This window comes from Peromyscus eremicus, chromosome 4 (genome assembly GCF_949786415.1).
Source record: "Peromyscus eremicus chromosome 4, PerEre_H2_v1, whole genome shotgun sequence".
Lineage (NCBI taxonomy): Eukaryota > Metazoa > Chordata > Mammalia > Rodentia > Cricetidae > Peromyscus > Peromyscus eremicus.
This window is the reverse complement of record NC_081419.1, coordinates 50,033,644-50,163,320: the sequence shown is the minus strand read 5'-3', so window position 1 is coordinate 50,163,320 and position 129,677 is coordinate 50,033,644. Positions and strand designations below refer to the sequence as shown.

At 45.4% G+C, this 129,677-nt stretch overlaps 1 protein-coding gene across 1 annotated transcript; it reads right to left on the bottom strand.

The window, feature by feature from the left end:
- Positions 1–19,421: 19,421 nt before the first annotated feature.
- Positions 19,422–88,474, bottom strand: Itga6 (integrin subunit alpha 6). The gene is made up of 25 exons (XM_059260686.1): positions 88,284–88,474; positions 57,255–57,379; positions 55,544–55,623; positions 54,153–54,408; positions 51,839–51,970; positions 48,771–48,981; positions 47,592–47,785; positions 47,380–47,468; positions 46,302–46,420; positions 40,202–40,300; positions 39,913–39,974; positions 35,615–35,775; positions 35,307–35,450; positions 34,184–34,299; positions 33,891–34,080; positions 33,716–33,799; positions 33,529–33,608; positions 33,298–33,375; positions 33,109–33,211; positions 31,695–31,868; positions 30,612–30,710; positions 30,410–30,520; positions 30,231–30,329; positions 26,936–27,061; positions 19,422–21,182 (listed from the first exon to the last, which is right to left on the bottom strand). The coding sequence occupies exons 1-25, from the start codon at positions 88,463–88,465 to the stop codon at positions 21,018–21,020; spliced, it is 3,279 nt and encodes a 1,092-aa protein (XP_059116669.1). The 5' UTR covers positions 88,466–88,474; the 3' UTR covers positions 19,422–21,017.
- Positions 88,475–129,677: the final 41,203 nt, after the last annotated feature.

Below are 129,677 nucleotides of genomic sequence, written 5' to 3'. Positions count from 1 at the left end.
ATATAGGATTAGAGCATATTTAATATTTAATCCCACAGAACTGCACAGTCTGCAGTTCCTCCTAAAAAAAGCACTTGTCTTCTCCACTGCTACTTCCCCATACAACACCCCAACATTTGCGGTGTCTTAGGTGCAAGAAAATTATTGTGTCATGGGTGTGTGTTGTAGGAATTCAGCAGAGTTGCGGTGTCCAGGGTAAACATTAGAATGAATAGTTGTTTTCTAGAAGTACTTTGGCCTTGAAGAATCATTGCGGTAAACAGTACAGAATCTTTGTGGGAAAACAGTGATTGTTTTCCATGGTTTGCAGACTTGTTTTACCGAAGGGGTGTTGCAGCCTTTGCATGACCTTGGTCCAAAAAGACACCCTCGGCACACCTGAAGCTCTTGGATTATTGTGTACTGCAAACGATACACAATAAAGGACTGGAGTCATGAGGGCATGTGACGCTTTCCTTTAGTAAGACATATAGATTAGATTAGGGACTTTGGTATAAGGAAATACTTTACCCAAAAAACAACCTTGTGTAACAATCAATAAATACACCTTTGTATGGCTGTTTGGGGGGCGGGGGGGGGGGGGTCAGTCCATCAGAGAGGCTGGACGTTTCTGCTGCTGCATAGGCTTTAATTTCATCTTGGTGTGCCTTTTTTCTTCAACTGACCCATGCTACACAGAACACCCCGACAGGGGTGAAGTTTATCCATTATGTAAAGTACACGTAAGAGAGAATAACACTTAACAACTCCATGCTGGTCATCCTTGGGTTTTGTAAAAATACATAAATAATGAATACTGAGGACATGGCTCAATTGGTAGAATGATTGGCAGTCTACCAAAGCCCTGGGTTCCATCCCCAGCACTACAAGGAAGAAAAGAAAACCCCCAAACATTGTGTTGGCCTAATCCTGTAACCTCAGCAGTCTGCAGATGGAGGTGGGAGCCGGGGAGGTCAGACGTGTTCGGTCATCGTCCAATACAAGCCAGCTCCTATCTCAAAACAAAGAAACAAATACCTGTCTCCAAACACACACACACCACACACACACACACACACACACACACACACAACACAGTGGGAGGGTTAGCTGTACGCCCCTTTGAGTAAGCTGTTACTCTGTATCCACCAAACTGTGTGAGGTACAAAGGGGAACACTGTCCACCTAGAAACAGGTGCTTTTGACTACAGAGGAAGAGAAACGGTTTTTCAAGTATCCTGATGATACAGCAGAAACTGTGGTCCCCTCTTGGGGTTCGGAGTCTCCTTTATAAAAGAATAAACTAAAGTGGAAGGTCAAAGATAATTTTATTAGAATTTAAAAGAAAAAAACTCCAGGGCAGACAAACTGTCCATCTCAGCAGCAGCCTGGAGGAGGAAAAGGAAGATGGAGAAGAGGAAGAAAAAAAGCCATGCTGTTGGCTTACCAGCGTGGAAGTCAACCCACATGGTGGGAAAAGGGACCTTAGAGAAAAGAGAAAAGAAGCCTCAAATACCAGGAAAAAGCATACTTAGGTTCTTCTGGCCAGGCATCACAGAGGGAGGAAAGGAGGGGAGCAGGGAGGGGTGGGAAAAGTTAAAAGCTGTGCCTTTCTAGCCTCAGAAAGGTGGGCAGACCCAGCAGAACCTCATGGTGATCTGTAGGGACTGTGTTGGGGAAGGAGGAATTCTGGGAAGGAACAGTACAGTATCTCATTAAAGGAAAAATCATTGCCTGTATGTCTTTAGCATAGCTTAAGGTGAGTCTGCTTCCTAGGAGTCCTTGGCTGGGGGACTGGCCCTGCTCAACTGGACTGTTAGATCTCCATCCAGGCCAGAGGTTCTATTCCCTTGGCCAGATGGAGTTTTTTCTTATGGGCTTTTACTTTTACTCTAACATTAAGTGCTTTATTGGAACGGACCCTGTAAAGAAGGACAGAGGAACAAGAAAAAGACATTTATTTCATACAGTTGTGGTGTATAGCCAGGGAATGATAATTCTCAAAAAGTGGCCCTTGAATTCAAGCATATACATCTTCAGCCCAGTACAGTGAACTGATTGTTTAGAGAGGTGACAGGTCATTAAATGAAAATGTCCCTTTACAAAAGGACCTGTTTTTATAGCTACTCCTCTGTCTACTGCTTTTTTTTTTTTTCAGTTGCCTGTAGCTCAAAATAATATATCTGCCAAGGGGGGGGGGGGGGATTTGGGGCAGAATATTCCGGTACCCCTTCAACACCTTAACTTCAAATAAGAGAGGCTCTTGTATGAAAGGATTAGGTTTGTTCTGGGTGACCCTGAAAGCAGTTAGAAACTATGAAGTAACAGATCTGATTCAACATGGAAGGCTATTGTTGGTTACAGACATGTCACTGAGATGGACACCATAGAGGAGGAGCTCTCATCAGTGACCTTTAGGTAAGAGTCTAGAAAACAGCCCTATAAGGATGGCCTGTGACAGACGAGTCTTTCTCTGTCTCACCGGCCAGCTCCCAAATAATGACACAGAGCATTATTAATTATGAAAGCTCGGCTTTAGGTTAGGCTTGTTTCTAACTAGCTCATAACTTAAATTAACTCATTTCTGTTCATCTATGTGCTGCCACGTAGCTCATGGCTGTGACCTCTCCTCCTGCATTTCCTGCTTGTTCTGCATCTCCTGAGCACTTCGATTTCCTCCTCCTCTTCCTTTCATTCCCTGGAAGTCCCACCTATACCTCCTGCCTAGCTATTGGCCGTTCAGCTTTTTATTACACCAATCACAGTAATATATCTTCACACAGTGTACAAATATCCCACAACAATGGCCCAGGGAAAGTGTGGGCAAACAGTGTAGTGTAAAGAAAAGAGCCTGGGTTCTGGCTTAATGTTTTGTGTTATATTGGCTATATTCTCTTGACTCAATCTAGTTACCTAGGAAAAGTACAACATATGTCTTCCTAAGTTACTGTAGCATAAATAGTATACTTATGCATGTTAACATGATGCCCAGGCCTTACTAAATAGCTGATAGATGGCATCTCAATATTAGGATTTTATGAGAACCATTCACATATATGATGTGCTTGCTGTAGACTTTTCCAGAGGCTTAGGAGAAAACAATTTAAAGTTGAATATTAAACATCATTCAGATGGCCTCCTATCTGTTTCTTTATCTTTTTTTCTTCTTTAGATTATTTTATTTTATTAAGTGTTTGAGTGTTTTGCCTGTATCTATGTATGTGTACCATGTGTGTGCTGTGGATGTCAGATGAAGGCATCAATACCCTGGAACTGAAATTCTGGATCATTATGAGACTCCATGTGGGTACTGAGACAAAACCAGGTCTTCTACAAGGGCAACAAGTGCTCTTAGCCATCAATCCATCTCTCCAACTCCTCTCTTATCCATTTCTATTAAATTTTTTTGTTGTTATTGTTGGTTTTTTTTTTTCTTTTTGAGACAGAGTTTCTCTGTGTAGCTTTGGAATTGTGTCCTGGAACTCACTCTGTAATTCAGGCTCGCCTCGAACTCACAGAGATCCACCTGCCTCTGCCCCGCCCCCCTCCCCCCCCTCCAGTGCTGGGATGAAAGGCATGTGCCACCACCGTCCGACTAATTTTTTTTTTTTTTTAAAGACAGGATCTCACTGTATAGCTATGGCTGGCCTAGAACTCACTATACAGCCCACACTGGCCCCTCGAATTCACAGAGCTCTACCTGCTTCTGCCTCCCAATTGCTGGTACTAAAGGTATGTGTCACCATGGCTGGCCATTTCTGCTACACTAACTCCAACCTCTCCCCGCTGCCTTCTTTCATCTTCTTCCTCTTCTTCTTTCTAGGTCATTCCCTGAGCTCCAGATTCTTCTACTAGTTCAAGCATAGCATCATTCAGCTTCCTCAACCTGTCAACAGCAATGGGACATGGGCTGGAGACCGGACTCCCTCCATATTGCCTGCCATAGCAGCCGAAGAGTTCTCCTCGGAGAACTCCACTTAAGTGACCGTGGGGATTCTTGACTTTGCTGCAGAAAAGAATTTCAGGGATAGGCCGGAATGAAGCAGAGTTGAAGTTTATTAGGAAGAAAGTTTAACACAGCCTTAAGCATGAGGTTTATTAGAGAGATGTTCAAGGAATGGATAAGACACATGGAGGTGCCGGCATGGCCTTCTCAGGAGAGAGTCCTGCTTCTGTGTCTAGGCAGTAACCAATTATAGGACTTGGTGGCTCTTAAGTTGTATCTCTAAGAGTTTCTAAGAAATTTTCTTTTCTCTCTCTTCTCTCTCTCTCTCTCTCTCTCTCTCTCTCTCTCTTTCTCTCTCTCTCTTTTGAAGAATCAGTGGGGTGAGAGTCTTCAACCACACTCCAAGATAAAGGGCCCCTTCCTTTTTATGTCCCTTTACTTTTTTCCGTATCTTTTCTCTGCTGCTATTATCCGAGCACATCAAGATGCCTAAATGACACTAACCTGTGTGGGAGCACAATGGAATAGCAGAAAACAAGGTTATCCCAGAAAACAATCATCTTTGTTGTTGTTTGTTTTATGTTTGTGATTATGTCTGTGTATGTTCGTGTGTGTGTGTGTGCGCGCGCGCCGCGCATATGTGTGCACATGTGTGCATATGCCTATCATGAATGCAGAGGTCAGCCTCAGGTGTCATTTTCTATTGCTCTCCACCTTATTTTTTGAGACATGGTCTCACACCAAACTTGGAGCTCACCAATATGGCTAGACTAGCTGGCTAGCAAACCTAATAATCCTCCTATCTCTGATCCCCAGAGCTGGAATTAACAGGCCACTTAGCTAATAAACATTTTTTTATGTGGGTTTTGGGGACCTGAACTCAGATCCTCATGCTTATATGGCTCACACTTTGCCAACTGAGATATCTCCTCAAGCCAAATTACCAGCTTGGGGGTTTTATTATTATTCTTATGCTTGGGGGTATATTATGATGATGATGATGATGATGATGATGCCTTGGGTTATTATTATTATTATTATTATTATTATTATTATTATTATTATGCTTGGGGTGTTATTATTACTATACTTTGTTTGTTTTGCTTGTTGTAGTATGTGCACCCTTGGGGAGAGGGTCCAGAGGGTGGTTGTAGGGGTGTACAGGAAGGGTACCGTGGCACATTTTGTGGAAGTAAGCGGACAAGGTACAGGGACTGCTTCTTCTAGTGTAGGAGTTCCAAAGATCAAACTCAGGTCACCAGACTTGGCAGCAAGTGCCCTTACCCCACTCACCAGCTCACCAGCTCCATCACTGCTTTACAAAGTGGGTTTTCTCTTCCTCAAAGTAGATTCTTTATGCTTCCACACGATACACAGGGGAACGAGCCTGTGGGTCATACACAGTGTGTTAAATTTTCCTTCCTCCCCTCTCCTTCTCTCCTTCCTTCTCTCCTGTCCCGAAGCTGGAGAGGACATTACAGAAGCGCTGCGTTACTTGTCCATGCAGAGTGTCTTATGTAATCATGCTTTAAAGTTCTCTACCTTTTTCTTTTGGAGACAGGGTCTCACCATGTATGGGCCCCGACTGGCCTCAGACTCCAGAGATTGACCCGCCACAATGCCCAGATCCATACTTATACTTCCGCCATGCACACACACCTTAATTTAGCAGATTTGAGCCAGACTCTAACTACACCAAGAATTTATGATCCATGAAGGACGCACTTAGCAGGAAAGCGTGGGGAAAGCAGCAGAAAAAAAAGCTGGACAGTATCACCCTGTCTCCAATGCCCTCTGCCTTCATAGGGCTGGGAGTACAAAAGGAGAGAAAGGTCATTTATTCCCGTCTCTTCCTGCTGGCTGCCTCTGTGTTCCTCCAGTGTGGCCGCAGTTCCCAGTGCCTTAACTCAGCTCACACCCCTAAAAAATAGTTCCTTCACCAAATCCCATTCCATTTCCCTTTTGAGTGTGCTGTCATTTCCTGCCTGAGACCGTCTGTTTAATGCATTAGAAAAAGAATTTTCAAGAAAAAGGATAGAAATTAAGATGATCATGCAGCAATAAATTACCATGTGTCATACTTTTCATTTACACACCAACTAAATAAAAGCACCAGAAAACAGCAACAAACCGTATCACCAATCCTAAGAATTAAGCCAAAGTCAAACAGGAAATAGGAAAAAGAACTTGCAAAGGCTGTCAAGTTGGTTTTTGCTGGGAAGCAGCAAGGGTGGTCCCTAGGCTAACAGGTTGACTTTCTACGGTTTACAGAGTTATGAAACAGCTGGAAGGTGATCAGTTCTCTGGGGTGGAGGTGCCTTATAGAACATCTAGCATTTCACAGTTTCATCATACTATGAATCTTTTTTTTTGTTTGTTTGTTTTGTTTTTTTTTGTTTTTCGAGACAGGGTTTCTCTGTGTAGCTTTGGAGTCTGTCCTAGAACTCGCTCTGTAGCCCCAGGCTGGCCTCGAACTCACAAAGATCGCCTGCCTCTGCCTCCCGAGTGCTGGGACTAAAGGCATGCACCACCGCCAGCACTATGAACCTTCTTAACAGGAAATGCAAGTGTGCATGGTGTGGAGGCCATCTATTCATCAGGATTTGTTTGAGGGGAAACATTGTTTTTGTTTTTGTTTTGTTTTGTTTTAGAGACAGACTCTCACTATGTAGTTCAACTGTCCTAAAACTCACTCTGTAGACCAGGCTAGCCTCGGACTTCACCTGTCTCTGCCGCCAGAGTGCTGGGATTAAAGGCATGGGCCACCTCACTGGCCTTGGAAACATTGTTCTTTATGTAGAGAAAGTACTTTGAAGCAGAGTAGGAAATTCTTTACCCAGCCCTACCCGAACCCCTGACCCCCAACTCCACCTTTCCCCTCACACACCCACAGTAAGGTTCACAAACAGGAAGTTTGCAGGAAGCCAGGAGAAGAATCCACTTTGCTAAGCAAAGGGGAAGGGCCACAGAAGGCCGCAAACAGGATCGTTTACAGCGTTGAGTAGTCGTTTTGTTGAGTAATCGTTTTCTTCTGTTTTCTCAAGGCAGGGTCTTTCTGTGTATCCTTGGCTGACCTGGAACTAGCTATGTAGACCATGTTGGCCTCGAACTCACAGAGGTCCCCTGCCTCTGCTGAGATTAAAGGCATGTACCACCACACCTATGGACTATGAGCAATCCTTTAATGCTCACATTTAATAGTTAAAATTTTTTTTTTAATTTTAAAATGCAGTTGTTAAGACTAGTTTTGTTTTGTTTTTAAGATATATTTATTATGTATACAGTATTCTGTCTGCATGTATCCCTGCAGGCCAGAAGAGGGCACCAGATCTTATTACAGAGGGTTGTGAGCCACCATATAGTTGCTGGGAATTGAACTCAGGACCTCTAGAAGAGCAGTCAGTGCTCTTAACAGCTGAGCCATCTCTCCAGCCCCTGAGACTAGATCTTTTATGCCTTTGTAGAAATTGAAAAAAAATTTAAAAAGATGAATTTTCCCTTAAGAACTGGAACCAATAGGGACATTTGCACATGAGTCTAAGTGAAGGTGTGGCGGGGGATAATAAAGAATCTACAGCTGGGCACAGATACAGAGCACTCTGAACACACTGGGATTGGAGCTGGCAAAAGATCAATTTTGGGGGCAAGTGAGACAACTCTTGCTGCCAACTTTGATGGCCTGAGTTCAATCCCCAGGACCCACTTGGTGGAAGGAGAGACCTGACTCCTGAGAGTCATCCTCTGGCCTTCTCATAGACGCTGAGGCATGTGTGTTTGCATGTGCACCCGCATATGTGTACACACACAGATAAACAGGTAAGTGTTAGAATTCCTAGCCACTCGCCCAGCTACATGACTGCACATGCGCTGTCCAGCAGCCAGGCAAGATGTTTAGTCATCCCAGGGCCTTACATCCTACGTAATCCGTGTGCAGTGTGATCACATAATTTGCAAGCAGCATGATCACATAATCTATGCACATGCATGGCATAGCTTCATAAGCCCATATGCACATGTGCGGGGCGGGGCGGGGGGAAGACACCTATAAAAGCGGGTTCCATATATTCCTCTCCCCTCTTCCTGCACGATCATTCCATAGGCTATGCACACCCCTTCTGTTCCCTTCCCTTAATAAACTCTTATAGTGGGTTTTGCTGTGCCTTGTGGCTTCTCTCATACGGTAAACAGCACCACTTAATAAGTAACAGTAAGTAAAAAAAATAAATTCATTGAAAACAATACAAAGGAATAAACCATGAGCTTGGGCACATTAAAAATGTAAAGGTTTGACTTGAGCAGGTAACAATTATGAACTGAACAGCTCCGTTGTACATGCAGCTCCGGGTTCCACAGAAGGGACAGAAGGGAAAGGGAGATGGAGAAGATCCTGATTAAATTGGAACAGTGACATATTTGGTTCATTCCAGTGGGAAGACCCTAGCTAGAGGCTAGCTGGTAGTTTTTCTATCGACTAAGCTTGAACTTTGTCTTACTGTTTATCTGGGTTGGGTTGTGGTTTGCTGGTTGACTGGGTTAGGGTTTTTATTGCTGTGATAAACAGCATGACCATGAGCAACTTGGGGAGAAAAGGGTTTATTTCCTCCTACACATCTGTGTCACAGTCTGTCAGTGAGGGGAATCAGGGCAGAAACTTAGAGGCAGGAGCTAATGCCTGAAGACATGCTAAGGAGATGGGAGGAATAATCATCCCCTTAGAGAGCTAGTGTACTCATACTTTCTAGAAGCCTCTCCTATGAGGCAGCTGCTTCCGGAACGTCTGCCGTACAGCACTGTGAGGCCTGTCTGCTTTTCTCAGTTCTAACTCAAAAAGCATTAATTTTCCCTTTCTATCTCTTTTTCAGATAATGACCACAATCCTAAGCATGCTGTCCCTGACACTCTGGGCTTCCTTCTTATTTCTTTCAATCTCCCCACTCTTCCCTTCAACATGTAACTACTTGCCCGCCTCCACTGGTGAACACGCCTGCCCTTTCAGACCTTAACTCAGAAGGCATGGCCTTTTCTCTTCCTTTGAGTCGAGGTGAATGAAAGACTAGAATGTTTCTCCATGGGGTCAAACAATCTCCTCCTGAGTTCTGAACTATCAAAGAGTCTAAGACTAGAACATGCTTCCCCACAATACGATGGAGTGATGGAGTGCTGAATAGAAGGAAAAGATACAGCATGGCCATCTGCCTTCCCTGTCTTTGCCTAAAAGTAGGAATAGCTTTGAAAGATATGGTTTCCTTTGTCTTCTATAAGGGAGAACAGAGGTATTGACATAAAACACAACTTTCCTTTCTTTCTTTCTTTCTTTCTTTCTTTTTTTTTTTTTGTTTGTTTTTTTGTTTGTTTTTGGAGACAGGGTTTCTCTGTGTAATTTTGGTTCCTGTCCTGGATCTCACTCTGTAGACCAGGCTGGCCTCAAACTCACAGAGATCCGCCTGCCTCTGCCTCCTGAGTGCTGAGATTAAAGACGTGCACCACCACCGCCAAGCTAAAAACACAACTTTTATCCAAAGGGAGTAAGAGTTCATTTATTCTGAGCAAAACATGAGTTATCAAGGTCTGTAACATGGATTCACCTTGCCCTGAGTAAAGTACTCCTCTCTGACAGAGGCTATATAAAATTTCATAGTCACAGAACAAAAGAAAACCATAAATCAGTGTATTTACCAAATATATTGGTGAGGGCATCAGATAAGAGGGCTAGAGCAGAGTAGGAAAATCTCAGACTGCAATAGACAGCATTCTTAGCTCCAGGGTGGTAGACACTAGAGATGGGCTGTTTAATAACATAATCCAAAGTTTTGCCTAGTATTCTTTTTTTTTCTTTTTTTGGTTTTTCAAGACAGGGTTTCTCTGTGTAGTTTTGGTGCCTTTCCTGCAACTCACTCTGTAGACCAGGCTGGCCTCGAACTCACAAAGATCCTCTGCCTCCCAAGTGCTGGGATTAAAGGCGTGCACCACCACCGCCTGGCTGCCTAGTATTCTTAAGGCTGTAAGGGCACATTCAGAGGCATCCTGGGCAGGTGGTCCTGTGGTGTATAAGAAAGCAGACTGAGCAAGCCAGTGAGCAGCATCCTCCATGGCCTCTGCTTCAATTCCTGTCTCCAGATTCCTGCTCTGCTCAAGCTCTTGCCTTGGCTTCACTCTCTGGTGGACTGTGATCAGGACATACCAGCCACACAAACCCTTTCCACCTCAAGCTGCTGATGATCATAGTGCTTATCATAGCAACAGAGAGCAAACTGGGGGGAAGCAGAGACCAAGGAAGACATCAATGTAAACTCTGGTCCTCCACATGCACCCACACACATGTGAAAAAGCTAAGAGGACTGAGTGTCATCCAAGGTGACTGGCTCATAATCTCGCCACAGTCTGGATGGTCTAGCCACTTACTCAGCCTGCAGTCTTCAAAACAGATGTGGATTCAAAAGCAGCTTTCCAGTCTCACTAACTTGGAGGTGGTACCAGAGGAATCTGTGTAAACAAGCTTTTATCTGTTATTCATTTGCTAGACTTCCATGCCTTTTCCCTGTGTCCTGTCTCTTCTCTAAGAAAAATGTTCTGCTTTCTGTTGACAATACACTGTTACAGGTCCCCAAGAATGCTACAGCTTTCATTTTCCTTATTGCAAGTACCGTGTGTGTGTGTGTGTGTGTGTGTGTGTGTGTGTGTGTGTGTGTATACAAGTGAAACAGTAGTGTCATGGATATCATTCTGTATAAATAAAATGTTGATTGGCCAGTAGCCAGGCAGAAAGTATAGGCGAAACAAGCAAAAAAAAAAAAAAATCTAAAAACAGAAAGGCTGAGTAAAAAGACACTTCCAGCCACCACCGTGAGTACCAACATGTAAGATACTGGTAAGCCATGAGCCATGTGACAAGGTATAGAATTATAGAAATGGGTTAATTTAAAGTAAAAAAACTAGATAACAAGAAGCCTGCCATGACCATACAGTTTGTAAGCAATATAAGTCTCTGTGTGTTTACTTGGTTGGATCTGAGCGCTGCAGCAGAACTGGCGGGTGAGAGAGATTTGTCCTGACCATGGGCCAGGCAGGACTGGAGAAAACTTCAACTACACAGTAGTTCATCTCTTACATATACATATGGAATACATATTCTAATAAGCTTGTTTTTTTCTTATTAATCTCTTTTTTAGCAGGAGTCCATCCATTCCAACCCAAACACTCAAGAGTGTTTTGTCTTACACATACTATCAAAGTTGAAGTTGAACTTAGTGTGGTACACACCTGCAATCTCAGTGCTCAGGATTCTGAGGCCAAAGGATCACAAACCCAATGCTGGTCTGGTCTACATAATCAGTTTATGAGCAGCCTGAGTTACAGTTAGACTGTGTCTTGAATAACAAACAACAGCAACAACAAAGAAAACCATACCAAAAAAAGTTTTGGCTGTGTAAATGCTGTTGCCAATCAATGCTCAGTTCTGCATGGACTTTTATTTCTCCCTTTTCATTGAGAAAGTGCTATAATTTTGTTGCTGTGACCAAATACCAAACAGGTTTCTGTTGGGTCACGGTTTCAGAAGGTCACTGTCCATCCTGGCAGCAGAGGCAAAGTGGAGTGGCTGAGTGGGAGGCCGTGGGAGCTCCCTCACATGGTGGCAGATGGAAGTGGGGACAGGTGTCCTAAATGAAGGGGCAGGGCACACCCTTAAGTTTTCACAACCTCCCGAGACCTCAGCATCACTAGCTGAGGACCAAGCATCCAGAACACATCAGCTTAGAGCATTGTGCATTCAGACAATAAGAATCCCCGGCTGCTTCTATCTGTAATTCACTCCAACAAGAACCTTCTTAGGCCATGCTATTGAGACAGATCAGAGAGACCCAGTGCTTAAGGGAATTTGGCTAGGGGTTAAGTGTTGTTAAGAGTGCTTGCTGCTCATACAGAGGACCCGAGTTTGATACCCAGCACCCACATCAGATGGCTCACTACTGGCTGTGAGGGTATCCAACTTTAGGGGAAGCTCTCTTCTGGCTTCAAGGGGTACACATGTGAAATACACTTACAAAGACACAAACATAAAAATACATCTTAAGAAGTATTAATATAAAAGGATTCTTTAAAAGGTTTTAGCTATTTTATATGTATGAGTGTTAGTTTACCAAATGAATGTCTGATGCCCTCAGAGGCCAGAAGAGGCCATGTTGGATCTCCTGGAGCTAGAGTTATAAATGGTTGTGAGCCACCACAGGGTGCTAGGAACAAAACCTGGGTCCTCTACAAGAGCAGCAAGTATTCTTAACCACTGAGCCACCTCTCTAGCCCATAAAAAAGTATCTTTTTAAAAAACTCAGCAAGCATGCAAAAGGCATTTTAAAAATATATATTTCTATTTCAGAAAAAAGAAAGCATGGATTAATCAGCCATGGCAATTCAACATGCCTGCTTTATTATCCGGGCACATTGACTTTTATGCACACCCAGACCCTAGCCCAGACCCACATTATGACCATTATCTCAATGGCTGCGACGGCCTAACACTGTCCTTATTTCTAACAGAAATAAGTCAGTGTTGATGTTCAAACTGACTTATGTTGGTAAGTACATAAAAGAGTTGGACTCATAATTACATTTTTAAAGATGGGTTTTCCTTCTATCGCTCAGGATGACCTTGAAGTCCTAGATTCAAGGCTCCCTCTTGCCTCAGCCCCTCAGGTAGCTGAGGTTATAGGCATGGACCACCACACTGGCTCAGGTGTGACTTTTAGCTAGTGGAGGGCACTTGGGTTTGTGGGTTGTGGCTACCACACTTAATAGTAAATCATGGGCTGATAATGAGAAGACAGGATGTTCTAGTAATAAAAATTAGCAGTTTCTCCATCTGAAGAAATGACTTACATCTCCACTTCCTCCCTTCCTTCCTACTTGAACATTTTAATTCTGTACAATAAAGACTGTAAGTAAAAATCAGGCAACACTAATAAGCACTTCCAAATGGTCACACTTCCTCCCTATACGGACCTCTGAGAGGAATTCTCTTACAGATTTTACAGATGGAGGAACTAGAGCCCAGACCTATGACTACATCCACAGCCCCAGGGTCATAATATAAGGGGTGAAGCTGACTCACCTCCGATTTGTGCTTAGGTACCACCTACTTGTCTGCATTGAGGATGGCACCTCTGACTGCTTATCCAGGTACAGAAGTACCATAAACAAGAGGCACTTTTATTCCATGGGCAGAGCATGGAGACACAGACCACTTGATGATCTTTAAGGAAGTTCCCACTGTGGCTGTACTCAGAAAGCTTATTGGAATGGGATTCCTCCCAAGTGCAGGTGGACTTTTTTGTCCCGCCAGCTCCCAAATTAACAACATCGAGACTTATTAATTATAAAAGCTTGGTCAATAGCTTAGGCTTGTTTTTAGCTAGCTCTTATAATTTAAATTAACCCATTTCTATTCATCTATGTCCTGCCCCAAGGCTCGATTACCTCATCTAAGTACTGCCCATCCTGCTTGCTCTGCATCTCATAGCTTCTCTCGAAACTCCACCCTTCTTCTTCCCAGCGTCTTCTCTGCACCCCAAATCCTGCCCAGCTATTGGCTGTTCAGCTTTTTATTAAACTAATCCAAGTGACAAATCTTCACAGTGTACAAAGACTATTCTGCAACATTTCTCCCTTTTTGTCTAAATAAAAAGGAAAGGTTTTAACTCTGACAAGATTAAGATTCACCTAGAAAGGCTCAGATATCAACCTTATACAATTCAACTGTCAGTATTTTGTATCTAGAGTTTTCCTGGTCCTGCCTGGCCCACGGTCAGGACAAATCTCTCTCACCCTCCAGTCCCGCAGCTGCTCAGACCCAACTGGGTAAACACACAGAGACTTATATTACTTATAAAGTGTATGGCCGTGGCAGGCTTCTTCTTATCTAGTTCTTCCATCTTAAATTAATCCATTTCTATAAATCTATACCTTGCCACATGGCTCATGGCTTACCAGTATCTTATATGTTGGTACTCACGGCGGTGGCTGGCAGCGTCTTCCTTTGCCTCAGCCTTAATTCTGCTAATTATAAAGTTAGTTCAGGGCTGATATTGAAGCACAACTGATAGAGTCCTTGCATAGCATACATGGAGACACCCCACACACACACACACACACTGAATAAAATTGAGTGTGCGGGCATATGCCTGTAATCCCAGCACTAGGGAGGTGGAGTCAGATGATCAGAAGTTCATGTCATCCTTGGCTACCTAATAATTTAAATGTCAACCTGGTTCCATGAGACTGTCTCAAAAAACAAGCAAAACAGTTCCCTTACTCTTTTTTTTGTTTTGTTTTGTTTTGTTTTGTTTTTCGAGACAAGGTTTCTCTGTGTAGCTTTGCGCCTTTCCTGGAACTCACTTGGTAGCCCAGGCTGGCCTCGAACTCACAGAGATCCACCTGCCTCTGCCTCCCGAGTGCTGGGCTTAAAGGCGTGCGCCACCACTGCCCGGCACCAGTTCCCTTACTCTTATCAATACTATCTCGGTTTTTTTTTTATGTGTATGAGTGCTCTGTCTGAATGTTTGCACACCATTAACAGGGCATAAGATTCCATTACAGATGATTGTGAGCCACCATGCGGGTGCTGGGAATTGAACTCAGGATCTCTGGAAAAGCAGCCAGTGTTCTTAACTGCTGAGCCATCTCTCCAGCCCTGCTCTTTGTTGTTTTTTGAGACAATGTCTTCCTATGTAGCCCTGACTGGTTTGAAACTTTCTATATAATAGTCCATGCTGGCCTAGAACTCAAGAGATCCTCCTGCCTCTCTTGAGCGCTGGGATTAAGGGTGTGCCACCATATCTGGCTAATACCATCTGTTTTGGCTTATATTTCTTATAAAGTGTCAGAGAAAACCCTTAAATTTAGGAGTCTGAGATGGTAAGATCCCATCAGAAAGGTGTGTGTGTGTGTGTGTGTGTGTGTGTGCGCGCGCGCGCGCGCGCGCAGGGGGTTAAAAAAAACTGAAATAGTCCTTTAGAAAGGCCAGACCAAATTTTATTTCTCTGTGTAACCCGGAACCTAATTTAACATCTCTAGACATTTTTTTTTTTTAACTTTCAGCTGGCAAGTGATGGACCTTAATAGAACACCCACCTACATCTATCTGCTGGTTATTAGTAAATTGAACACTTACCAGCTAGGCTCTGAGAACAACAGCAGTACATTCTGACCCTACAACTGAGGACTTAAGGCAGATGTTCTAGAAGGATAGAGTGAGAGATTGTGTCTGCCCTCCCCTTGTCTGCTCTGCTTCCTTGCCCTGGTAGAGGCTGTGTGACTAAGGTACATCAGGCCAGGGCAGCAAGATTGAGGCACTTACGCTCTGCTCACAACTACAAATTGCACTTGACTCCTCCATTCCTGAGTAATCATGACCTGGTTAGTTCTGCCCTTTGGGCACCTGGCCCACAGAGGTGCTAGGCTGAACCAACTTTCCTGGTCTGGGTTTGGTTTGTTTGTAACAGCCTATGTTCAGAGTCCTTAGCCATGCATCCCCTTATGAATTTCCTTCTAGATGAAGTCTGTTGCCAACACCTCTACAGAGTTGGCCTCGAATCCTAATCAAGAACACTCCTTACAAATAAACATTTTTCTTAAAAAAGGGCCAGGCACTTGTAGATGAAGTGAGGATTAATTCCCAGCTAATACCACTTGTAACTACACAAAGACAGACAGACAGACAGACAGACACACACACACACACACACACACACACACACACACACACGCCAGCCAGATGGTACAGAAGTAAAGGTGCTTGGCCCCCAAGCCTGATGACTTGAGTTCCATTTCCAGGCCCCACATGGTGGAAAGAATCAACTCCTGAGTTGTTCTGACCATGCCTGTGCTGTGACCCGCGTATGTCCCCTCACATATACGCACACATATAAGTAAGTAAATATAAGAAATTAAATTAGTAAAAGGCGCACTCCTACATTCAGGCAGCTGAAAGTGGGCTGTTTGTCCCTGACCATAATCAGGACCAGAGGGAAGAACGGACTCCTACTGGCTTGGCAGAGCCCATTCTGAAGCCACAGGACGTCTGGTCTCTACTCTGAACAGTCTCTTCCTCCCCAGTGGCCCCTCTCCTTTGGCCTTGAGGAACTGTTTGGAGATCACCAGCCCTGAGAACACACTGGCTGGAACCCTACCACATCCAGCATTTCTCTCTTCCTCACTGAAAACCCACTACTCTCTCAGTCCCCCACTGTCTTCACACACGGTCCTTCTGTGCATGTCTCGGTAAGACATGTCATTTAAAAGCTTGGTCTCAGCCCTGCTTTCCTAGTCTAGAGAGAGTCGAAAGCACCTGCTACCTAGATCCTCTCCACATCCTGGAATGTTAATTCTTAGCCACAGGGCACATCATAAACCACGGCTGTGTGTGACCCATGACATTTGGGGAAGCAATCTGCAACAGGAATAACGTGTCCCTGCTTGCAACATTCCCTCTGTGGCAGAGAACCCGGCAATGCCATCGTTGTTGATGGGCATTCCTGTGTGACTTCTGACATCAGGACTTCCAGTACACGTGACCCGTATCACAGCTCTAGTGAAACCACAGCTAATCATAGACTCAACGGCTAGAACGATTGCTGTCGTGGTTTAGTATGGCAGATCCACAGCACGGAACTGTCAACTGGGGCTATGAAAAGGTCATAGGCACTGGCATAAATCATTCAAAGTACCAATTATGTATTTCATTGGGCAGCAGCACCTGTTGGTTTTCAAAGAACCAAGAAGGGCAAGGCTCAATACATAACAATTGTAATGAAAAGTCAGTCAGCAGAGCAGGCACACATACAGAGAGGAAATGTATTCAAGTCAGGGTATGCTCCATTGCCAAGACACTATCCATGCACTTCCCTTTCTGTATTGATTGCGGTAATCTAGAGAAGTTTTAGAAAACCCGCTTAAGCCTGGATGAAATGCCCTTTCTGACTGGTGGATTCTGGGAAACCAGCCCTAGAGATGAACTGAACGTCACATCATTGCCGGACTAGTCTCACACTCACACTGTATTCTAAGAAGGAAACAACTCGGCTACAAGAATCTCTATTTTTAAGCCACAGTGTCATCGCAAAATAAATACCTTGCCAGGCTTAAGCCTCTGAAGTAGAGTATCACTGAAAAGAGACAGCTCCCAGTTTATAGGTATTGTGAATAAACCACCTAGAAGACTATTTTCTGACTGATAAAGCTGACATGCCATCAGCTAAATAAGAGATTCAAAAGTAGACTAAAAACAACAACAAAAACATCCCCCAAACAACTCCAGGGGCCAGTGAGATGGCTCAGCAAGTACTTGCCACTAAGCCCAAGAACCCAGGCTGGATGGATGGCTAGTGCATGGCAAAGAGTGAGAGAACCAACTCCCAAGAGTTGTCCCTGACCTCAGCAGTGCCCTGTGGCACATGCACACTCACACATACGCAAGCATACACACTAAAACAGATAAATTAAAAAACCTTCCATCACATCTATATTGTACCACTTTAGGCACCTTGGGCTGTTTTGAAATTATATGGGACACTAAAAAAATATTGCTATTACAAACAATGCTGATATGAACATAGCTGAACAAGTGCTCTTGTGGTGTGGTTGAGCATTCCTTGGGTATATGCCCAAGGGCGGTATAGCTGGATCTTGGGGGAGATGGATTCCCAATTTTCTAAGAAAGCGCCATATTGATTTCCAAAGTGGTTGTACAAGCTTGCATTCCCACCAGCAGTGGAGGAGAGTTCCCCTAGCTCCACATCCTCTCCAACATAAGGTGTCTTCAGTGTTTTTGATCTTAGCCATTCTGACAGGCGTAAGGTGGTATCTCAGAGTTGTTTTGATTTGCATTTCCCTGATGATTAGGGATGTTGAGCAATTCCTTAAATGTCTTTCAGCCATTTGAGTTTCCTCTGTTGAGAATTCTCTGTTTAGTTCTATAGCCCATTTCTTAATTGGACTGTTGGGCATTTGACCATGGTAAATGAAGACCACATGAGAATAGGAAGAAGCAAAGTGCTAGAGGCCCACAGATATCCACAAAGATACCCTCACAACAGACTGCTGGCAATGGTCGAGATACAGCCCGAACTGACCTACTCTGGTGATGGGATGACCAAACACCCTAATTGTCGTGCTAGAAACCTCATCCAACTACTAAGGGATCTGGATGCAGAGATCCATGGCTAGGCCCCGGGTGGATCTCTGAGAGTCCAATTAGCAAGAATGAGTGAGAATTGTTGAGACCAAGGTTGGATAAAGCACAGAGACAAATAGCCAAACGAACGGAAACACATGAAATATGAACCAATGGCTGAGGGGTCACCAACTGGATCAGGCCCTCTGAATGGGTGAGACAATTGATTGGCTTGATCTGTTTGGGAGGCATCCAGGCAGTGGGACCGGGTCCTGTGCTCATTGCATGAGTTGGCTGTTTGAAACCTGGGGCCTATGCAGGGTCCCTTGGCTCGGCCTGGGAGGAGGGGACTGGACCTACCTGGACTGAGTCTACCAGGTTGATCTCGGTCTGTGGGGAAAGCTTTGCCCTGGAGGAGATGGGAATGGGGGTGGGTGGGCTGGGGGGAAGGTGAGGGGGGCGGGAGGGGGAAGAACAAGGGAATCCGTGGCTGATATGTAGAACTGAATTGTATTGCAAAAAAAAAAAAAAAAAAAAATTGCAAACTTCACTTTGGCTTTGATAAAATACAAAGAAAGGCAACTCAGGTTGTCATTTATAATTTAGAGTTTGCTTCACATACATAATGCTGTGTTAATAAGCATGAACACTTTCATAAAAAATTTATTTCACACTTTTATACAAATATCCACAGGTATTTTCTAATTATGAAATAATTTTACAATGCTAGTTAGTATAAAAACCTATCAAATGCAAACAGACCAGTGACTTGACTTGAGATGACAGTTTTAACAACTAGAAATTTAAACGACATCACATTCTTGTTTCTCTGTTGTTGCCTCCCTCTCCGCCCTCTTCTGGACATTCATTTCTGTAACAGAGGTCTACAGACATTGTCAAGGGACCAGCTTCTTTGTCGTCATCGTGTCCTTCAAAGCCAGTACGTTGGGCTCCAAGCTACCCAAGCAAGAAACTGAGACTTTAAACGCTATTAGGACCCGTGGTAGAGAACTGTTTGTAAACAAGGTGTCATTTGTAAAATTATTTTTATGAGTGAAAATGCCAAAGTAGAACCAGAACAAAAGGTTTTAATATCTTAAGGGTATAATGTTTTATGAAAGAGAAAAAAAAAAAAAAAAGAATTAAAACTCCAAAGCAACAATGGTACATTTAGCAATGTTTTGTTCTTTTAAAAGACTGAAAAATGGCCTGGATTATAGCTCAGTTGGAAGAGTGCTAGCCTAGCATGCACAAAGTGCCAGCATCCCAAGCACTGCATAAAACTGAGTGTGGTGGCAAACACCTCCAATCCCAGCCCTGCGGGTCGGATCAGAAGTTCAAGGCTATCCCCAGCTACTTAAGGAGTTCAAGGCCAGCCTGGGTTACTTGAGACCCAGTCTTGAAAAAGACAGAGAACTGCTTATACAATATCCAAACAAATTAGCACCTCTTTGCTGCTGCTTCCATATAACTTAATTATTTTAAAGCACAATTTAAAAAATCAGCTTTGATAATATATTCAATCTTTGTTAAATATATAGAGAAATAACTGTTTCCCCCTCCTATCACTTTAACAAACAAAAACCAAGGTGGGCCCGGGCATACTAGGCAAGCACTCTAGCAATGAGCTAAACCTCCTGCTCTAGGCTTAAAGGTCTTGTTAAAGTAGTCACAAGTCATCTGGAGGAACTTAGATTGGGGTGAACAATTTAACAAACTCGGACATGGACTCGCTGGTTTAATGGTTCCAATGTTACTTATGAAGCTAAGCGCCGTGGCTCTCCATCTGTCTGGTGTGGCTGTTTTGGCAACAGATGCTCTTCAGTAGTCTCACACTGGATTGGTCTGGATCCACACACGCACTCACTTCAAGTCCTGAATATACAGTGTTGACAGCAGTGAGCACACAGACCCTAGAGTTCAAGGAGCAAACTCACTTCCTCTAAGAGTTCTGAAAGTTACAGGACGAAGTTCAGAAGTTCTACACAGGGCTCAAGACCATGGAACAAATGCTGGGTAAGGATGAAACACCTTACAGTCAACCCTTTGTCAGACTTTTGGGGTTGAGGGAGAGCCTGCCAGAAAGGAGATGGTATCATCTACAGATAAGTTTAAGTGATTAAAACAACCCTTGCATGTTTATAAAGAACTTTCTTTTTGCAGTAAATACTCAAGGTCAGAACAAATGACCTCCCAGGTTTTCATTCTGATTGCTTAAGCCGACTTGAAGCATCTTTGGCCTATTAGTCAATAGCAAGATGGCTTGAGGAAAAAAAATAAATATATATCAACAAGTGTGACTAGCATTCAAGTCTGTCACACCTGTGCTTCAGTGACGAAGGAGAGGGAACCTGTGTGCGCTTGGCATCAGCAAGGATCCTCATTTAGGAAATGGAGAGAGAAGGCAAGATGGCAACATCACCTTCTATTGCACATTTAGGACAGAACTTTCAACAGAGACACAGCTATCCAACGGCAGTCTTGAGCCAAGGGGCAATTGACTTGCAGGTTCTCCGATCTTATGAGAAGGATGCTTGCGGGGGCAGACCGGGATGGCCACTCACGAGCCCGGGTGATGGTGGGGGCCTTCCTCCTCCTGTGCTATCAGGAGAGAACGTCGTCCCAGGAGTGCAGATAGGCAGGCCCTGCCCCAGTATATGTAATGTAAGCCAGTCACACCAAAAACAAAGGCAATCTGGAAAGTTAAATTAAGGCAGTTAAAGAAAATTCCACACTAACAGTCTTAAATTTGGCTGTGCAAAACAGGAGCCTTAGGTGTAACAATATCCACCGTTGAAACTGTAGGTCCACACTGTGTCGTCGATCTGAAATCACACTGCGCGTGCAGGGCAGGCTTCGGACCCACTTAAACTTCTGAGTTGAGAAAAACAAACGGGATTTGGGGTGGTGTGACGCTTCCCTGGCCCTCTAGGAGTAACTTTCATTTTCATTCCACTTTGTGATCCACTGCTTTTTTTCGAGGTTATTATCATTGTGTTTTTCATCTTTGATCTCGCGCTCTTCTTTCCGGATCCGGACAGCATGGTATCGGGGGACGCTGTCGTCGTACCTGGAGCGCTTAAAGAATCCACACTGGAGAAGCGGGGACAGAAGAGAACAAGGTGGAAGTTAGCCAATTGGAAGACAGGTGTACTACACCTAACATCTCAGCGTTCAGTTCAGCTAGCTCTGCCTCTGCACCGCCCACCACAGACACTGTTTCCCTGAGGGAAACGGCAGCCAGTGCGGATCAACGAGAACGGATGTGGGGCTGGAAGACACGTCAACTTCATCTTCTTCACATTTTACAGCTTTGGCTATTGCTTGACTAACAATTTAAGCATTTTGTAAAACAGTGCTTTTATGTAAAAAAAAAAAAAAAAAAAAAATCACCATATAAATAAAAGATCTAATTTTCAAATTACTAGACCATTATAAAAGAACCTATGTGTGTGAAAAAATGGGAACTTGGCTGGGCAGTGGTGGTGCACGCCTTTAATCCCAGCACTCGGGAAGCAGAGGCAGATGGATCTCTGTGAGTTCGAGGCCAGCCTGGTGTACAGAGCGAGATCCAGGATAGGCACTAAAACTACACAGAGAAACACCCCCTCCCCCAAAAAATGGAAAGAAAGAAACAAGAACTTATTACAAAGCCAAGGATGGCCTCAAACTCAACATCCTTCTACCTGAACCTCCCTAGTGCTGGATGATAGCCATGTGCATACCACACTCAGCTTAAGAGCATTTCTCTACAGGCTTAAAAAAAAAAAGTTACTTTCTATTCCTCTCCCACTCATAAACTGTAAATCAGATCACAAGTAATTTTACAAATACTATTTGGCATGCCACGTTCTTTTTTTTTTTTTTTTTTAAAGATTTATTTATTCATTATGTATACAGAAGAGGATACCCGATCTCATTACAGATGGTTGTGAGCCACCATGTGGGTGCTGGGAATTGAACTCAGGACCTCTGGAAAAGCAGTCGGTGCTCTTAACCTCTGAGCCATCTCCCCAACCCCCGGCATGCCACGTTCTTATAGGTCGGGTTTTCCACTGTTCCCTCCCCTTGAGGCATTACATCACTGCCCTGGCTAGACTCCCTGGGGTGCTTCCAAGTGAGCTGCTCTGTTAATAAGTTACAAAGTAACTGTGCTGTGTAATAAAATCAGTCAGTCATGAACCGCATAGGACTCAAGGGCGGCATCACCATGCTTTTGAATTTTGGAGTACTCCCCAATTTCTCCTCTTCCTTTAAAAACAAAAAAGGAAGGAAGGAAGGAAGGAAGGAAGGAGGGAGGGAGGGAGGGAGGGAGGGAGGGAGGGAGGGAGGGAAGGAAGGAAGGAAGGAAGGAAGGAAGGAAAGAAAGAGGCTTGGGGAGGGGAGGGAGAAGCCAAATTATTAAAGCTTATTTACTTTAAAAAAAAAAATCAATCTGAACTATAGTATATTTTAAAAATATACCGGAAATTTTTGAACCAGATTAAAAATACTTATAAACAAGCAAGACACACTTTTTTCTTTCTTATTTTTTCAAAAAGGAGTATTTTCAAATTTAAAAATGCAGCTTAGAAGTGGGATCTACGTGGAATGTCTGGTCACTGCCCTTACTTTGTGACAGCAGCAGGAATGGAACGTTCATATTGAAGATGCTGTGTTATAAAAATGCCGGGAGGCAAGACAAAACCACAAGTCAAAAGGCCAATGGGCCAAGAAGTTTTGTTTAGGTCATCGCTATACAACTCATCTGTAATTCTGCGCAGAAAAGCCAATATGCTTGCTATAAAACATGACTGCTGTCTGCCCCATTCAAAAACAGAAGGAAATGGAGTTTGAAATGTAAAATCAAAACGGCTACATTGGGATCACTGTGTCAACACCCCAGAAAGGAACTGGAGCAATAACTGTGTGCCCTCTCACCCACAGAAAAGAAAAAGGAATCACCAACGATTCTTGTTTCCATGGGTCTACAAACTGTAGAAAAAAAAAAAAGTGAACTTAAAACTCAGCTGAGAACCAAGGTGGACTAAAGTCTCTGTGGACGTGAAACACGGTCAAACTCCATTACAACATATTGAAATATAAACTACCCACAACACTTTGGTCCTAGATTTTCACTTGGGCAGAGGACCATCTCCTGGAGCACTCTGGAAGCCCACTGTGCTGACAATCACTCTTTGTTGTAATGGGCTTTGGCCCAGGAGAGATACAAAGGAAAGGGGGAGTTGCATGCTTAGCTAGCATAAACCACGTCAAGCGACAGGAGGAAGCACCCCGAGCCTGGCCCAGCGCTCCAGAGCAAGGACAACAAAATGCTAAGTAGAAGGTAGCCTCTCTCCAGGAGAAACGCAAGGTCGTCTCCCACATGCAACAGGTAAAGCAGGCAGTCAACAAAGCTGCTATCCCTGGGAAATTCCAAAATGAACAAGAAATCTGGGCTGATTTCTCATGCACCTTTGAAATTCCGAGCGGGACGCGACATAACACATGGCAAACTGGACTGCTACGGAGCTCTTAACACCTCATTAGACAAGCAGTGTGATTGTCTTCACTGCTGTGGGTATTGCTGAACAAGAGCACAAAATAACTCACCTGCACACAAGCCTCTGTGCATTAACAAAAAGACAACGGAGCTTTCACAAAATAAACAAATACATAAACAGACAAATAAATAAATAGGTAGATAAGTAAATAAACAGATCCAAGCAAGGCAAGCCAGTGTGGACACTTGGGAACATCTGTTAATGGGACACACACAGCAAGCTGTTGCTCTCAAGCTAGCCACCACAACCACAGCAGGTCCCACAGCTAGAGATGAAAAACACTGATCAATTACCAATTACGGAAGTAGAGCAATACTACGCATCGGAAGTGAGCCTCTCTTTATCAGACGGCTGAGTATGGATCTCAGCCTTGTGATAGGTGGCATCGTAATGATCTTTCTTATTTCTCTTGAAGAAACCACACTACAAGGAAGCAAGGTATTCAGTCAATTTTACAGTTCTGTGTTTAAAAGACAAAGACAAGAACACCTCAGGTTCTCACCCAGGTGAGCAGTCACTGCGCTGTCACCTTGTGCCAGCATTTAACAGCCCATCACTCAGCGGCTCTAGACAAAGGTGACACACACTGGCTAACTGACTTTCCTATCTGCAGCAGGAGTCTCGAGGTCATCCTAAAAGGAAAACGCACGCACATTTGACTAGAACTTCGGGTGAACTTTTTTCTTGCACAACATACTCTTCAATTAAAAGTCAAAACATTCACTTCTGCAAGTCGACTGAGACAAAGAATGGAATATAAATCCAGCACAAGTCAAAATAAAATACAGATATAGTGTATCTATTTGCTATTGCAGGAAGCTTTATGGAACAATATTCTCTACTGGAGGCCTCTGAACCAACTGGTAAAGAGAATCACAGAATAAATTCCAATGAATGTATACTTGCCGCCATTTCCCCTGAATTCTGAACCACCATGCAAGCCTTAAATGGGAGGAACCCATGCTCCTCAGTGCAGGTCACCCTGAATGAATATAAAAGTGTAATTCCACTCTCCGCTATTATTTCCTTCATTCAACAATGGGGACCTTTTCCTACTTACTTCCATCTACTTCATAGGAACTATCTTTTGGTCAAACCAATCTCCTAGTGAAATTATGCCTCCTAGTCCGGTAACTCATGAAGATCTAGATCGTCAGTCACAGGGTTAGGAGCCACCAGCTACACATGGTTATTCAAGTTTAGACGAATTTAAACTGAAGATGTGACTCTTCCACTGTACTAGTCACAGGTGACTCCTGGCTATCGTGGGATGGTGCCACTCCAGAACATTTCCGTATTACAGACCCCTCCCCTGGGCTGCACTTACACAGCCTAGCGGTTCTCATGCACTTGTGGCTATCAGGGTCCCTCCCACACAGTGAATGCACACAGCCCAGCTGCAGTCCTAAGTGAATAGGGCAGGAAGAAAAGTTAACGAAAAAGGAATAGTCTTAAATCAGAGTCTGAGGACTCCTCTCCTTTACTTCCAAAAGAACTCCTGTGCAAAAGCCAGTATTTAAAAAGCACATAAAGCCAGGGCTCCTCCAGTTAAAGTGAGTCCTCTGTTGTAGCTTTTGACACTGATGTAGATGGACAAAGCGCAATGTAAAGACTGCTGAACTAGAATCCATCCATCCTCCCTCCTTCCTTTCCCTCTCTCCACAGTGCTGGAGACTGATCCAGAGCCTCATATATACCAGAAGGTAGCTTTAGAACCCTAGAACTCTCTCTGATCCTAAAATCGCATGGTTTTTGAATACAAATAACTTCGTTTATAAAAGAGTATGAAGTAATACGGCTGACTTCCATGTGGAGTCTGAGGATCCGTTTAGAATCCACCTCAGACTCTGAAAATTAACAATGTCAAAGAACCCAGTGAGATAATTTAGTCTCTTCCAATTATTAGACAACTGAGTTCCAGGGAGGTGAAATGATTCGCCCAACATTACACACAGCTCAGGCATCTAAACTCTCCATCTGCTGCCATGACTACACAGGACTCAGGACTGCCAGTAAGATCTGCTCTGGGAAAAGACTGACCCTGGGAGCTCTTCCAGAGAATACAAGATCACCCTCAAGTATCAAAACCCCAAATTAACTTTTCACTATCAATTAATCGTGTCGAGAGCTCTAATAGTGGTCTGCTGTATTTGCCAGATAAACCTACTGCTTGTGATACACCTGAGGGAAGCTGACTAAAATCTGCATGTCAGGAAGACTACTGGCACAGACAGATACTAAGCCTCAACGCCACTATCTCGGCCTGGAAAAGGAAGTCGTTCAGAAGAACGGGTGGGGGCACACTCACAATCAGAGAGTCAGAATATCCTTTTTCTGCTTTACTGGGGGACACAATGAAAGAGCAAGGGTGGTTTGAGCCTAGCACATTTTTACTTCACCCCAAACCCTCTGGAATAGACACGCTTGGCACTGTAATAAGAATGCTAGTATTACTGCAACAAAACTCATGAAATAAAAGAACAAGACTGTAAATACCGTGTCTTCACAGCATAGTTCTACCAAGTCAGTCAAACTTGCAATTTCCAGAGTTCTTATCAATCTGGAATTACATATAAAGACTGTGGACCTCCATTGCTCCGTGGGACTCACATAAGACCTACAGAGGTTGCCATCTGTTGACAAATGTTCATAACCACCTACTAGTAGTCTTTTGATGGCATGGCCTCTCGATAGGTAGGAGGCAGGGCAAGATATCACACACTGTGCATGGTCAGAAGACCAAAGTCTAATGATGAACATTATACTGAACCCAGATGTTCATCATGCTGGCTACAGGCCAAGGACCCTTGAGATGGAGTGTCATGTTTTTTCTGCTCCCAATCTAGCTATAAGGGTAATGATTTCTCAGGGGCTGTCAGGAAGGCTTCTTTACAGAAGGGGAAATTCACAGGAACTTACATTCAGATTAAACTCATATCTGTCAATTTGCCTTAGATTTAAAGGTTGATCTTAGGTACAGAAAATGCTAAGTAAAGTAGGAAAATTCAGATTTGTTATTTAACAAACACACTGAATTAGAGATTAGACCTCAAAATTACTTTTTCAGACACTTCTTACATGCAAATAAAGAATCTCGAAATATAAATTATTAGGTAGATATACAGATATTCCTTGTAAAATTCTCTTAAGACTTGCCATATATTGGAAAAGTTTCATGATAAAGTATTGGGGAAAAAAAAGAGCAACAATGAAAAAAGAAAATGCAAACGTGTTAATGTCAATCCTCATTTTTTAAAAACATAAAGTTTACATCTGGACACTCAAGTGACAGACGTGACTTACCTTCCACAGTAAAAACACTAACAGAGCCAGCATCAAAATCCCAGCGAGGACAGCCAGGAGGATGATCCACCAAGCTATCCCTGAATACTGAGCTACAGTCTTTGAGGGAAACACCGTCACACGAACCTACGGGACACAAAAGAGAGACCACTATAAACCAGATGCTAGGTGCCATCAGGCATCAATGGCTTCAATTCTGCTCAATTTTGCTCCTGAACACGTTTTAAATGAAAAAGTGTATGGATGGACAAGTCATTTTCTCCTGAGAGACCCTCTTTCTCAATAACAGAATATTGCTTCAACAGACTTTTCCTGAAGATCTTTATCCAGAACCTGGAAAGGTCAGGGTTGTGTTTCTTTGCTAATTTAACTCTTAAATTATGTTTTTTTGTTTTGTTTTTTAAAAGAAAAGCAGAGAAAACTATACAATGAATCATCAAGTTTCCATCATGCCCTTTTAAGTCTGAACAGCTATCAGCAGATAACTGTGTTTCACCACAATTACTTTATTTTTTGTTTTGTTTTGTTTGTTTTTCCAATCTTACTGTGCTGGGGTCAAGCCTTACACATGAGTAGTAAACACTGCACCTCCAAGCTCCCTTCCAGCCCTCAACCTACATCCTTTTGAAAATGATCACACTTTCTTTTAGTCAATTTTCAGCAATGGAAAGGAAAGGGTTGGTTTGGGTACAATTATTCCACAAACCTCAGATTCCTAAGTAGCTGTAAAATAGGGGGTGGGCTATGTAACAAACAGGTACCATTTCATTCTTTTTTTTTAGGCTATCAAACTAAAGACCCTCATAGCAATACAATTTCCTGAAATGACCTTTTGTCATACTCTAAAAAAATGTGTATGGACAAATTAGGTTCTTTCGGATGTAGCCTAGCGCTTAAGCTGTAGCCAAGAGACTTAAACCGTGAGCATGTGATCGCTGGCAAACACCCACCACAAAGCATTTACTCCAAATCCTAAAAAGTTGCCTCAGCAATTTGTAACAACTCACTAGAAACATCTGTAGAGCTTTACAATCCCTAAGACCAATTTTCCCTTTTGGTTTCATTAAACTTTATGCATTTCCAAAGGTGCCTGTCCATAGCTACCTCGTTCACCGTGTGCCAAAGGCAGAAAGGGTTCACGCTCAACTGGTACATTCAATTGCATCGCCAGTGACCAGTACAGAGACCACATCAGCTTGCCAACTGCCAAAACACCTGCCCCAAATTACTCTGCATCATAAAGCCCACTCTTACTGAACAGCGGTATACATCACCCAGCAAAGGGGCTGTCACACCTTTTACAAAACTCGGTATCAAAGGCACCATCCGCCCCAGTGAGCACTCTGCACATACAAGCCCATCTTCTAAAAGCACACGTATCTCAAGTTTTCTGAATTTAGAGCCCCCAGAAAGAAACTCTCACTGCCCTGAAGAACGGGGTACTTACTTCTACCCATTACGATTTCTATTCTTCAGAAGGCAAGAGACTTTGATATTTACCTACCTGAGGCTTAGGAATAAAATGAGACATGCACGCACATACACATTCCTCCCTTCTTTCTTGGATTAATCTGAAATTCTTGACACTCAACTTCATTCAACTTCGCTTCTAGCACTGTAGCACAGGGGAGGCACCCATGTGTTTTAACAGGTGCTTGTTTGCCACGCAGATTTAAATGAGCTGATGTCAAAATACAGTCATCTTTCCTGGCACAATTGTGAGATTTCTGCTTTCCCCTGTTTGACTCTGTCTAAATTAAAAATGTCTTACTGAGTGGCAAACACCAAACTCTTGAAATCGGGCAATTATTAAACATAATTTTTTTTTTGTAAAGCAGAACTAGAGTTAAAAAAAAAAGACTGAATTACACAATGTATTTTGCGTCTATTGCCAAAGAAAATGATCTTCAGACTAGAAAGGGGGAGCTGAGAAGAAGATGAAAATGTACCCCACGGTAAGTGAGGGGACCAAGAAGGAAGGCATCTCGACGCTCACAGTAAGCTCCAGTCTTCAGGCTGAAACACTGCGCCTTCCTTCGGCTACACAAGGGAAGTGCTGGCATGGGGGCTGAGCTATCGTAGCCCAGAATCACAGAAAACCGGAGGCAGCAGCAGACTAGCAATAAGAAAGTGTCTCCACTTTCCAAAGAAATGGGTTCTAGATAAAGGTAGAAATCATCCACCAATCTACGAAGGATTAAGCAAAGGAGGATCAGGCAGAGGCCCCATCTCCACCCGGAGTCTGGTTAAGATAGAATGCCAGAGATAAGGAGTGTCCTCTGGGACTAGGCAGCCAGACCTGCTATCAGGCCCCTCAGTTCTACCACCTTCTAGAAAAAGAAGAGGACTTGAGACCTGAGTCACAGGACAGTTAGGTGTCCAAGGAGACAGGACAATTCCTCACTGTCATTGGAAAGGCTGCTACATGGCCAAGGTTTGCTCCAAAGGACACACCAGGGATTTTTTTAAAAATTCAGTTCTAGACCAGTGGACTGATTGATTCATTCATTCGTTCACAGGGATTTTGAGATAGGGTCTCACTGTGGTCCATCTTAACCTGGGGCTCACCAAGTAGCTCAGACTGCCTCAGACTTGCGGCAATCCTCCTGCTTCAGCCCCCAGGTGCTGGGACTGCAGATGTGAACCGCCATGCTTGGCTCACATATACATTCCAGATTTATAGAGAGAAACAGCTCTTCTAGAAGCTGCCATGGGCCACACACACACACACACACACACACACACACACACACACACACACACACACACGGCACGGGCATTCCGAGAACGGCTGCAGCGTCGGGGATGGGCTCGTCTCACTTCCTGCTGGGCTGCACGCCCTTCTTCACTGTGGGGCTTCTCACCCTGGCACTGTTCTGCTGAATGGAGGACCCCAGGCTTCCTTTGCTCGGTGTGTGTGCTGCACCTGGGATTGAACCCAGGGCCTTGTGCGGTAGCAGGAAGCATGAGCTGCATACCAGCCCTTTAAACTTTCTACTTCAGAACAGGGCCTCACGAGATTGCCCAGGCTGGCCTTAAACTCACTCCAGACAGACGAAATCAGTGATCCTTCTGCTTCAGATTCCCGGGTAGCTAGGATATCAACAGGCCTGCATTACTAGGCCTGGCTCAGGTTTACCTTTATTTTCAACAACTCTATTCAAATAGAGCTTCATGTGGCAGAATCTAAAACTGTCCTCTAAGGAACAGCAGGACCTACGGGGTACGAGTAATGAACGTGACCCCAGTTGTGGGCCTTGTGCCGAGCGAAGAGTCCGAGGGGACCAGACCTCACCTGAGTGCCTGCGTGAGGCAGCTTGATGTTCTGAGCAGCAGCTGTCACGTCGATGGAAGCCCGCACGAGAATGTCCAAGTAGTTCAGCTTGGAATACTCCTGTAAAAAAGGAGAGACGTGTTAGGGGAGGGACGAATGTCCTTGGCGATAGCAAATTCTCCCGGGGGGCAGAGCCGTACCTCTAGGAACGTACTGTTCCACAGCCTGGAGCGCAGGACGAGAGAGGCTTTGCTGTCCAGCCCGCGCAGCGGACACCTGATGTTCACACACCTCACGTTGACGCTGCAGTTCTAAAGAGGAGACTGGTGGTGAGAATCCCTCGTTCTAGGGAGCACCTCCTTGTTTATACAGACCACATTCGCAGCCCGGAAAAATACTCACGAGGGTCTGGTATTTTCGTTCAGAAAATAAAGAAAACTTCCTGCTGTCATCTATTTGTTTTTCAGGAATTTCCCGTTTCTTTCTTGAGTTGTGAGACTCCTAAAAGAGATATCCAAAACAGACCCACTTTGTGAAAATCTCTGTCATTGCCCTATAAGCCCCACAAATAAAGCCAAATTTACATCATCAATTAATATCCACCTTCTATCTTGGCTGCTTTTCCTGTCCTGTGGTAACACATCCTGACATTGCAACTCAAGGAGAAAGGGCTGATTTGGGTTCAGTTCCAGGTTATACTCCACCATGGCGGGGACGTGAAGGAGCTGGTCACATGGCAGCCACAGTCAGGAAGCAGAGAGCAGTGAATTCTGGGGCTCAGCTCACTTTCTCATTTCTAGGTAGATCCCAACCAGGGATTGGTGACACCTACTTTTAGTGTGGGTCTTCCCACCTCAAGAAACCTTATCACAATGATCTTTCACAGGTACGGCTAGAAGCTAAATAATCCCTCTAGGTGGGCATAGAGTCTCGGAGATGCCAAATTCTGCCAGGGCTATAATTAACCATCACATCTTCCTTCCAGCAAAAGCAGATCAAGTCTAAAACCAGCAAGGGTTATGGCCATTTTAGGTTCATCGATGGTATCCTAAGTCTGTTTATTTAAGTAGTTTATTCCTAGTGTGATACTGAAACTCAGGGAAAGAAAAAGCTACCTTTGTTCTTGTATCTCCACTGAATTACCAGCACACAGCATCCAACAGTTTACTGAGACCTGAGATCTGCACCAGCATCAGCTCCATGTCTAACTCACAGGAGACAGCCAGACACAGCACCCAACAGTCTACTGAGACCTGGGATCTGCACCAGCACTCAGCTCCATGTCTAACTCACAGGAGACAGCCAGACACAGCACCCAACAGTCTACTGAGACCTGGGATCTGCACCAGCACTCAGCTCCACGTCTAACTCACAGCCAAAGGAAAAGTCTACACGCCGCAATGCGGCTTCCCTAGCAGAGTCAAGCTGACCCCTGGAAGGTCAGCAGCGCACACCTGGGCAGCAGCAGGAAGCCCATCACTGTACCTTCAGCTTCAGGTAGTTTATTTCACTGTGTGGCTCGCAGATGATCTGCTCCAACCCTTTGGACTCGACTTTCACCAAATAAAGCAACCACTTGCCGTTGTTAATCTCCTTGGGCCACTGTATATTCAAGGTCGCCGTGCCGAGGTTTTTAAGAGGTTTACCTAAGTTAATCACCTGTCAGAAAACAACACATTTTGCTACAATATAATCCTTTTAAGATAAAATTAAGGAGCATTTCTTACTGCCTGTAGGCTAGATACCCAGCATCATCCTACAACAGTAGCACAAGTCTCCAAAACGGACCAGGAACAGGGTGTACAAAATAGACAGCTGTGCTTAAGAGAGTCTTGTCATAAAAAAAATAGAGGAAAAAAGAAAAGGTCAAAAAGGTAAAGGATTGCTAGCTCAATCAGGATTAAACATCATACGCAACAAAACCCACAGTGCAGGTATGACATGTTCCCCAAAATACAAGGATTGTGACAAGCCTCTGCTTCGGCAGTGGCTCTCACATCCTGCTCTGGAAAACCTCCCTACTGTGAAGCTGAAGCAGTCTCTGCCATCTGTACACAGGGAGACTGTGGAGAAGCACAGGACATCTCTGGGCGAGCTCTGGGAGCGGTGGGGCTTTGTACAGCAGGGCCCAGGGTGAGACGGCAGAGCGGCCTGCCTGTGCTATGGTGCAGAGCTCCAGAACCTCATCTGACTGACTGCACAGAGCTCATACCAGCTGGCATTCCTTGAGAGAACTTGTCTCGTTAGTGTGCTGGATTAGGCCAAGTCCATTCTTGCCATTCCAGGGTTTAACCTGAACGCTCACCAGCATTTTAGGAACTCAGTTTGCACCAGGGAGACCCAAATCCATACGTGTCATTGGCAGACGTCAGAGTCCGTGATCAAGTTTGTTAAACTGGACCCTGAGTCACTGTGAGCACATCTTTGGTCTCCTGTGCTGGCATATACCAAGGCTATTGTCACCACCACAAAGTTGGGCTTGTGTGTGTTTGTGTGTGTGTGGGGGGGGTGGAGGTAAACGTGAACATTCTTTCAGCCAAGAGCATCAGAAAAATGACTTCCTAACAGAGGAAGAAATGAATTACACATTCTAAGGCCAACTACAAATTACTCAGAACCTTTTCTTTGTTTTATAGACTGAGCAAAAGATGAAGTACTCTTTGTGTCTACACTACACACACATTACAATTCCATAATACGGGTAAGCAGGACTCGACTCCAAACCAAAAGTCTCTGCTGAGTGACAGCTGTTCTCTACTTGGGGAGATAAGTTTTCAGTTTTCACTGTTAAAAACCAGCAAGCACGTTCAACTGAGTATTTCCTGAAGACGTTTGTGACTGATCCTTGGTTAAAATGACAAATCAAGACTGCATCTTGGACCAAATTGCTCCGACTTACCCTGAATTCATACTCTATTAAACTTCCTACATCGTCTTCAGATTTCATAGCTTGCTCACCAACAACCGTACCCCCAAAATACACCTGTGAGGGTTTAGCGACTCTGTCAAATTAAAAAACACCCGTTTTAGTGAGAATTATACACGGTTCTTTCAAACATTGATTTGTTATGCCAAACACAACACTTACCCGGAGACCGATAAAAGCAGTTCAATAACCACTTTTGCTTTCGCGGTAATTGGAGCCAAATTATCTTGATTGCTTGTTCTGAAAATGAAAGGGGAAACAATGAGGTTTTATTTGAACAGTCAGTTTTCTCATTACAATTACATTTCTTTTATGAGTTAGATCAGTGCTAATTCGGTGACTCCAGGGTTCTCACAAAATAAGTATGAACCGGAAGGCTGAAGTAACTCTTACGTTTCCAACTTCAGATTAATATCCAGATCTGTGGTGTCAAAGGTGACCTCGGTTGTACTTAAAATCAGATAAAAAGTAACCTAGAAAAAAAAAATACACACAAACAGCTGTTACCAAGGGAGAGGCCTCTTGGGTACAGTTCCGGTACTCAGAACAGTAGGACAGAGCACGTGGAGGCATCACCTACACTGGAATTTCTCTTGAAAGGATTCCCGAGCTCACAGTCAGCCTGGGAGCCGTTCTGGTTGGCGACACAGCTCAGCTGCTTCTCCTGGGGCAGAAAAGGCAGTGGGGTCAGGGTTTGTCCATGGGCTGTGCGGTCTTGTTCTTTCCCTCCCCGCTGGCTTCTCAGAGACACTTACAGGAAAAGCCCTCAGTTCTCTGTACGCCGAGTACGTGAGGGTGTCCGGGAACGTGGCAACGAGTTTGGCTTCGTGAGCGTCGTCACCGTCTTTCCTGGGATTCCTTGGATCGGAAGGGCCGTTGGTCACTGTTATTTCCAGAGCGATATCCTTTTGATCTTTCAGGACTAATTCTGGGATGCCTTTCTGACTATTAAAAAAGAAAGAAGGAAAAAGAAAAGGAGAATCTTAACACACACACAATTCTCCATCTAAAGAAAGCCTGGAGGTCAGTTACTTCCCGCGATGCTTACATCGGAAGGTAGGAGAATTTGTCCTGACTGCCTTCTCGGGTACAGAATTTATACTCTAGCTTAAGGTTGCTGTTACAGACATTGTCGTCTCCACACCCCTCCTTCAGGAAGTGTACCTGTAAGGAACCAAACGCAGAGAGGTCAGTTCCTGAAGCTCTTCACAGCTCATTCCCTGTGGTATTTTACCCTCCTGTGCCACACACCCGGCTCCTGCTCTGTCCTCTAGCAAGACACTTTGACCATGTCAAGGCATCGGGATATAATTCCCAGCACCAAAACAGTAATCAAATAATAGCTGGGTGGTGGTGGCACATGCTTTTCACCCTAGCACTGAGGAGGCAGAGGCAGGCAGATCACTGAGTTCAAGGCCAGCCTGGTCTACGGAGTGAATTCCAAGGCATCCAGGGCTACACAGAGAAACCCTGTCTCAAAAAACAAAACAAACAAAATAATAATAATAATGATGCCAGATCAAGATGTCATACTTCTCTAGGCTCATCTCGAATCTCCACCCTGGCCTAGCACACAGAGCCTGCCTCACATGACATGTCCAGCAGGCCACAGAATATACATTTTCTTCCTATAATGACCTAAAGTTGCATTATTCACTAAAGTATTTCATTGTGAATATTTTTTATTTGCTTTGCCAACCTTGGCTATGCCATGAATTTAATGTTTTAATAACATACATTTAGTACACTGTACTGTTCTCAGTGGTAAAATAAAGTATATCAACTATAGGAGGAAACAGCAGGAGAATCAAAGTTTGGTTAATTATAGTCTCAAGAAGGCCCAGGGGACAAGAACAATAGGATAATACTGTTATATTCCATCTCATAGTCCAATTACATATACAAAAATAAGTAGCTTTTTTTTTTTTTTTAAGATAAGAGTCTCATCATGAACCCTGGTTGGCCTGGAACTTGCTGTGTAGACCAGACTGGCCTTGATCTCACAGAGATCTGCCTGCCTCTGCCTCCTGGGTGCTGGGATTAAAGGCACACAGGACACCACCACATCTGGCCATAAGTAAGTAAAACAAATCCCTATTTCTATTGCCTTCAGAAACATTTGGTTCCACATTAAGATATGGTAAACACGGGCAGAAGCCAGGAAGGCTTACATCCGCCTGGACAGTTTTGGCTTCATTTGAATTCAAGATGGGAAGAACTTCCGGAAGTGAATTCACCCGCCGGCGAGAGCTGGTCTCCTGGATCTCCACAGAAGCAGTGATGGGGATGGGACGCAGCTTGTCTCTGATGTTTTCCTGCCAAGTGTGAAGGGACACAGGTGAGCGTGGTCAAAATGTGGACCTCCAAAATGATGGCAGGGCACTGAGGGATGGGCTGCTGTTCAGAAACCTAAGCACCGGGAAAGACACCCAAGTCCTGTCCTCTTCACCGTGGAGAACACTGCCACACGCTCGCTCACCTGCAGCCAAAGGGTCTCCTCCATGCACGCCCGCTGACTCTGCCTGTTCAGGGTTAGCTCCTGAGTGTACTTGGGCTCAGAACCTTGGTTTCGAAACTGAACCCGTGAGGACAGCCCAGACTTTCTTCTCTCCTTTTCAGCTTCAAGTATACCCAGAATCGCTAGGTTGAAATGAACAAACTTGTATTAACTTAAAGGTGCATCTGCTCACCTCCTGAGTTACAAAAAGGATGAGTTCTCCTACAGCATTTTAAAGGCCACACAGTAGCACTCTGCCCATAGCCTTTGTTTCTCTTTAGTTCCTGGCAGGGGACCTTCTGGCGAACTGTGACGTTTTAAATCCAGTTGTTCTTCCCACAGATGTTACTATTTTAAATTTTCACTGGACCACCAGGGGGAGCTCAAGAACCAGCTAGAGCCTTCTGCAGCAGCTAGGAATCAGTTTCTGGCTGAATTTCAGGAACCCAGAGAATACTAAAGACAACCGGAAACACCCAATGTGCTTGCCTCAGGACTCTCTCAGCCTGCACTTCATGACCAGGGGTCTTTGCTTTTTGAAAAGGTGTCTGAGAAAGCAGTCTCCCGCAGCTGAACTGGTATTTGCAATTCAGTACTGATAAGCAAAGGGGGGACACACGTTAAAGATAAAGTCCTTGAGAGTAGAATAAGAGACACCTGTAACCCCAGCACTTGGGAGGAAAGGGAAGAAGGACTGCCATGAATTCAAGGCTAGTTTCGGCTACAGTGTGAGTCTGTCTGAAATACCGGATGGATGGATGGATGGATGGATGGGTGGGTGGGTAGATGATAGATAGATAGATAGATAGATAGATAGATAGATAGATATGATTGACATTTCTCTCCATAGCTGGAAACCAGTTTGTCAGCCTAACTAACAGCTTTCATAGGTGAGTCTCCAGCCTGCAGCAGAGGTGGCCTGCTTGTTGATTGCCTCTGCTAATGCAGTTTGGAGGCAGGCCAGGATCTGGACCATCAGAAGCTCACTTCTGGACTCTGGAATGCATTCTTCAATGGGTCACTGGATGAGGCTGTTAACTATGCTTTTCATGGGCCAATATTTAAATTACTTACATTCATTAAGCACTCACTGAGACCATCAGAGAGGAAAGAAAGCAAAGGACCACGTACAGAGGGTCAGAGAAAACAGCCTCCAGGGGAAAAAACTCCGTTCCAGAAAACGTAGAAAACAATTTACTGTTCAAGCGTCGGTGAAAGAAATCCTTTTTAGAGTTTATTGTTTGTTTGAGACAGATTTCATGTAGCCCAGGTTGCCTGGAACTGGCTATGAAGTAGAGATGACCTGAATGGATCCTCCTGCCTCCACTTCCTGAGTGCTAAGATTACAGGCATGCACCACATTACCTGGTTTTATACAGTGCTACAATCGAACCAGTACTTTATAATTACACAGCTCTGGGACTGGACCAGGACTTTGTGCATATTTGCCAAGAACTCTACTAACTGAGCTACCTACACCCCTGGCCAGGAGAATGTTTGTTCTGATGCTCTCTTTGTAAATCAAGGAGGTTCAGAATCATATACACAGCAAGGGGCAGACAGGTATCAACAGTTCTAAGACTCCCTGAAATACAAAAGCTGGCTGCTTTATACACTGGCGTGGATGCAGGTCTCACTGCCCCTCCCCCTCCGCACTGGTCCCTCTCTTCCTCTTCTCTGTCCTCCCCAGCTCTGCTCCTCTATTCCCTCTTCAGATCTTGACCCAGGCATCACTTTATTCAGAAAGCCTGTCCTGGTTCCTCCTGAGCCACTGAGAAAATTCTGTCTCCAAACCCTCGGAGGCCACTGCACTGGGACTTGTCTGGCTTTCACAGTGTAGAGGAACTAAGGACAAAGACTGCATCCCCCTTGTTCCCCACTGCATCCCTAGGAACTACCACAACACTTGACAGACAACGGAACGGAGTCACCGGCTCCATGCCGCCGGATGCACAGCGTGGTGTGTGTGCGTGTGCACACACCGTGTGATGTAATTTTTACACGGAAATGGTAGCTATTCAGATACGCAAGACCAAAATTTAGAAGCACTGACAGTCTCGATAGCGATTTCTCTGTCCATCTGAAATATTCTTAAATGTCAGAGCTGCCGAATGGAACGCTCATTTTTGGCCTTCTGCAGCTTTGACATCATCCACTTATCAGTGACCTGCTTCTAACTTCACAATGAATCAGATGCAGGCTCCCATGCTGAGTGCCCCTCATGGCAAAAGTACAGGAGGGCGTGGGTACATTAAAACCGTTTATCTACCAAACCCACGCTAACCTCCTGTAACCCTCCAGACAACTCACATCATCTTAAAATCCTTGCAGGTCACCTTTGCTGACCTTCTGAGGGGCAAGCCAAGAATACTCATTAAGGCTCAATTATAAATATCCATGTGTACGCAACACGGCAAGCGAGGACTGCCGAGTTAAAGCATCCTGGCCCAACGGTAAGCTCACTTGTGGGATACTGGGAAAGGATTCTAAAAGCGTTAAACTGGGGCAGTTTTGTGGAAAATTCCGTTTTATTTCACTTTAAAGTTCCTAGTACTATGGAAGTACAAACAGTGAAAGAGTTCTTCCAGGTGAAGAGGTCCCCCCATCATAGGCTATCCACTAACACCTGAGGAATGGAGTAGTTACATACTATAGAGGAGATGCGCAGAGCATCAGATGTTGGGTTAAAGCTAGGAGAAGAAGCTTGCCATTCTCTCTCTTAAGGGCAGTGGGGGGTAGGAGCACACCAGTGAGACCTGACATCTACCTAAACAATTCAGATAGCACCAAATGTTTTCTCGTTTCCTCTCCCTGCTCAAGAACCCAGTTTATTCTCAATTCTCAAAGTCATTACAAATACAGATAAAAGGGCTGGTATCCAAGATGTGTGTTTTCTTATCATTAAAGACCATGCCACAGCCGTGGTGATGGAGCACGCCTTTAATCCCAGCAGGGGCGGGCAGATCTGAGTTCCAGGACAAACAGGACTACACAGAGAAACCGTGTTTCTTAAAAAAAAAAAAAAAAAAACCAAAACAAACAAAAAACATGTGACAAGGGGCTGGGTAAATGTCTCAGTCTGTCAAGTGCCACGCAAACACGAGGGATGATGAGTTCAGTCTCCAGACTACTGATTTTAAAAAGCCAGGCACGGCGACAGGTCTGCCATCCCAGCACTAGAGAGGCGGAGACAGGAGGACTCGGCTCAGCCCATAAAGCTGCAACTGTACAATCAATCCTAAGGTCACGAGTTTGGATCCCAAGAACCAAGAAAAGCCGAGAAAGCATGGCAGCCTGTGCTTATAAGCCTAGCCCGAGGGCTCACTGGCCAGCCAGCTTCTTGAAAGCAACGAGCTTCATCATTTTCAACAAGAGACCTATCTCAAAGAAGGACAGCCAGCAATTAAGGAGAGCACCTGGAGTTGACTTCTGGCCACCACACACATATGCATACATACTTATACACATGTGTACGCACTCATTTTAACAAGGATGCGCACACACACACATACACATACACACACACACACACACACACACACACACACACACACACACACACAAATATCCCGCTTTGGGTACCAGAGAAAGGAAGTAGAATTAAAAGGCCAAGTGCCGTCCATCTGGTTTTGTCATTGATCAGCTTCACAACCCTAGACAATGACTTAGAGGCACTGTTTTATCAGACAGGAAAAGTAAACTCAAAGGCTACGGTCTTGTCCTTTGCTGTAGGTCAACTACGGTTACGCTGAAGCCAGGAGCAGCAGCCAGGTCTCTGCCCTCTGGACAAGGCTTCCGATGCTCAGGATCCTGCTCTTGGGAGCACAGTTTGGGTGATGGGGCCGAGCCTCTGGGGGAGGGGCAGTGAGGCTAGTTAACCTGGCAAGCATGGCAACTGCAGCTGTGCTCTGGCTCCCACAGCCGGCTTTCCACAACCGCCACCCACCACCTCAGAACCGCACGGCCAATTTTCCACAGTGCTTTTCAAAGACAGAACAGGAAGACGCTGCTGTGACAGCAGATAAGTGCTTTTCCAAGGCTTTCTGTCCCAAACCATCTGCTCTGGAAAATTCAAATGGGGACCAAGTGGAGAGCGTTTCTTCCCTCACCATGCTGTGCCCTCCTGATTAAAGGGGAGACCATGGATAAACTTCATCCTCTAGACAAGAATTTATGAGCTCACTTTGGCCACTGCAGTTTTGTTTTCCTGCTATTTATGCAAAACTTTCAACCTGGCAGAGAGAAAAACTTGTGGTTTTTTAAATGTACTAGGCACTTACATATTGGAGGATTATAACCAGAGGGCTTCGCAGTATATTCAAAACAGGCTTTAACCTTGAGGCTGCATAAAATCAAACACATATTTCTTAAAAGATGCACTGTAGCAGTGGAAAACTTCCACCCTGTCCCCCAGCCCTCCACTGATGAGTAAATGATACATTCACTCAACAGACTCTCGTCCCTGTGTCCAGCACACCCTTCACCTTCCCTATGGCCCATCAGGTCAAGTGGGTCATCATCACAAAGCAGAGACCTGAGACTGCCCCCAGAATCACAAAACGAACTCACCATATCCCGCTAGGTGACCCGCACAGGGATTTCTGGCGGAGGTCAATTCTGTTGGGGGTCACTGTGATGGTTTTCAGGATGTTAATCACTGGCCGGGATCTGAAGACAAAAGGATTGAAGAACCTAAGCCTTTTGCTATCTTGAACATACGGGTCATTCACACAGTAGGCAGTATTTGCCCAGTCCAAAGCAGCTTTAAAAACACAGGAAAATGACTGTGTGTAGGTACAACTTCTTCCCCTACTGTTGGAACAAAGCAAACAGCTAATGGATATAAACTTATGCTACTTATAAAATCACACAAATTGAAAATTATACTAATTTAAAAACCAACAGACTTGCTGGGTGGTGGTGGCACATGCCTTTAATCTCAGCACTCAGCTTTTTTGTTTTTTGTTTTTTGTTTTTCTAGACAGGGTTTCTCTGTGTAGCTTTGCGCCTTTCCTGGAACTCGCTTTGGAGACTAGGCTGGCCTCGAACTCACAGAGATCCACCTGCCTCTGCCTCCCGAGTGCTGGGATTAAAGGCGTGCGCCACCACCGCCCAGCCCAGCACTCAGCTTTAATCCCAGCACTAAGGAGGTAGAGGCAGGCAGATCTCTGTGAGTTCGAGGCCAGCCTGGTCTACTGAGTTCCAGGATAGCCAGAGCTACACAGAGAAACCCTGTCTTGAAAAACCAAAACTAAACCAAACAAAAGAACCAATAGACTTAATGCATGCAATGTCTTCAAGCAAATTCTCTCTCCATTATAAAATACTCACATCCAAGTAATCTTGTATGTTCTTTTCAGGTATGTTATTTGTTTATGTTTCTGTTACAAATATCATCTATTGTCAAACATAAAAATAAAGTTTCAACACAATAGTAGATTTTATGTTCACTGTTCTCTGTGGAGGTATGTCTCATTCTCTACATTTGGGGGGCTCCTCCTATCACATAAATATGATTCATTACCCTTCACCTATATCCATGCTGAACTGTAACAACATAACGGCCTCTATATACTCAATCATCACCAGCAGTGATGGTGACACCACCATACAGAAATCTGTTTACACGTGAGTTTACTTATGGTAAGTCCCCAGCAGCAGAGCCTTCAGAGTATTCAAAGCATTGTTTTCAGGAGGCAGAGGCAGGAGGGTTGCTGTAAGCTGAAGGCTAGTCTGGCCTACATATGGAGTTCCAGGCCGGCTGGGGTCATACAGCAAGAACCTGCCTCAATACAGAGACAAATAAATATACTTTGTTTTACTTAAATTTTAAAAACGTGTGTGTGTGTGTGTGTGTGTGTGTGTGTGTGTGTGTGTGTGTGTATACACAACAACCAGGCATGATGACACATGTTTGGAATTCCAGCCCTTAAGAAGCTGAGGCAGGAGGGCTGCAAATTTGAGGACTTCCTGTAAGTTCAAGGCCAGCCAGTGCTCAATAGGATGCAGCAGGAAAACTGCAACCTTAAAGCTTGTTTCACATCAAGTTCAAGCAGTTTACTGAGACTCTGTCTCAAAATAACATGCGCGCGCGCGCGCGCGCGCGCGCGCGTGTATACACACACACACACACACACACAGACATGTGCACGCAGCTGGAAATGTCGCTCAATGGTACAGCTGATTGCCTAGCATGCATGAGGTCCTAGGTTCAATCCCTAATTACCCCCCCATACACAGTTTTAACTGTACATGTTTATGGGGTACCTTACGATTTTCTACACATGTATATATTGTATAATGTTCAAAATCAGGGTAAGCATAGCTATTTCAACACAAATCATTTTTCCTGGTGGCAATATTCAAAATCCTTTTTCAAATATCCAATACATCATGATGTTCCAATCAGCTACCCTAGTGTGCAGCAGCTCCTGACTGTAACTTGGTGCTCACTGATCCCCCTCTCCCTCCCAGGCCCTCACCCCCAATGGTAACCACCATTCTATCCCCAACTGCTGCCAAGTTCAATCATGTTGGATTCCATGGATGAACAAGATCAGATGACACTTGTCTTTCTGTGCCTGGCTTGTTTCACTTAACACGGTGATCTCAAACTCCATCCATGCTATCACAGATGGCAGGATTTCATTTAACTGCTGAATTATGTTCCACTGTGCATGTGTACACTACCCATAAGCTGATGCTTCGGCTGTGTTTAATAATGCTGTGATAAACATGCCAGCGCAGATGCCTTTTACAGCATTCACTTCATTTCCTTAGCTAATGCATCTGCTGGGTCATAGGGTAGTTCTTGTACTTTTTAAGGAACGACCTCCACACTGCTTCCCAAGAAGGCTGGACTAATTTAAATTCCCACCAACATAAGCATTCCCTTCTCTCTATATCCTTCCCAGCACTCATTACCTCTGTATTTCTAGTAAAAGCTATTTTTACTAGACTACGGTAATACATGCATTTTTAATTATAAATATTTTAACGATAAATTTAATAACCTCCAAAGATTTATACCAAGAGACACCTAACACTTGGCTGCTACCAGGTGTCTTCCCTGTATGCTAATTTTAGTAAGACTGCCAATCCTGAACTTTTTTGTTTTTGTTTTTGTTTTTGATTTTTTGAGACAGGGTTTCTCTGTGTAGCCTTGGCTGTCCTGGAACTCGCTCTGTAGACCAGGGTGGCCTCGAACTCACAGAGATCTGCCTGCCTCTGCCTCCCAAGTACTGGGAATCCTGAATTATTTAGTCTCTGTCTCACAAACATTTGCCCTTCTTTATCTACTAGAATCTTTCACTCCCAACCTTAAGAACAGACAAACATCTGGGTACGGTGGCACACATCTGGTATCTTAGCAACTGGGAGGCTGAGGCAGGAAGGTCATGAGTTTGAAGCCATCCTGGGTACACAGTAAAACTCTGTCTTTTTTTTTCCTCCTACAGTATCTCTGTAAACAGAAACTTGAACCCTTAACCACTCCCCAGCTGCTGTGCCCCAAGCCCACAAACAATGTTCTCAGTCCTCCCCCTTGGCTCTGCTCATTACGTGAAAACATCTTTTCTCCTCTTATGTGTTCCTTGGCTCTGGGCAGACAAAGACGACACCAGAGGCCTCTGGCCTGAGCCTGTCATAGCCACAAGGACACAACACCAGGATGTGGTGGCTGTGTGCCTGGGGGGCTGGGGGAACATGATGGGGAGATCCTGGCTCACCTCTCACCTCTACTGCTCCCCTCCAGAACTGAGAGTGGGTATATAGTTTCAGGACCATGAGGATCCAGTCAGGACTTTGGTGAGCTTGTGGTAAACACCGACATCCTGGAGAACGTGTTTTTAATAGGAACATGTCTTCCAAAGCCCAGCCAGCCAGCTCAACCTTCTGGAATCAATCTACTGGTAGCTGGAGAGGATAATGCACCCATCCATGGGGAAGGCGGGCACAGTAACAGGGTAAATACCCCCCACTCCCCACTTCTTCACTTTCCTGACTGACTTCTTAGCCTTCTGTTTCTAAGGTACATTTAGACAGCTGTGGATTTCTGGGACACTAACTAGACACATTTTTAACTTGAGTTTTGGGAGCATACCCAAAAGGTTAAAAATTTGTATCTTTTTACTTATTGTACTTATTTATGTATTTTAAAATAAGTTGCCATATAAGGTTTTACATATCACAGTATTAATTTGTTAATATATACATTTCAAAATATTTGAACACACTTGGCCGTAAGTCTGCTTGAATGTCTATTTTTCAACACTTAACACACGCAGGGACACAGATTTAAGCATGATGGAAAATGTCTTCTCACGCACAAGGCAACAGTTACCGGCTGATCTGCCTCATGGTTAAACTTGCCTTTTACTAACTACTCCGAAGGGCTATCATGACTCAGTGGGAGGAAGCCTAGGACTTAAAAGATCTGCCTGCCTCTGCCTCCTGAGCACTGAGAATAAAAACTTGCGCCACCACACCTGGCTTTCAAATGGTTCATTTTCAAAGAAATATAAATCAAATCAAAAGGTAAGATCACTTATCTAGAAAAACTAGAGTCATCATATTTAATACTGGTAAGTCTGTGACAAAATAACCTTTCAATGAATATAAACTAATACAACTTTTCTGAAAATATACGTATTAATGCAAATGTTTGCTAGCCTGTATCCCATGAACTTTAATTTTTCTTTTAAAAACATCATATAGGGACATATACAATGTTCCATATCACATTTCTTTAAATAAAAATCAGACACTATCTACATTTTCTATCAATTTTAAGAACTAACTCAGCATGTTTATAACAGGCTACTATTAAGTCACACTACGGCACATGTGGAGGTCACAGGTAGACCTCTACATGTACAAGCAGAGGACAACTTACAGGGATTGACTCTCTTCTTCTACCCAGGGATGGACCTCCAGCTGCCAGGCTTGGTGGCGATTACCTTGACCCACTGAGCCAGCTTGCTGGCCTAATTTTTATATATTATTTTTTAAAAAAACTTGTAGCCCTCATTGGCCTGGAATTTATTATGTAAATCAGGCTGGCCTCAACCTCCCAAGTCTTGGGATTACAGGTATGAGCCGCCACGCCTGGCTAGACGTGAAATTTTTACAAACCAGATTAGAGCCGGGCAACCCTGTGGTCTTTTACTGATCCTAAAACCGCACTGCTCAAACCTGTCAAGCTGTTTAGAGGGAGATCGGATTATTTAGGAACTTGATTTTTTTACAAACGAATTAATGCTGTCAGTAAAAACAACGTCAAAACCCCAAGGACCTTCTACTTAAAAATCAAACTTTATAAAAACGGTGACTGCCAGGAGTGCTGAAAACAGGGAAAGGAGACTCCAAACCCGGCTCCACCTCCCAGCAGCCAGTTCAGCACGCCCACAACCTTCGGGCAGGCAGAGCTGGGGAGTGTGTCTGCATGAACCTAGATCAGGTCTTCAGATGCACACAATTTCCCTTTCAGAGACCCGGTGTAAGGAGCTGGCTGTGCGGCACACACCAGGAGGACATGCTACAGAAACTTGCTGTCAGGAAATGACCGACCAGAGAGTGTTTACCACTGCTTTCTGTACCAGGGGTTGGAGGGAAGGAGGTACTTTACCAACAACAATGTTAGCATTTAGGCATCTGTACCCGCCTGCCCTTAGGGTCCAGACAGGATAGACCTCAGCTGCACCTGCTACATTTCCTTATAAAAGGTGGGTGGGCCTTACTCACCTCTAGTCTCCTTTCTCTTCCTTGTCCCCAGGGACCAGGGATCAGTCCCTGCCCTCTTCTCTGCTCCTTCTCTCCCCTCCCCTCAATAAACCTCCTACGTGGGCCTTGTTGTATGGTGTGACTCCTTCCTGCTGTTTTTAAAATACAACAGACAATAATACTGCAGCTGGTTAGATAAAACACAAACCCATCTATCCACAGCTAAGGACTCAGTGACAGGCACAGGCCTCCTCAGGCCACACAGGGACAAAAGCAGGGTTGCAAACACTATGTGCATCATGGAGTATTTATGTCTGAACATGGGATGTGGAAGACCAGAAACACTAAAAATCCATCTTTTAGAGTTGAAGAATGGATGGTGAAACCGACTGAAATGGTAATAACAAGAGATTTTCTTCTCTATGTGTTTTTGCTTCTTACGTGTGTGTGTGTGTGTGTGTGTGTGTGTGTGTGTGTTGTGCATGTGTGTAAGTGTTTGTGCATGCAGAGGACCAAGGCTCACTCTGAGGACTCAAGAGAGTCCTTGATCACTCTTTCACCTCCCTCACAGAGGCAGGGTCTTTGATTAAACCCAGAGCTACCTGTGGGCTAGTCTCACTGGCTAGCTGGCTTCAGGATCCCTTCCCAGGCTGGGATGACAGGAGGGTCACCACACCTGGCCAGCGCTGTGGCATCTTCAGGCATCTGTCTCCCCAAGCCTCTCTCACAAAAGGCTCCAAAGACACACAGAGAAGCCAAACCTTCCATTAATTCTGACACATTTTTACTCCGAATTAGTTCAACATTAGGGAGATCTTACACAATTTTTATCATATAACCCACCAAAAGAAAAATCTTCAAATTCATACAACCCTTTGCCTCAAAGAGTCAAAATATTAGTGTAAGATCATTTTGGAGCTTGCTTAACTGAAGTCAAAGATACACACACCTGAAAATAGTAACTGAGTCTGAGAGGGAACCAACAGCAACGTCAGGGTAGGAATTCCTATCCAGGTCCATGTTCCCAGCGATCGAATAGCCAAAGTAAGGCGACGTACCCTCAAGAACCTGAAATACACAGGGCATTAGAATGCATTCTGAGCCACTAAATGAGCTGGCCATCCACACACTGAGAAAGACACAAAAGGAACGAAGCTCGGAGATATAGCGCTTCCCCAGCACGGACAAGATGGGGAGTGCTATCCCTGGGAACCACAAACAGAGGAAAAGAAAATAAAGCAAGAGAAAGTAGGAAACCAAAGTTTCAGTTCTCTTATAAAAAAAAATTTATATTATTTATAAATGTACAATATCTATTACTTCGTATAATTCATAAAAAGCCATCTGATTCACACAGTATTTCCAAAGGATAAAAGCTTATTTTATTTACTAAATTAATCTGTGTAGTTTAAAAACCAAATCTAAGTGCCCACCCCTCCCCCAGCCTTATTTTAAAAACCAGTTAGAACTTTTGGTGTCCCAATTCTCCGGGCAATTATGGCCTTCTACTCTGCCCAGTTTCGAGTCTATTAAGCGTGCTGCTAAGGGAAACCAAGCACAGGCCATCCCCCACCCCACCCCCACTTCCCGCTTAGAACAACAGTCTTCACGTTGGGTTACGCCGATTTCCTAACTAGCTAAGACATCTTACGGTTAAAACAAGCAGGTCACTGCATCTGTGTGAGTGTGTCAAAGCCACCTTCCAGGGATACTCTGCAATTCATACTGGGCTGGAAAGATGGCTCAGTGGTTAAGAGCATGGACTGTTCTCCCAGAGGACCCAGGTTCAATTCCAGCACCCACACGGCAGCTCACAACTGTCTGTAACTCCCTTCCAGAGGATCTGACACCTTCACACAGACATACATGCAGGCAAAACACCAATGCACATAAAATAAAAGTAATTACATTACTAAAAATTCATACTATTGTGTACTCGGAACTGAAATACGTGTGACAATTTACTTAAACCTACATAGTATACCACTAGGCAAAAAGCTGACTGTAGTAGAGATGGATCTGGTTACCTGTGTTGGTTTGGTATTTATGCCAGTTGGGGATCCATGATAGATAAAAACCTTTCCCAGATCATCATAGGGAGCTCCAACAGCAATATCTGTTGACATCACATTTAAAAAACATCATTTAAAAAATACTCCAATGTCTCAAAGATGCAACAAACACTCATTACCCAACCAACCAATCGGTGATGGTAACCATGTCTCGATCTACTACCCACCTGGATAGCCATCTTGATTAATATCTCCAATATTTTTTACCGAAATTCCAAACATAGAATCTTTGGTCCCATTAAGACGAATTGGCTTCACGTTACTCCATCTGCCTTGCTGGTTAATGTAGACATACACGGCACCCCCAACTTCACCACCCCTGTCAAAGTACTGTGGGGCTCCAATAACTATGTCTTGCCACCTAAAAATATAATGAAGGGAAGAGCTAGGAACCATTGCCTAAAATGCCAACAGTCTAGGCTCCAAGAACACAATCCAAAGGGCCCCAAATCAAGAACTTACATCTCATCAATTAAGATATTTAACAGAATGAGCCGGGCGGTGGTGGCGGCGCACGCCTTTAATCCCAGCACTCGGGAGGCAGAGGCAGGCGGATCTCTGTGAGTTCGAGGCCAGCCTGGTCTCCAAAGTGAGTTCCAGGAAAGGCGCAAAGCTACACAGAGAAACACTGTGTCAAAAAAACCAAAAAAAAAAAAAAGATATTTAACAGAAGATCCGTACTAAGCTAAGGAAAACAGCGAAAGTAGCAATTTAAAGTCAGTTTCTCAAGTCCGAGCCACAGCTCAGAAGGACTGCCAGCGAGGACCTGCTAGTCCATTACTATTTCCAGCTGGCACCCAGACCTTTGAGTCCTCTACACACTGACGTGGTCACCACTTCCGACATTCTCTAAGACATCCTGGAAGCTCCAACAGGCCCCACCCTCAAGAAACCACAGAACAGTCAATGTAGCTAACGCCGTTTTCTGAGTGACTTTTTTTTTCAAATTTAAATTCGCAAGAAACTATGATCCCCAAACCCAAGCGAAGACGTAACATTTAGAAGGTGATACTGTGCCATCGGGAGGGTAATAGCTGTCATCAAGACGTGACAGGATGGCAAACTTTTCTTTTCTTCTTTTTTTTTTTTTTTGGTCTTTTCGAGACAGGGTTTCTCTGTGTAGTTTTGCGCCTTTCCTGGAACTCACTTGGTAGTCCAGGCTGGCCTCGAACTCACAGAGATCCGCCTGGCTCTGCCTCCCGAGTGCTGGGATTAAAGGCGTGCACCACCACCGTCCGGCAGTGGCAAACTTTTCAATCAACTCACCTGTACTTCTTCCCTAGACATACAGAAGAAGCCAGTCAGCAGCAACGTTAGCCGCACATGATAACCAAAGACATGCTTACCCGTCTGCGTTGAGGTCCACCACCGCCACATCATAGCCAAACGAGGAAGCCAGGCCTTCTCCATCGAATATATACTCAGGGAGAAGATGGGCGGACTTCATGTCTCTTTTTAGCAGAACTACAGCCCCGCTGTGATTGGCTCTTGGAGCACCAGATACAAAAGTGATGTCATCTTTAGAAACAATACCCTTCCCTGAGTCCAATGAAAAGCCTACAAAAAAAGAAAACACAGTCTCTCCCATCAATCCTGTATTTCAGGAGGGACACCCACCCAGCTCTCCTCCTGGCCCTCCCGTCTACCTTCACATTTACTACCAGAGTCCTAGCGCTCAGAGACTGAGAGAACGACAAAGTGCCCCAGCTATGGGGACGCTTTCTACGGCTATTATTAAGACTTTGAAAGAACAAGTTTTTGCTATTTAGGATTGGATAGCTGGAACTGTGATTCAAACTAGGACAAAGGAAGAGCAAGCTAGCTACGAAGTCACCTGGGAATGCTGGGTCCCATGCTCACGACTGAGTGCAAGGTACAGGGTTCTGCGCTGGCCCGTAGTTTACATGAACAGCACCTACACCTGTCAGTCTAGTTGGTGGTCAGGTGAGAACAAATGTTAATGCTGCTAACATACCCTAGGTGGCATCTCGTTACTTTGGACCAGCTCAGTTCTCAGACACAAGCATGCAAAACAAAACAAAAACATGCATGGCGATTCACAGTTATTTGAGAACCTCACATCAACAATGGAGGTGAGTCAACTGTCACTTGGATCGGTGACATACTGTTCAAAGGGTAGACAACGTTGGGATGTCCAATTATCACGCATGAAGTAGCCCTTTGGGTTACACACTGAGATTTGCTAGAAAAGCAAATAGAAGTTTATCCAGTGCCCAAACTCTTCAAATTAACCCCGTCTCTCTCTATAAAAGTGGCAGAGGCAGACTAACAACATAAAGTTCACCCTTTTTTTATTGGGTTTTATTTATAAAAAGCATCACCACTACTGTTGCAGTTCTCAAATTGTGAGGTGAACCGAAAGCATGATGAGCCCCAAGTTTACAGCAAGGCAATACAATTGAACCCAGTGCTGAAAACCATCGGGCAGCTGAGCTCGACCATGGCATGCTTTTTTGTATGTGTTTCATTGGAAATGAAATAGAAAATAAGAAGATTTATGCTCTGTATGGATCAAAAAAAATTTTTTTTAAATGACCATGACCAAGGCAATTTATTTGTCATCTCAGAGGTCACAAACCTAGGTAGCTATTCATCCTCACATCAGGAGATGTGTCTGGCCGCTCCCTGGGAGGCCGTGTTTTATAAACAAACTGATCGGGATCTGTGTAGGAAATGCTGGTCAAAAACAGCAGGCCTGTACGCATGCGCGGGACAGGAGAGATGGAAGGAAGACAATTATGCTTGGGAAGAGGCAGGGCCGAGCTCCTTGCTAGCTTCCACAGGCAGACCCAACACTCACTGATCTCTTAAATGAGACCCTCACAGCACAGACCAGCAAAATGTCACAACACACATTTGACTTTTTTCCCAGACGTCTACTTTTGAGGAAACCCATGCTGAAAAGAGGTTAAGATGTTTGAGGAAACAAAACCCTTCACATCTCCCGACCAGTAGCTGTGTTTATAAACCCCAGGAGCATCTGAAAGACCAAACTACTGGCTTCTTAGCCAGAACAATTAATATTAAATACAGCCCATCACAAAATAATCCCTACATGGCACATATGAAAACCAGAGGTTGCTGGTTAGTATATGTCCAAGGAAAATATTGGTTTGTTGCTATTTTCCTTGTCAGAGATCCTTTCTTGTCCTGCAAGTCCACTAACAGACCTCATATACCCAGCCACTGTCCAGACGCATCATTTCAAGAATATTTCTCTCTTGGTTGGAGAATTATTAACAGTATGACCTTGAGCTAGAAAATTAAGCTCCTTCAGTAAACACAGGGAGGGGTGACCAGCTTTAATAGCACTGTAGCTACATAAAACAATGAACATAATACCTGACTCCCACACAACAGGTGTTTAATAAGTAGGTGCTATAAATGTTCTGTCCTATACTGTCTTATCGTTTGTACAGAGGGTGGGAATGGTATATGAATTGGAAAGGGCTTCTTTTTTTAATAAGCAGTACTGTTCACGTGTATTGACACAATTAGAATAACTTACGTGTACTCCAGCATACTATTTAGAATTATTTACTTATCCATATCTGCTTTTTTTCCCTTTTTTTAACCTTCCATTGTTCCAGTAATATCTTTCTAGTACATGCATGTTTTGCCCCCACATCATCTTTAAAAATAGGTTACTATGTAGGTTTAGAAGATTTTTTACATTTTTCCAAGAAATGTACAGTAATTATTCTTTATGTCAACTCCCACCAAGAATTAAAGCTTTTAAAAGCCTTTGTGTAATTACCATAATGCGCACGAATAATTTAGGACACCATTAGTAATGCAAACAAGCCTCAGGAGTTAAGGAACTGGCACTTAGGCACAATCTGGGTGTCCTCCAAGCTGCGTTAGCAGTCCCGGTTGGCCTGATCTGGGGAGCCCTGTGCCACCCGCTGGGCCCTCTGACATGGAGCCCCAATGCAGTCGCAGGGCCAGGCCTTACAGAATGGCAATCACCAAGGACGGACTGGGGAGTCCTGACCCACCACTTAGGAGTAACTTTGTAAGTGGAGCTCTTAAGTATGTGTCTGAAAGAGGTCCTGAAGGGAAAGGAAGGACCACTTAGCCTACACTGAACACCCCAGCATTTCCTCACTGCTTCATGAAGGCCCCGCTGCAGGCCACACAGGCTGCCATCAGTCCAGGAGACACAGCCGCCTTCCAAAGGGGATGATTTCCGAGTGAGGGCAGACTCCCCCTGACTTTGCGGAAGCTCAGGCCAGTCAGTCGGCAGGCCACGTGCTTCCCCATCACCAGGGTCAAACTGAAGCAGGTGGTGAGGCCCCTGGGTCCCACCTGGCCTCTTCTCAGCTGTGGGCCCTCAGAGGGGGACTCACACAGTGTCTGAGAAGGCAGGTATGGTCCCTCTGCTTGTTCCTACCTAGATAACTGTTAGCAGGAACGGGCACAAGACTTTCGTCATGGTCAGTCTCTCCACCAACTTCATAGGGCCCATCTTCAAAGATGTTCATGTCAAAAAAAGTGTTATTCTTTTGCTCTACGCGGACAATCCCTAAAGGAATGAAATGGAAAACAAAAACAACAACAACAACAAAAAATAAAGATGAAACAAAATAAAATAGATGGTTCCTAATAAACATCCCTCGTGTTATCAAGAATAGAAGCCTGGAAGAGGGACAGAGATGGAAGAGGTGACATTAAGATTGTTCAACACGGTCATGCAAGTTTGTATGTGAAAGGAATCTGTGCTAAGAGTCTTCAGAATGACCCATGCATTTTAATGAAATATCTTTATCACACCAAGAAGCTAGATGGAAAATGGAATGTTTGCCTAGTCAACAAAAATCTGCAGAAACCTAAATATGAATGACATGACTTGAAATAAATGATTTTGTTTTCTTTAATCCCCTATCAAATTTCCTCTTCTGTGACGTAAAGTTAAATTAATATATCCATCTGCTCTTCAAACTGCTTTAACAAAAATTTCATCTTTTGAAAATTTCATAATTCCTAAAAATATTTCAGTACATTAAAACCAAAATCACAATATAACCTTTTAAAAAAGACATTTTGCTGGGCAATGGTGGCGCTCGCCTTTAATCCCAGCCCTCAGAAGGCAGATCTCTATGAGGTCAGTCTGGTCTACAAATCGAGTTCCAGGACAGCCAGGGCTGTTAATACAGAGAAACCCTGAGTGAGGTGGGGTGGGGGTGGGGGTGGGGGTGGGGGTGGGGTGGGACAACAAAACCCGTGACATTTCAAGTCAGTGTTGCTAAGTCAGAAGACAAATTTTCCAAGAAATTAAAATGGACCTAACTAGTGGCTGTTTTTATTGCTCTGTTTTACAATATAAAGCCATCTGCTCTTGCCAAAACAAAACCATTTCTAAATACAAAATGTTCCTTCAATGAGGTCAAAATAGCCTGATATGTTTGGTTATATGAAAGACTGTCAGAGACAGAGTGAGGACAAAGGAAATAACTTCCCAGTGTTGTAAGGAATGATATACAGAGGGTTATCAAGAACCGTTTTTAATAACAGTTGAAACTAGAATTTGTGTGTGCATGTGCTTGTGTGTGCACGCGCTTGTGTGTGTGTGTGTGTGTGTGTGTGTGTGACAGAGAGAGAGAGAGAGAGAGAGAGAGAGAGAGAGAGAGAGAGAGAGAGAGACTGGAAAGGGACTGAGCCCAGGACTTCACATACATTATGCAAATGCTATACACTAGGCTACACCCCGCTCTTTTCAAAATTAAATTGTTTTAAAAGTCTTACACACACACACACACACACACACACACACACACACACACACGCCAATAGAGTCCAGAAGAGAGCACTGGATCTGCAGTGTGGAGTTACAGGCCGTTGTGAGCTGCCCAGTGTGGGTGCTAGGAACCAAACTTGAGACAGGCATATGTGCTTTTAAGCACTGGGCCATCTCTCCACTCCCACCCCACCCCCACCCCAGTGCTTTACCCTGAGACAGAGGCTCTTCATGAAGTGTCAAGACTAGCCTTGAATTTTTGGTTTTCATGCCTCAACCTTCCAAGTAGTAATCTTTTCCTGGCTATGGAAATATGATTAATTTTCAATCTCAAAAAATTTTATTTCCAAATGATCATGGATTCTCTTCACCATGGATTCGAGCTAGGTTACCTTATGATACAGCAGTTTGCCATATACCTCATTAATTTTTTTCAGAGAAACTTAAGTTTACTAAAGGAATCGACCAGACTCATCTGATCACAAAATGGGTCATTTTCCTTGTCCCTCCCAGTTTCTCCCTTTCTCACAATCCTGCCGAGCAACCTTACCTCAAATTGCCTCTAATTTTTGTCTCAAGCCCCCAATCTGCCAGCCATCTGCTCTTTTAGCCTACTATGTTATTGGTAGAACATGACCTTCTAAGATAATATACAATGGAATGCCCATGTTAACAGAGTTCTTTGTGTATCCCATTTACTCCAACTCAATGTTCACATCGCTGACTTAAAATGAACAATTCTTTGAGTAACAAATACAAAACAGCAAAAAGACCCTATTAATTATTATATTAGAGAAAAACTCAACCCTAAAGCATTTGCATTACTGTTAAAATTCACAGTAGAGCTTTGAATATCCCACCCACTTTTATGAACACCTTATAGCCCATTTAAAATGTACTAAATCATGGGGCATATTAGAGAAATTTGATTGTTTCTTTTAATGTGTTTCTGTAAGTGTGGATGTCATACCTTTCCAGTTGTAAGTACCCGGGGCTCCGAACACAATGTAATGGAAGTCTTTAGTGAAAGTGGCCGCTACCCCTTGCTGACAAGAGCCAAACTTTTCATGGCCTCTCAATCGGCCATCACAGAAACTCCAGTCTCCCCCATCCATGTCGTCTTCAATCTTGAGATTCTGACTGAGGACGTAACACCTTCCGAAGATGTCTCGAGACTCCTGCTTGGTGTTAACATGCTGACGCTTTTCGTAACGGTGGGCACACGTCTGCAAACGGCACCACCTTGTTATTTCAGACTTCCCAGAACTGAGACACTTAGCAAACCAGGATCCCAAAGTAAGCCAGCAAATGTCTCACTAAGAGGCCATCAGCACCACAAAGGACCCAGGACTTCTGCCTTACTCTCAGAGAACAAAGCCCCATTCCAAATATGAAGATACCAGTTCGTACCCACTGGAGACTCATCTGTAAATTCACCTGTCACATAAACAAAGACACCACCACCTCGGTGCACTTTCTTGATTTAATAGGCTTTTAGTGACTGGAAATAACTGTTCTAGACAGAAGCATGGACACTTGCCCTTAGGAGATAAACACAAAGAAACAAAGGCATTTCCTTCCCACTGGCACCATCATCTCCTTGCAGTGAGCCCTAGTTTAACATTCTCTGCTCTCGGACTATTTCCTATCTCTACAAGGCAGAAGGAATGACCTGCCAAAGGAGATAGAATACTCTCTGTCTCCACAGAGTCTTTACACTACCTTCCATGTAAGCCAGTCTAGCGTCTGAAGTCAGCACCTCCTAGTCCATTTCACATACTGTCCCTGTGTAAGAATCAGTGGTCACCAGGATTTTCGTCTTTCCTAAGTCTCTATATAAACTCTGTTATAGCAACTAGACTGTACACGAGAGACAGAAAGAGATCACCATGTTCCAACTGTAAGTGCCTCCGGACCAGTCCACCTAACAAGCCGCCCCTACCTGAAGAGGTTAGGTGAACAGGAGTAAAACTGGTGTTACTGTCCACCACCAAATTCCACGGTTTGCCATAATCTTGTCTATAAAAACCAAAGAGTTCCCAGGGCAGAAACTGTCCACTTGGCTTTGTTCTTTTTGTCTGAAGAGCAGCTAGTCTTAGGGATATTCGAAACATGTTTATTTATTAAGTTCTTTGGCTCTGGATGTTTTAAAGACACACAGGTTGCTGGACCAACTCACAGTCTAGCAGGCATCGTGGGAGAAGTGGAGTTTTGGCTTGTCTCGGCATCAGGACCTAGGTTAGAGCAGGGTGTTTGCTGCTCAAAGGTAAACTGAGGGAGGAGTTCTGTGTTATGTCCAGTGCTGTCAGTCCATAACCAGCCAACACGGAGGAGGAGGAGGGTGTACTCTTCAACACTTACCACCACTTTGCCTCCGGGACCTTGACTCTGGACGGTGACCCCCATCCACTGATCTTCCTTGCTTTCTGACATGGGATCGGCTGTGGGAAGTAACATGGTTAGGCAGACAGTTAGTGCGTCCAAGTGACTGAAAGGCTTCCAAACCAAGACACTAACAAAAAACAAACAAACAAACCAAAGAAGTGGTTTTCAAACTGTCTGGACTCCAAGCCTAGCTACTCAGGAAATTCAGTTAATCCAGAACAATTTCTTATCTCAAGGAAAGAGAGCAAGAGTTGAGTGAATCTTTCATAAGAATTCTGTAATCAGACATCTGCAAACTGTGTAATTGAGAGGGAGCCACCCAACAGCTGCCCTCTGCCACAGTAATGTAAATCACGGAATCTAAACTAACAGAGAGCGGGCCCTTCTCTGCTCACTCCCCAGTTCTGTATAAAACAGTGCAAACCATTCTCTTCTTAGCTGGAAAGAGGGGGAGGGGGAGAGAATGCACAGAAATATCACCATGTACTCATTTTAGTATCAATTTAAATCTACTCTATGACCCCATATTTTTGCCTTTCTAAACAAGAATCAATATGTTGGGGGGAGTGTCTAGACACAAAGACTACTAGTGACATTTTGGCTTTTCTCTTTATGTATCTGCATATTTTTACGTTTTCTGCAATTAACATGTAAGATCTCCTAACCATAAGAACAGCACGTTACTCCTAAAGGACACAGACGGGGACGTAAGCATGAGCCTGCATGTCTACTCAGGCCAATAATCAAATTGGGTTTCTTAGAAGCTTCTCAGAACACTAATGGCTCTGTTCAATCTACAGGAAACCAGGTAAATTAGCTGGTGACACATCTGGACTCCATTATGGCATCTTCCAGCTACTCAGAGGCTTCTAAAATGGGATATTAAAATAAGAAGGAAAGAAGCCTGTCTTTCAGAGTTACCCGTTTTAGCTGAGTAAGAGCCTGATGTTTAAAAGACCCTTTCGTAGAACAGTGACCGTGTACGGGACTCAACAGCAGAACAGGTAACACTTTCAACATCCCATGGGGGGAAATCATCACATTACATGTAATAAGTACATCGATTTCCAACACTGGCTGCTCCTGAAGTTCTTCGAAAATTATTTTGACTGCACCCTATCTCATCAAATAATGTATCTCAATTTTAGGGAAGACTTTATTCAAGCTGATCCGTTCTCATTTTAGAGTACTCTCAGAGTTAAAGGTTTTTCAGGGCCAGAGGTGCAGCTGGGTGGTAGAGTACGCACTTAGGATACACAGGCACTGGGCTAGATTCCCGGACATCACAAAAACAAACAAAATAAACACATGAATAAAATAAATAATAAAAACAGACAAAATAGTCTTTCCTTCAAATATTTTAACAGCTTAGATATATGGCAGGCACATTTAATTTTCTTCACAGCTATGAATTCAATTTTGCAATAGTCTCAACATACCACTAGGTGGCAACATAAACACACCATTTTAGTTATACCGGATTAAACAAAGGTAGCAGATTGACCCACTTCAGTGTGTTTCAGAAAAGTATTTTCAGGGCCAATAAAACAGTCAAGACCGACACAATTAAAAGCGGTCCTTTCTGCAAGATTAAATGCTTATGATTCCCGTCCCTGTGGCTCACAGCAAGCAAAGCATGGTACAGACAGGCTGGCCAAACGAACAAGTGAGAGCAGAACACACACACCATCGTTATCAAACTCGATCCGTGTGCAAGGTCCCCGAGAGGTGATGTCACAGCTGTACAGGCCCCCCGTTCTGTTCGCCCTCTGCCGTGGAAGTGCTTCTGCCCGAGGTGCCCCCACAAGCAACCTGGAGATAAGAGAGAAGGAGTTTAGGGACTTCCATGGAATATACTTTGGGTTTTTGTTTTTGTTTTTTTTTTTTAAATATACTTTGAACATTGAGCCAGAACCCAGAGCTATGGGCACTATTCTCTCATGCAGTCCATAATTGAGGAGCTGGGGACCACAAACACTCTTGTAGCACGGGCAGATAAGCCTCACAGCGGAGGACAGTAACGCCCATATCAAACACAGAAGGCAAGCCCGTCCTCCCAGAACCCGCAGCAGCAGCTGGGTGCAACTCTTGTGTTGGAGGACAGACACTAACAAGCAGACCGTGGACCGCAGCAGAACCATTCACACTCCCAGCTCTGGGTGGCAAGCAGCCATCATGTTCCGTCCCGTAAGTACACCTTGGTTCCCACACTGGAGCCCCCCTGAGGCATCTTTGACTACACCCAGCTTTGCAGCAGTTTATCTACAGATTTAGAATCCAGCTCTTGCCTGGGCGTAACTCAGCGGCTCATACAGCCCGTCTCTTCCCGTTTTCCTCTTCAGCTTTCCTGAGGATATAACTGACAAGCAGAAACTGTCTTCATTTAAAGGGCAACACTTGACGTCTTGCCTCACTGGTACCTGCTACAGGCTCTGCCCTATCACCACCCAGTCTCCTGTAGACGATGTAGGATGAAATGACAGCTTGGGGTGAAATACACTCCTCTTCCCTCCCACCCCAGATTTCCCCTGAGGAGCAGCTCCTAAGCCAGACTCACGATCCTCAGTTCTGTTACTTCACCCCCAGGAGGGCTGACTCGCCATCTGGCTTACAATCTTTGGGGTCTGCTTGACGAAGGGGCAAAGAGATGGACACACATCTGACCACACAGAAGTAGAGGCCAGAGTTTGGGGGTACGGGGCTGGAAGTGGAAAAGCAGCTGGGAACAGAAGCCAATGCAAACAACAGACCTGTTTAGAGAGAGCAAGCCACCCTGTGGAGAGAGAGCAAGCCACCCTGTGGGGAGAGAGCAAGCCACCCTGTGGGGAGAGAGCAAGCCACCCTTGGCCACAAGAAGCCCTCAGAGCCAGGTACAGAAGGAACACACAAACCCCATTGGACACCACACACACACACACACACACACACACACACACACACACACACACACACACACAAACGACCTCTTCCTCGCTGGGATGGATCCCAGAAAAGGAGTCACTGTACTAGCAGACACACACTGCTGCAGGTGCAACCAGTGGAGAGCATTATATCCGCCCAGGAGAATAATGGTGGCTTCTGGTGGCTTCCGTGGGGACCACTGGCTGCCCTTCCTCCCATACCCCAGGCGGTTGGCACTGCCAGCTTCCACTTCCAAGCCTATCCTACATCTGAAAAGGCGAAACAGCACACACCAAGGCAGAGAACTAAAGCGGAGACTTAGGAACTGTGCCCCGTTCCTCAGATTTCTCAATCAGTAGGGAGGACAGGGAAGGCCAAGTTGCAGGTCTGCAAAGACCACCTGCCATGTATCTATCTGAGTAACGCTGCCCCTGCTCCTGGGAGCTCCCACGAAGACCTGAGAGATGAGCGGCCTAGACTGTGAGATGAACAGGTTAGACGCTTGCCAGATGCGATGGACCCTGAGCTGGGAAGCAGGAGAAGCAAGCAAGGAGCTGAGCACAGGCACAAATGAGGCTCAGGAGCCAGTACTCTGATCTGAGAGGGAACAGAGGCCCAGACAGAGGTTAATTATGAAGCCTTTCGGTCTCCCAGTTAGGTGCCAGCCAGGACAAAAATCACCAGCCGTGTTTCCAATCCTTCAGAACGCTTCCCAAAAACAAAACTCAACACCTGGGAAGTTTAAAATTAGGCTGAAAGAGCTGACTTATACCAATGGCACACTGAAATAAAAACTGCCCTGTATATTGACAGACCTAAGACCGATTCCCACCAGGCTGAGGGAAGAGAGAGAACCCAGGCCCAACCGTAGCCAGCGGGTGAAGGTAACCAACTGCCCAGAAGAGGTCCCGAAGGGCTGCTCAGACGACCCAGACTGTTTTTTCCTCCTCCCTAACCACTTCCTCTTACACAGGCCCAAGGAGGCTGCTAAGTGTGGCAGGAAGGCTGCTTCCTGTTTACCCCACTCCTTCAGCCTCCCTGGTCGGTTGTATCCACCTCTTATACTCAGGTGTGGGAGTGCCTGAACCATAAGCAGCTCATAAAAGGACTTGGAGGTAGAGGCATCAAGAGGGCAGATGCTTTGTGGAAGGAATATCACCAGGAAATGACAGCGGAGTGGACATGGGGGAGGCAGTCCAGGACAGCGAGCTGGCTTTGCTTCCAGGGAAGGAGCAAGACCGGTGGTTCTCAACCTTCCTAATGCTGTGACCCTTTAATATAGCTCCTCATGTCATGGTGACCCCCCCAACCAGACTACCTGCAACTCCAGCTCCAGGGGATCCCAAGCCCTTCTCTGACCTCCATGGGCACCTGCACACGAGACATACACACACATGACAGACAGACAGACACACATTAACCAACACACTGTGGAGGCTGCTCCATGCACAGCAGCCGGCCTTCAGCCATGGGCTTTCTCCAACCCTTCTCTCCTTCGTCCCTAGAAGGGGACTGTAATAGAATGAAGGAAGGAAGGAGCAGGGCTGTGGGGGGATAGAGACAAATCTGAAGAGAAACCACAAGATAAGAGACACGTATCTACGGAGACTAATGCCACCTGAAAGAAGTGCCTACTCCGGACTCTGCCTGCATGGGGCCTTAATAAGCATTCTATCCTCATTTCGGATACACTCTGGAAGGGATGGAAGAGGGGTACCCGGGGAGGCCTTCAGTGGATCCCTGGGAGGTTGCAGGGAGGAACACTCGTCAGCAGAGGGCGCCCTCTGCACCGTTCGCATTCCAAGGCTGCACCACACTAATCCCTTACCACGTGGATCCCAGAAACGTGTGAGTAAAGTCACCCCAACACTCAGCAACTGGTGGAGGCTTCATCCTCACAGCTGCCCTGCTCGGTTCGGAAACTAGCAAAAAAGGCTAATCTTAATTCCACTTGGAATCAGCCTTAAACGTAGAAGGTCACGGTCTATTACCGAGGCTATGTCTGTGAAGAACAAATAAATGAACGAAACTAGACCAGTATGCAAACAGTGACACAGGGACAGCCATCTACTTCTAGTCTAAGTCACCTTACGTCACGGTGTGAGTTAAACGCCAAGCACATGCTGATACTTGAGCTGCTGGGTGTTGTAGGTGTTGGGACAGCCCGTTCCAATCAACCCCTCAAAACATGCCAATATCTGGCTTTTGCATTAATCCCAGCTTCCTCCCGGTTCCTCCCAGTAAGGGCTGGGCCCCAGGCTGCCCAGATGATTCAATGAGAGAGATGTGTGCTCTGTGGACACCACTGCCGATGGATGACCAGGTCAACCCCAAGGGCCAGGGCTGCAGGTGTCAGGCGGCTCAGACCCTCTTAAGCAGAAGAGACAGCCCTGAATTCAGACAGGCTGAGGGTGGGGGTTGGGGTGGGGAAGTGAGTCAGCCTTGTAGGGAGGGAAGTGCTGGAAATGAACAGAACAGCATCCAAAAGTCTATTCCTCTATCAGGTCCAAAGAAGGAAAGACTAGGAACCTGGTGCGAGCGTCTGGTTTGGCACCAGGAAAAGTCGCCCCTCAAACTGCGTGCCTCGGAGCCAGGAGACGGCCACTTCTACTGAGCTTTTTTAGCCTCCCCTTTTCTGGGGGCGGGGTAAGACTTGAGACAGAACTGTGCTCTAATTTACCATCTCCCCTCAGCCTCCCAGGGCCTGACTAGACTTGAACCACCATGGTCACCTTCCACCGAGTTCCAAAGTCGTGCTGAAATAGCTCCCTGAGGATTTCAACATACTGCGAAACATTTAAAGACAAGACTCAGGGAGAGATGGCTCAGTGGTTAATCACACGGGCTGCTCTTCCAGAGGACCCACGTTTGGTTCCCAGAACCCACACTGTTGGCTCACAATCAGCCATAACTCCAGTTCCAGGGGATCCAATGCCCTCTTCTAACGCCCAAAGATACCAGGCACACACACAGGGCATTTTATACATGCAAACAAAACACTCAGATATGGTGGTATTTTATTTGTGCTGAAATGTGATTTTATTTGTATGTTAATAAATAAAAGTGCCTAGGGGTCAGAGCTAATAGCAAGCCATTTAGCAGAAGTCTGGCAGTGGTAGCACACGTCCTTAATCCCAATCACATGGCAGGCAGAGTCTGTGTGTTCAAGGACACCACCAGCATGGAGACATACGTCTTTAATCTCAATACCAACCATAGAGACCTGGAGGTCTGTATAGACAGGCAATGACGAGGTCATGTGGTTGGGTTTACAACCAATGAGAAGGCAGAACAGAAAGTCAATAAAAAGACAGATACACAGGAAGTAGGTCTCTTTCTCAGGGGAAGGACGGCAGCGAAGGGTAAGAAGGTAGTTTTAAGTCTCAGCTCTTAGTTACTGCTCTGACCTCTTGGGCTTTTAACTCTGCATTTGTCTCTGTGTTTCTTATTTAATAAGACCGTTACATCTACACTCATACACATAAAAATTAACTAAAATAAAAAACATCTGAAGATAAGATACAAAACCACAGCATCATCTTTAACAGGAAGAAACAAACTTTGTCATAGTGAAAGGCAATGTCAAAAAGTATGGTCGTAACTCAGAAAAAGACATAAATTGAGGTCTACAAAGGAGATCGCAATTACAGGCTAAGGGCTCTGGACCCACTACCATGGTGTGAAGGAGCTAAAGTCTACCAAGTGAGCCACACCCACTTGGATTTTCACATCTCCCCCAACAACCGCTGGCCTACTTCTGTGTGACTATTTCAATCAAATGCTCCAAACACTGGGGTTCTCTTTAAACTTAAGGACAATAGCAGCTTTGCTTCATTGTCTTTGGCAATAATTCATTTCCTTAAGGATTAAAGGTTGTGCCTCTAGCTACTCGACTCTGTCTCAGGAAATGTGAACCACTGCTTCATTAGAACAAGGGCACTATTATTGCTTAATTTAAAACACAGCCTTCTCGGTTCACTTCAGTGAAGGCCTGAAAAATCAGGAGACAGCATTACCCAGGGAACTGCGTCAACAACATGTAAGCCATCTTTAAATTCAGTATCAAATTTTTAGTAAAGGAACAAATAATAATGGTAAGAAATAAAAAAAGAACTTAGGGTCATAACAAATTCTAAAGTCATCTCAAATCTCAAAAATTGGGCAATTCTCTTACTTTTCTTCTAGATTTAACTCCTCCTTAAATATAGATTATGATGCTTCTTTCTTGATTAATCAGTTCTAGGTAATGTTGGCCCTATAATCAGAAAGGGAGCTAATAAGCCTGTCGCTACTTCTGGTTCTATTTGCTAAGTTTCACATTCTTGGGCTTCTATTTTCTTTTCTTTTTTTTGTTTTTTGTTTTTTTGTTTTGTTTTGTTTTGTTTTTGTTTTCGAGACAGGGTTTCTCTGTGTAGCTTTGCGCCTTTCCTGGAACTCACTTGTTAGCCCAGGCTGGCCTCGAACTCACAGATATCCGCCTGCCTCTGCCTCCCGAGTGCTGGGATTAAAGGCGTGCGCCACCACCGCCCGGCTCTATTTTCTTTTCAACATTTGATATCTTGATTCCTCAGCAAGTGAGCCGAGGCTACTGCCCTTCCTCCCAAACACTCCTCCTGAAGTCAGAGCTAAGTCACCTTGTAACCTCAACTCACTCGCCTCTTTTTTACATAGCCAGGTAAGTATTATCCAGTGCTGGACCAAACTATAACTGGATGGAGGACCAGTACCGGAATCAGACGTCAGTTTCCTCAAAGGGAGGTGTAGCTAACACTGAGGTCAAGCAGACCTGCTTTTCTCCCGTTCTGTCAGTGTGGTGTGCTTCAGGTTTAGACCTTGGCATTTCTTGGTGCCTCTCTTGTTTCTGACATCATTCACTGGATCTCTTAAACTCCCAATCATGCTTTGTATTAAATCAAGTCCATGTCCTTGCTCAGACTCCTCTTCCTGTTTACCTGTCCTGTGCTCTACAGGAAATGCTAGACACCCCCCCACCTTCACTGTCACCCTGGGGCGACGCACTCTGACCTGGGATCCCATGCTTTTCCCTTGGTTGGATTTTCTTACTGTTCTAAAAGTGTGATGGACAAGCCAAGCCTACAGATACAAACTGTCTTTATTGGATCTCCCCTCTCAGATGGAGTCAGGGCATAGGACTCATCTCTTGAGAACCTTGATGGCAGTGCTGACACCCAGAGCTGCATTCCTTTGAGGGTGGCTTTTCAGCTCCCCACTTAACCCCAGGCATCCTGGAATGCAGTAATCTGTATAAAAGCCTTTATCAATATCTAAGTTCTATACAGCCTCACTCACACTGCAGACAACACATGCACTCTCAGGCCATGCCTCCTACCATGCACGAATCACGTCCCATCCTCTTTCCGGAATACCCAATACTTAGGTACTGGACATCTAGAGTAATCAACCATATTTCCACACGTTCTTCTCAGTGGGAACTTCCAGAGATTCTGCTGACATCTTAGATTTCTGCAGTCCTGTCTGTAACCCCTGGACGCCCCCTCTCTTTGAAGTGTGCTTTTTACTTAACCATTTCTTGTGCGTTTGGTACATCCTCAAAATTCTGTGCGTTTTATCTGCAAGTTGTCCTGAAGCTCCCTTTGTGCTTCTAGAAGGCTTCTTCACCCTTTCCATTGCTTCCTTCCACCCTCTGCTTCTTAAGCAGCTAGCTCTCATCCTGTGCAGCATGAGATCACAGAGGTTTTGTTGGTATTGTTGGTATTTGGCCTTTCCTACCTAAGAGCACTTTTTTGGCAGTATCAGTCACTGGCCACCCACACTTATGTAGGCTCCAGATGGCCCCTGTTACATCATGGCTAACCCCAGATTCTCATGAAGCTGAGCAGCAACAAAGAGAGGACCCAGAAGCTCATCTGGCACCAGTCAGACTGGCACATCAAAATTAAGTGTGGTAGTACATCCTATGGTACTGCCCATAGGATGCAAGAAGACTCAGGCTCAGATCCTCATGCTCAGTCCTGGTAGTACATCCTATGGTACTGCCCATAGGATGCAAGAAGACGACTCGGGGTCAGATCCTCATGCTCAGTCCTGGTAGTACATCCTACGGTACTGCCCATAGGATGCAAGAAAAAGACTCATGTAGCTAGAGTTTTCTTGCACTCAGGGTCAGATCCTAATGCTCAGTCCTGGTCCTGGGAGCAACAAGAAAACAAAGCTCATGCTGCATGCACAGTAGCTTCCAGAAGGTCCAGCTGCACGGTGTTGAGGAGCTAGAGGTGCTTTCGATGTGCAGTGACACTTCGCTGATGTTGCTCACACTTCCTCTAGGACCCACAAAGCCATTATGGAAAGAACAGCCTAGCTGGCCATCAGCCACTAATGCCAGTGGCAACAAAGAAAATGAAGAGGCGGTTCTTGGTAGAACACACTGGTGAATTCTCTCCTGCTGCACCCACTCCTAGCAAAGTGATAGCGGCTTTTTCTGTTAACCACCAGGAGCCAAACTTTGCACAGAAATGGGGGTAGAAAATGACATTTGGTACCCATGGATTCTGACTCCTCATTCCCAGTCCCTCTCTTATGGCATCATTTCTGGTTTGGGGGCAAGGTCATTACAGAGCAGACCACGCTCTTCCTCTAACCAGGCCCTGTTCGAAGGGTCCAAATTTAACCAGGTTTTTTCCTGTTAAGGTACCAGATCCCACCTGCTTCTGCCTTTTTAGTATTTTGTATTCTCTGCAGGGTTTGAGGAGCCTGGGACAAATCTGGACAACCAGCTAGCTATCCAGGACCATAGGCAATAAATAATTCACTCATATTGTAAGGACTCTGATCATCCAGCCTTTTTCCTCAAAGTTAAAGGTCAGTATCTTTCTCACAGTTTGTGCATATCAAACATCTAAATGAATGCTAAGTAAGGGGGAAAAAAATACCAAGAAAGGCATCTTGGCCAACATCTATACTAAGCTCCTATGGATGTAAATAAAATAGTCAATTGAGACCATCTGATTGGTCATTCAACTTAAACATTTAAAACCATATTCATTTATTGACACTTTTATTTGTATCTTATGAATTAGTTTTATTCGGGATCCATAAGCTTCTCTGACATCACTTCGGAGAATACCGTCTAGCCCAATTTCCTAGAATAGTTTATATCCAAGATTTACAATCACGGTGTCAAAACCTTGGAATTGGTACTGACTGCAGCTAAGTCTGAATGTGAGCCGCCTCCTCCTCCTCTGAATCAATCTGGAGCATTTATTTTTATTTAAAATGTTTTAAAAGTTAGCCTCTGTACTATATACAATTAAGAATGACTGAGGTGTTCGGGGGCTAACACGTTCATTACGAAAAGAACTTCATGATTCAAAGGGAAGTAATCTAGATGACAGTCATCTCACAGAAAAATAATTCCAGCACTCACGAAGCTGAGGCAGGAGATCTTAAATTATGATTTGGTGGTCAGCCTGAGCAATTCTCCTAAGAGAACATTTTTGTAAGGGTTAGAGCAGAGAAAAATAATTTGGGAGTAAAATATAAATTCTGCATGTTATTCAAGGGCAAAAGGAAGACATCTTTCCAAGACCCTTCTATGAGCTCTCCATGTATGGAGAGGCATGTTAGGAAGGAGCGGGGGAGGGGGGGAATATGCCCTTTCACATAGGCTGCATTTGTACTGCGTTCATTTGGGGTCACCAAACTGTCCCATGAAATAGTTCTGTTCCTAGGCCTTACCATGGCTGGCTGTATGCCCAGTTTTCACCAGGGCAAGCCTTGATTACACCCGTGGCCTGAAAGCTCAATACTCACCCTCCCCCCACCCCCTTTTCCCCACTCAAAAAAGTCCCAGGTTGAAGACCAGTGATAGTCAGGTCAGTCCAGCCTCAGACATAAAGCTGGCTGTGGCACGGGCCCCATGCGACATCTCTTCTACAGTGAGCGCCATGCCCAAGTCACACCGCGTGAGGGAATTTGGCTGTGGGTTCACAGGCACTGGCAGAGCTTTGCCAGGAGTCCTAAGGCCAGGCTTCTTCATGATCGGACTACCCAAGGGTAATTTATCTAGTCACCAAAGCTCCACCGACCTTACACATAACCCCCCTTCCCCACAGCTGAGGCTCTTCAGGAGTCCAGCAACAGAAGGACCAGTGGCCATCAAAAATGACCCTACCTACCTCTTCACCAACCCCTGGCCACAGTCTGTATGTATAACCACTAGCCTAGTCAGACTCCTGGGAAAGTCTGCCTTTACTCCCTTCTCTAAAGTTAATTTACTTCACGCCCCCCACCAAAGTCTTTCTCACCTAGGAAGTAAAGAAGCCACTAGAGCTTGCCCACACCAAGCCATACACATTAGGCTTCCCAGCCACTGTACACATTTTTAATTAAACTTTTACTTTTGAATTATTTTGAACTTTAATGTTTCATGCTAACATTTTCATACATACATCATTTTACCTTGTCATGTTCCCCATCCACACTTCCCTACCTATTCCTGGGTCCCTTTCCTCCTCCAAAACAGTCCCCTTCCTGCTTTTATATAATTGTGCAAGTGTGCATACACACACACACACACATTCATTTGTATACATGTACACGGTCACTTTTTTTTTTTTTATCTAGATTCCACATTTCTTATTTTTAAAAGGGCTACAAAAATCACGACTAACCCCATGTTGGTAACTGTCTATGTGGAGGTCTGAGATTACATCTGGAAACTCTGCACTCACAGAAAGATAATCCAACAGCACAGGGCTATGCTCCAGCAAGCATTATCCCATTTAGTTTGTCTTATTCTATCAGTCCGAGGAAATCATTTCAAAACAACTAAAGGGAACTAAATGCACATGCATACTGGCAAAACTCGCGTTTTCCTCTAGGGAAAGTAATTGCTGCTCTCAACTATGGCGTAGTGACCACTGTGAGATGGGCACGCAGACCCGAACCTGCCCCCTCGCTGCCCTTGGCGCGAGTCAGGTACCATGCACATTCAAGGTGACACTGCGTTTGTTTTCTGTGGGGCTGTAACACATTGCCCGCAGCTAAGTGGCTTAAAACACACTCTCTCGTCCTTCCCGTTTCCTAAGCGCCCCACCCCCACCCCCACCTCTCCACTCCCCACCCCCCCCACCCCCTCTACCTGCAGGGACAGCAGCACAGTTTCCAATCTCTTCTGCCCCTTCTTCCCCATCAGGAAGGTCCTTCCCTGTAATCACTGAGCCCATCCGGGTCACTGTCCTAATTGAAGGCAGCGATCTGAGAGCATTTCACTGAGCACATTCAGAGTCTTGGTGAGTCAGGACACAGGCACCGTGGGAGTCACTCTACCCTTTCTAAAGTTCTAAAACGACCCCTTTCTCAGACTCACACTGGTTTCACTCTGATACCAAGAACTTGAGTTCTGATGATGACCTGAATAGAAAACGCTTTAGGTTCAGTCCTTCGAAAGGCCACGCTTCAGGCTGCCCCTGCCTGCCCTCCGTCTCTACCCTCCAACCACAGTGGGCCTGCCTCAGACTGCAGCCATCAGCTTTCTCTGGCCCAGGACCTTTGCACTGGTCCTCTTTCTCCGGGATCCTCCGCATCCCGCAGCTCTTTGCATAAAACCTTCCTGGGCCTGCCTCTTACTTCTCATTCACCTTCCCTTCACTGCAATGGCCAGAGACAGCGCTTGCCCACCATCCTTACCCCCTGCCCAGAAGGCCACCTCCACGGGCTACACATGTTCTTCACTCTTGTGTCCCCGGCACACAGCTGAGTGTCTTGTACACAAAGGACTTTCAATGAGGAACAAACCAAACCAATTAAGTTATACAATTTTTTTTAAAGTCGTTTTAATAATTCACAGATTTAAAATCCTGAGACATCTTTACAAGAATGTCCCTCTTTTCCCAAGGATGGAAATCCCACCTCGAAACCTACTTGACTTTATGTCTAGACTATCTAACTGGTTATGCGAATACGTTCAAATGCTGCGGGGAGGGGGTCCCCTTCACTACGTCAGAATGGGGCAAAGCTGGCCTGCTACAGGCAGTGGTCTAGGCGAAGAAGCAATGCCTACTCTCTATTTTTGGTTTTAACTATGCCAATTTAATTCTGTTTCTAAAATGCTGCCTTTTACTTACAGAAAGGCATTTGTATAGTTTATGTACAAAATCAAATAAAGAAATGTATCTCTAAAAAAGAAAAGGTCAGCATGTTGGGCATTTGCTGAGCTCAGAGCAGTGCTAAGGCCCCCCGAAACAAATGCGAACAGTGGACCAGTGGTAAGCAGGGCTGAAGATGGCACTGAGAACAAGTGTCGGGGTGTGGCTTCACTGCGGGTATTTCAAGTGGTGACACACAGTACCGCACAGACAGTACCTTTTCTACTCTGTCCCTTCTCCAAGGCAAAGTCCAACTAGCTGTCATGGGAACACCCGGTCCACTTTGATCATCCCACCATGCCCCAGGAGAAGGTTTAGCCCATGCTGGAGAGCCAGGAGACCTACAGGTCTGTCCTAGCCTTCCCTATGGAGTTCAACTGGACCTCACAATCCAGTTCAATTAAGAACTAGACTGGGGGCGGGAGAGATGGCTCAGAGGTTAAGAGCACTGGCTGCTCTTCCAGAGGTCCTGAGTTCAATTCCCAGCACCCACATGGTGGCTCACAACCATCTGTAATGAGACCTGGTGCCCTCTTCTGGAATAAAGATGTATGTGCAGACAGATCACTCATATACATAAAATAAATCTTTTTTAAAAAGTTGAACTTGAAAATCTTAAAAAAAAAAAAAAAAAAAAGAGCTAGACTGGGTGATAGAGGAAGGCTATCAGCGCTGGTGTGCCTGTTAAATACTTGCAGATGGGCCTCACCCTGCCCGGCACTGGCAGGCCCTCTCCACTGTACAGTCTTTTCCTAGGGCCCTTCTTGTGGCTAACCATTCACCCATGCTCCGATCCACTTCTACACTTCTTTGCATCCCAGACCTCTCCTCTCAAACACCCATACTCAGACACCCAGAAACCTATTACTCCCATTTTGCACCCCTCAATGACCAAAACAAGCCAGGCTTCTCCTCAAGCCAGGTCTCCATGTGTTCTTCGTGTGCTGATAAAGGCATGCTATCTACCCAAGCCTCGGGACAAAAGCCAGGGGCCAGCTTTGACTTGTTGCCCCTCCTATCAGTACAGTCCGCGTTTTACTCGGTATCTGGCCCCTTCTTAGTGGTCGCTTTGCTGTGACGAGGATCCAAGCTGCCACCGGCTCATACCTGACTCTGGCAGAATGATTTGAACTGGCCAGGTTGTCTCCACCTTTGCCCCACCCCAGCTCAACACCCACGAGAAGCCCTGCTCTTCCTGCACCTACAGTCAAGTAATGCCACCGCCCTCTGTTCCAGCCCTCCAAAGGCTCTCCACAGTGGCCTCTAGAAGGCTGTAAGCAAGCAGCCCTCACCTGCCCTTCCAGCTCCAAGGGCCTGGGGTGAGCAGACCTTCCCTGCAGACCTTCCTTGTCCAGGAAGCCACCATCCTCAGATGCACTGCAGTCTCTGAGAACATTCTTACCTTAGATTTGAGAGTTGCATTGTGTCCTTCTGTCCCCCTTTGGATACCTCAGGACATCTCAAGCAACCCCTCCTCAGAGGATCCTTCCTCGATGGCTCTGGCCACGGTCTCCCCCCACATCTTCCTGTTGAATTAATCATCCCATCTTTACCAGTACCCGGGACGATGCTATCCATCTTCCCTCTACTCGAATGCTATCAGTTCCACAATGCAGGGACTCTTAGCCCCTGAATACAGTACCTCGAGTGGCCCTGAGCACTTCCTTGGCATCCGGGATGAATGCAGGTCCACGATGCTCATGCACCCCTATATTTTTCTGGGTATGGCTGGTAGAAAGCCCAAATAATGTACAGACTACTCACATCTGTAGAACACTGGACCACTACAAACGTTCACAGACACTCTTATCTCTAAGATGCCGGAGGGCAGCCATCTCCATCTTACAGATAAAGAACTCCAGCAGACATTCCCGACATCGGTAGGCCTGCAGGCCCAAGGCCCTTCCTGCTGAGCCACACTCTTCCTGCTACAACTGGGAACAATCCCTCCATGATGGAACCACACCTTGCCATCCACCCCGCGCACCCTGCTCTCTGCTCTCTTCAATTCCTAGGCACACCCTGGCAGTGGTGTCTGCTTGTTTCCTGTTATCCACCGGCCCTAACACACACACACACACACACACACACACACACACACACAGGCGTTGCCTCTTCCAACCATCCCCAGGCTGCAGCTACCAGCCTCACCTGTGAGTCTGCCTTCCACACCCCACCCTCATCTCTCCCACCGCACCCTAACTCACCATCACCTCCTTGAGGGCAGGAATCTGGTCTTAGTTTTTAATAACCTCCAGGGCCAACAACAACAACAATTAAAAAAAAAAAAAAAAAAACCTTTTAAAGTACATTAACTGGCTGATCTGGTTGGACAAGTATGAGCGAAAACTTTGCGGTAGGGCAGATCTGTCTACTCCTAGCGTGTTTTCATGTTTACGCAGAAGCTGATAACAGAGCGAAGCCACAGCCTCCCATTTCCAAACACTAGACCCTCCCACCGAGAACACATGCCCACCTCCAGCTCAGGGCAAACGAGCTGTGACTGCACTAATAACACAAGCGGTCCTGCTCCCGAGTTCTTGCGATGCAGGCGGAGCGGTGCTCTGCTCTGAACCCGACGGACCTCAGCGCCTCGGGTTTTTCACCTCCCGCTTCACTATTGTGGACCCGAGTTTAAAGAGGGCGAGAACCCACCCGGTCACGTGCTGGACAGACGGCAACACGGAGCTGTGCCCAGTACTCCCTCCATGTCAGAGCTCACGCTGAACCACTAAATCCCTAGACTACTTTTAGCTCGGTTTGACAGCATCACTCAAAACCCCAACTAACCTTTTAAAGGAATATTTCTTTAGAAGAGGTGATTATAATTAAGGCCTACTAAGTGCTTTATGACCGACACACCAGGAGCCCCAAGACATGACCTGTCTTTACATCACCAGACCAGTAATTTTGTTGTGGCCTTTCCAAAAATTCTTAAGAGCCCTTCCTCTGTCTCCCTGAAAGAACATGCCGGAACAAGCCCCTGGTGCCAGTGACCACGAGACACATGTGCCAGCTAAGCCTGTGGGTTCCAGTTCCTACCTGACCTGTGCTGTTTCCTACGGGCGTGTCTCTGAGTAACAGCAATCAATGGAGCTCGGGCATAGAGGGTCATCCAAGGCCAAATCTGTTTCACTTCCCTACAACGCCTTGCTCAGAAGTCCCTACTGCACACCGGGTGAGAGTGAAGTCAGATCACAACCACTGACTCCTCACAATTAAAGGGGCTGGGGGACGGGGGGACGGGGGGACGGGGGGGGGGGGGAGGGGAGAGACAGAGTTCTAGTTCTACCCCTGCATCTGTTTCTGATGTGACCTTGGACCACGAACACTTGCTTCTTAGGTTATCTCTAGGAAAAGGAATACCATCAGAATAGCCACTGGCCATATTTAAAGTGGTCAAGAATTCCACTTTGACTCAACACAAACCTAAAAGTGTATGTATAAATATAAAACCGGTTCATTTTAAAAAAAAATGGACTGATTCACTGAAAAGTGTTCAGCTGACAAGGCAACTGGGAGTAACAAGACGCCGTCCTGGGCCTGCAATGGAAACGCTCTCTTCTGGAGTCAGGAAAGGGAAAACAGGAAAGTCCCCAGCTGTAAGGACTGTCTCCAAGCAACCCCGGGATTTCATTCACAAAGTGGCTGCCAGAGCTTGTCAAATGTGGAATTTAATCATGTCCTAGAGATCGGACGCCTGACTTTTCAGCTCACAAATCACATGTGTCCTTTACACAAGTCCAGCCTCTGAATTTCCCTTTCAAGGAACCAGACTGGAAAGCCATATACACTGGACCTGTGACCTTCACACTTGATACATACATGGTGGCTGCCTAGCAAACATCTGCCGAAGGAATATTTACATTATAATTACTCACCATTTTTAATATTTTATATTCAAGTACATAACAACCAGGACATTTTTATATACGCCAATACATAGCAGCAATATAATCAGCGTTAGCTCTACTAGCAGATGTTAGCAAACAGCTCATATTTCATTGGCAAAGGAAGAAACAACTAAGTTCCATCATTTTTCAGTAAAATGTTTTTAATAAAAACCAGGAAGAGATAAAGTCTATGTAACAAGCTCACACCCGGCTGAGTGTCGTGCCCACTCTAATACCTTCCAGAAGCTTAGGAAATCCAAATTTTTCAGTGTTTTAAAAAGGAAATTAATAGGATCACATAGCTTATTTTCTAACTGCGATAACTAAAGCAACAGGGTTCGCCGCTGTGCCAGAGGCCGCTGGCCTGGGCCAAGTACAGGTTCCTTTTTTTCCCATGGTAAAAGGCTTTTTTGCTGGGCACCCAGAGGACAGCTGCTGCAAGCCCCCCTTTCCCACTGGACATGCCACACTGGGTCCTGCCAAATGAGAAGTCCACGGCTGCTTCTGAGAGCCTTCCTTAAGAGGCGGTAGAGTGGGCATGTGCCCGTTGCTCTGTTCTTCATTCCTTTCAACCCCCTGGCCAGAATATACATGCTGCCATCGTGGATAACAAGGCTGAGGCCCAACGGTGGAACCACTGGATGATAGTGAGTCCCAATACTGAAGACCCAGGAAGGCCCCAAGCAAAATGCCAATCAATCCAGAGAGGGTTTTCCAGATTTTTCTTTTTTGCTATGCTGGGCATCAGGCCTTGCACACAGTAGGCAAATGCTCTACTACTCTGCTATGTCCCCAGCTGGGCCTTATTTCTCGTAAACCTAGATTTAGAAGTAGAATACTGTAAAGAGAAATTTAAACTCTACAAAAACGTGACAAAAAACAAAGCATCTAAATAATTAAATACTTTATTTATTTATTTATTTATTTATTTATTTATTTATTTTTGGTTTTTCGAGACAGGGTTTCTCTTGTGTAGCCCTGGCTGTCCTGGAACTCTCTCTGTAGACCAGGTTGGCCTCAAACTCACAGAGCTCTGCCTGCCTCTGCCTCCCGAGTGCTGAGATTAAAGGCGTGCGCCACCATGCCTGGCTTAAAACTTCTTCCTTTTTTTTTTTTTTTTTTTTAATTATATTACTTACTACCCTACTGCACTGGGATATTTGGAAACTATTTAGGAACCAGAGTGGTTTGAGAACCAGTTCAGCAGCCCAGAGTTACCTATTGCAGACAGACATTTCCCTTTTAGTGGCTGGGCTGCTGGAGGATGTAGGGGATAGGAGTCAGGATTTACTATGCAAAGAGTGGACAGAGCAATGCAGAGGGGGAGTCAGGCTGTCTGGGGCAATATTTACTAGAATGGAAACGGTCCCGTATTTTCACACCTAGTACTACTCACTCACACATCCTGGGTTAAGTTGTCTGTGGGCCTGTTATTACTGAGATAATGTGGTACATGACTGTAACAGCTACTATTTCCAGAAAACCTGCACCTTGGCATCTGCACCCTAACAGCCAGGTAGAACAAGACCATAATCAAAAATCCCAAGGGAGTTCCAGGAGCATGTGTACTGTCAGCTAGGTATCAACACCGGTTATCTGAAACGGTCTGAACTTTTTAGCAGGTGCTGTAAGGACCAAGTGAGATGATGCCTAATCTCTCTGCAGAGGACCACATTTTCAATACAAGTACCCTTGGGGGTCAAACCACAGCCAAGCCATGTTTTACAGGAAACTGGTGAAACAATGGCTACCCCTAGGACCAGCAGGGTGACTAGACACCGAGCACGGCAGTATGACTTTCACTTTACAAACTCTTTGTACCATACAACTATAATGAATTAAGAATGTAATTAAAATATACTGTCAGCGGATAGACAAAGGAGTCACTGGAAATCCTGCAAAGAAAATGGCACAGTCCACAGAGGTACACCTTGTAATTGCACAAGACAAGCTTACACATGCTATCTCCGTAGAGTCAGCTACAGGCAGGAAAGTCAAAGATTAATTTTTACGGCTCATCCTAGAGGCATGACAACCGGCTAAGAACACATGAACACATACCTACTCGACACAGGCGCTGTGCTGACAACTTGGTCCTAACAGTGACGTGCACATGTAAAGCACAGCTTGAAAGATACTGGGAAAACAAATGTTCATGCTTTAAGGGGTGGGCGTCCCGATGGTGTCCCGCAGCATTGAAGAGAGAATTCCCCAAAGTCTGAGCCCCTGCCCCCAACACACACCGGGAGAGCAGCTCAACTGTGGATAAACACTCAACACAAACTCCTCTTCCCTCACCTCCCCCTTCTAGGGCAGTGAGACAATTCAGGGGGCCCCAGTTTTTGGAGCCAGAGCATGGCAAGTACTTGTGTGGAGTCCGAAAGCTGTCTTTGGAAACCATGGACACTGCCTGGGCTGACTGTGTCATCGCTTCCCAGAGGAGCTGAGTTTACTGGGCACAGGGTGAGTCACCGGCTGAGTCAGAGGCCCCACCCACCCACCTTTCATCTAATCTAAAGCAAGGTGGGGAGGGGAGGACTCCTTGATCAGAAAGGTAAGAGAGAGCGTGTGTGACCGACCAACAGGACATGCTTGGGACGTCTGCATTTCTCATCATAAGACAAAACCAGACCTAGCTCCTAAGTAAGAAGTGCCTGTCATCTCCATGACTCTCAAGGAGACAGAAGCTGATTGGGGTTTGGATGGTGGCATTTTATAAGGACAGGGCACAGAGGCCAAGTATGCCTCTGCTCAGGAGTGAGGGTGGGGCCGGGGCCTGACTGGTAAGAATGGTAGGAACACCTTTCAATGTGAAAAGGATTGTGGGAACAGTTTGGTCTGTCAGGAGCTAGACTGATGGCCTGGAGAACTCTCAAGGCCCCAGTTCTTCATCTATCAATCAAACAAGGGTGGAGGTGCCGTTTCAGAGCAGGCCCCCACTTCACCCACTACCTGGGCAGGGCATAAATCGTTCTAATGGTAAGGAAACTCTCCCGAAGCTGGGCAACAGTGCTGGAAAATGCCTGCTCAACACACAAGGACACCTGAGTCTTGCACCTTCAGCTGCCAAGATGTGACTTAAGCTACATTTTCGTTTCTGAAGAGCGACAAGTGTCAAGCTCCAAAGTAAGGTTCTAAGAAAACACAGAAAAGCCTGAGCTCCCTGCCGGTCTTCAGAGGCCTCACATTTGGGAACCCTCAATGCTTTTTCCGGACAGATCACAAACAACTTCTGAGAAATCAGCCCTTGAGAACCATGGAGAGAGAGAGAGAGAGAGAGAGAGAGAGAGAGAGAGAGAGAGAGAGAGAGAGAGAGAGAGAACGCCCCTCCCAGGTAATGTATTAGCAGTCTAAAGAAAGCAGGGTGGGGCTGGTGAGTAAGAGCCTAGCTGTCTAAGGATGGCCTTGCTGAGGGACAGCTGCCAGTACAGTTGGTGACCCCTGAACAGATAGGGACTTTCAACATTTGGCCCCTGAATGTGTCACTGCTGCATTGAACCCCAGCTTAGGCATTCAGTGTGCAATCAAAGGCACATTTCAGTTTCATTTTAAAGCCGGCCACCACAAGCTAGGAAGGTGTAGTATGGACATATGAGCAACCAGCCAAGACGGCCAGACTTTTTATCAATGCGGTTTTCTCTTTAACACAATAAAAAACTTGTTAAGCCAAAAGCTTCTAATTTCTCCAAGGATGCTGGGGTCCTCCACAGGTGGGACCAGGTGACAGCTGTCGACTTCAACCTTTATCAACTTGGCGGAACAGGTTGTGAAGTGTGAGACTGAATTCCACCTTCTACCATAAATGTTCTAAGCTTAATTTTCCTGCCACTACATTAGACACAGTAGCAGATAATAGGTAATTCAATGCCCTCTACTGATTTAAATAAAGTTTAGCTCTGCCATTATGTTGTGGTCATCCGTCACTTCTTTTTTTTTTTTTTTTTTTTTGGTTTTTCGAGACAGGGTTTCTCTGTGTAGCTTTGCGCCTCTCCTGGAACTCACTTGGTAGCCCAGGCTGGCCTCGAACTCACAGAGATTCGCCTGGCTCTGCCTCCCGAGTGCTGGGATTAAAGGCGTGCGCCACCACCACCAGGCTCATCTGTCACTTCTAAACATCCCACACAGTACAGGAAGTACCGGGTAGGGGAGCTGGGAGAGGGCTCAGTGGATAAAGGGCTTGCAGCACAATCATGAGGACCTGAGTTCTGATCCCCAGGATTTACATAAATGCCAGGAGCTGTGTGTTCCAGTAACACCAGCAGCGGCAGGGGGGTGGAAACAGACGGACCCTGGTGACTTGCTAGTCTGGATTAAATGGCGAACTCTGGGTTCAGTAAGACCTTGACCCAAAACATAAGGTGTAAAGGGACAGAAGACACCCACATCAACTTCTTTCCTCTACACATAACATGCACAGGCACACATATCTGCACATACACGTACACCACGTGTGCGTGCACACATGAAGTTTACAACCGTTTGAATATACTTGACACTAGCAAACTGCACACTCAGAAATAGTGAAGGTGAAAACCTTTTTGTCTTATGGTTCATAGTATCCTTCTTTTAACTGGGGTATAAGTATCAGGTTAAAGATCTGGTCAGCCCATTTTCTAGGAGTCATAGATGTATATAAGAAATTAAATCAACTCAAACAGCCCTAGAAATACCTAGTTGAGGATATATTATTAGATTTGAACCAAAAATCAACAACAAGCCTTGCTCTTCTGAGGCTCACAAACTAACAGTGGCCGTATCTATCCAGAAGACATTTTCAGAGTACTTTTCATGCAGAAGGGTTTCAGGCAAGGCAAGCGGGCCGTGTTCTGCTCTGTGCAAACACTCCACCACAGCAGAGCCGACCAGTGTGAACCTGAGGAATTCTGCCACTCAGCAGAGCAAAGTGCTGTGATCACGCGGAATTCGGCCCATCAGCAGGGGAAGGGAGACGCTGCCTGTGCGCCTGCACTCTCTCTTCTAGGCCATGTGGGGACATTTTAAGAACGAAGATATTATTCTAAAGGCATGGTTACAGGGCGTAGGTTGAAACCTAAAGACTGGCTTTTCCATCAGAAGGCAGACCGATGCCTATGGCGGTTGGTCAGGCGGATGAGGCCTCAGGCATCCGACTTCAGGGCTCATTACTACTACCTCCTGCCACTGGCTTCTGTCTTCAGAAAAAGGTTAGACCGGACAATGCTTCTCAACTCATTTCATGGAAACACTCAATGACCCAATGATGAAGACAGGTGAACATGCATGGCTGCCAGCCAAAAGTGACTGTCAGAAGCTGAAAACACCACTAAAAAGCTTCATGTTTCCCATTTAAAAATTCACATATTCCATTCTGCACTATAATAATAAAGGCTTTAAAAAAACCAGTGAAACACTATGTCACTTCTGGAAGATGATCCATATTTTACTTGTGTCATACCCAGGACGACGGATGCCAACATCCTGATTATTCATGTAATTTGAAGCTATTATTTCTTTTTGAATTACTAAAGGCCCATGCCATTTATATTTCAATGAAGAGATTGAAAAATGACAGTAGGAGGCTGGGTGTGGTGGCGCATGACTTTAATCCCAGCACTCAGGAGGCAGAGGCAGGCGGATCTCTGAGTTCAAGGCCAGCCTGGTCTACACAGCAAGTTCTAGGACAGCCAGGGCTGCACAGAGGAAACCCTGTCTTGAAAAAAAAAGAAAATGGCAGAAGGATGGAACCCAACATGCTGGTTTGTCCTCATTTTCCACCTCTCTGACACCTCAGCCAGGTCACAAGTCATTTGAAAGACCAGTATGAGTGCAGTTGCTCACACCAGGACAGGGAGGTTTTCAATATGCTGGGCAGCAATGAGTGCTGGCTAAATTGGTTACCTCAGGAAGCGAGGCCTGGCCTCACAGGGTTACCATACCCACTTTACAATGTGCACGGCATGTGCCCACCATCGTACACCCTGGGTACATCCTAAGCCTAAAGAAACCGTCAGACTGGCAGACGCTGTGGCTGCCGCTGCCTCCGTGCAGGGGAAGTTCTCACTATCCCTCAAATAAGTCTTGTAGGAATTCAACTCAATAAAAGCTATGGCTCTCTGTGGTTCACACATAGCCTAAGGAAATGAAGATCTGCAAACATTTTTAATGTGTTCCTATTTTTTTTCCATCTTTCAAGTCCCATCATCCCTTCATGCAGACAATGTGATGGTTTCTGTCTGCCTGTGAACTCCTCCTACCTCTAGCTCTAGCCCTACCCAGAGCAACACACAACCTTCAGCCTGATTCCCCAAACCTCCCCCTCCAGAGGGACTCCATCTACACTTTAGGGGAAGCACAAGAACAGGACAGGCACTTTATAAAGAGGTCCCAGGACTCACAACCCCAGAGGCAGGTGACTCGATACCAATGACTGAGGACAGGTCAACAGATACCAACGTGTCCATCAGCCCATACAACGTGGTCTTACTCTTACCAGTATCCTAATTTGCCTTCTTTGGTTGCGATAAAGACCATGGCCAAAAGCAAGTTGGGGAGGGATGGTTTGTTTCAGCTATGGTTGTAGTACACGAGACAGGGCAGGAACTCGAGGCAGGAACTGGAGCAGAAGCCATGGAGAACAATGCTCATCGGCTTGCTCCCCATGGCTTGCTCAGCCTGCTTTCTTAATCAAATCAGGACCACCTGGCCACAGGTGGCACAGCCCACAGTGAGCTGGACCCTCCCTCATCAATCAAGTAAATGTCCCACAGATTTGCCTACAGGCCAGTCAGATGGAGACAATTTCTCAACTGAGATTTCTTCTTCCCAGATCTGTGCAGGTCTGTGTCGAGTTGACAAAAACCATCCAACACACCAGGCAAACTTCCACTCAAGTACTGCCTAAGCAGGCTCATGAACGAATTACCTGCTGAGAAATCCCAAGCCCTCCTCCTACCTGCCCCTGTGCCTCTCACTCTATTTTCCTTTCTTGCTACAACGTGCCACCGGTGCTCCAAATACAAGGCCAACCCCCCACCCCTCCCCCATCCCCCCAACCAGCGTGATCCCCAGGTAGTAGCACCTGCAAGCTGCCCTCCCTACATTAACCTCCCTTTTTTTCTGTCCATCGTCCTCAACAAACCTGAAAAAACAAAAACAACAAAAAACCCCTGCGATGCCATTTCCTGGAGGCCGGCCGCTGGGCTCTGCTCTCCTGAACAAAACTGCTGCCTCCAGCTCTGCTCCTCATCTCCAGCCAGCTACCACCCCAACCTCCCACCTGAGCTTCAGTCATCCAACTGCCTCCCTGCAAGTGTGTGTCTAGAAATCTCAAACCTAACATGTCCAAAATGGACTCCTGTTCTGCCCCTCAAAGCCATCCATCCCTCCGTCCTCCCCACACCATTCTACAACCTCATCTTCCAGGTTCCCGCTCACAAACCTGGGACACAGTCTCTCCTAATCTCTGTGTCTCTTACTCACACACTGTCCACATGAAATCCTGATGACTCTACTTTCAACTCACAGTCAGAATCCACCGACTTGGTAGGTTGGTAATTTTTTTCTTGCTATGCAGCCCCATCTGGCTGCAAACTTGCAATCCTCCTGCCTCAACCTGCTGAGCACCAGCAATACAGGCATGCGCCACCCTGCTCAGCTCCAACTGTCCTTTACAGTCTTCACTGCTGCCACCCTGGTCCAAGCTGTCATCTCTTGTGTATTATTACAGACACCTAATTAGTATTATTGCTTCTGAGTTTGGTTTTGGTTTTGTCATTTTGAATCAGGGTCTCTCTATGTAGTGCCTCAACCTCCTGAGGCTGGGATTACAGGGGTGTGCAGCCACACCCTGCAGCACCACTATTTTAGCCTGGCTTTCACCTAGTCCATACTCAATGGAGCAGCCGGAGATAACCAATTTAAATATGTATCAGAATGCTAAATGGCTTCCTGCTTCACAAAAGAGTGACCTGATCCCCTAAGGCCCCGGGTGATAAAATTCCAAGGAGACCAGTGGTCCCCAGCTTTCTCTGAACATGCCAGACATGTGCCTCTGCCTCTGCCCACATTCCTCTCTCCCTCTTGGAGGCTCTTCCTCTGTAGTGTCAGCTTCTCAGTGACCTTACACCTGGATGACCCACTGCCAATCACCCCTACCCTATGCCCACTCCTAACTCCCTTTCTCCACTTTATCATTTATTACACCTACGAAACACCTATTCGTGCTGTTTACTGTTTCTCTTCTCTATCAGAAGATACACGGGGATTTTTGTCTATTTTATTTGCTGCAATATCTCCATCAGTAGAATAGTGCCTGATACACACCAAGTTTTCAGTGGAAAGAACCACAGCTATAGGAAAACCAACAAACGTCAGCTATGATTTTTCTGACAGGTCCAGAGCACATTCGATTCTCATGTTCAAATGAGAATAAAATCCTTGTCTTTTAGACTGAATCAGAAAACAAATGAAAATCAACATATGTGTACACACACACACACACACACACAAAATGACCTTACAGAGCTCATTTTCTTATCCTGTGGCATTGAAAAACATTTTTCCTCAGTCAGTCTTCAGAGGTTGCTGCTAAGCTAGAGGTATAGTGTGAGTAAGTAAGTGTGAGTGTGTATGTGTGGGGTGTATGTGAAAGTTGAGTGTGTGCATGTGTATGTGTGAATGTGAGTGTGAGCGTGTATGTGAGTGTATCCCCTAGGAGTATCCCCTGAGTAGTAGGATGCCTCTCCAAATCCCACAATTCTTTCTCAGCAGCAGCCCTAGGCCCTTTCTAAACACAGAACAAGCATTTGAAAGGACTTCTCTTTCTAAACAGCCTTATCTTACAGGGATCTGAGATGGCCTTACTGTGTCCTTGGCATTAGGATGCCTCTCAGATACCTAAAAGGTGTTCTGCTGACCTTTGGGCTATCTATTTCTAGAAACAACTTCCCTGGAAACAGACTCCCTGCTCCTGAGCCTCTAGAAGGGCCCAGAAGGCTTCAGAACCATCTCTGTATTCCAAGTTCCCGTAGCCTCTTCATCAGCCTGACTGGTACAGTTTGGACCTTAAATGCCCACAGGCCCAAATCTCTCCTCTCTATCTTCAGTCTCTTGGTAGTTCTGAAAAACTGCTTCAACACCTTCACTCTACAGGAACAAGCACCACCCCGCTGTATTCCCTACACGCAGTAGGCTAGGTCAACATCTGACAGATGCATTAGCAGCAGAGGCTTCAACAAAAGGGTAAAGAGAAGAGCCTCACATTCTCAGACCCAGTCCACAGGTCTGCCTATGTTCACTTGACTGAGGGCCTTTGGCATGATGATTCATAAGAGCCATGAAGACTCATCTTAGTCAAAGGCAGCGTGTCCTGAAGAAAAGAGCCAAGTTGGGACTTGGCTTGGGAGTCTCAAGGTTAGTGACATCCTACCCTGTAGGCCTGAAGTGCTTATCATATGTGCCTGACACTCAGGCACACAAATAGTTAAGGCAATCTTAGTACCAATGAACAGGCTTGTCAACGAGAAACCATGGTGACCCGGATATCAGCAAGCAAAGTAGATTTTTGGTAAATAGGCAACGCCTTGGGCTTCCTTTAGTTATCAAGTCTCCATGTCACTAACCTATGTCACCTTCTCGAATTACTTCTAGTATTATTTTTCCTTTTACTCTCTTAGGCTTAGAAGGCATATTTCTCTAAAGTGTTTTCCTTATACTTTATCCAATATGGGTTTGGTTTTGTGTGTGTGTGTGTGTGTGTGTTTGAACTCAGAACAGTTTTCTTCCTTCATTAGCTGGTTTAGAAAGTTTTCTCAGCAATCTTTTTGCTGTGTGAAGGTTTAGAAACAGCCCTGTCAACTAGGAATTGAATAACGCGACCAGAGATTCAAACACCAGAACACAGCAAGAAGTCAGCCGGGAGGGTCCGCTCCCATGAAAGCCACTGGCCTGTGAACACGTCAGCACAGCATCACCATGTTGATTGGTTTACCTTGCCTTATTTATCTAAGCAGAAGGGCCAGACAGCAGCAGATGAAATGCTGGTGATCCCATCCTGCAATTAGGCTGCCGGGGACTGAGGTGGACACCAGACTCATCTACCTGCTCCAGTTCGTAACTCACTCACAATCAGCCTCTCCCGTCAGTTCTAAGAGATCACTGCTTAAAGGCTGAATTGAATGCCAGGTTAACAGACAAAGCTCAGAAAATGCTGCTTCCTCACTTTCCCACACATCCTTCAACCTTGGCATGACAACAATTAGATGCATTTTTTTTTTTTTTTTTTTTTTTTTTTTTTTTTTTTGCACAAGTTCCTTCCTACCAAACATTAATGATGAATGAAGGACTCTGAAACATAAATCAGCCCTGGCAAGGAAGACTGTAAATGGCTCAGGATCCCCACCCCAAACAGAGGACAGGGCTTTCACAGTCAGAGGTTTGACAAGTCCTGTCCCTCAGATGGTGGGCAATCCTCACTAATGAGCCCACCCCTCTTGCTGCCCAATCCACCCTCCAAGAGTGTTCTCTGCAGTCTCCTGGCCGCCCTGGAGACCTTCATGCCTTCCCACACATCTGCCCGCTCATCTCCTAGGAATTCTGAGACGTCAAGAGGATTTATTCACTGCTTCCCAGCTACAAGATAGGGCTCTCCTGAGATGCACAGTCCAGGACAAGGTAACGGTACTGGAAGGAAAAGGTAACTGGGTGAAAGAAAAAAGAAAATGAACACACCCACACTAGCCAAATCAAAGCCAAAAGAAGGACGCACGCTCCTCCCAGGTGTGAAATTAAAGACCAACTCTACCTGACCTCTCATGCTCACCTCTCACAACCTGGGTTTCCAGGTGTACTTCACAAGCACAAAGTGTTTCCTCCGGCCAGAACTGGTCTAAGGTGGCCAAGATTAGACTTGTCATTATTACAGGACAGAAAAGGGGCAGAGGTTAAAAATCCTACACACGGCCACGGAGAGCAAAGGACATGTGATTCCAGCTAGCCCTAAGCTCTGTTCTTCTCTACTTCACAAGCTACTTCCAAATAAAGAAGGGAGGCATCTCTAGTGCAAACCCAGAGTTCTGGGGAGCAGAATCTAGGGTCACAAGAACGGGAATTGATGTCCCCAGGAGTTACCCTGATGATCAGACATGTAAGAGCCCCTACGTGCCTTCCAGGTTTAAAGTTATCTGATTCTAGGGCTGCACCCGAACCCAATTGGGGCTGGCCACATCCCCTTCTCACAGCCCTCAGTCCTCCCCAGAGCCTGAAGGCAGTGTCAACCAACCCAAGACTCCCATTCTCTGACTCTCGGGCCCCTAAAGGGATGAGCAGGTAGTCAACAGTGCGCCTAAGGAGTTAAACATAGCCAACACCACTCACTGTCCTCACTATTAATTCCCAAGTGCCCCCATGGGCATTCCCATTTGGTCTCCAGTTGCTTTCAGGAGGTTGATTCTAGTTGTCTGCCTGGCTAGACTCAAACAACAGGCAACTTAGCAAACCTTGTGCACCCACCCACTGCAGGAGCTCAGAGCAGCTGGTCTTTGGAGGTTAAATTCTAAAATCTGCCTTCAGGGCAAAAGACAAACGTGACTGGGAAAAAAAAAATTACTCCTGAAAACCCTTAGCTGGAACTTGGCCATTAAAATGGAAAATAAGAACTTTTATATTTCTTTGCATCAAGCCTATAGCTTCCCTTTCCCCAGAGACTGCAGATCCCAAGCCCTGAGCAAAGCAGATTTCTCCCTCTCTCTACCTTCAGCGGGGAAGAGTTGATTTCACAAGTTAAACCTCTTTGTATCTGGAAGGCGTAGCTAGGTGTTCTCTGGCAAAGAGGAGTCTGAGGTCCCTGCCCTCACAGAACCTACAACCCAGTTAGAGATTACATCATCCCCTGAAGATGAATAAAGCTTTAAACCTCAGAACTGCCAGACATGTGCTGCCCACATTCAAGGGATAAAGAAATTGCTCTAGGGTAGGATATTTCTTGGGATCTGATTTTTTTTTTTTAAGATGGGCTGACTCAGCACAAACCAGTGTTTCATGCGTACCTGGTAAACAAATAACAGTATTTTTTTGTTTTAGCCCCACTGTCTCTAAGATGCAGAATTCATAAGCCACATTGGTCACAGAAATATGTTCAATCCAGGTCTTTAAATCCACAGACCATAGACTTCCAGTACTTCCCAACTGTAAAGACTTAAACAGTGATGTATTGTTCCTAATATTTCCTCTACGTCTCCTTGCCCTACTGTGGTTGCTTCTCCTGAATCTCGGGCCTCAAGGTGACACAGCAGTTCTCAGAAGATGGCCCTGAGCCACCCGGCACTCTGTTGGAGGGAATGAATACAAGGAAGCCAGTGCTGGGTGCACATCCTCGGAGCCCTGGGTAGAGACGGTCACACCACTGGTCCACAGCCAGCTGCAGTAAGGGTGAAGAGGAACAGAGTCCACGTACTGATACTTAAATAGACAGCCCTGACCTATATGGGAAGCCGTTCAATGAATCAACACGCTAGAATGCATTTCCAGAAGTCAGCAGCTTGCCAGTTTCTCTACATCTGAAGGACATCTCTGATTTATCCTCTTACAGATAGCATAAACACGAGCCAGAAATACCACCTTCAAATCCAGGTTTTGATTAAGATTCTGCCCACAGAGCTCTAAGACTCTGGGAAAGACATTTCACAACCTGTTTCTTCACCTATAAAGGGGACAAATGGACCAGATGACCTCTAGCTCAGAAAACATGATCGAGCAAAACCAACAACCAACATCCAGCGAGAACAGAAGTAACAGGAGACCTGGGAAGCTTCTGGAAAATAGTGAGAAGAGCAAATGACCAAAAGACCAACCCAGAAGAAGAAAATGAAGATTAGGCGTGAATTGGACTCTCTCCAGGAGCGCACCTCTTCCCAGGTTCCACCTTGGGAGCATACACAGATCCATACCTTCCCAGAAGAGCTGAGTGAGTCACAGGATGGATTTACCCAGTCCTCGCCATGTACCTTCCACCTCTAGAGGTGACTCAACACCACCTACCCAGGAAAGACTCACACCCAACCCCAGTCACTCAGCTCTCTGCTTAATCACCTCTGGGAGTCTACCGTAATTTATCTCCTAGAGACCTGGATGATGCTGTAAGTACCTAATCCAATCCCAGTGCCCCCAAAGCTCAGCAGCAATACCCAGGGTGTTTGGCGGCTTTCACACACAGTGGTATTCCATCTAAAAATCTTAACTAAAGGTGTTTCTGAATATACAGATGGCACCATAGAAAGTTTAAGTTACAGAGAAGGAAAAAAAAAACTTACGGTAGGCTTACTGTAACTGTGCATTTATCTGATATTCTCACATAACCCTCTGTTTCAAAGGCACTGCTCAGGAAGTTTGCTTCTGCAATGACGCTAAGCCTGAGGTAAGCTAAGTTGCTCTGGAGTTCATAAATGTGATCGAAGAGTTTGGGATATTAATTACCCAAGCAAGAGCCTTCGGTTTTAATGTGAGTCAGTCTTAGAATCACAAAACGCTCTCCTAGTACCCCACACCTAACATAGTAGGCCCACAGTTTCTACTTTTAAATGCATCCCCATCACTGTTTCCCATCTACCCAGCAGGTGTCCAGGGCAGAGAAACACATTGAGCCGTCTGCACGTTCTTTTCATTTTCACAACAACCCAATGAAGCAGGAACATCTCCACTCTACAGGTGAAGAAACCACACCTTCAAGCACATGACTGGCAGCATAAATGGCCAAGAAGAAACCTAAATTCAGCCTTCCTCCACACCCTCTACCACCACCCACCCACCCGCCAGACAGTTCCCTGAGATGTTCCCATTGGCTTTGGAAACTGGGCCCAGTGTCCCATCAGTCTCACTGGCTGTCATCTACACCCACATCCTTTTCTGTAAAAGGAAGAATGAGGGTGATATGGGCTGTGTACGCCGACTCTCCTTTGAGGAGCTCTGCTACTCTTGAACCCGGGATACTTTAGGACAGGGTGAGAGGTACTAGACACAACTCACAGCCTCCTGGGATGCAGTTTCTGCCTCTGGGTTCTAGGATTTGACACAGTATCCCTTTCAGTGGGTCTCTACTCCTCTGAGGGTCTGGCCAGCTACTCCCTTCCATCAGCCATGGAGTACGGCATCCGTCTCACGAGGACCTGAGGCAGCTGTAATAGCAGAGAAGCCCCGCGGCAGTGACAAGTCCCAGCAGGCCCAAGGCTGCTCAGCCTTAATGACAACAGAGATTCCTGGCTAAAGGCACGATTTGCAATCTCCATCCCAAGGACACTTCTTGCTCCACTTATTTCCCCATTACCATGTCGGCTTGGACATGTCTGTCCAGGAAGCCAGCCTCTGTGTCCTCTGATACAGAGAAAATGCCAAAGGGAATGAATGCTTTTCCCTCTGTCAGCCCTCAATCACTCCTATACCAACAAGTTCAAGTCCTCCATGTGGGTAATGTGTGTCTGCCGCACAGTGTTTTGAGACATGAAATGTCATCCATTGAGCTAACAAAAAAAAAAAAAAACTTTCACTTCGGAGTTGCAGCTTACAAGCAATTATTTTCCAGAGAGAAAGCAGAGGCTGGCCCGGTCTGCAAGACTCAGACCCCCTCCCTGCCTGGAACCATTCCACCCGCAGTAGATATATCTCTGCTTCACCTAGCAGGTGTTATCAGAAAAATCTGGCCTTAGGATTCTGAAGTCCACAAATTTCATTTTTAACTAGCTGAAACCGGGGCTTTCTCCGGTTTAAAACCATATTGGCCTCTCCTTCCCCCTTGACTGCACTCTGCTCTCTCCGCTCTGCTGGTCCTGGAAGGACCTGGGTTCAACTCAAGGCCTGGGAGGGGGCGGAGGATCTTTTGTTGTCAGAATCAGCTTCGGGAGCATGGATCAAGAATGCAGCCCCACTGCGACTCAGGCAACTAAGCTCCAGAAAATCTTCCCCAGTCAAAAGAACTGGGTCATGTGGGAGCCAACACTGTTTAAAAGGGAGAGCCAGTCGCTTTCTCGTGGAAGCAGCCCTTGTGGGGGATGACTGTCTCTTCCGAACCTTCTTTGCTCGGATGGGTCACCGTGGTCTAACTCCTTGGTGGGGCCCACCCGGCACTGGGACCCATGGATTCTAGGGTGTTGCGGAGCGATCAGGGAGCTGGGAGGGGGAGCTAGCACACCGCTCGAAGAAGCAGCTTATTTTCACAGCTGATCGAGTCCTGCGGAACAGGTGCTTTTTAAAAAGCCTGTGCAAGTAGGAGAGCTCACTCTGCAAAGAGAGAGTCACACAGGACAGCGTAAAAGTGGCTTCCCAACTTCCGCGGGGCGCGCGAGCCAGGCAGGGGACAGGACGATCGGAGAGTTTGAGAAAGGCCTGGGTCCACCTGAAGACTTCCCGCAACCTAACGTCCCACCACCGTCCCTGGCGCACACGTGAGGCTCAGCAAAGCGTGCCACCTGCCGGGGTCTGTGCAAAAATATGCCCGGAGAGGAGGACCGCGGAGAGCGGAGAGCACTTCGGGGGAGAAGCGGGGAGGAGTTTCCCGGGGCCCGGCCTGGGGTCTCCCCCGCGGCTCTCCTCGCTCCTCCGAGGCGCAGAGCGCAGGGCACGGAGGGCGCGGCTAGCCCGGCCCCGCAAGTCTTGGGCCGGAGAAGTGCAGGCGGGCAGGGCAGGGCCGGGCAGGGCAGGGCAGAGCCGGGCAGGGCTGGCCCGCGGATGGGCTCTGGGCACGCGGGACGGGAGGCAGCAGGGCGCGCCCTCGCTCCCCCTGGCGCAGCGCGGCGCCCCGGTGGGGGTGGGATGAGTCGGGGAACTCACAGGCGCTTGTCCTCCGGCTTCAGCTGCCAGTGCATGGCGAGCGAGAAGCCGAAGAGGCTCCCGGGATCCCCCGATTTCCGGATCACGTTCTCCTCACGGGTGTCCAGGTTGAAGGCTGCGCCCAGACGGGCCAGAAGCCCCGCGGACAGGTAGAGCAGGCATAGCTGGCCGGCGACCGCCATGGGCGCGCGCAGCGGGGAGGGAGGGAGGGAGGAACGCGAGGAGCTGCAGCGGCCGCCGTGCGCGCGGGCTCGGGGCCGGGGCCAGGCTGCCTGGCGCGCCGCTGCGGCCACTTGGCCTCGGTCGCCCCTGCGCGCGGCCCCACCCCCGGCCGGCTCGCGCTCCCTGGTCCGGCGGCTCCCCCACGCCCGCAGCTCGCAGCAGCCGCTCAATGAGCCCGTTGTTCTCTAGAGACTCTCAGGCGTTTTATCAAGTGACGAGGGCGCCGGCCCCGCCCCGCCCCGCCCCGCCCGAGGCCCCGCCCGCCATGGGCACCTTCCCGAACCCGCCCCGCCCCGCAGCGGCGAGCCCCGCGGCCGCCCTCCCACCGTCCCGCCACCTGCCCGGAAGCGCCCCCTGCGTCCCGGACCCCAGGAATGCTACCCAGGCGTCTTCCTACCTGTGCCCCCCCCACCCCCCCGAAGTGCGGTCCAGGGCGCCTGAAGCCGGTAGTTCTCGGAGCTGTGGGCCGATGTGCAAAGTCTTCCTTGGCTCATCCATTCTCCAGGAGTTCAAGACGCGCCTAACGGTGCTCAGCTCTGGGGGATGGATTGATGCTGTGTACTTGCTAGCTCCCTAGGGACCCAAGCTTCGAAGTCGTTTCACTAGCACACTTCGATAGTGCTCTATTACTTAAAAACACAGTCGTCCATCACGTTCAATCCTAGGAAGTGGGATTCTCTTTGCAGACGGTGAGGGGGAAAAATAGGAAACTCAGCCTTGCTGACTCTGAGCCCTCCGATTTGGGGCCCCGGAGTTCGGCTGTTGTCCGCTTTTCTTACCCAAGTTTCCTGGTCTCCTTAGAAAGAGAACTGCCTAGAGACAGCTCTGAGGTCCACGTGGGTGGCTTGAAGGTTTGTGCCTCCCGGGCATAGGGTGGGGCTTCCAGAAAGGTGTTGGCTTTTGAGGCATTCTTTTTTTAGTATGGAAAAACTTGTTTCAGGGACACTCAGGACTTTACTGAAAATGAAATAATGTACATTTTAGTGCCCCGTTTTTATTACCCTCTGACATTTAACATTTGTTTCATTATGAATGTAGACAGTAAACCACAGAGGCAAGAGAATATGTATCAACAACTCAATCATCAACAGAAAATATCGTTTTCTCCGGGACATTTGGTTGTTGCAGGTGTCTCAAATTACAGTTGTTATCATGTAGCCCCTCTGCTAGATCTTGATGTATGTCAATAAAGAAGTGATCTATTACTGTAGCAAAAAAATGTGAACTTTTTGAGGTATTTTAATATAATCTGTTTTCTTCTTTAAAACATACATGTTATGCATTGGGTCTTGATTTTCAGTAATTTGCTGAAGGGGCTTGGTTCTACTCTGCTTCCTGTTGCTGTAGTAAAATGGTCTAACCCAAAGCAACTTGAGGAGGAAAGGGTTTATTTTATCCTCTATTTCCAGGTCCATCACTGAGGGAACTCCAGACAGGAACCTGGAGCAGAGAGCGTGGATGAAAGCTGCTTACTGGTGTGCTCCTTCTGGCTGTGTTGACCCAGCTCTCTTAAACAAGCCAGGACCAACTGCCCAGGGCAGGGTGACATTCACAATGGGCTGGACACTCCTGAAGCAGGATAGTGGCCTTTCCTCCGAACCCAACATCCAGGCATTGGAGGTGGGGGGTTGCTTAGAAAGCTGTGTGAACCCTGTCTGGGGTCTTCATGGTGGCAGCAGCTGCTGGAGTGAGTGAACCAGTACATGTACACTTCCCGCCAATCTGTAACTCCAGTCAAATATAGCCCACAGTGGGGGGGTAATGGATCCAAGTACAGATGGTCTTGAAGATCACAAGTCTGAACAGACACATCCGGATGAGGCTGAGAAATTGTTGGAAATGACCATCTAGTAAAGTGGGAAGTATCAGCAGCGTGATTGTTGTTTTGTGTTTGTTTTTGTTTTTCAAGACAGAGTTTCTCTGTGTAGCCCTGGCTGTGCTGGAGCTCACTCTGTAGACCAGGCTGGCCTCAAACTCAGAGATCCCCCTGTATCTGCCTCCCAAGTGGATTAAAGGTGTGCAACACCACTGCCTGGCTTATTCCCCGGTTTTTCAGTCGGTTTGAGACTCAGTTATTATTTCCATTCAAAATCTGAGTTGGATATTTTATAGAAGTGTACTACAAAGTGGAGGTTAAAAGATTGCCCTCTGAGGATATTGCAGTCTCTGGGGTCAAAGGAATGAAAGTAACCGAGACCCTTAAAAATTATGAGGTAAAACATAGAGAGGGAAGCATACAGTTTTAGTGGGAAAAAGCTGAGACAGGAAGGTCTGTCACAGATTGTTAATTGATGTTAGAAAACCTAGCCCACTGTGGGTGCTACCATTCCCTAGGCAGGTAGCCCTGCGTTATATAAAATAGCTGGCTGAGGGAAAGAGACAGAAAGAGATGGATAGGGGTTGAGGAGGAGGGTGAGAATGCAAACCTGGTGATAAAGGCTTATTAACTATCCAGGTCAGTGTGTGTGTGCGCGCGCGCATGTGTACATGTCTACAGAAAATAAGATGTGCACATTGCAAGAAGGGGCTCTGTAAATCCAGTTACCTGTTAAAACTACTTTGTTTAAATGAAGGCTCAAAAAAAATTGGATATGGTGGTAATATACCTATAATCCCAGCACTCAAGAGGCTGAGGCAGGAGGATTTCCATGAGTTGGAGGACAGCCTGGGTTACATAGGATGAGCCTGCCTCAACCCCTCCTCATCTCCAAAAAGGCATAGAAAACCAAAAGAAATATGAGAATCTAATTATAATATCTCAGAAGAAAATTTTACAAAATAAAAACCTTCACTGGAAAGGCAATGACCGCTATTATTCATTGGAGATGTTCACTCCAATAAGGGTTTTGGAATTCTTAGTTTTACTGATACCTTAGTTTTACCATTACTTGCCAAGTAAAAATTTTGTTTAATATCTCACAGTTAGTAGATATCTTAGGTTTTTATTGCTGTGAAGAGACACCATGACCATGGCAACTCTTATAAAGAAAACATTTAATTGGGGTGGCTCAGTTACAGTTTCAGAGGTTCAGTCCATTATGATCACGACAGGGAGCATGGCAGACATGGTGCTGGAGCTGAGAGAGCTACATGTTTCAGGCAACAGGACATCAACTAACAGTCACACTGAGGGAAGCTTGAGCAACAGAGACCTCAAAGCCCACCCCACAGTGACACACTTCCTCCAATAAGGCCACACCTCCTAATAATATCACTATTAGGAGCCATTTTCTTTTAAAACTACAGTAGAAGAATTTTCAAATATTTTAAAGCACTGGTTACCCATAGAAAAGTATGGAGAGTCTGTGCCATATCCAATATTGTTTCTACTTCCTAGGAACTTGCATCATTTTGCTATCAGAGAATAGCCAATTTGCTGCTTTTATGCAACATAGAAACCCTTGCATTTTGGTGAAATATTTTAACCCAGGCTTACATTTCCTGGGAGCTCCTCAAGGAGAGGCCATAAGTCAGAGGTTAGCACAGTGGGACCTTGTCCTTGCCTCACAACCTGCCTCTGCCTTATGGCCCTTTATCTCTTCCTTTTCCCAGCTGTCCAGTAGGAATGAACTGCCTCACAGTTGCGTTGCTATAGTAGGGGTTAACAGAGTTGAGGAGACATACTATGTCCATAATGTTGCCCTAGAGCCAACCTCCACTCAGGCTCAAGTTTTCTGATGTGACCCCTTTCAGGAGTTAGTCAGGTATTCAGACCCATCTTATAGCTTTGTAAATAAAAAATAGACATTTAACTGTTTCAAGTGAGGCTGTTCTCAATGATAGATGTTTGTCTGTGAAAAAGACAGTTTTCCCTTTGTGCCTTTTTTCTCTTGATGTAAGTGTTAGGAGGTTTTGTCTTTCATACAGAACTGTAATGTTTTTTTAAGTTGTTTTATTTTTCTAAATTACATTGTATCTTACTGGGGCAGATATCTCTCGTTGGTTGAAGTCAGAAGAATCCCAACGGCCAGCTGTCCCTTATTTTAACACCCAGATCTATTTTAAAGTAAATTGTATTTGAATGTTTCTAATTCACTTACAATGAGGTCATTAAAACGTTGTAGATTGTAGACTATTTCATGGTGCCATTTTAGGAGGAGATTCTTTTTTTTTTTCCCCAGAGAATTTTTCTAAGCCAGGAAGTCACAGTTTGCCAGCCAGGAACAAATTTAAGCCTTAAATGAATCACATTCAATGTAACTGTGAGTTACCAACTCTGAGATGAGATCTCCACGTGGCAAACTTGGTTCTTCAGCCCAGACAGTATTAGAAAGAAACACATCTCACGTCACATATAATGCAAGTCTGGAAAAGGCTAAGAATGAGTTATTTTAAAATTAAATTCATTGAGGGCAATAATTGCTGGGTCAGTCAGCTTTCTGACTCCGGAGCAAACAGCTTGAGGAAGGAAGAACTTATCTTGGTTCACTGTTCAGAGGCTTCAGTCCGCAGCCTTTTGGCCCTCATTGTTTCTGGGCTCTGATGAGGCAGAGCGTGATGGTGAAGGGTGCGGGCTTTTGACTTCATGACTACCAGGCAGTGGGACAGAGAAGGGTCCAGAACAGGAAAGGGTGCCAAGGACAAGTCCCCAGGGACCTACTTCTGTGCAGGCCCCACCCCCCACGGGATTCCATCACCTCCAAAGAACTCCGTCAAATAATGAATCGTCAGTGGGTTAATCCAGTGATTAAGTCAGAGCCTCAGGACCCCTTCACCTCTCGGTGACGGAATCAGCTCAGGAACAAGCCTTCGAACACGTAAGCCTCTGGGTCGGGGTCGGAGCCAAACCAACACGTTCTTTCTACAAAAATGTGCTCCGTGAAAAAAAAAGTAAAAGACAGGTTGGTTGTGAGTTAAGTCTTAAAGCAGCTGCAATCTCTGTGGTGGGTGTTAGTTCCGGGAGGGCGGCTCAGCCTCGCCACTGCCCACCCGAGAGCCTGGGATGGATGGCTTCTTTAGCTCTCAGTGTTTTCTTTCTTTCTTTTTTTTATAATTTATTTTTATTTTATGTTCATTGGTGTTTTGATTGCATGTATGTCTGTGTGAGGGTGTCAGAAGCCCTGGAACTGGAGTTAAAGACAGTTGTGAGCTACCATGTGGGTGCTAAGAGTTGAACCCAGGGCCTTTGGAAGAGCAGCCAGTGCTCTTAACTGCTGAGCCATCTCTCAGCCCCAGTTTTCTTTTCTTTTTGAGAAAATGTTTAATTTTGCTTTATATTTATTTAAGTATACGTGCACCACACGTGTGGAGGTGCCTGTGGAGTCCAGAAGGGAGCATCAGATCTCCTGGAACTGGAGTTACATACAGGTGGTTTTGCCCACCTGATGTGGGTGCTCGGACCCAAACCCCAGTCTTCACAAGAGCAGGGAGAGCTAACCCTTGCCCCACTCCTCCAGTCCCCTAGGACTCAGGATTCTAATCTGTAAAATGTTCAGAATGCTTCCCCTACCAGACTGTGCGAGAATTAAATGAGATTGTGTATGGGAGATGTGTAGCCCAGCATCTACTCTTAAATGCTCACTGAATACAACAGGAGTGTGAAAACAAAGACTCAGAAAGCGCCCTAGGAAGCAAAACGAGGTTCTTCAGCTGCAGGTGGTAAACACAGAGAATATAGACATGAGATCACTTAGACCCACATGAACTTTCTCTAAGTAGAAACCATCCGTTGTGGTTAGAGCTTGCACACAGACCCCTCAAAGCATCCTTTCTCAGCGCCTGAGGTTGAGTAGCAACGAGCTTGTGTTTCTCTCTGGTTCTGGACAGCTTCCATCTTGCCAGTGTTTGAAGAAGCAACAAGGCACACTGAACTTGCTTCATAGCTGCAGAAGAGACGAACGGTTCGGGGGACCAGCTGGCTAGGAGGCCTGGTGGGAGAAAGAGGTGAAAGCAGAAGGATTTCTCTAAGTAGCTCCCGGATCTTCCTCTTTTCACAGTCTGGTCGGTCAGGGGAAGAGTTTATGCAATGCATTGTTCGTGGATAACTGAAAAATCGATATTTTCATTGGAGATTTTTTTTTTTTTTTTTTTTTTTTGGTTTTTCGAGACAGGGTTTCTCTGTGTAGCGTTGCGCCTTTCCTGGGACTCACTTGGTAGCCCAGGCTGGCCTCGAACTCACAGAGATCCGCCTGGCTCTGCCTCCCGAGTGCTGGGATTAAAGGCGTGCGCCACCACCGCCCGGCTTCATTGGAGATTTATGTTACCAGTAATGTATAGTTGCAGATATCGAAGAAACCTACATTACTAAAAGAACATGCTATTGGGTAGGTAGAGAAATTAGACCTTACACTTAACGTTTCTTCAAAACCTTTGAATCTGAAGCTGGGCTTAAAGACAGAGGCCTTAAATCTTAGCACTCATGCGGCAGAGATAGGAGGAACAGGGGTTCGAGGCTGGCCTCAGTGCATAGTGTGAGGTCACTTGGGCTAAAAAAAAACCCTCTCTCAAAATCAGAAATTAAAAAAAAAAAAACAAACAAAAACAAATTGAATCTGGAAAGCAAGCCACTTGCTTGTGAGTAATTGAGTTCTCAGTAGGTACTTAAAGGATCTCTTCTACAGGCACATTAACAAAACATTCAAAGACAACTCAATGGAGTCTGTACTGTGGAGTCCACAGAACAAATAACAAAGAGAAGAGGGAAGAATGCAGAAAGTTGAGCCACTGACTAGCTAAGAATGTCCCTATAACAATGGCTTTGCTGTCTTAGACCACATGACCAAAAGCAAAGGGCCAAACGTTTCTATATTAGATGATGCATTTCTGGGCATTCCCTGGTGACAAAGGAAAGAACTTGGCTCACTGATGATTATATCACATTTTAGATTTAAAAATCTGTAGAAGTCAGGGCCTGGTGGTGCATGCCTGTAATCCTAGCTCCTAGAAGGTAGAGGCAGGGGGATCAGGAATTCAAGGTCATCCTTGGCTATATAACAAGGCAGCCTAGGCTACGTGAGACGGTCTCAAAAGCAAACAAAATCTATAGAAATCCCGAAGTCGGTGCATCTCCTCAAGGCTAAAGCCACTGCCCTCAGTTTATGTCTAGAGACATTGAAACTGGAACGTTCGTTGAGAGACGCTGCCTGGGTCTGACCAAACTAAGAGTCAGGATTTCCTGAGTTCTGGTTTCATAACCCAGACCCCTCCCCCAGGCCCCTCTTCAGCCTTGGCAGGCGAAGAGTCCACTGAGACCCCACTTCCTGCTTCCAAACATGGAATTGTACCCGCTTCCCAAGTGTGATCTCGATCCAGTGTGCTTTCTGACAGGGAAAAAAAGCCACCAGCAACAGGGTATATTGGGATGTTTGCGTATAAACACATGCTCTTACATCTATCTTCCTGCTCAGAGAAGGATATAAACTGAGGAAGCCCACACAGGATGTGCACCATCCTAGAAGAGGGAACTTTTTCAGTCTCGGGCGCTCCTAGGAGAGAGAGCTTCCCCTCTGCTGTTCTAGAACCTTCCCTTCCTCAAGTAATCACCCCACCCCGGGTTGCAGGAACGTTGGATCAATGACTCATCTGTTGACGTGGGGGGTAAAGTACTGGAGACAGAGACAGTTGCCTCTTTGAGTTTGAAGGGCTTTTAGAATTACTTATTTCTACTCGGTAAGAAAGCCAAATGCCATCTGTTTCTCTGAGTTTTTGGTAAGGTGCTGGCTATAGTAAGTCGGTGATAGGTCTAGTGGTCATAAGCAATTTCCATCTGGGTTTGCTTTGTTAGTGTTTTGAGACAGGGTCTCACTGTATAGCCCAGGTTACCCCGAGTTTATGATCCTCCTGAGCCTTCCCAGTGCTGAGATTACAAGAGTGTTGTCACCACGCCCAGGCTCCATTAATATTTTTTAAAATAATTAAAATTCAAGAAATGCTGTTACATATTATTTTATAAATACATTCCAAAATTCAAGTTGCTTCAACGTTCTGTACACATATGGATATGGGGCGTGTGTGTATTCTGGTTATTCTCCACCTAGGATAAAAATTCGAAGAGAAAAGTCCGTAATAAGTAGGTCATCTCTCCAGACTCTTCATTCTTGGACAGGCCATCATAGACAAGCTGGATACCTCTTATTGAGTGGTGTGACTTACCTATTTATGTGGCTTCATGCTATAAAAATGTCAGTTTGGGGAGACTAGGGACCCCATAAGTCGTTTTTGTATCCCCAGTGCCCAACACTGGGCTAGAACATAGAAATTACGTCTAAGAATGAGTGACTATGAGATAGGCAAGTAAAAGTGCTTGCTACAACAACAAGATGGTCTGAGGATTTGGTCCCTGGACCCCAGCAGGAAGGTAGAAGGAAAGAATTGAGTCCCCAAACTTGTCTTCTGGCCTCCACACACACTCTGTGACAGGAATGTCCCCACACACATCATGTGCACATACACATAACACACAAGACTTTTTTAAAATGAGTGACTATGGTACTTAAGAGTTTTCACGGGTCGTTTTTACACTAAAACTTCTTTGAAGTTGGTGGTGGAGTTGTTGTCTGTTTTAGGAAATGCTTCACCATTGTATTATATACTTAAAATGGAACTTCACCAACTCTATCCAAAGGGCATAGTGTCCCTTCCCAGGTCAGTAATTCCCAGAGAAGTGGAAAGCCCCTGCATCAAGTCAGCCCGTTAGCTAGGCACCGTTAGGGACTCCGTTCTCTGAAGCTATCCTCCAGCCAGCAATTCAGAGGTGCCGAGAAAAAGTGGAAGTGGACCTCTAATCTGGAGTGGACACTCTTAGCACAGAGTTTGGAGAGTTTGGAAGGAGAGTGGAGAGGGTGAGGGTGCTTTAGAAAGGGTCACTGTGTCTGCAAATCCAGAGTTGAACAAAGCAGCAGGATCTCGGGAGGGCCAGTGTTTCGGTCTTGAGTCTGCTGTCCCTGAGCGCCCACAAAGCTGCCAGCTCCAGTGCGGATCGCATTCTCTCCTCAGCAGCCAAAGAGAAGACGTAGAGACACGATGTAGGAAGAAAATGGTTCAAATGATGGACTCCCTAGACATCCCCTCACCGATCGCCATATCCAACAGTAAATACCAGGCCTGTCCCTGCATCCTGCCCCATCCCTATCACCACTACACAGGCCCAAATGGAAGGAAGCTGGGAAAGGCTTCCTGGGAGAGATGTGCTATGAGTCTCAGAGCAATATGGCTGAGCTTAACTTGAAGAACACTACGGACGAGACTTTCTACTGTAGTGACAGACTGAAGGGACTTCGTTCACACCTGCAGGGTGATATGATGTTCAAAGCCACAACTGTAGTCAACACAGAATTCTGGGGACCCATGCCGTGAGTCACCGTAGTGTGGTCACAGGAACAAGATGGTATACCACGAGGAAAAGGGTGACAAGAGCCGGGCGGCGGCGGCGGCGGCGGCGGCAGCAGCGCACGCCTTTAATCCCAGCACTCAGGAGGCAGAGCCAGGTGGATCTCTGTGAGTTTGAGGCCAGCCTGGTCTACAAGGTGAGTTCCAGGACAGGCACCAAAACTACACAGAGAAACCCTGTCTCGAAAAACCAAAAAGAAAAAAACAAAAAAAATAAAAACAAAAGAAGGGTAACAAGAGCAGGCAATGTGTTAGTCCCAGCGTTGAATCCAGACTCAATTTTCTTGGTGATTTACTCAAGGCCAATAGTAACAATTCTAAGCGGGTGTTATCTATTAGAAAGCCGTGTGGTTACTCTGAGTCATGTATTCTTAATGGATCTTGCAAATGTTACTAAATATTATTAAGTACTTAGTGTTTATCAGGATTAAAAGCCATGATGTCAGGAGAGGGGCCTCAACAGAGCCAAATTTAGAGCTTTTGTTCCCAGAGAAACTTAAACCAAGCCTGGCAAGGAATATAGAATCTTTTGAAAAAAGAAGCATGCCTTTTTCCCTTGGGGCTATGTAAAGGATTCTTAAGAATTTCCTTCTGTCTTTTTCCCATTAATGGGTAAGAGATTGGAAAAGTCTGAATTCTTTTTCTCAGGCCACAAGAAGAGATTTGTAGCAATCAAGTTAGACATAGATTATTTTATTAATTATTCTTCTGAGTTCTAACTCTGTTCTTTAACCTGAACTGGCATTGGTTATTTTCTTGGCCAGTAGAAGCGAATGGGAAGGAGATTATCTTTTTGTTTCTTGTTTCTTGTTTTTAAGACAGGGTCTCACTATGTAGCTCTGGCTGTTATGGAACTTACTATGTAGACCAGAGTGACCTCGAACTCACAGAGATGTACCTGCCTCAGCCTCCCGAGTGCTGAGATAAAAGGCATGCACCACTACACCCCACTCCTGGAAGAGACTTTCAAGGCTACAGTGTAAAGGGATTTTACATTGTAAAAGGCCTTCTAACTCACTCCCAGTGCTTCTGGAATACTGACTCGTACTCGGAGCCATCATCTAAGAGGTCTGTTCCCCATGGTTGAGAAGATGTGAACTGTATGGAAAGAGAGAGGGCCACTGAGCACAGCCAACCACTTGTTCATGCCAGGATCCTGGCAGTGAACTGGAGCTATCTTGGATCCCACAAGCTTGCCTAGCTACCAGCTAAATACCACTGAGTAACCATGGCTGACACTAAATGGAGCAGATGAATTACCCAGCCAGACCCTACCTGAATCTCAGACCCACAGAATTATAGGTATTAATAAAATTATTGTTGTTTTGGTGGATAACCAAAACAGATGTGTGCAATGTTCCCATCAGGGCCTCCTCTCTGTGGGAGGGTGTCAGCCTCTACTCCACTGGCCACTTCCTCTGCCTTCTTCACGGAGGGATTAAGTCCACAGTGCTAGGCCAGTAGACTGAGCTATTGAACTATACTCTCTGAGAAATGACATCATTTATAAAAAGTGACTAGAAAGAGTTGGGGGGGGGGGAGTTCATGGCTGCCTGACTAATAGATCCAAAGCCTGTGCCAGTGAGGTAGGTTTTGTTCAGTTTCCCTCAGTCTCTATCTTAAGGTTGGGCGAGAGAGCTGGAGACAAATGCAACTGTGTGCCTCGTTGTGTGGTTGGTGATGGCTTCCACAGACCCACCCAGTGCTACCCAACCCGCTTCATTTTTAAAGGGTCCCTTCTTGTCCTTAGTTGTATCCAAGTCAAACACACCCATGATGACATGCTGGCAAGATGGTTCAGCCAGTAAAGCTCTTGCTGCACAAACATACAGCCCTTATTTTGAATTCCCAGTACTCCCATAAAATCCGGGTATTATGGCATGTATCTGTAACCCTAGTAACCCAAAGCGGACTGTTGACAGGTAGATCCCTGAAGTCCATTATCAGCCTAACTCAAGGTCCAGTGAAAAACCCTGTTTGGACAAGTAAGATGGACAAACTGGGTGTAGTGACACACACCTTTAATCCCAATGCTTCTGAGGCAAAGGCAAGTGGATCTCTGTGAGTTACGGCCAGCCTGGGCTACCTCATGAGTTCCAGGATGGCCAAAGGAAAACAGTTAACTTCAAACTCTGTTCTCCACATGCATTCACACACATTTGTACTCACAAAAACACAGGCATGCAGCACACACACACACACACACACACACACACATATGCATGCACACACCTATGATTACAAAGTATTAAGTTGCCATTGCAGACTTAGTGGTAAACAAGAAGGCAAATCCTCCCATGTCATTTCATCACAGAAACCAAGGATTCCCAGCATGGGACAGCCTTTCGGAAAACCTCAATGATCCCCACAGAAGCCTCCATCTTCATTAAATGAATTGTGTGTTTTCCCCTCTCCAGCCCCAGCTTCATTTTGTGAAAGGGTTCTCCGCCTTCTGTGCCATGAGCAGACCAGTTTATCGAATGAACTGTAAATCTAATCAGTTTGGCACAAGGGTTCCGTGGGAGCCATGGAGACAATAGCTGGAGTTGTGTTCAGCTTCACTGACTCCAACTGATTCCCAGTTTGGTTCATTTGTGCAGAACAGTTGGATATATAAAGCCAAGTCCATTCACTTCCAGGGAGCAACTCTACCAGAGGAATGAGCTGCTGGTCCCCGGGGGGTTTACTGTCCAAGCTCCAACTTCAGCATTTTATCATGAGAAAGTGCCTCTTTAGGTTACTCAATTTCCTTCTATTTCCCCAATACTCTGTATTTCTAAGGAAATTCCGGCAGTCATTTTGAAATTGGCATACAAAGAAGAAATGAACAAAGAACTTATCCCAATTCCTACGACTCCTAAAATAGTGATGGAAGTACGATCCAGGATCGTCTACCCAGGAAGGGATGAGCTGTTTGTCTGTAATGTGTTACCCGGATTATCACGCAACAGTGGACTTACTCTCAGTTCTATTTCCCACTTACATGCATCTACACAAGCACCCAGTTTAGAATAGTAATTTCACTCTCAAGACCGGAAAGTCAAGGAGGCTACAGTGCTGGAGTTCCTCTCGTTTTCAATCTCTTGAATCGCACATGCTTAGCTTCCAAATGGAAAAATGAATGAATATTCACCACAGTGTTCCACCAGGAATGCCAATTTCCCATCACTCCCTGGCACCGGGCAATGCACTTAGAATGCTGTGTTAATTTAGGGCATTTTCTGGCCCTATGCATCGTGTATTCACACACTAGCTGAAGCCACAAGTGGAAGTGAGTGGGGCTGATAATATTTGCCTTGCCTTTTTGTTGTTGTTGTTCCATGAGAAGGGGGAAGCACGCGTCCTTGAAATAAGCAAATGTGAAAACATTTCTCGCTAGTCAAAATGTTTATCACTAGTTCAGAGTGGCTGCCTGCATATCGACAGGGAAATGCTGGGTGTCCTCTGTAAGATGAATATACTCAGTGGGACAGAACCGGGGAGCAGCACTTTTACAGCTGAGCCCAAGTTGACCACTAGACACACCACATTTCATTGTTGAGGAGACTGTCGACAGCCGGTGAACTTGAATCCAAGAATTCATGTTGTATCTATTTTGGCACAGACTTTCCCACCAATAAACTAACCTGACAGCTTCCAGTCACTGTATCTAAAAGTAATGGGTGTGTGTGTGTGTGTGTGTGTGTGTGTGTGTGTGTGTGTGTGTACAAAGAATGAAATCACTACGAGATTCAAAACATTGGCTTTGTAAAATATTTCATATTGAATTAAGGACATTTGAACTGGAATAAATTAAATTAAGTCTCTAACTACTCTGGAAGACAACAAAAACCCACGCCATTGCTCCCAATGTGATCCCAGGCAGCTGCAAATATTCATAGCAGGAAAGTCGCAAATAGATATATGAATTTGACGGAAATTATCAGTGTGGTTCTGGAGAGACCTTGGCACAAGAGCTGGTCTAATTTCTTTTCATAATAAAACGAGGGTCACATAGATCGGAGGAAAGTGATGCGGGAGGGATGGGGAGACGGCTTGGTTGACAAAGGGCTTGCCCCACAGGCGTGATGACCTAACTGCAGATCCCTGGAACCCACATAAGAACCTGGGCACGGTACCATGCACCTGCAGGTCTAGCTCTGGTGAGGCAGAGACAGGAGGATCCCGAGAGCTTACTGGCCAGCTGTTCTTACCAATTCGGTTGGCTCCAGGTTCAGTGAGAGACCATGTTTCAAAAATTAAGGTGGAAAATAATCGAGGAAGACACCTGCCATTGACTTCCATATGCACACGCACATGTGGGAATACATGAGTACATCGCACACATGCACATGCACACATGGGAATACGTGAGTACATCGCACACATGTACATGTACACATGGGAATACATGAGTACATCGCACACATGCACATGCACACATGGGAATACGTGAGTACATCGCACACATGCACATGCACACATGGGAATACGTGAGTACATCGCACACATGCCCACTCACACGGGGGAATACATAGGTACATAGCATGCATGCACATGCACACACTTGAATGCACAGGTATATAGCACACACAGAAGGTGGTGCAAGAGAGCAGATGTGGGGATCCATTTTTGCAAACCCAGCACCCAGGAGACTGAGACAGCCGGGTTAAGACTTTGAGCCCAAACTTTATAATGAGACCCCCCCTCCTTTTTTTTTTTTAATAGCACAAGCAATCCATCTGTATTTTCTCAACAAAGAACAGTCTATTATCAAATTCACAGAATCCCACCTAAACTAGTTTAAGCAATATGACTGGAACTCAGTGTTAGAGTGCATGCTAATCACATACACAGCCCTGGGTTTGAGTCCCATCTCTACAGAAAAGAAAAAGATTTGAAATCAACTATGACAATAAACACAAATATCTGTGGGGTATTTTCTGCATAGTAGATTCTGTTCAAAACACTTTACATTGTAAATTAATGGATTTTAAAACCTTCACAATGTCCTGTACTACATACTGTACTATTATTGGTGGTCTCATCTTATACATTAGAGGAGTGAGGGGTATCAGGAGTTTAAAAGTCCCTCAAGTCACACAGTTCAGAAGTACTGGAGGTCACATACAGCTGAGGTGTAATTTGAGAGAAATTGAGTGGCTGGATCCTTACTTCTCAACTATTGCTAGTGAAAAGAGACCTAGTGGCAGCCTTGTCTCCAGGATGGAGCAGGAAGCAGAAACCTATACCAAAGTCTATGTTTGTTTCAGGAGAAACTCCAAGTACGCCGTGTCTGTCAGCTCTCCCATATCCATCACTGTAAAGAAAGTTAGACTTTGGCATATCATGCTATACCTAAGATAGACACCTGTAACTATCCATCTACCTGAGTTATTGTATCTAATTTGGTTTTTTGTTTGTTTGGTTGGTTGGGTTTTGTTTGTTTGTTTGTTTGGATGACAAAGGAACTGTATGATACTCACGGCCTAAAACTTTTGATTTAGGGATTCTAGAGGCTAGAGGGGTTTTGTGCTACAAGAGGCTGTAGAGATAACATAAAGCTCAGTGTTGTGTGTGTTGCCTTGAGGAAACTAAGGCCCATAAAGAACGATGAGCAGACGGAGGACCAGACAGTCCGTCTCCTTCATCTCAGCAGATGTCTGCCCCAGAAAACCCAGTCAGGATGGAAGCAGCATGCCAGCTTGTCAACGGCAACCCAACCCCTAGAGCCCATTGGGTCTGCAGTAGACCACCACCATGGACGCCTCTGCCCAGAAACCAGAAAGCTGCAGAGCCGATGCCCGGTGAAGGCTAAACAACTCCTGGCCAGTGTTTGGGGCCTCCTCACTAACGCTGAATTACCTGCTTCCATAGGGCACAGCGACCAAGTGCCTTGCCAAGTAATGTACCATAATACTTCTCAACCCAGGGGGTCAGATGAAAAGGAACATAAAAAAATCAGCCTTCCTGTTTGTAGACAGAGTCTACCTGGGTTGCATAATCTGTTTCCTCTGGTCCCTCCTAACATCCATCAACTCAAATCAACTTATTCTAATGTTCCTTGAGTCTTATCTACTGATGGTATGAGTGTGGACCCAGTTTAGTTTTTTATAAGTAAATAAAATCACTTTAAAGGAAACCCATGTTGCTTTGTAAGGTATGAGTCACATATTCATTATTAAACAAAGAAACCTGGACAATAGAAGTATATAAAACAGAAAGTGACATTTTCTACCCTGTCCAGTACGACTTCCTTGAGATAAGCATCATTGGCAGTTTAGGTTTACACCCTCCCTTTTGTGCATGTCAGGACATATTTATAAATATTTGGCTTTCCAACTTTGACTAATATCAAAAGACTTCTTGCTAGACATGGTAAGTCAAATTTCTCCCTTACCGTATATTAAACCCCACTTTGGGAAGCCTAAAAATACAAGCAATAAGTACAGGATGAGGATGAAGTGGCTAGGCTTCTGCAGGTAACTCACTCAGCCCTGCCTGCAGACAGCTCAAATCTGATCATGTAAAAGCAGGCCTCTAGCTCTTAGTGATATTACTAGTAAGAGCCGTGAAAATGTTTTTTCCAGTTCCTGTCTGCTGAGTTGCTGAAGAGCCTTAAGCACGCGGAAAGCATATAAATTTAGTACTCTTTATTATCTTATTTAACACTCACAAATTGATTTTGCACAATCTCTCTGGTGCCCTGTACTCTTCTTTTGGCTAGAATTGTAACTATGGCTAAGGTGATGTTTTCTTGCTATTTAGGGAGGTGGCTAGAACTCGGTGTGATCTGAAAAAACAATCTCTCCAGTCTCTCTATGACTAAGACGAGTGAGTTCCCACCCAGATACCTGAGGGTTGTGCCTCCACATGCCACAGCTGAGGCAATGTATCCCCAGGTGCTGTTTATCTGCAGGGCTCCACAGGCCGCTGAGGGACAGCTGTACTTGGGAAAGACCAGAAGCTTCCCACGGTAAGCATTTGTCTCTTGTGGGCCTGTAATTAGAAGAGGGCTTGGCTCTCCTCATCTCCCATTATTAGGTTCTCTTTAGACCCCTGCAGTTGAATAGGGCATGTGGAGGTAAGGTGCATAAAGAGTGCATTTAGCACATGCCCCAGATGACCCTCTTCTCACTGTGGCCCAAGATATGAATGAGTTTGGTCCTGCCCAAAAGAAGAAGAAAAGAAAAGAGAAAAGAAAAAGGTACAGTCAAAAGGACAGTTAGCAAATTAAAGGCTGACCAGCTTCAGTTATTTTACTAATTCACCATCTTGGGCACAGTTTTGGCCTCTGACCTGAATTCCGTCACCACTTTCACGATGCCCTGAGGTACGGCTGTCCATCACCTCAGTAGATGCTCCTATAGAAAAGTGTCAGCAGTGCCTGTCCCAACAGGACCAGCAGTGCCAAAGACTGGTACTGAAAGACAGATCAGATCTCCAAGTCTCGTTTGGAACAACTACAAAAGGTTCCTTCGTTGCTGCTACTATATTTAAACAAAAACCAACAAACAATTACGACTTCAAATAAGGCAGAGTGGCATTTCTCAAACTGAGATGAATACATTCTGAATGAATGAAAAAAACAATGTAAACCTGGGGCTTTCCTTTGGATGGTGATCTAAGAAAAGTAATCCACGAACGTTCTAGGCCATCGGGATGACCAGCTTGTAACCATATGCTGCCTGGAGTTCATTATCCACATTTGTGTTTCAAAGGGAATTGTGTTAAACCGTCGATGCCACATTGTACACAGCGTTGTATACCGGACATGCTAAATTGACCAGACAACGAACACAGCCGATCAGTAGATAAAAACAGAACATCAGCCTTGACAACAAGGAAGAGTGCAGTAATGGCCCGTCATATTCCAGATCAAAAGACTCGAATCGCCAACTGAAGTGCAGAGCGGACACAACTTCCTATTGTTCAGCCCCGCACCAGCAACTTAGATTACACAGAACCATCCTTCACAGTTAGGTGTTGCTCATTCAATCTACTGATCCTAAAGTTAGGAATGTTTAAGAGAGATTTTGGTACTGTATCCAAGAGTCAAAAACCAAGAGATATGTAACCAGTTTTATGTTTATATTTAAGTAATGTTGTCCATAAAACAATTTGAATTGTTATGTGGGCTAATCAGATTTTTTTTTTCATTAAAAAGCATTCTATAAATTGATCAAACCTGAGGAACATTAGCTGGGATTTGATTCTATTTAAGAGATGTTAACTACTTAAAGGTATTTTCTTCCTAAGTAGCTGGGTTAGAGGCATAACTCAGCAAATTTAAAAAATATGTATTTTTTATTATTCTACGTGTATACGTTTATGTGTGTATGCATTCTGCATGTGTGTGGGCACACTCCTTTGAGTGTATTTGCATGTGCGTGCATATGGAAACTCGAGGCTGACGTCAGGAATCATTTTGGACACTCTTCCAGCTTATTCTCTGAGGCAAGGTCTCCCAAGCCCAGAGCTCACCATACGGATGTGGATAGTCCAGCCAGCTTGTTCTGGTGATCCTCTGTCTCTGCCTTGGAAGCTCTGATGATAAGGCTGCCAAGCCCACCCAGTATTTTCCGTGGGTTCTGGGGATCCGAACACAGGTCCTCACCCTTGCCAAGTGCTTTAACCTCTAGGCCTTCTCCTCAGTCACCAAAAATTTATTTTTCATTACTAAACATAGTAGCCAGTTTCCTAGCAGGGGCAGTTGCAAACTAGTTCAGTGGTTGGGCGTTTTGGTTGATTCCCACCCTGGCCACCATCCCTCATTATACCCATGGGTCCCAGCATTCTCTCTTTCATTTTTCTATCACATGTGTTCTATTATCCTCCCCACCCCTCTCTCTTTAAGATTTCTCCCTATTTCATAGGCCCTTTCTAGTTTCTTGGCCTCCACTCACATTCACACCCACGTAAATCCGCATATATAACAATCAGAAGCTGGGAACTGCATGTGGGATAGAACATGCAGTTCTTGTCTTTCGGAGTCTCCTTGATGACTTTCAAGCAGAGATTTAAAGCTTATAGATTTTCCTAATATCAGTTCTCTTTTTAAATGCACACATTTCATATATTTAGCAAACAGTAAGTACTTGCTGTTTACATTCTAGGCACAGTGCAGATGTTAGGGGTAGCATCCAATTAATCTACTTCTGTAAGAGACTCGAGTTGAAAGGGGCCGGAGAGATGGCTCAGCAGTTAAGAGCACTGGTGCTCTCCCAGAGGACCTGTGCACCAGGCATGCGTGTGGTGCACAGACATACATGCAGGCAAAACACTTGTATACATAAAAACAGATAAATAGTAAAAGAGAAAGAGAGAACACCAGGGTATTGAAAACAAAGTAATGTTACAGTGCATTTTAAACCTGGGGGCCTCCTGCATGAGCGATTCTATTTCGTCTCAGCACTTTCTTAGATATGGGTTTTGTTTGCAGATACATACTAGAATATTCTTCTTATGTTCTTCCTAAAATCTTATGGGCTTTTTTATTAGCAAGGTGTTAAAAATCAAAGCTTAGCTGGGCATGCTAGCACAGGCTTTCAATCTCTGTACTCAGAAGGCAGAGTCGTGTGGGTCTCTGTGAGTTCCAGGGCAGCCAAGATTATATAGTGAGACCCTGTCTAAAAGACAAACAACAACCAAAACTTAACTTGGGAAGTTGACTTAATAGTATTACAGCCTTACACGTGCAAACATAGTATGCGTTTTCCCATGTATTTAAATTTCCTATTACAGCAACCCCCCAAAAAAAAGCAGAAATAAGTAACAGAATAAAGAACAAAATAATTGCTTCTTGCCCACGTGTAGGCTTAACATGTCCATTCCTTAGTCTTGGTCTCATTTAGAGTTCTGAAAAAAACATACTGTAAAAATACTGTAGACCAGGTAGCTTACATACAACAGAAATTTCTTTTTCTAGAAGCTAGAAATTCCAGACCAAGGCATTAGCAAGTTCAACATCTGGTGAGAACTTGTCACTCCCAGGCAGTGTCTCCTCACAGAGTAGAAAGGACCAATGGGTTCCCTGGGGTCTCTTTTCTAAGGCCACTAATCCCTTTCATGAGGCTGGAATCATCATGTCCCGGCTCTCAGTCCTAACCCTATCAAATTGGGGCATAACACTGAATAAGTATGGAGAGAGAGAGGGGGCGGTTCTATGGATGGATCTTTATTTTGTTATACTTTATTTCTTCATATAGAAACAGTATTGATTCATATAGAAACATAATTATTGCATAACTGATCCCTCCGGATGCTTATTCGTTCTGGGAACTGGGTACTTATAGTCCTTTTCACTCAAACGCCATTAGTGGACAGAGCCATTTTAAATGATGTCATTTCCTAAGAAAGTTTTTAACTCACTTATTTTAGTAATACATGCACTCAGTTTTCTTAATGTACTAATTGTCATAATATAAACATCTGGAGACGCACTCTGACAGGTGACGCCACTACCTTAGAGTGTCATGCCTGCCTATGTCCCAGGACACTCATCCTAATGTGACACACATAGTTTCTCGGTTGCTTCCCTTGCTGTAGACACTCTCACGGCATTTTTTTTAAAAGATGGAATTATTTTATTTCCTTTAAATATTTGTATCACATAAAATAATGTGTTACCTAACAGCAATGTAACTGGCTGTCAAGCATTACACTTGTGTTGGTTTCATCAAATGTCATCATTAACTTTTTGTTTGGTGATAACGTTGAATGACAGTGGGCCGTGCCCCTCTCCAAACAGTGACAGGTCGGAGTGGGAAATCTGGTCACTAATCCCTGCTGGTGCTGTGTCAAACCCTTGGTGTGGGGGGCTCTGGAACGCAGGCATTTTTGTTCTCTTTGCTCACTGCTTTGGCCCAAGGAAGTGAGTTGGATGACTGCCTTCTTTTTTCTTCGGAGATGCCATAGATTAATTTTAAAGACTTTCTTTCATCTGCATAACAGAATGAGTTCAGATAGCCTTTTAAGCTATTATCTGCACTTAAGAACTTTGTGCGGGAAAGTCATACCAGCCGTACAAAAGGGGCCTGTTAGGAACACTGAACAATGAGAACTTGACATTTTTTTTCTCCTTCTGCCTCCAGAAAAGAACCAAAGCAACTCTTTTATTGCATTTATGTATTTCATAAAAGAATGTGGGGTTATATTTATATGCCAGCATACTGCATGGAAATGCCCAGACGAAGGCACTTTTTCAGGGCGTGGGGGAAGCTGGGGGGATCCTATTAATACCTTGTTCCCATTGGGTTACAGATAACTTTGTGTTCTCTTAGGCACTCAGACTGCACACTAATTTAAATATAAGAAAAATAATATTTTGTAGGCAAAGAGTACTGGGGAGGCAGGCATTATAAACAATGTGCAATCTAGTTCACATTTGGGCCAAAAAAATGATACTGCATACACAAATGTTTTAAACAAGAATTAAATTTTAAAAATTATTTTGCCCTTCCATGTAAATGCCTCTTGGTTACATTTTCGTTTCTGTTTCCTCTTTTGACTTCATTGATTTTGGTTGGGCCTGTGTGCACATTCTTGGAATAGAAATTGCTTTAATTAAAAACCACCTGAGCCAGAGAGCTTGCCCTGGCTCAGGAAGCCCTGTTCTTAGCAGAGAGAGGAGTTGGTGGAAGAGTTTCATGTCCTGGTTGCCCTTCCAAAGGAGCTGCGGTTTTTCCAGGACAATCTCTTCTTTGAACCTGACATGAAAACACATTAGCGCTCTTTTTGGAACAAAGAAATATACATAGGAAATAAAGACATTGTTTTATCAAAGCCTCATCTTCTACGCTGACGTAAGCTGGCTGGAAATGAAAGCATCCCCTTCCGAGAGGAAGGTGGCCTGAGTCTGGTCTCCCCATACTTACAACTTCTACTTGAGAAATAAGTCGAGGCCTGGACACGTTTCTTCCTTGCATGAGTTCAATCCAGTCCTTCCTATAACAGGCCAGGTTATGAGTGCTAGCCACTTCGTGGGCAGGGATGGCTGCCAGGTGACTAGAGCTTGCGTGAGCTGGGACCCTTAGCAGCACTGCAAGTGACATGTTTCGCCAGAGTGATTGAAACGGATTCAGCCTCATTCCAAGTGAGAAGGAGTCTCTGCTGTTGAGAGCAGGAGAGTGTCAACTTCCATCTTGTCCTACAAAGACAGCCCTGAGGGCAGCCAAGGGTGTAGAGAGCTACACCAGTCCTCGGCCACCTGCGTGTGTCTGAGGATGTCCTCTGCCTGCCACTGCATGTAGCTAAGAGGGCAGCTACTTTCTGTCCCAGACGATCTCCCCACTCCCACAACTCAGGTGATGGCAAGAGTCAGTGACAAGGCTCTCACAGCCTCCGTTGTCTGCAGTGACCTTTCTAGCATCCCCTTCCAGGGCACTCTCCGGTTTCTTCTCTCTTCTGGATCCTCCTCTTGGGATCCCATTTTTAACTCTTGACCAGTGTGGACCTGATGCCGCTGTATCCCCATTCCTGGATCAAACACAGTGCCATTCACAGGCATCACCACTCAGAGGTTTGGGCTCAGAGTCTCTTTCCAGTCTCCAACAAGACATAACTCAGGATATAACAGGACTATGGGATACAGGGGACACCCGGACTGTGTTCATCCACTCTGGGTGTGTTCTCCTAATCTTAAGAGCAGGAAGTTCAGTTGTGCTTCTTAATCGTCTGGAACCCGAGGATATTTAAGGAACATCCAGGCCAAGTGTTGACTAAGGTCATGTGGCTTTCATTAATATTAGAAAAGCCGAGCTCTTCAGGTGATACAAACAGTGGGGCATGTAATAATCTTCCACTCAGAAGTCTTTTAAAGAGGTATAAGTGTACAGGTCTTTTATACACGCAGTGAGCACCAACTGCATCTGCCAGGCATTGGATTAGGTGACTGGTAACAGAAATTAATAAAAGCACAGTCAGTCACTACAGGAACTTCACAATGTAAAGAGGAAGTGAGGGATACCCACAGATGGCAATGGGGCACTACAAGATATGTGTGCTGGGGACAGCAGGGACCTGAGGATAAGCTCAAGAGACACTCTCCTAGAGGCATCCTACGTCCCAGACACTGGGAAGAGAGCTGAAAAGATCCTTCTTTTCTAGCAGTCTCCTAATTAGGAGGACAGCAACAAAGCAAGCAGGTGCGTGATTAAAAAAAAAAACAAACAGGTCAGCGGCCAACAGGTATTCATTTGGATACAATGGGGCTCAGAGGGGGCTCAAAGCACAGGTGACTGTCCACTGTGCAGCTGGACCAGACTCCCTCCGTACTCACGGCCCCATAAATGGCTGTACTGTCTCTAGGCCAGTGCAAGACGAGGGAGCTTCCTGGAGGAAGTGAGGCCTGGTGAGACACTCCGGGGCAAGTAGAACCTGGAAAGACAAAGGCCTTTCGGACAGAGACAGCAGCAGAAGCAGATGCTCAGTGATTTGAAAGTCCTGGACACATCCTAGGGACACGGCTTTCCTTGACCAGACACCCCTAGGAAACACCCAGGTCATGTGCATCGGGGGCTTATCAGAAGCAGGCCCCACAGAAGTGACTAGTGAAGATAGCCACAACTCAAAATAACACACACACACACACACACACACACACACGCACACGCACACGCACACGCACATACACACACGCACAATGATGCTGCTGCTACCCAAAAGTCCCAGACACACCGTGGGTGATGAAAACCAGCAAGGGAGTCAAGGATGAAAAGGGAGAGACTAGTAACTAAGGAAAAGCAAGCCCAGGACAGGGTGAGAACTAAGAAAGCAGATTTCCCCAGGAAAGATTTCCTACAGTTTGGACAACAGAAACTACTCCAGGGGTGTGCTCATGAGTGATGTGTGAAGATGACTTAGGGAGATTGATTGCTGTCCAGGGCAGCATAACAATACAGCGGGAACTGATGTCCCCTTCACCCTAGAGCTTGCTGCATTCTTCCAGGAGGGAGCCTTTCTCTCCTGGGGTAAAGGCAGAATACACAGGCCAGGTGCATGTGACTCTTTCTTTTCTTTCCTGTGCCACCAGCGCAGGATGGGGACCAGGCCTGCTGGAGGTCTCCTCGTCCCTTCAGGCCTGTGATACATTCACAGCCGAGCGAGCAGTCAGTTGTCCTCAGGACCTCATGGTGCAGTTGCTGCTGAAGCATTCTTTACCTGGTTTGCAAAGCAGGTCGATGCGCGCCCCATCAATTATTGACTCGATCCGGGAAAAATGAAGGGCTCCTGGATTCCCTGCTATGTGAGCTAATTCTCCTTTTCGCTTGGGCTGAAGTCCGTCCAAAAGGTCCGGATTGAGTCAACAAAAGCTTTCAGCCACCAAAATAACGGTTTCAAGTGACAAGCATTCTGCTCAGTGACTAAAGACTCCCTTATATGGCCAGATCCTATATATGCTGGACTCTCATAAACAGAACTATTGTAAGACGGGGCTAGTTAGCGTTCACAGAGAGCATTCAGTTTTGGCTTATTAAGGAATTTCTGGCACAAAGTTCATGCTAACAAAAATACTGTAAAAAAAAAAAAAAAAAAGTGTCTTCCAGAAATATTTTACCTGAGCCAAAAACATTGCCCAATTTCTTCTTTTATTCCATTTATTGGGCAAGTCCAGGCCAGGCACCTGCTTCGTACTAGGGAGAAAGAGCAGGGCAACATCCCTGCATGAAGAAACTCAAGGTTCTGGGGGGAGGCCGACGTGAATCAATCCACTTGTAAAGAACCGTGAGCCAGGAGATGCGAGGTGCCAGGTAGCGCCACCCCCACAGGCTAACAGAAGAAGGAGCAGCCCTTCCAAGTCGGGAGAATACGTCTGCAGGCATGCCCTGTCCACAATCCATTACACATGTGAATTAAGATGGGAAGGATTCCAGAGCTTCAAGGCATCTGCACACCCTGGAGCAGCAGACAGGAATCCTATCTGCTCCTTCGCTGAGTTTTGATCCTATGCTAGGCACTGTCGCTTGCTCTGTTTTAACTCAGTAGAGGGGACGCATCCCCTCTGGGGGTTCTGGGGCTGGAACTCGGATTGTCAGGGTCGGTGGGAAGCATCTTTATCCACTGAGTCATCTCCACAGCCCTTACTTCTTATCTTGCTGTGTCAAGGAATTATGTAAAGACCATGAAACAGAGCCGGCGGGAGTTCAGCGTCACTGCGACCAAGCGAATTGACGTTGGTGGTGATCTGAAAGCGATCACAATTTTTGTACCAGCTGGAATCTTTCCAGAAAAATCTAGGTCTAGCTAGTGCAGGAACTGGGAAAAAAAAAAAAAAAAGTTCATTGGGAAGCATGCAGATTTTATTGCTTTGCTCTGAGGTGATCTCTACCTAAGCCAACTTGAAAAAGCAGTATGAAAAATAGGCAAAAAATGCCCAGAAGGAGCAAGCACCCTGACTGCTGTACATGAGCCCATCCTTGCGAGTTTGGTCTTCCCAAGTGAAATTGTAGGTAAGAGGATCCTTGTGAAATTGGACCTCAGCCAGCTAGCTCATAAAGTTTGGTTTAGACATAGCACCAAGAAACAATATTGCTCACACGGCCAAAATGGTTTCTGATGTGTAAGAATCCCACAAACAAGGACATTAGTTCTGAATTCCCAGAGTCTCAATTATAAACAAAATGGCTAAATAAAGTATCATTCACAGTTTTTTAAAAAAGACTACAAATAAAAAGGTTTTAGGTACAAGAAAATTTTCTGTATATTTAATTAGATAAGTTTTTACAAATTGGTTTTTATTCACATTTGATTTAGGAGAAAGTGGAAGGCTTCTTGGAATTTTCTGTGATATATGCTGAATGTCACTATATGGAAAAATAAAAATGCTAACATTCATGTGCTACATAGTATAACATGTGTGTGTTAACTCATTAAAAGACACAGCTTGCCAGGTGGTGGTGATGCATGCCTTTAATCTCAGCACTTGGGAGGCAGAGGCAGGCAGATCTCTGTGAGTTCAAGGCCAGCCTGGTTTACAGAGTGAATTCCAAGACAGGCTCCAAATCTACACAGAGAAACCCTGTCTTCAAAAACCAAAAACCAAAACAAAAAAAGACACAGCTTGGTTTGATATAATAAAATTCAAAAAGTTAAAAGGTATTTACATTTATTTATTACGAAACTTGTTTTTTATTATATATTTATAGATAGATAGTGCACACACAGTTTAAGCATTGTAAGATTACTTCAACACCGAAAGCTTTGAAAACTTATTTGTAAGACACAAAGCCAATTTAATCAAAATTGTTATTATTCTAGCAACAAAAGATAACTCCGGCTCTAAAGAAGCAGTCAAATATTTGCCCCTTACTGCTGTCTTAAGTTATTAACCTCACAGTTCTTTATATTTTGACTCTCAGTGGTCTCACTTTTCCTGGAAAATAACTAAGTCTGTGATGTTGTTCATGCAAGCGACCATTCCAACAACATACCTGCAGCATGCTAAGAACTTCCCACTGTTAACGGCCAAGTGCATGAGGGTAAGTAAGGCGCTGCTCTGGCCCTTCTGATAGTTACTAAGTGAGAAGTACACAAATACAAACAGATGTTCCTCCACTTATGATGGAGATGTGTGCCAGTAAAATCATCATTCAGTTGAGCCATCTTTAAGTCAAAATTGCATCCAATACACTTAACCCACTAGAGGCATAGTTTAGCCTCGCCTAGCTTAGACTTAGAACATTGAGTCTACAGTTGGACAAAATTATCCCATACAAAGTCTGTTTTATGATAAGGTTTTGAATATCTAATATAATTTATTAAATACTGTATTAACAGTGAAAATAGAATGGCATGGGTATGCCTTCATACTGTCTTAGAGTTGAAGATCAGAACCATGCTCAGCTGAACCATTGGAAGTTAGGGGCTACCTGCTATTGAACTATATGGGGGCTAGACAGATGGCTCAGCAGTTAAGAGAGCATACTGCTGTTTCAGAGGACCCACACTGGTTCCCATGCCTATGTCAGATGGTGTACAACCACCTGTAACTCCAGCTTGAGGAATCTGACTCCCTCTTCTGGCATCCATAGGTGCCTGCACATACCCACACACATATACATAATTAAATATATAATAATTTAAAAAATGTATACTATATACACAAGTAAAACCTGTTCAGCCTATGTATTGTTACCTGTATGTATGTTTTCAGGGCTGACCATTTGTGTGTGTGTGTATAAAACAATTAATGAAAAAGATGCCATGAATTGGAAAGAGAGCAAGGAGGGAATATGGGAAGGTTTGGAGGGAGGAAAGGGAAGGGTGAAATGATGTAATTATAATCTCAAGAACCAAAAGAAATCATATATATATGTATACACACACACATATATATACATATATAATGATACATGACAACAGAGATGTATACACAGATGTCAATACTGTGGAAGCAAGGTATATATAAACCATGGTTTCTAGATCCTTCACATTCTAGAAAAATGTAGAAGCCCATGTTATCATAACACTGAGGGATGTTTTCAGACTATTAACACAAAGATCTATAGCCAAGTGTACAAATGTGAAGCGGGGTGTTTGGAAACCCTTCCAGGAAGTGGGATTATCACACTCTTGAAAGATGTCTCTATTACTCCTGGCATGCGTGTCCACTGGAGTCAGATGGCAAAATCAATCACCGAGGCAACGGATTTCAGAGCCAGCTGGGGAGAACTGGTTGGATCCTTCCTCTCTGGAATGACCCAGGAGGGACACTCTGGCCAGGCATGTCTATGTACCTAGTGCAATAAACACCCTCTGGGCTTGACTGGCCCATCTCTGTCCCTGTGACCTCCGGATTGATTCTACTATGCCCAGGGAAACACGGGGGGGGGGGGGGGGGGTAGGAACAGAAACTCCCCAATGAGTTAGGAAACGAATTCTCTATCTCGCTAATCTCACCAAGCCAAGGGGAAAGTCATTTCATATGCCAAGCTTACACCTAGGAGGCAGCGATTTCTTCCCAATTAGCCTTTTCTTTCTGCCAAATCTCCATGAAATAAAAGAATTGGCATCTGCATAGGTTCAAGTCACTTGGAAAGTGCCCCCTACCATTTTTTCCAATCACTGTAATTAGTTCCCCACACAATGTCACTTGAGGGTTACTGACCTTCACTAATGAATAATTGGATGGACTGTAAAAATATTTCTAGAGGAAGGTAGGTACCCAGTCATGGGAAATGTAAGGCCCATAGAAGCCAACTGAGTTGTCCCAGATTACATATAGCAGCAACCTAAGTTTGGAAGACCATGGTGAAACTCTGGATTCCTTGCTTGTCACAAACAACCTCTTAAGTATGCTATAGCGCCCACCCTGGCCAAACACACACACACACACACACACACACACACACACAAAATGAAAGCAGTTTGTGTTTGTGCAGATCTTCTGTATCTGAATGAACTTCCAGGTGCATATTTCTCCTGACAAAGCAAATGTCTATTGACCATCAATCAGCTCCTTATTGTGCTTGAGTCTCTCTGCACTCTGGGAAAGCCACCCCGTGACTCGCCTTGGGCTCTATCTATCTACACCCACCTACCCCACGGGATGCCTCACACATACTCACTGCAGAAGGTCTGCCTGGAAGCGGCCCAGGGCCTGTCCTCCTGAGGGACAGGGAGAGGATACCACCCAGAGAGCTTGGGGAGGGTCCTGGCGCATCGCATCTGTTCCCTGCCCCTGGCAGGGACCATCACTGGAATTCGGCAAGAAGGCTGAGGGTAATTATTATTGCTCTGGGGCTGACAGCTGTTGAGGACTTGTGAGGGAGTGTCAGTTTTCCACAGGCAACTGCATTTCTGAGAAAGGGCCTGAACTTGAGGGGAAAAAAAAATAACTAGCAGTTATTTCTCTTTCATGAGAACAAGCTGTTAACCCTGAAGTGGCAAGAGAGTTCGTGAACCCCTAGATCCCCCCTCTTGGCACATTCCACGCACCCTTGACTAAGAAGTGGGTCTGAACTATAAAATAAGCAGTTGGTGGATGTCTTTCCCTCCTCCCAAACACATGCTGAGAGCCCAGTGAGGTTGCCTTAAAGATTCTTTTATCAGCTGGGAGGAAGGAGCGAAGACACAGACCTGAAAGACGAGGCCAACCCACTGTGGCACATGCTTGGATGCCCATCAATCACTTGCGTCTGAGGATGCCAGCAGATGCACACACAGTGGCTGGTACTTTGGAAGAAATGAAAGAGGTATTGGAACCAGCCCTGCCCATAAGGAACACATAGTCTGGAATAAAAACTAACCCCTCGGCAACAACTGAAAACCGAAACAAGACAGAGCACTGCCCATAATTCAGAGATCACCATCTGATGGCTGGTTGTTGGGAGCGGAAGTTGCTGAAGCTGGAACACTGTCCCCTGACTCTCCTCCACCCCAGCCTTCCCACCTAGGCTGCCTCTCTCCCATGTGAATAGTTCCTGAGAACTCACAGTGGACTGCCTCATGGCCTCATTGTCCTCATGATGGACTGCTAGCTTGAATGAGCTTAAATCAACAGGTGTCCATCTCAGTAGCATATCAAGACCACCCAGGGACCTTTAATGGTGACCTAAGTCTGAGTCCAACCTTGGACCGACCAATCAAAGTCCCCACCTAAGGAGCACCAGTATCAGACTCCAGTGGCCAAGCAGATTGAGAACCACTGGTTTAAGCAATGAAGCGTCATTTGCTTTCCCCAAAGAAAAAAGCTCCAGAAGGGCCAGGTAGAGCTGCCCTTAGAGACCACAAGAAGCACTCCCTAAGCACCGTCAATGTCCTCTGTTCCACCTCCCACGGACCTGCTGCCTCTTAGACCAGTCCCCGTGAGCAGAAGCATTGTGGTGACTCTGACCTACATTAGTGAATAGAGGATAGACCTGCTGGGTGTTGATTCTTTGTTTCACACCTGCTCCCTCTATGGGAGTGGGGGCAGAGGATAAAAACACAAAACAAACAAACAAAACAAAACTCTGATTGCTCCCTAGGGGCACGTGACCTTCCTTTGCTATCTGCACTGAGATGTTACCCTTGGTCCAGCCTCTTTCATGGTAACTTTCATTCCCAGGAAAGACTAAAGTAAAACCTAGTTATTAAAGTGTTGTTCATGGACCAGCTGCTTTGAGCACCACCTCAGAGAAACTCTGAGGGAAAAGGGGAATTCTAATATGTACAGAGTTTATACACACACACACACACACACACACACACACACACACACACCCCAAAGTTTTGTTATTGTTTCCTCTGTTTAGTAAAAGTATAGGTATTTCTTCCAGCCCTCAAAAAGACGGTCTCAAAAAGAGTGATTACCAGGGAATGGGAAAGGGAGGGGGGAGGGGGATGGGAAGGGGGAGGGTTAGAAGGAGGAAGGACATGATGGATGTGTGACAGATGTGCATGTATGGACTATCATAGTGAGTGATGTGCAGTGTAGTGTGTGTGTGTGTGTGTGTGTGTGTGTGTGTGTGTGACAGTGAGTCCATCTCATTTATATAACTAAGATGTGTTGATAATTATAGTTTGAAAAAGAAGAACGAATAGATATCCCTCCCTGCTGGGGCCAAGCCTCTCCTCCACTGCTTCCGGCTGCCCTGTTCCTAACACCAGGTCTGGCGAGCCTGGGTGCCACGAAACCCGGTCACTCTTCTCTCCTTCTCAGGAGCTGGCCCTGCTCAGGTTCAGGGACAGTCTGCCATTTTGTGGCTGTAGCTGATATGGAGGAGGTTGTGCTTCGGGCCAAGCAGGGTCCTGCAGCTGGTGCTTATCAGCCACACCCTGCCACACACAGATGTGTCCACACTGACCTTCCTGGCTGAGGCCGTGTGGGAACGCAGAGCTTCCCATGGGAACAGAGGACAGAATGGTGTAGGTGGGATGGCACTCTGCCAGCTGTTTCGGCCTTCATCCTGGCATCCTCTCGGGGCACTCTGCTCCTCCATGCTCTAGGGCCTTCTGTGAGAAGACAGCCCACCAGCGGTCTCTCTTCACGTCTGCCTTTCCCCAGGCGTGTCCTTTTCCATTCCAAGGAGGGAACCTGCCCGCTTGTGGGTACTCAATAAATATTAGTTGGAGAAATAAATAGATGAATAAGTAAACAAATGACTTCTTGTTCACTTAGGGAAGACAGGGTTCAGCTTGGTTTTCTTTTGCTTTAATAGACACGTAGCTTCACTTCTGGAAAATGACATGGACCTTCTGCTGAAACTCATCATTTTTGTTTCAATGGCTCCTGCACCTCCATCTTTCAGAAACATGAACTCCTCCATATATCTGTGTTCTCAAACTCCACTTTTCTGTTCTCCCGCATAAGGACTTCAAGAAGAGCCTGTGCTTGGGTCTCTCTGTGACTGCTTGCCAGCAACGTCTACAAAACATGAACACAATTTCCCCAAATTATTCAAGTACTTTCATCTGAAGAAGAAATGACTTTCTATCACTTTATGACACCTGAGTTTGAGCTAAGAGAAGCATTGCTTCATTTGATAGAGAAGCTGACAGAACCCTGGGGAAGGAACAGCTCTGCCTGAGGTCACACAATTAGGAAGACCTTAAGCTGCTTGCATTTGGATCCAGTTCTTTGTCTTTTTGCCTCTTTCCTGGGACCAGAAGGTAGCCTTTTTTTTTTTTTTTTTTTTAATTTTTCAAGACAGGGTTTTTCTGTGTAGCCCTGGCTGTCCTGGAACTCTCTCTGTAGATCAGGCTGGACTTGAGCTCACAGAGATCTGCCTGCCTCTACCTCCCTGAGTCCTGGGATTAAAGGCGTGCGACACCATGCCAAGCTAGAAGGTAGCCTACATGCTTGGTCCAGTGGCTTCTCCTCTAACTGGGTTCTGATAGAAGATCCTCCACATGGTTCCAGAAGCCACTTCCATACTGACACAAAGTTACAGACCTGGTTTTCTCAAAGCCCACTTATTTCTGTCTCCCTTCACCAGCCCATGCAATCATGGAGAGGATTTTTCTCAAACTTTCCAAAGTGACTTCCCCTTTGGGCTGACACCAAGCGTGTGCCGCTTCAGGCCAAGCAATACTGAGTTTATGAGCCACTAAAAATAGACAGTTACAACAGAAACTCCCTCCTACGCCTGCCATGTTCCCTGCTGGCTCCACACAAAGACAGACTCGCCAACGAAGAAGGGTGAAAAATAGTACATACTTCAAGCTACGGTATCACCAGATGGGAAAGAAATCCAAGAAATAGCAGTGCCGTTTCAGGAATGGGTCTGACTCAAGGATTACCATTGGAAACTAGAAGGTCCATCAGTGCATTCTCTGGGCCTGGATTCTGCTTCCCACAACCAAAGGAGGATAAGGCAACAGTAAAGGCAGGGCTGACTGACAGCCAGATTGGCAAGCCTGCCATAGGTCTGTGCTCAGTTGCAGACTCTCATCTCTCTTGTGAATGGAAACTAGGTTTAATGCATGGTGTCTAGTCAGGCTCACTCCAGAACAGCTGCAGCAGGTAGGGCCCTTTGGGAAGACCATTCTTTGTCTCCCTGTACAGGGTCTGCATTTGGCCATTTTGAAGGGTCTCTTCACTTTACGGGATCTGGAAGACAACCAAGTTAAGTGTTATCCTTATGTTTCAGTGTTTCGGGTTTCATGCCAAACATGTACCAGGAATCTCTAAGCCACACCCCACTGACGTAAAGACTTTAACTTCTCGATGTGTTCCCTAGGCCTATGTAACACTCTAGATGGCGCTGGGATGGAATCGTTGACCGCAGCAAGAATGGAGCACCCATGTGTTTTTGAGAACATAGTTGTGTGTTTGGCTAGTCCCGAAGCAAATGACTTCCATGGTCCTCAGCCTGTACAGATATACCACAAAACACCTCAAGTTACGAAGGACCAAGAAACGGTGAAGGCATGGCGAGGAGAAGGGATGTCTTTTCCGTCTAATGCATCCAGAGGCTGAGTGGGGCTCCAATGTGAGTCTCAGGGTTCTGTGGTCCCCGGAAGGAATGCTTCAAGTTGCGCCAAGCATCGTCCATGTATTTCTTATCCTTCGGCTCTGTGTTGCTCATACCGCACTGAGGACAACACACACAGAGGTCGCACCGTTCTTGTTTTTAAGGGTCCTAGGGAGGAACCAGAGCCTTCCTTTATTGGCCATTTCAGCAACTAAAAATTGTTTTGACATTTATTTTTGGTGGGAGGGGACACAGCACTTGCATGGAAATCAGAGGGTAACTTCTGGAGTGATGCTCTCCTTCCACCATGGGAGTTCCGGGGATTGAATCTGGGCCTTGGAATTGTGAACACCCTTACCTGCTGAGCCATCCTGCCAACCCTCATCTTTGATGTTTTAACAGCTTTTTAGAGAAAAAGAAAAAGAAAAATGTTATTGTTAATCCAAATTCCATGTCACTGGGTTTAAATCTGATTGTATGTGTTGTCTAGGGTGTCTTTTGTTTCGTTTGTTTTGTTTTGTTTTGTTTTGTTTTTTTTGAGACAGGGTTTTTCTGTGTAGCCCTGGCTGTCCTGGAACTCACTCTGTAGACCAGGCTGCACTCAAACTCAGAGATCTGCCTGCCCCTGCCTCCTGAGTGCTGGGATTAAAGGCATGTGCCAGCATAGCCAGCTCAAGGGTGTTTAATTTATATTTTGTTTACCTTCTTATCCTCCTGAGTCCTCAATCAATTCTTTAGCTCTTTTATCCTTCCTGAAGCCATGATGAGTAGTTACCATTCATGGAATGGGACAGTAGAATGAGACAGAGCATCCTCACGCATGTGCGTGTGTGTGTGTGTGTGTGTGTGTGTGTGTGTGTGTGTGTGTGTGTATAATAGTTCTTCCTGCTCATTAGCTCATTTTGTTAGATGAATGACCAGGTATTACCATTATTTCTATTTTGTACAAGAGGAAAAGAGTTGATGTGAATTTCCAGGAATTAGAAACCTATTATGTAGCCGGACACAGCCAAATGGACGTCTTGTGACTCTCACTGTATGGTTCTTTTCATGAGAGCTGCTTCTTATGTCTTAGAAGGACCCAGGGGAGCAGGCTCCTGTCAATCAGGATGGACCTCCTCCCTCTGTTGTTCCTCCCCTGCACCTTGGCCACACTGTGTCAGAGCACATCAGACATTCCATTTTATTGGTGTTCTTCCTCCTGGAGAGTGAAGACCGGCCCCATTCATCTTGAATTCTTCGTTTCTTCTACAATAGCTCAGTCCTTTGTGGGTGTTCGATAATGTGGGTAGGATGCTAGAGTAATAAATTAATGAATGCAGAAGTATCCGAGAGATGCTTAGAGGCATAGAGGTGGAGCTTACACTGTCAAGTTTACTACTATGGGGCAGCTAAGCCCAACTGAACAATACGGGGCAGCTAACCCAACTGAACAAAAGGTGGTTTCACAAAGGCCCTCCAGAATTGAGCCTTGTACCTTGATGCATTTGTAAAATAAGCTTTACTACACAGCACATTTGAAAATATCATAACATTTAAATTGCAAATATATATTTCTGAAGTTATAAATATTATAAGTGTATGTAAATGATGCCAAATATTAAGCCAACTATTTTGAATTATCCAAATATGTAGCTAGAGTTTTCCTGTCTGGCCCACAGTCAGGACAAATCTTTGTCACCTGCCAGTCCCACAGCGGCTCAGACCCGACCAAGTAAACACAAAGACTTATATTGCTTACAAACTGTATGGCCATGGCAGGCTTCTTGCTAACTGTTCTTATAGCTTAAATTAATCCATTTCCATAAATCTATACCTTGCCACGTGGCTCGTGGCTTACCGGCATCTTTACATGCTGTTTATCATCGTGGCGGCTTGCAGTGTCTCTGACTCAGCCTTCCACTTCCCAGCTTTATTCTCCTCTTTGTCCCGCCTATATTTCCTCCCGCCTGACTACTGGCCAATCAGTGTTTTATTTACTGACCAATCAGAGCAACACATTTGCCATACAGAACATCCCACAGCACAAATACATAAAATTCTTTTCTTCTTTTTTTTTTTTTTTTCCCCCGAAACAGGGTTTCTTTGTGTAGACCAGGCTGGCCTTGAACTCACAGAGATCCACCTGCCTCTGCCTCCCAGGGCTGGAATTAAAGGCATGTGCCACCACCACCCGACTTTTTTTCTTCTTTTAATAGTAATCTCTATTATTCTCCATGATAAAATGACTCTTTTTTTCCCCCCAAACACAACTGTCTAAATCTCTCAGTACTTACATGACAAATATTTATCCCTCACATTGACAGGTCATGTTTTTGGTCCTTACTTCCCACAGGAAAGCTATGTAGAATAAACCAGCTTAAGATATACAGAGTATGGGGTTAATAGCATTTACTGCTCTTGCAGAGGACCTGGATTCAGTTCCCAGCAACGACATGGCAGCTCACAATTGTCTGTAACTCCAGTTCCAAGGGATCCTGTTGTGGAATATTAGTTTAAAATGTGTTATATTTGTTTATGCTGTGGAATATTTGTTTAATGATGCAAAGATATGTTGCGTTCTTTTATGTTGCATTTACTTAACTCTGTAAAGCTGAGCTATTTTGTCTGTCTAAAACACCTGATTGGTCTAGTAAAGAGTAAAGGCCAATAGCTAGACAGGATAGAGAAATAGGTGGAGCTGCCAGACAGAGAGAATAAATAGAAGGAGAAATCTAGGCTCAAGAGACGAAGAAAGAAGAGAGAGGAGAGAGGAGGGAGGAAATGAGAAGGAGAAGAGGAGGCCAGGGGCCAGCCGCCCAGCCACACAGCCAGCCACAGAGTAGGAAGGAAAGAAAGATATGTAGACTAGAGAAAGGTAAAAGCCCAGAGGCAAAAGATAGATGTGATGATTTAAGAAAAGCTGGCTAGAAATAAGCCAAGCTAAGGCTGGACATTTATAAGTAAGAATAAGTTTCTGGGGATTTATTTGGGAGCTGGGTGGTGGGCCCCCAAAGAGTAAAAAAACCAACAATAGGATCCATTGTCCTCTTCTGGCCTCCATGGATATTAGGCGCATGCATATATGCAGGTAAAATGCTCATACACAGCTGGGCAGTGGTGGCGCACACCTTTAATCCCAGCACTAAGGAGGCAGAGGCAGGAGGACATCTGGTCTAGTTTGAGGCCATCCTGGTCTACAGAGTGAATTCCAGGACAGCCAAGTCTACACAGACAGATCCTGCCTCAAAAAAAAACAAAAAAAACAAACAAACAAAATGTTCAAACACATAAAATAGAATAAATCAACCTAAAATATTTAAAAAAGAAAAAATTTTCTTTTCTTTTCTTTTTATTTTTCAGAGTCTCTCTCTATACTCACTGGCTATTCTGAAACTCACCTCAACAGAGATCTGCCTGCCTCTGCCTCCCAAGTGCTGATCAAAGGCATGGACCACCATGCCTGGCTAAAAATTTAAAATAAAAAAAGACAACAGCAGGTTTGTATGGCTTGGGGAGACGTGAAAGTTTAAATACTCAAAATGAAATCATTGGAGCTACTGCTCATGTTGGACAGTGTGTTTTAATCCAAAGACTTCTCATAGTTGAGAGAGTTCTATTCCATCATTGTTGCTAAAATGCCTTTCCTGGGGGAAACAGAGCAACATCTGCCCCACTTCAAAGTTCCAAAGGTAAACTGAGGCACAATTCTGTCAAAGGTCACTCTGGAGAACCAATGAGTTTATTGAGCTTTCTTCCATAGTCTAGGTGAGGGATTACAGGAGTGGGGGCTGAATCACACACGGATGAGGGCTTCTCTGTAGCCACAGAGATGGAATCACCCCCGGTCCCCCACCCGCTAACCCACCAGGGCACATGCAGCCTGGACAAGCAGCAGGGAGTAGGTGGATACTCAGGAGAAAATCTCATGCCCTTCCTACTCTGCACCTATAGGCTGAGGTGTCAACCAGCCTGGCTGGGATGATTGTTAGCAAGGGAGCGCAGTGGAACTCCCCAAGATGGTGGATGCTTGGCTCGGAGGATAGTCACTCACCACAGTCACCCACTGTCACATGGTTAAATCCTCTGCAGAGGGAGAGCCGTTTGTCCCCAGTTGCCTATGGCCAGAGAGCTTGAGCAGAAAAGCAGCCTGAAAAGGTGAGCTAAGGTCATGTAGGACTTCCTGTCCCCTCCTCTCCATCACTTTCCCATCCTTCCACCACAGCTCTGGATCTGGGGGCCGGTGGAGGGGGTGGGGGAGGGGGAGCTTGCCTCCCAAACCCTTGAACTTCAAACCCAGTCCATGTTGCACTGCTGAACTTTAACCCTCACCACTGTCTCAGAACGCAGTTCCCACAAGACCCCGCCTGGGAGACTGGATGTGGAGTCAGGCTGACATTTGCTTCAGAGCAATCTGCTCTTTCTCACCAGCCTCCCACATTCCTAAGACCCCGTTTTCCTGTACTAAGGACTGAACCTCCACCAGCATGGAAAACAAGTGAAACTTCCCTTCCATTAAGAGCTTTCAGGACCAAGATGGTCACAGGGAGGGGAACCTGGGCCCCATCAAAACCAAATAGCTCTGCCCGAGGTCTTTTTAAAAGAGTTACCCCTTTCCAAGGGGAGAAGCCATCATGTCCTATACTGCTTATTATGGTCTTCAAATTGTCGATTGTGACGAAGCAAGTTTATGTACAGGAAACAACCACTTCCCTTTTCCTTCAGAGGGCCTAAAAGTTTTTGATCTTAGATAAGAAGCCATAAATAATCACATAAACAATTACTCAGCCTTTGCCTTTTTTCTTTTAATCCTATAATGATACTTTAGCAATAACATCAACAACAACACCTCCCTTCCATTTTCACAGCGAATAAAAATAGGATGAAAACTTAAGTACCTCGAGCTCTTGGCTTTTAAGAATTCCCTTCACTGTGAGAAGACACTGACGCAGATTCATGCTGGCTCCTAACTGGCTGACTGTGCCTGAGTAGGCAACTGGGGACAAACTGCTCTTCCCCCAGCAGAGAATATAACCATCTGACAGCTTATGACTGCTTTGAGTGACTCTCTTCTGAGCCAAGCAACCGCCATCTTGGGGAGTTCCACTGTGCTGCCTTGCCACTTCTCTGAAGTAACTAGATTTTCTTTGCTTTCTTCTGGGGGCTTTCCACGCACTTGGGCCTCTGCCTAGAAGACACACAATTACCACGTGCCACCTTACACTTACTCAGAAATCACTTTGTATGGAAAACCTTTCCAGAGCCATGCTACACCCCCAAGACTGGATTCAGCGCCCTTCCCCCAAGCATCGCCCCACAGCCCCACAGAAGCGACACCACAATAGTTACTGTACCCCAGAAAACCTGGATAAGTTTTCAATCATCTTTCTAGTCTGTGGAGCACTTCCAGAGGAATCTTACTCAGAACCCACCGTAAAGTAGCAGATGCTTCCAGGAAATGATGATTGAAGGAGAGAGACCCAACACTCAATGCCGTCTGCAGTATACCCGCTCCAACGAGGATCCTCAGGTAGGAATATGCACTTATCCTTGTAGTTGTACTTTCTCATCGGGACTGCCAGCCCGCAAATAATGACATGGAGACTTAGTATTAATTATGAATGCTCGGCCTTAGCTTAGGCTTGTTCCTAACTAGTTTTTATAACTTAAATTAACCCATATTTTTAAATCTCCGTTCTTCCACGTCTCGTTATCTTATCTCTGTATTGCCCATCCTGTTTCCTCCACAGCTGGCTGGAGACTCCGTCTCTCTTCTTCCCAGAATTCTCTCTTTGCCTCAAGTCCTGCCTATTCTTTCCTGCCTAGCTGTTGGCCTTCAGCTTTTTATTACACCAGTCATACAGTATACAAATATCCCGTAATATATCCTTGGGGGAATCGTACTATTTGTTGAAGGAATAGGGGGAACCCAGAGATCTGCACCCCAGGAACAGGAATGGAATGTTTTATGTGAAGGCCTCATCTGTCAATTTTATAGGACCCATTTATAAAACCGGTGGCCTTTTAAAATTTGTCTACCTTACCCATTAAAATATCAGTTCCTGGCTGACAAGATGGCTCAAGACATAGAGGTGCTTGCCTGTCAAGCCTGACAATCTGAGTTTGATACGCTGGTGGGATATAGTGGAAAAAGGGAACAAATTCCCGCAAATTATCTCCTATCACAAAGCCTGCATGCCCTCTTCCAAATAAATTAACGTGAAGTATAAGTCCCTTAAAGACAGTATCCCTGAACCAAAGGCAGCTTGCAGGATGGAGGGATAGAATAGGGACTGAGGGGTAAATGAAGAGATCACACAGACAGACAGCTTTGGCACTGAAGGGATAGGAGACCTGGGACCACAGACCTGAGCAAAAGCCTGGAAAAAGAGATTTTTAAAGAAGCAAATGGGAGGCTCAGAACGTAACCGCAGAGTGTACAGGGCAGGTACAGACACAGACAGTGTGGCAAAGCTCACCCCTGCTCAGAGGAGGGCACAGTTTGAGGCCCAGGGTTCTCCCAGAGTCTTAGGGAAGAGGAGTGGGAACACACTGCATATGGTACGGTTTCCCAGAAAGTCAGCAGAGGGACATCTGAGCCTGATGCTTAGTGCTCTAAAGATATTTATCAGGCTCTGACTTGAGTGGCTTTTTCAGACCAGAGAAAGAACACGAGCAATCTGAACCGAACTTAATTGGCCTGGACAGTGCCAATAGTAACATACGTTACCATGGCAGCTAATGCACACACTCCTTCTCAACAAATAAGACCTCCTTATCTGCTTTCTAAAGAAAGAATAAATGGCCAAAGGGAAGAAGGCGAAGCCACCGTCCTGCAGAAGATGCCCGTTGCCTTGTGCTGTGACTTCTCTGGATTCTGCCTGTTGCCTGAGAAGCTGACAGGTCATTACTTGGATCCCAAAGAGCGAACAACCCTCACTTGATCACAGGGGCTGCCAGCGGCCTGCAAGGAAACACTGTGCTTGCTCGGTTTGACTGCTGGACGGTGGAGGGCATTTTGAGGCACCGGAGGGAATCGGGGGAAAAATATTTAGAGCCCATTCCTGATGACATAGGTAGTAATTACGGAAGAAGAAATGGAAACTCAAAAAAGCTCTAGGAAATGAGTTTTGCCTTTAAAGGCAGAGGATGATCTTATCATATTTTACGGTGACATTACGTGCGGGTGCTTTGAAAATTTCTCTGGTGGAAATGATCTGGAATCGGGACTCCACCGAAGATTAAAGGGCTTGGGGCGGGAGAGGGGATGAACTCACTTCTTTGTTTCATTGGTTCAGCTCCAGCCTTTCTCCTTCATAGAAAACAGACACAGAGAAAAAAGCTCTGAGGTCATCTTATGGATGCCCTGAGGGTCAGCGCCAGCCTGTTCTCTGAGGGGCTGGGTGAAGCGCTTCATTCAGGCAAGTTTGAAAGAGTTTAAATAATGCGGCTCCCTCCCTCCACTTCCTTCAGCGAATTTTAGTATTCATGATGTAGAGCAAAGATTTTTTTTTTTTTAAACAAAATGACAGCAGACAGTGTTGCTTTCAGGCCAGCAAGCTGCAGATCCTGCTGTTGTTACAGTGTGATAGGGGACCGTGCTAAGAGGTGGCTCCCAGGATGCTACATATCTGTGGCACTTTTAGTTTTTTGTCGAGTAGTATAAAATTTTATTTTCTCTCTTTTTATACTTTTTTTTGGAGGAGGGGGTGTTATCTGTGTACATGGGCAGGTGCATGTGCGTGTGCACGGGTACGTGCATGCACCTAGCGGCCTGAGGACAATCTTGGCTGTCATCCCTCTGGTACTGCCCACCTTGTTTTCTGAGACAGGGTCTCTCACTTGGCCTAGAACTGGCCAAGTACGCTAGGTTGGCTCTGCTTCTCCAAAACTGAGATTGCAAGCTCACACCACCAGATAGGGCTCCCCCCCACATACACGTAGGTTCTGGGGGATCGAGCTCAGGTCCTCCTGCTTGCAAGGCAAACATTTTACTGAGTTATCACTCCAGCCTTGTTTTACTCCATCATGTGTCCTAGAGGGAGTCATCAAGTAAGGCCAGCCCAGGCTTATCTGAGATTATCCTTAAAACTTGCTGAGGAACACCCAAGCAGGGAATCTACAGGTTGGCAAGAGGCTCTGCGTGACATTTAGACGATTGTCCACATCAAAACAGGACCTCTTGGAGAGTTTCATATAAGGTAGAAGAATGGCGGCTGGCAGGGGGGCCTGAGATTCCTCGCGTAGAGCAAAGATGTGAGTGAACAGGAGGCATGAACGTCCCTGCACTGGAGTCACTGACAGGAAAAACGAAAAACAAAACAAAACAAAACAAAAGCATGCGAGATAGACTGTTCCACTGCTGGTGGGGGATGCTGGGAGAAGACAAAGTAAGGTGAGAAGTCTGAGACCATCTAATGAGGGAGAGACAAAATTGTCACTCAAGGGGAATAACAAAATAAGCCATGGAGAAGTTCTGCATGGTCCCAGTTGGTAATCCATTTCCTGTTCTGCAAGAACCAGGCATCCTCCATTCTGGGCTCTAGTGAGATTTCGTATGATTCTTGTGTCAGCCATCAACACATGACGCAGCCTGAAAGAACCTCCAGGTCTGATGAGCCAACCAGTCCTAGAAGGTGAACTATACCCTTGACATCACACACATGGACTTGGACCACGTAGAGAGACACCTACGAGCAGGGAAGGTCTAGTGGAAAATCTCCAAGATGTAGAGTTTAAAAGTTCAGATTTCAAAAGCGCACACTTCTTCTTTGGTTATCAGCCTGTACTGGGGCAATAGGCTGATCTGCCTGATGTTTCATATGTGGCAAAACCATGAAGAGTCTATTTCTCACACTGGACATAACTTGACCTTCGCAGACCCACTCCTCTGCCCACAGTTGGCTGCGTGACTGACAGAAGGCAGGCCAAGTGCATGAGGAGATAAGTATTCCCCTTGGGCTGGGGCTGGGAGCTGCAGACTCAGTGTGTA

What these genes read in the sequence shown, in the direction of transcription:
- Itga6 (XM_059260686.1), bottom strand. Translation starts at nt 88,465, where the DNA reads ATGGCGGTCGCCGGCCAGCTATGCCTGCTCTACCTGTCCGCGGGGCTT. An exon ending in AAATTCTCCTACCTTCCGAT is followed by an intron (nt 34,081 to 34,183) that starts GTAAGCATCGCG and finishes CTTTTTTAATAG; the next exon opens with TCAGAAAGGCATCCCAGAAT. An exon ending in GAGAACTGAGGGCTTTTCCT is followed by an intron (nt 33,800 to 33,890) that starts GTAAGTGTCTCT and finishes TTTCTGCCCCAG; the next exon opens with GAGAAGCAGCTGAGCTGTGT.